This window comes from Corvus hawaiiensis, chromosome 28, assembly GCF_020740725.1.
Source record: "Corvus hawaiiensis isolate bCorHaw1 chromosome 28, bCorHaw1.pri.cur, whole genome shotgun sequence".
NCBI classification, from domain to species: domain Eukaryota; kingdom Metazoa; phylum Chordata; class Aves; order Passeriformes; family Corvidae; genus Corvus; species Corvus hawaiiensis.
The window spans coordinates 6,137,080-6,272,658 of record NC_063240.1 but is presented as its reverse complement, the minus strand read 5'-3'; the positions used below and the strand labels follow the sequence as shown (position 1 = coordinate 6,272,658).

General features: G+C 52.8%; 8 protein-coding genes across 18 annotated transcripts in view; 3 read left to right on the top strand and 5 right to left on the bottom strand.

The window, feature by feature from the left end:
* Positions 1-10,019, top strand: part of CRTC1 (CREB regulated transcription coactivator 1) — a 39,876-nt gene extending 29,857 nt beyond the window's left edge. For 2 of the 7 annotated variants that reach the window (XM_048288012.1, XM_048288013.1), the window contains 4 exons: positions 1,306-1,407; positions 6,551-6,637; positions 7,959-8,139; positions 9,258-10,019. In XM_048288012.1, coding sequence (XP_048143969.1) covers positions 1,306-1,407; positions 6,551-6,637; positions 7,959-8,139; positions 9,258-9,469 — 582 coding nt within the window. In that variant the 3' untranslated portion in view covers positions 9,470-10,019. The remainder of the gene's footprint in view (positions 1-1,305; positions 1,408-6,550; positions 6,638-7,958; positions 8,140-9,257) is intronic. The other 5 variants (XM_048288014.1, XM_048288017.1, XM_048288019.1 and 2 more) reach the window with 3 other exon arrangements.
* A 7,146-nt stretch (positions 10,020-17,165) lies between these two features.
* LOC125317770 (cartilage oligomeric matrix protein) lies at positions 17,166-49,361 on the bottom strand. Of its 3 annotated transcripts, XM_048287844.1 has the most exons (24): positions 49,274-49,361; positions 46,714-47,772; positions 44,403-44,533; positions 34,367-34,770; positions 31,019-31,260; positions 29,473-29,553; positions 29,047-29,132; positions 26,302-26,353; positions 25,243-25,415; positions 24,084-24,221; positions 23,100-23,177; positions 22,365-22,532; positions 21,673-21,777; positions 21,446-21,553; positions 21,024-21,183; positions 20,229-20,347; positions 19,863-19,915; positions 19,319-19,512; positions 18,776-18,954; positions 18,558-18,606; positions 18,145-18,341; positions 17,866-18,038; positions 17,492-17,631; positions 17,166-17,339 (listed from the first exon to the last, which is right to left on the bottom strand). In XM_048287844.1, exons 5-24 carry the CDS (start codon positions 31,167-31,169, stop codon positions 17,293-17,295), a joined length of 2,451 nt encoding a protein of 816 aa, XP_048143801.1. In that variant the 5' UTR covers positions 31,170-31,260; positions 34,367-34,770; positions 44,403-44,533; positions 46,714-47,772; positions 49,274-49,361; the 3' UTR covers positions 17,166-17,292. The 3 variants fall into 3 exon arrangements, with proteins under 3 accessions (XP_048143801.1, XP_048143803.1, XP_048143802.1); XM_048287846.1 differs by lacking the exons at positions 29,473-29,553; positions 44,403-44,533; positions 46,714-47,772; positions 49,274-49,361 and having other exon boundaries at positions 34,367-34,751; XM_048287845.1 differs by lacking the exons at positions 34,367-34,770; positions 44,403-44,533; positions 46,714-47,772; positions 49,274-49,361 and having other exon boundaries at positions 31,019-31,523.
* UPF1 (UPF1 RNA helicase and ATPase) lies at positions 49,190-70,494 on the top strand. 2 transcript variants are annotated; one of them, XM_048287843.1, is made up of 24 exons: positions 49,190-49,457; positions 54,940-55,082; positions 55,441-55,530; positions 55,775-55,942; positions 56,770-56,950; positions 57,415-57,576; positions 58,157-58,241; positions 58,390-58,488; positions 58,697-58,805; positions 59,591-59,750; positions 59,864-59,982; positions 60,226-60,390; positions 60,573-60,687; positions 60,771-60,914; positions 61,816-62,029; positions 62,209-62,326; positions 63,425-63,581; positions 64,460-64,602; positions 65,356-65,530; positions 66,223-66,304; positions 66,943-67,104; positions 67,219-67,436; positions 67,805-67,927; positions 68,026-70,494. In XM_048287843.1, exons 1-23 carry the CDS (start codon positions 49,233-49,235, stop codon positions 67,922-67,924), a joined length of 3,354 nt encoding a protein of 1,117 aa, XP_048143800.1. In that variant the 5' UTR covers positions 49,190-49,232; the 3' UTR covers positions 67,925-67,927; positions 68,026-70,494. The 2 variants fall into 2 exon arrangements, with proteins under 2 accessions (XP_048143800.1, XP_048143799.1); XM_048287842.1 differs by having other exon boundaries at positions 58,688-58,805.
* Positions 70,481-74,718, bottom strand: GDF1 (growth differentiation factor 1). The gene is made up of 2 exons (XM_048287847.1): positions 74,022-74,718; positions 70,481-73,164 (listed from the first exon to the last, which is right to left on the bottom strand). Exons 1-2 carry the CDS (start codon positions 74,281-74,283, stop codon positions 72,359-72,361), a joined length of 1,068 nt encoding a protein of 355 aa, XP_048143804.1. The 5' UTR covers positions 74,284-74,718; the 3' UTR covers positions 70,481-72,358.
* An 18-nt stretch (positions 74,719-74,736) lies between these two features.
* CERS1 (ceramide synthase 1) lies at positions 74,737-87,774 on the bottom strand. Its single transcript, XM_048287848.1, has 7 exons — positions 87,523-87,774; positions 80,108-80,267; positions 79,302-79,482; positions 78,708-78,869; positions 77,175-77,322; positions 76,506-76,645; positions 74,737-76,024 (listed from the first exon to the last, which is right to left on the bottom strand). The coding sequence occupies exons 1-7, from the start codon at positions 87,742-87,744 to the stop codon at positions 75,982-75,984; spliced, it is 1,056 nt and encodes a 351-aa protein (XP_048143805.1). The 5' UTR covers positions 87,745-87,774; the 3' UTR covers positions 74,737-75,981.
* Positions 87,775-89,368: 1,594 nt separating this feature from the next.
* On the bottom strand, positions 89,369-94,020 carry COPE (COPI coat complex subunit epsilon). The gene is made up of 10 exons (XM_048287849.1): positions 93,864-94,020; positions 93,617-93,679; positions 93,270-93,370; positions 92,845-92,997; positions 92,406-92,459; positions 92,001-92,082; positions 91,130-91,285; positions 90,673-90,741; positions 90,133-90,207; positions 89,369-89,690 (listed from the first exon to the last, which is right to left on the bottom strand). Exons 1-10 carry the CDS (start codon positions 93,978-93,980, stop codon positions 89,643-89,645), a joined length of 918 nt encoding a protein of 305 aa, XP_048143806.1. The 5' UTR covers positions 93,981-94,020; the 3' UTR covers positions 89,369-89,642.
* A 157-nt stretch (positions 94,021-94,177) lies between these two features.
* DDX49 (DEAD-box helicase 49) lies at positions 94,178-101,516 on the top strand. The gene is made up of 13 exons (XM_048287966.1): positions 94,178-94,308; positions 94,488-94,611; positions 94,685-94,770; positions 96,315-96,436; positions 96,522-96,709; positions 97,644-97,784; positions 97,974-98,049; positions 98,128-98,204; positions 98,684-98,781; positions 99,082-99,156; positions 99,623-99,711; positions 99,951-100,022; positions 100,366-101,516. The coding sequence occupies exons 1-13, from the start codon at positions 94,194-94,196 to the stop codon at positions 100,546-100,548; spliced, it is 1,446 nt and encodes a 481-aa protein (XP_048143923.1). The 5' UTR covers positions 94,178-94,193; the 3' UTR covers positions 100,549-101,516.
* A 6,794-nt stretch (positions 101,517-108,310) lies between these two features.
* Positions 108,311-130,045, bottom strand: HOMER3 (homer scaffold protein 3). 2 transcript variants are annotated; one of them, XM_048287918.1, is made up of 10 exons: positions 129,538-130,045; positions 121,043-121,185; positions 118,691-118,847; positions 117,573-117,704; positions 117,077-117,184; positions 114,459-114,580; positions 113,485-113,641; positions 111,744-111,854; positions 110,981-111,061; positions 108,311-110,306 (listed from the first exon to the last, which is right to left on the bottom strand). In XM_048287918.1, the coding sequence occupies exons 2-10, from the start codon at positions 121,054-121,056 to the stop codon at positions 110,118-110,120; spliced, it is 1,071 nt and encodes a 356-aa protein (XP_048143875.1). In that variant the 5' UTR covers positions 121,057-121,185; positions 129,538-130,045; the 3' UTR covers positions 108,311-110,117. The 2 variants fall into 2 exon arrangements, with proteins under 2 accessions (XP_048143875.1, XP_048143876.1); XM_048287919.1 differs by lacking the exon at positions 121,043-121,185.
* Positions 130,046-135,579: the final 5,534 nt, after the last annotated feature.

The following is a 135,579-nucleotide window of genomic DNA, read 5'->3' as shown; positions in this document are numbered from 1 at the left end:
GTCCTGGCAGCGCTGTAGTGACAGGAATGGCTTTGGGAATGAGAAGAAATCATTTCTATTGATCTGCCCTCGGCTGTGGATAAAATTTTTAACAGTTTGTGCTCCTTGAGAGCAGCTGCTTCCCTTGCAGGATGGGAAGGGGAAGAGGGAAGGACAATCCAGCAGTGGAAAGGATCCCACCCCACTCAAAATGTGTCCCTGTTTTGATTCTAATCCTCATGTAGCACCAGTACAGACAATTCTGATCTCATCCTTTGCTTTCTGTGTTGCTTTCCTCATCCTAAACCTCTTTATGACCTGAACTTTTAGGCTGCTGTGCTTATCTTCTAAAGCAACTGAAGTAATTCCTAAATAAACAGATTTAAAGCCACTTTGTCAAAAAGCCTCTGGAGCTGTCACAGCCTCGCTGGCAACTTCTACACGGGTTTTGTGAGGCAGAAGTGAAATTTAATTTGTAGTTTGGGTGGCTGCTGACAGGGTGGAAGTGGCAATGCAGAGCAAAAAGGGAAATTTTCTTGGGATTTACAGAATTTGGGGTCAAAAATTGGTAGTGCAGAGTTCTCCCACACTGCAAACCTGATTACATTCACTGGATTGCAGGTTCTCCTCAATCATCCCTTAATTTCTAAAGGAAGTAAAAGGAGAAGAGCTGGGCTGCTCTTTATGTTAATTAGTACAACATTATTCAAATACCGCTAATATTATTAATTTGTTTCGAATGAGGGGGGAAAAAAAGTGAAATCTTTGAAAATAACGTCTCAAGACACCTGGGAAGAGTGTAAAAATCACAGATATAAACCTGCAAAACACAGTGTGAATTCCCAGAGGGTGTCTGCTCCATGTCCTGGGCTGCAGTGGAGTTTGGGGCTGTGTGGTGACAGGTTTGTACCCCAGGTTTATCAGCTGTGCCTCAGTGCTGATAACCCAGCTGGAGGCAGAGCAGGATCCCAGTGAACACAGATGTGGGGCTGGCACTTGAACTGAAGCATGAATGACATTCTTTCTGAATTATTCCCAGCTTCCAAGACTTCTTTGCCCTAAATCCTTGGCTGACCTGATTTTTTTTTAATATATTATGAATCGAGCATAAGCGAGAACAGGCAGGAAACGCTCCCAGCTGTGCCTGTCCCTGCTCCGGGGCAGACCCCCAGAGCTCTCCCCCTCTTTTGGGACCTCATTCACACAATCCTGTCTTCCCACACAGAAACTGAAGAGGATGGTTTCTCCCAGCTCCATCACTCCAGAAGTTTGTATTTTCCAAGCCTCCCTCAATGCCATGGTGTTTAATTCTGTGTTGTTCTGTAGGCCTCACTCCAGCAGTACCGCAGTAATGCTGGATCCCCAGCCAACCAGTCTCCCACCTCTCCTGTCTCCAATCAAGGCTTCTCTCCTGGCAGCTCCCCTCAAGTAAGGGACTCTGTGCTTCCACAGGCCTTGCTTCTCGTGTGTGTTTTTAGCTGGATTTCTCCATCACTGCCCCATAGTTGTCTCACTGTGACTCTGTGTGTGCCTCATGCATCACCGACGTCCCATCTCTTCTGCCCTTCCATCCACTCCCACAGGGTTTCAGGAGCTGCTGAATTGCCTTTCTTAGTGAGCAGAGAATCACAGAATCAGGCTGCTGGTTGAACACTTGGGGTGGTGTTTGTTTGGTGGGCAGAACCTCCAGGTAGAACCCTTTCAATTCCCAGGATCCCAGGGGAGCTGATGGGGGTGAAGTTGGGAGGGCAAGGAAGGGGAAATTTCAGTGCCTCCTGCAGCAGGAAATCTCCTGGGGCACTAAACATTTAAATATTTACACTAAATATCCCAAACGGATTTAGATCAGGATGGTTTTTATGTGGGAACACGCCCTGTGAGAGAAAACACTGGAGAAAATGCTCTTAAAATGAGCAGCTTGTGGCTGGCAGGGAATGGGTTCCCAGCACACTCCCTTGCATGCCAGCTGCTTTTCCTTGCTCTACGTGTATCTCCTCACACATCCACGTGTCCTGGATGGAAATCACAGCTGAGGAGAGTGTGTGATCCTCTGAAGGGGGATTTTTACCTGCCAGCAGCAAGAAATTAAAAAGGAGCAGATTTTGAGGGTGCCCCAGTGTAAGAAAGTGCATTTTCAGTGCCTGATGCTGCTGAAAGAGCCCCAGCTGGCTGCTCTGGAGAATCCCACCTGGAGAAAAGAAGTGCAGGGAATTCTTCCAGAGCATCACAAGAGTCTGCAAATCCATTTTCTGTTTCACCACTGAACGTTGAAGGCTATAAGGAGGATCCTTTCTAAATAAGGGCTGCCCCTTCATGGTTCCCAGGCAGGAGCTCTAGGTCCCCTTCATTAACCAGGTCATGGTAAGCTCAGCCCTGGATCCAAGTGGCAGGAATTGTCTGGATTTCCTTAACCCTGGCTTAATTGCTTCTTAACCTCTCTCTCTTCTGCCTGCTTCTGTGAGTTCTGCTGTGCTCTGTGTGCCTCCAGAAACCAGCACTGTCCCCTAGAGCAGAGCTTGCTGCAGACTCTCACTTCTCACTGGGCAGCACATCCAAATTTAGGTTTTATGTTGATTTTTCCCCCTTTGATTTCTCAATTACTCTGGCTTGGTTTTGTCCCCAGACTTGTTGCCACTGGTCAGTCCCAAGGACCAGAGTGCAGCAAGTGGAGCACACCCTGGGCTATGATTTTTCCTGCTGGTTTTGTCCTGTAAAAACTTTCTCAGGTTCTGCTCTGTTTGAGAGGGACACCACAGCACTGAGTGGAAGGAAGAGGATTTTTTAATGCTGCTTTTTGTAGTATTGGCCTCTTAAACACCCACAGAATTCCTTAGTTTTGCTGAATTAAAACTGAGGTGGATTTGTTGCCCCCGGGAATGACCCAAAAGCTGGTGGTGGTCACAAATGTGAAATGGAGAGAGAAGAAAAACCAGTTTGGAGGGGAAATTGAGATTGGTTGTGAAGATGGGGCAGCTCCAGGCAGCAGAATCCCTTAATCTGCCCTGAGTGAAGGCAGATCCCTTCCAACAGCAGAATATTCCACTGTGGAGCAGCCTGGCACTGATGAGTGGGATGCAGTGGGTGTGACCAGGCAGGTGCCTCCACGTGCTCCTCTTTCCCCCATGGATTTGGGGTTTCATCCTCCGAGTGCCAAAGGACATTCCTTAAACCACAAACCTGGGCTTTGATTTGTGTCCCACACGGTTCATTCACCACAGGTTCTTCTCCATGCCCCACCTCTCCCAACCCCTCTGCTCCCGTGTCCCAGCCGTGTGTGTGTGTCCCACCAGTCCTCCCTGTCCCCACAGGGGTGGGAAAGCTCTGCCTGCCCCCCCAGCTCTGTGTTTGCATGGCTTCCACCCCCAGTGCCTTGGCTGCTTCCCTGCTCTCATCCCTGGCATCCTGTTCCAGTTAGACAGAAATATTCCTGCTCCAGTGGCTCTGACCTGGAGAACCTGGTAGGTATTTTTAGATGGATCATTCCAGCCAGGGATTTGTGCTTTGGGGTTGGTTTTTCCTCACAGTCGCTCCATGAAGCCCAGAAGATGCTCTTGTGACTTTGCAATGGTTCTGGAGATGGTGTTTGCACAGTGTTGTTCCTGGAGTTGTTGATAAATGATTCCAAGGCTCTGAAGTGTTGAAGGAATGACATTTCCAGTGGGTTTCCTTTGGGAATTCCGGTGCTTGCAGCTGTAGGAACCAGCACCCTTCACAGGAGGAGCAAACCCAGGCTGGCTTTGGGTAGGAGACTCTGAGCTGGACTTGCACAAGCACATTCTGCTCTCCTGTTGATTATCTCTCACGTTCCTCAAAGTTTTTGGGATGGGAACAGTGCTTAGTGAAACACAGAGATTTTAGGGATTGTCCTCATTTTGGGAATTGTCCTGCCACTCCCGTTCTGTGGAATGAATGACAGGAGTTCACGGGAAAAAATACCTCGATCCTCTTTGGAGCTCTCGAATAGCAGTTGGGTTTTAGTGCTGGTTTTGCTTCCCATCGAGTCTGTGTCATCCCAAAATTCAGATTTTCCTTAGAAATGGTTATAAACCATAGATTGGTCTGGAATTAGGTTGGATCCAGTGATCCCTGAGGTCTTTTCCAACCTCACTGATGCAGTGATCACCCAGAGCTGACCCCGTTCCTGCCTCTCGGCTGGGAATCGTCTCCTGATCCACTTGCTTGAGTGAGCTCTGGATTCTGCCTCCAGTTTTTTAGGAGCAGCAGATGGAGCAGGTTGGATAATGTGGAGCTGGAGTAGTTGATCAAAGCCTGACAGGGCAGCAAATCAGGTCTCTGTGGTTAAAAAACCCCCACATTTTCTTTAAATTGCTCTAAGGGGTGCTTTGCTTTTCTCTTACCAGTATCTTATCAGTGGCTCTTGTGGTGTTTGATCCCTCCTGGTGTTTGATCCCTCCTGGTGTTTGATCCTTTCTTTCCAGGGATCCAGCAGCCTCCAGAGTGTTGATGACCAGGTGATAAATTGGAAAAGTGGCTCCAGTTCCAGCCCTTTCCCAGTTTTGGCTGCACATGGAGCAGGGATGTCAGGGATTGTTGGGTGGTCTGCCTGTGACAGACCATAAATGCCCAGGAAAGTGAATCCCAAATCTCTTTTCCAAGTGCATCCAAACCATCCCTGCTCCGAGCAGTTCTGGGATCAACCAGGATCTGCTGAGCCAGGATTTTGGAGGAGGAGTTCCAGCCATGGAGTCTCAGGCTGGGAATTCCTGCCTTGATCCACATTCATCCCAAATCATCCCTATAAATCAACCCCCATCTCAGGGGTCTGGCTGGAAGTGGGGAGGTTTTTAAGGAATATCTTGGTGCTTCTTTCCCGGTAATCCCCTCATGGAAGGACAATTTAGGTGGTTTTTGAATTATTTTTTAATACAGGGTATTTTTTTGAGGGTCTAAAATCTGTGCCTGTTCTGATTCTTCCTAAGCTTTTCCTGAATTTCCCATGCTTAGGTTTTTAAGGAGGAAATTTGTAGCCTTCTGCTTTTGCCATCTGGATAAACCAGCAACTGAATTTTGTTTTCCAAGATTGAGACGATCACTCCATGGAAATTGTCTTCTATAGATGTTCTCTTTGTTAGTTAATAGTGTTTTTTTCAGCAGGAATATCAGGATTTGGGAATTTTAAATCAGGAGTGATGTTGCTGATTTTTATCTGGCATTTTTTTGGGACAGGATTAAAACATGGACCTGAAATTCTTGATAAATAATGGAGAATAACCGAGGGAGGGAACAGTGATTTAGCAAGGCTGAGGAATTCCTCCTGGAATTCTTCACTGGGCTTCCCCCTGACCTTTCCTGCTCTGCAGTTCCCATGGAATGACTTTAAACCAGGAATTTCGCCATTTGAGGCTGCAGATTCAGAGCAGAACAGCCCCTCCCGCCTCATTTGTGAACACAAAATTCCAAAAGGAGCAGAAATGCAGCTCTGTTGTCCCTCCCCGTGTTTCCCAGCGCAGTGTCCGTGTCCATAAATCCCAGTTTTCCATGTTGTCCGTGCTCTGGGAGAAGCCTGTGGGGTTCTGTGGTGTCCCTGTGCCCGTGGCAGGTGCAGGGTCCGGGGCGATTCCCAGCGGCTCCGTGAGGGTCCCGAGGGATTCCCTCCTGCTCCGTGTGGATCCTGTGGGTCCCAAGGGATTCCTGCCTGCTCCGTGTGGATCCTGTGGGATCCCCTGGGCCCTGTGGGATTCCCTCCTGCTCCATGTGGATCCCCTGGGCCCTGTGGGATTCCCTCCTGCTCTCTGTGGATCCTGTGGGATCCCCTGGGCCCTGTGGGATTCCCTCCTGCTCCGTGTGGATCTTGTGGGTCCCGAGGATTCCCTCCTGCTCTGTGGAGGTCGTCGGGGATCCCCCGGGCCCTGTGGGATTCCCGCCTGCTCCGTGCAGATCCTGTGGGATTCCCTCCTGCTCCATGTGGATCCTGCGGGATCCCCTGGGCCCTGTGGGATTCCCTCATGCTCTGTGTGGATCCTGTGGGATCCCCTGGGCCCTGTGGGATTCCCTCCTGCTCCGTGTGGATCCCCAGAGCCCTGTGGGATTCCCTCCTGCTCTGTGCGGATCCTATGGGATCCTCTGGGCCCTGTGGGATTCCCTCCTGCTCCGTGTGGATCCCCTGGGCTCTGTGGGATTCCCTCCTGCTCCGTGTGGATCCCCTGGGCCCTGTGGGATTCCTTCCTGCTCCGTGTGGATCCCCTGGGCCCTGTGGGATTCCCTCCTGCTCCGTGTGGATCCCCTGGGCCCTGTGGGATTCCTTCCTGCTCCGTGTGGATCCCCTGGGCCCTGTGGGATTCCCTCCTGCTCCGTGTGGATCCCCTGGGCTCTGTGGGATTCCCTCCTGCTCCGTGTGGATCCTGTGGGATCCCCTGGGCCCTGTGGGATTCCCTCCTGCTCCGTGTGGATCCCCTGGGATCCTGTGGGATCCTCTGTACCCTGGAGGACTCGTGCGGGCCCCGGGCGATTCCCGCCCGCTCCGTGCGGATTTCTCTGGAATTCCTGGTGCCGGGAGAGCCGGGGGAGGAATTTGGGATTTTGCACCATAAAGCCTCTGTTTTGTTTTCAGCATTCTTCCATGCTGGGCAGTGTTTTTGGGGACTCCTATTATGAGCAGCAGATGACAGCTAGGCAGGCTAATGCCCTCTCCCACCAGGTGAGCAAATTCATCTCGGGCCTGGCTCGGCCTCTCCCACATCAAATTAATGCCAATTAATTCCCAGTTAATTTTCTGTCACGTCCCCGTTCTGTCCATGTAGAGTTTTCCTTCTTTTTGTTTGTGTTACTCAGCAGTTTCTTGTTTTGTTTGGTTTTTCCCCCCTCCTCACTCTCTGTCCTCCCACTCCCACGTAGGTGTTTAAAATGTTCTGCCAAAAAAAAAAAAAAAGGGAAAGCAATTAAAAAAAAAAAAAATAATAATGAAGCTTTTAAAAGTGAAAATAATGTCAGGCAGCTTTGAAAAGGGAAAAGAGTGAAAAGAAAATGTTAAAGCAGTGAAAATCAGCTTGAAAAAGGAAACATAAGGTAGTTTGGAAGAGGAAAAATAGTGAGAGTTTTAAAATGGAAATGAGCTTTAAAAGGGAAAAATAATGAAATTTGAAAGAGGAAAAATACTGAAAAAGAAATTTTAAAATAATGAAAATTCATTTTAAGAAGGAAAAATAAGGAGAAGGAATAAGGAGAAGTAATGACAACTTTAAAAGGGATAAGCAATAAAATTTGAAAGGAAAAAGAATGAAAATATATTTTAAAATAATGAGAATGAGCTTTGAAAAGACATTTTTTAAATAATGAAAAGAAATTTTTAAAATAATGAATTTTTTAAAATAATGCAAATGTTGCAAATTAAAATAATGAAATTAAATTCTAAAATGAAAAACCAAAATCTTTAAAACAATGAAAATAAATTGGACAAAATTTAAAACACCGAAAAAAATTTAAAATTAAACATCATGGAAATACATTGAAAAATTAAAATCATTAAATATTTCAAGCTCCACATTTGTGGCTAGAATTGCAGTTGGGAAGGAGTCAGTTGTAGGTGATTGACTCCAGAGTTTGGGAATAATCCATGGCTGGTTTTATTTGGGAATAGTCAGAGCCTCCCTTGGTTTGGCCGACCAGAGCACGGATTCATTAAATTATGGAATACTTAAACCAGGAATGTGTCCAGAGAGGGAATTCTGGTGGGCAGAGACCTCAGGGCGAGCCTGAACTCCCTTTCTTTTCCTTTAAAACCTCCCTTTTCTTTCGTTCTCCTGATTCCCACGACCCAGTTTGATTTGTGCATCCTCCTCCCCCTCCTCCGAATTGGGCAGGAAATATCCCAGGAAGCTCAGGGCCAACAGCCCCTCTTTGAGCACCAAAGCTAAAGATGAATTTGTTTGCCTGTCTCTCGTCCCGTCCTCGAGCCGTGTCCGTTGTCCCCGCTGTCCTTCCCGAGGTTGGGATTTAACAATTCCCGTGTTGCTCTGCAGCTGGAGCAGTTCAACATGATCGAGAACGCCATCAGCTCCAACAGCCTGTACAGCCCCTGCTCCACCCTCAACTACTCCCAGGCTGCCATGATGGGACTGACGGGCAGCCACGGCAGCCTGCAGGACTCGCAGCAGCTCAACTACTCCAGCCACGGCAACATCCCCAACATCATCCTGACAGGTAACTCCGGCCTGGGAATGCCGTTCCCAGGGGGGCACCGGGGGCACCGGGCCCTGTGGTGTTGGTGGCAGAGGGAAGAGGTTGTCCTGCTCCTCACCTGGGGCACCTCGGGAGATCTGAAGCTGTTGGAGTGTCCAAAGTTGGGATTCAGGGATGGGAAAAGGTCTTGACACTCAGGAGGAGACTGAGGGAGACTCTGTGGGTTCTGTAGCTCCTCCCGTGGGGCAGCTCCGATCTCTGGGAGCAGGGACAGGACCCAGGGAGCAGCTGGAGCTGTGTCAGGGGGTTGGGATGGAAAGCAGGGAAAAGTTCTTTCCCCCTGAGGGTGCTGGGCACTGCCCAGGCTCCCCAGGGAATGGTCCTGGCCCTGAGGCTTCCAGAGCTCCAGGAGCCTTTGGACACCACTCTGGGACAGGGTGGGATTGTTGGGGTGTCGGTGCAGGGCCAGGAGCTGCATTCCATGATCCTTGTGAGTCCCTCCCAGCTCAGGATATTCCATGATCCCGGCCTTGGGGTTTCTCTCTGTTGAGCCAAGAAAGGAAAAGGGGATTGTTGTTGTTGAGGGGTTTGTTCACCTGAGCCGCGGTGCCAGTCCAGGTGTGTCCCAGTGTCCCCCTCACCTGGAATCCCAGCACACAGGTAGAGCACCAGTTTTCCTATGGACTTTCCCTGGCTCTGAATTCCCTGGATCCTCTGCCGCAGCGAGGAGAAGCTGTGAGAGCCAAACTCCTTCCTCTGCTCAGCCCGAGCTGGCCAGCAAAGGGTTGGAGTGTCACATATGGTGGCCAGTCTGGTCACAGCAGGATTTTGGAAACAATCTCTGCCCAGGGATACTGTGGCTGCAGCCAGGGATTGCTGGTGGGAATGCTGGAAATGGAGGTTATTCCTCCTAAAGCTGAGGGAGAGAAAAGGGACTCGAGTGACACCAAACATCCAGACACGAATTTCGGGTTGCATCTGGTGGTTTGGAGATGCTGAGAGGAGCCTGAAATCTGGAGGAGGATTGATGTTATTTACCTGAGAGCTCCATAAATGTTCCCAGGGTTTTTGGGAGCTGTTTGATGACTTCCAGACCGGTGTTTCTCCGAGTGACCCCCTGTGTGTTCTTCTCCCCGCAGTGACAGGAGAATCCCCCCCCAGCTTATCAAAAGAACTGACCAGCTCCTTGGCGGGAGTGGGGGACGTCAGCTTCGACACGGATTCCCAGTTCCCTCTGGATGAACTCAAAATTGACCCTTTGACCTTGGATGGACTGCACATGCTCAACGACCCCGACATGGTCCTCACCGACCCCGCCACAGAGGACACGTTCCGGATGGACCGGCTGTGACTCCGGCCGGGCTCTTGCGGAGGATCCGTCCCGGAGGATCCGTCCCGGAGGATCAGCCGGAGCAGCTGCTCCGTGTCCCCCTGTACAATGAGTAACCACAGCTTGTTGTTCTGAGCTTGCCGCGCTGCCGAGCCCCCGTCCCCGTGGCGCCCAGCGATGTCACCCCCGAGCCGCTCGTTGCCGTCCAGCAGTAAGGAGTTTCCCGGTTTTCCAGTTTTCCGTTGGCCTTTTCCTCTCCAGAGCCCCCCTTTCCCCCACCAAAGCCCCGGCGGGACGCTGTCCGTGTCTCTTTGCACTAGAGAAGGGGTTTGGGCAGCTGAGGAAGGGCAGGAGATGCTGGCGAACACCGAAATTTGGGGCTGGAGGGGCGAGCCCCGGCTGTGCCCCCTCCTCTCTCCCGGATTGGGAAGCAAATCCCTGCATTGCCACCCCCTGGAATTGTGACTGTGCTTTGTGACACTGTTCCTCCCTCGAGGTGTCCCCAGGTGTGTCCCCAACCTCTTGTCCCTCCCTCCTTTCCCAGCAATCCCGGCAAAGCGGAGCCGCCGCCGGCCACCAATCCCAAAAATCCACTTTAAACACTATTTTTTTCCAAGCTTTTTATGTTTGGTTTTGTTTGTTTGGTTTTTTTTTAAATATATATGTAATATATATCTATTTCTATATATGGCTACATATATAGAGAGCATTTCTGAGCACACATGAAAGTTCTATAATTCATTACTTGATTAGACAGAGGATCAGAACATCTTAAAGCAGCTAAAAAAAAATAGAGACTAACCTGCATAATCCTAATTTTTACTTTGTGAGAGATTCCTGGGCAACAGGAAGGGCATTTCCATAGCAATGCCAGGCTCGTAGAATCATGATTTTTTAATTTTTTTATTCTTATTCATTACTTATTCTGTTACTTATTTATGACTTTTTTGTTTTTGTCGTTGTTGTTGTCATTTCTTTTTTTTTTCTTTTTTTATTTAAATATTTGGATATTAGGAAAGTAGCTCAACTACATACAGCCAATGGAAGCACTCTACATAACTCTTGTACAGTACATTTTTTTTGTGGTTTTATTCCAGAAATATATTATATATATTATATATATATAGGTATTTTTAAACTAACTGGAATTTTAAACAGATGTTAAGCAGGAATAAGGGAGCCTAAGGCAAGTTTAGATGTTTTCCTTTGGAATAGGCAAAGTAGAGTGGTTGGAACTTAAAAATTCCTTCATTCACCTGAGGGAAAAAAATCTCTTGCTCCACACAATGACCAGGATTGAATCCTCCAAAACTCTGTTGGATTAAATCGAGAATTGATTGTTCCTGGTGGCCCTGGTGAATATTCTGTGCTGCACATTAGAAAGATCCCATCCAGATTCCTCAGACTGGGAATTGGGGGTTTCTCTGTGGCCGGATCGATGGCGGTTCCCAGATTTCTGGGAATGAGTGAATTTAAAGGGGCTGATATTCCCTGCCCAGGGCACTGATGGAACATCCTCATTCCACTGGGATCTGCACGGGGACAGCATCTCCCAGCACAGGAAAAGGCAGGAATTAATCAGGAATTAACATGATTTGGAGTCTTATTAACTAATTAAAAATGTGACCCCCGACGGTGAGCTGCCCCTGGAGAGGGAAGCACTTCCATTCCACCCAGGATTGGGAGCAGCCACGTGGATTTCATTCCCCACACCCTCCCTAAAATCCCATTCCAGTTCCCAGTCCACACCAGCTGTGGTTTGTTCCCCCACAGTTCCCCTTCCCACCCCTTCTGCACCACCTGGATTTGCGTTTTGCCTCCAGACCTGTCCCTTTCTCAGCCCTTCCGAGGAAATCCCAACCCCCAGCACTCCCAATCCCAGGAAGCTTCTCCTTGTTCCTGCTCGGGAGCGGCGCTGGGCTGCTCTTAACGAGTTCCACCGCAATTAATGAGAGTCCTCCTGCAATTAACGGCCTCTCACTGTCCTCCTGAGTTCTCCTGCTCCTAATGAGTTATACTAAGTTTCTGTGTGCTTCCAGAAATCCGTGGGCTGCCGTGCTGAGATTCCTGCCTGCTCTGCTGAGCGGGAGCGGGCTCGGGATCTCCCCAATCCCGGGGCGTCCGCTCACCTTCCGTGCCATTTGTTGACCATTTGCACTAAAAATGTGGAGTTTTTTCTTGGCTTCCCTGTGTCTTTTGGGGTTTTTTTGGTTATTTTATTTTATTTTATTTTATTTTATCCTTCCCCATGCCCTCCAGAGGTTTCCCCGCATCTCTTGGCAATGTTTTGGGATTTTTTGGCAGGGTTTGAGCCCGGTAGGACACGCTCACTCCTGGTGGCTGCTTGTTTCAGATCCCTCACGCTTTTTCGGTTTAAGGAGGATAAAAGGCAGCTCAAACAGGAGGAAACCTGGAAAAACCAGGAGGAATTTGGGCCCCAGGTGACTCGGAGCCCTTTGCTGAAGGTACAGTGTGAGCCCAAAGCGCTTCGTGCAGCTCCCGTAGCTCCGGTGGGAATTCCGTGTCGCTCTCCCGTTGGAATGACTCCCGTGCATGTGGCAATCCTTGTCTGTGATGTATTTTTTTAACACCAGAGTCACTTCAGAGCGAAGCATCCGAGCAGGAGCTGAGATTCCTCACTGGAGACTCGGACAGGGAGCTGTGGCTCCGGCTCCTTCCCGGTTTTTTAACTCCGTGTGTAAATAAGAGCTCTTTGTTTCTTACACTTGTAAGTCGACCTTGAAAATGGCCTTAATTTCAAATAACACACCTTGGATGCAGCTGTCACAATGAGGGACCATCCAGCTGAGAGAAATCCAGGTTCTGCTCCCTTGGGAGGGGGGAAGGAGCTGGGATGTCCCCGTGGGAATGCTGTGTGTGCCAGGATGGGCTCCAGCTGTGGGCAGGGAAAAGCTGCTTCTCATCCCGACCCTTTGAGATCCAGGAATTCCAGCAGCTCCTGCCTTTCCCTTCCCCAAGGGGAGCCTTTCACGTGGGAACTGCCCCAGAGGGATTCCCCCCCCCTTCTCTCTCCTTAAAATTCCAGTTTTTGTGGCATCAGGCTGATCTGGAAGCAAACACAGAGAAAAGCATGGAGCGGACCCCAAGTGTTCCCAGCACAAATAATCTGCTTTTATTTCAAATTCAGCACTCCCGTGCTCATTGTGTGGGGCTCCCTCCCTGCAGGTGGGAGCAGAAAGGGAGAACAAGAAAAAATCCCAAGGAGAAAATAGTGTTAATTGCTATTATTGCTGAGTTTGAGTTCAGTGGTGTTGAAGCTGTCTGGTGTCTCCAGGGGTGACTGTCCCACCCTCCCTGCTGAGTGACCCCCCCTCCCTCCGTGTTTTTATATCCATAACGAATTCATTCCCAAATTCCCAAGCTAGACTGTTGCATTTGCCAATACAATGGGGAAGAACAGGAATAAACCCTCGGTGCATCCAAAACTGTGATTTTTTTCCAGAAGCAAACCCAGCCCTGGTGCTGTGGGGGGGGTGGAGGGAGGCTCTTTTCCCTCTTTTCCCTCTTTTCCCTCTTTTCCCTCTTTTCCCTCTTTTCCCTGTACATAGATTTTCCCTCGGCGTTCCCGCCCCGCTGGCTCCGCACCGGCCGCATGCGTGACCCGGGCCCGGCTCCCACGGCTTCTGCATGGCAGGGAGCGCTTGCCAGCCGCCCCCCCTGTGCCCCCTGTCCCCCACACTCGGCCCGGGCTGGGCTCTGCCCCCTGGGCTTAATTTTCATTTTCAAGAGGGGAAAACGTTTCCAGAAACAGCTGCGGAATCGGTTCGGGAATTGTTCGTTCCTTGCGTGTTCCACAACCTCCTCGGAGGTTTCATGAATTCTTTGGTTAATCCATTTTTAAGAGCGCTCATGGATGAGCCTTCAGCTCAGAGGAGGTTGGGTTTGATGATCCTGGAGGTCTTTTCCAGCCTTGGTTTGGTTTCCTTTCCAACCTTGATTCCATAATTCTCTTCCACCCTTAATTTGGTGATTCTTTTCCAGCCTTGATTCAGGTTCTTTTCCCACCTCGATTCAGTGATTCTTTTGCAGCCCTGATTCAGTGGCTCTTTCCCAACCTCAGTTCCATGATTCCAAGAGCAAAAGCTGCCCCAAGTTCACCTAAAAGCAGCTCCTGAGAATGTCCAAAACCACTTAAATTTCCCTCAAAACCGAACTCTCGGTCCTAAAAACTTGGATCAACAATTAAGGAAAGACCCTGGAAACCCCCTCTGGACACGAAGGAAGCAGGAAGGCCCCTCCTCCCCCTGTAGATCCCGACCTTGGCTGTTTTTTTCGGGAGAAACCCCAAAACCAGCGCGTTTATTCCTCGGAGCAACGGCCCCCCCGTCACTGTGATGGCAATGTGAAAGCGCAGGTAGCCTTTGTTACGTGTGTCTGTCCTTTTTAAAAAACAACCAGGAAAACAACAAAAAAAAAACACCCCAAAAAACCTCCCTCCCTCTTAGAATTAAACTTTGTAGTGTTCCTGTTCTTTGTATTTTGAGTTGCATCTTATTTATACGGCGCAGTGTAGGCATGGATTGCATGTCGGTTTTCTATGCGGGCACCACGACATTCTGACTGTGTATTATAAATCATTTTTACCTTTTTAAACAGGAAAAAAAAAAACACCCAACAAAACAAAACAACAACAAAAAAATAACAACACAACAAAATCATTGTGTGGAATTTCTATACTGCAAAGCCAAACACTACATGGAGTCCTCTCTTGGTTTGTGTTATTTATTTTCCGAGGCGGTCGGGGCGGGCGGGGGGCGGGCGGAGCCGTGTGTGCGTTGCCTTATGTGGGCTTGACCAATTTTATCAAAATAAAGGCCTAAAGGGGTAAAATCCGCTGGCTCTTTTCTTCAGGGGGTGGAGGGATGGGATGGGAAAGCGTGGGGAAAAAAAGGGAGAGAATCCCAAACGCAGCTGGGCCGTGTGGGAATTAATCTTGGGAGTAAAGAGCAGAGGTTTGAGTTTGAATCCTACAATTCCAGCCCTGCAATCCTGGAATATCCCTTGTTGGAAGGAACCCACAGGGATCCTCATCCCAGGACACCCCAAGGACCCCATGATCCCGGAATAGCTGGGGTTGGAAGGGCCCTCTGGAGATCCCCCAGTGCAACCCCTGCCCACCCGGAGCAGGGACACAGGAGCGTGTCCAGGTGGGTTTGGGATGTCCCCAGGGCCTCCCTGGAGCTGTTCCAGGCTCTGCCACCTCCATGGAAAGTTCTCCCCATGTGGAGATGGAACTTCCACCCCGTGCCTGGGAGCGTTGTCCGAACGCTCCGGAGCCGTGGTGGCCTTGGGGACAGGGACAGGCAGCTCTGAGGGACCGGCCGTGCTGGTGGCTTCGGGTCAGGCCTAAAATCGTTGGATTTTAACGTCCTTTGGGTCAAGTTTTGGTGTTTTCCTTCATTCCGTGTGCTGGTGAGTTGGGATGGAGCCACCTTTGAGCTGGGAGTTGGACATGGGGTGGTTCTGTCTCGGGGTCTTTGATTTCCCTGCCCGGTGTCCCAGCCCCTGAGGGGACAAGGGACACTCCCAGGGGAATCCACCCTGATGTCACCTCCTGGTCCAGGTGAGCCACTGGAGAATCCTCCAGCCCATAATTCCAGACACAGAGCTGGGGTTGCTCCATGTGGCTGCTTGAACATTCCCAGGGATTCCTCAATCCTGCTCCTCCCCACTGTGGCTTAGGGAAAGAAAAGGGATCAAAGTCTCCATTCTAAACCCAAGAATGGTTTCTGTCACTGGAGTTGTAAAATTTCTGAAGGAAAAATCATCGGGCTTGAACTTGCTCATAGAAATTGAGTTGAATTATGCCGTAGAAAGGGAATTTTTGGAATTCAACCAGATCTCTCCTGTGTGTCCAGCAGGAAAAGCCCTTCCCAAATATCCTGGCTTCTGTCTGATGTCACCTGTGAGAGGAAAAGGTTCAGTTTGGCTCAAATTTGCAATTTTTAAGGTATTAAATGAGGAGATAGAAGTGACGTTTCTGCCCTTGCAGAGATGTTGGATATTGGAGTTCTGTGATGTTTGTGGGGTGAAGTTTGGGGGGTTTAAGGCTCATTAAACCAAACCTTGTTGGATCCTGAGTGTTCTGGCAGGAGCAGCGGCGCAGTCGGAGGGGCCGGGGTGGGGCAGCATCCCCTGGACACATCCACAGCCCTGGGGCACCGTAAAACCCAGACAAAACAGGGCAGGAGGCTCTGGGGGTTGTTTTGGGGAGGAATCAGACACAACTTGGAGCTCTTCCTGACCTTTTGGGAGCCCCATCCCTGACCGGATTCCCTGTGGAAGGGGGAATGAAGGTGTTTCCTGAAGGGGAGCTTTGATTTTATCCAACCCAACCCAGCAGAGTCTCTGACTCAGTGGCAGCTGAACCCGACCTGGTGGAGGGTGTTGAGCTTGGGGAAAAAAACCAAAATGATGCATTTTCAGCCTCAAAAATGCTGCTCTGGACAAGCAAAACCTTTTCTATTCAGACAATTTGTGTGTGATTTCACTGATTTATGCAAACAAACCCTGCTTGGTGCAGCAGCAGGGGCACAGAAATGCAGGAAAAGTCCCTGCTCCAGCAAAGGTTTATTTATTGTGTTTTTGTCTGGGTAAAGTGGAAAACTGACGTTGGCTTTAAGTGTTTGCAGCCAGGCCTGATGTGAAAATGCAGCTCAGCTCCGTGTACAGCCTTTCCCACCTTTATTTTTTTTGTGTGTGAATGCTTCTGTCTTTGTATCTTTGCATTCTTTGTAAAGGAAATGGAATAAAATTCAAATGTTTTTGCCTCTGGCTGCTCGGCTTTTTCTGTTTCATGTGTTGTTGGTTTGGGGGGGGGTTCAGTGTCCATAAGGAAACGGCAAAATCAGATTATTTTGGTTGAAAACTGAACTGGGGACTCTTCAAGAGGAAACTGCAGCTGCTCTAAAACATGGTGAGGTCTGAATTTAAACTGTCCCCGAAACACTCCCCGAGTTCTGAGGTCTCTTGGTGGCAGCTCTGCTTCACTTCAGCTTTGGGGCTCCCTGGGGTGGGGATTCTGGGGGAGTTGGTGGATTTTGAAAGAAAAAATGAGAATTTCAGAGCCTGCTGAGAGGGTTTTACACGTGGCCTTGAACAGGCGGAGCTCTCACCCAGGAGATGGGTGGGAGAGGGAGGTTCTTGAGGAAAAGGTGCCTCCTTGCATTGGCACTTCCAAGGAAATTCCCAATGCAGCCTAGGGCTCTCTCAGCCCCACCGAGCTCAGCCCTGGAGGGTTCCTCCCTTCCACATGTGCAAGGGAAAAGCTTCAGAAGAGGGGAAAGGACACACATGTGACCAAGGAGAAATCTAGAATTTATTATCCAACATTCCAAGTGTTTATTATCCAACATTCCAGAACAAAGATACTCTCCTTAAAGTGCTTTTTTTATTTATTAAAATGAGCAACTTGTACCGAGGCTGCTCCGCACGTCCTTCTCAGACTCGTGCTGGGTTTGCTTTGCAGCAGGTCTCGAAAAGGAAAACAACATTCACACTCAGGAGCCTTGGAGTAGGGGAAAGATTCCTGGGAATCATCCACGCCAAACTTCCTCCAACCATCCCAGCTGCTGCAGGGAGCTTCCAGCACGGCCGCGAGCTGGGGCTTGCAGCAGCTCGGGCTTCTGGTCACACTCCCTGTCTCCACCTCTGCCCTTCCCAGAGGATTTGAGGAGCGTTTTAAGGGATTTGCTGTTGGGGAAGAGGAGCTGGAGGCTGTGAGGGCGCAGTGGGAGGTGCTGACAGTTCTTGGGGCAGGATTCCAGAGCAGCAGCGAGCACGGTTTGGGAAGCAGGTTGGGCTGGAGGGACACTCCACGGGGATTAGTCCTGCTGGACCCGGAACGTCTCGTAGTCCTCTGGGATGGTGTCTGAGGATCAAAGCAAAGAGAGATCAGGAGCAGGAACAGCAGGGAAAATGGACTCAGCTCCTGTTTGCTGCCCCATTCCCGTGGCTGTGCAGGTGTCCAAGTGAACAACTGGAAAATGGGAAAGAACTCCATGTTTGCTTTGCCAAGCTCACCGTTGCAGCGGTAACGGAGGTTGGACCAGATGATGTTCTCCTGGGAGAAGCAGAAGACCCCGAGGCGTCCCCCTCTCATGGTCGTGTCCAGGACAACTCCGGTGTCTGCCACGACCTCAGGGCCTTCGTAGAACCGAGCCCTGGAGGGGAACAGGGCAGGGACTGAGCAGGAGCTCCCCAGGCCTCCTGGATGCTCCATCCCCGGGAGAGTCCAAGGCCAGGTTGGAGCAGCCTGGGATAGTGGAATCCCTGCCCATGGCAAGGTTGGAACTGGACGAGTTCCCTCCCAAACCCATTCTGGGATTCCCTGAGGCTGATTTTCCCAGTGGGAATTGTCCTGCCTGGAGTGAGGGCAGGGGAGGGCAGAGCCTCACCTGATGTAGCCGACCTGGGGCCGGTGCTGCAGGAACCAGCGGTAGGAGGTCTTGTCCTTCCAGCCGGAATTCCGGGGGTCTTTCCAGAGCAGCTTCACCTGGTCCGTGGTGTCTCCCGTGTGCCACAGGGAATTCCGGAGGTACTCCCCAGGGCCGGTTTTGGATTTCACTGCCTGGGACAGAGCAGAGCCTGGTCAGTGTGTGCAGAAAGGATTCACTACAGCTGCTTCTGCCAAGGCAAAAATCCACCAAGGAATTCCTGCTCCGGAGTTCCTTTACCTTCAGCTGAATTCCAGGCTCTGCCACTGCCCGGAAGGGGTTTGCCTGCCAGTAGGTCTGCTCCATCTGCTTCCACATGACCACGTAGAAGCTGGAGCTGTCCTGGTACCCGAATATGAACCCGGCGTAGTCGTCGTCCGTGGCCGTGTTGACGTGGAAGGTGCCCTCGAAGTCCACCCCGTTAAAGGCTGTGTACCCTGTCAGGGGCAGGAGAACAGAGACTCTGCATTCCAGGACTAAACAGACCCAGGACTGCATCTATTTATAGGATCTCTTCCAGCTGGGGAGATGGATTTTGCCAAGGGGAATCTGGACTCTGAGACTACAGGGAACAGTGGATGGATCATTAAGCAGTGGCCAATCAAAGCTGCGCCAAGTGATGATTTTCCAGTGGGAAAAGGTAAATTCCTCACCTACTGCCAGGCCAGGATCGCTGTTCATGGTCTGGACAATCTCCATGCCCTGGAAGGAGGAATTGTGACTCATTACTGCAGTTCCAGACACACCAAATTCCCTCTTGTGCTGCTCCGGGGCTGCGACTCTGGGATTTGGGCACTGCAGAACCACGGAGGCTGCGGAGTCTTTTAGGAAAAACCATCCAGGATTGTTCCCAGCTGGAGCTCTCCCCTACCTGGTTGAGGACGATCCAGTTGGGGTCGATCTGAGCGTCCCCCTCGGGGTCCAGCACCACGGTCTGGAAGGCCCTGAAGTCGGTGAGCGTCACCTCGGCGTTCTCGGGGCAGACATCGATCCTGTCGATCACCATGTCCCTGTCGAAGTCGTCCTCACACAGGTTCCCCACGCCGTCCCCTGGGCACGAGGAGGAGGAGGAGAAGGAACGAGCCTGGAGCAGCTGCTCCTGCCCTTTGCTCTGGGTTTGCTCAGCCTCGGGCAGCACCAGGAGCTGCTCAGAGCTGGGACACCCCGAGGAGCTGCAGAGAAACCCCTCAAACCACAGACACGTCTGGAAGAGAGAACCTGACCCCAAACACGATCCCAAACATGATCCCAAACATGATCCCAAACATGATCCTGATGCTGGGGTTGAGGAGATCTGCAAGTGCCACAGGCCTGGCTCGAGTCAGTCCCGAGGAAACCCAAATCCCTGTAGATTCCAGAGCTCGCAGCGACCCCAGGAACCCCCAAGGAGCCCCCACACGGATCCATCCCTCACCATCGGAGTCCTCCTGGCCAGGGTTGGGGACCAGCCTGCAGTTGTCGGGGCCGGGGGGCCTCAGATCCGGGATCCCGTCGTCGTCGTCGTCGTCGTCACACTCGTCCCCCAGCCCGTCGTTGTCCGTGTCCAGCTGGGAGCTGTTGGGCACTGTGGGGCAGTTATCCTGGGAATCCTGGTGCCCGTCCCCGTCGCTGCAGAGACAGGGCCAGGGACACGTTACCCACGGCCACCAGCACAGAAAACCTTCCCAAGGGCTGGGATCCTCGGCAGGAGCAGCAGGGTCGGGGATTTCGGCCTTCAAGGTATTTGTCACACCAAGAAAAGGTCAGGAATATTCCTGCTGGAATGTGTGGACAGCTCTGGGAATGGTCCTTACTTCCAGTGGTCACTTTTTTTGAAGTCTGAAGACAATTCCACCTCTAAACCTTCCTTTTTTAATGGGATAAGGCCAGGCCAGGTTGTCACAGCCCCTTTTTTCCCCTTCATCCCCAGGATTTCATACAAAAAAATGGAATTTTGAATTTTTACAGCAAGGTCTCACCTGTCCTGGTTGGTGTCACAGACATCTCCCACCAGATCGTGGTCGGTGTCTTTCTAGAAAGATAAAGGAAGAATAATTTAAATTTTCCAGAGATCAAGAGCAGGAATAGGGAACAGAGCTGCCAACAGCAGGAGAGTTTCTGTGGGATTTTTTGGGGGGATTCTGAGGAATTCCAGCACTGGGACAGGGCAGGAAGGGAGAGCCCAGGGTGCCAAACTTCCTCCCTGGCTGCCGTTTGCTCCCGAGGGAATTTCCTTCTGTGCCACAGGAGGGTGGCAGCTGGAATTGTCACCTGGGCAGGTGACACAGGCACTGTTGGGGTGACAGGAATGACCCTGTAGGACTGAAACTGGGAGGGTTCTGTACCTGGTCGGGGTTGCTGAGGGTGGGGCAGCTGTCACAGGCGTCCCCCACGCCGTCCCCGTCCCTGTCCCTCTGGTCAGGGTTGGGCACTCTCCTGCAGTTGTCCATGGGGTTTTTGATCCCTGGAAAACAGGGCAGAGTGGGTCCACAAAAACCCAGAATTCACAGATAAAGCAGCAATTTCAGGATTTGGGGATGGTGTTTGTTGAGCTCCCCCTGAGCAGGGGTGGAACCAGCCCTGGGCTGTCCCACATGGGGTGTCACCAGGAGCAGCACAGGGAACATGAGGTTCCCAAGAAAGCTGTGGCTGCCCCGGCCCTGGAAGTGTCCCAGGCCAGGCTGGAGCAGCTTGGCAGGACCCATCCGTACCCAAACAGCCCTGGATGCGCTGGGAATTCTCTGTCAGTAACTCCCCGTGGCTGGGGCCAGCAGCAGTGGGGATTCCTGGCTGCTGCGAGCAGCTTTTGTGCAAATCGTGACCAGCTCAGTTTCCAAAGCCAGCCAGGTTTGTGTCCACCCCAGAGGACAGCCCTGACACCCCCAGCCTCAAGCCAGGAGCTGCTGGCAGCTTGGATATTCCCAAATGTCTCCCTTGAAATGCAGCACCAGGCAGCCAGGATGAGGCTGGGTGTGATTGTGGGCGATAAAAGGGATAATAAATGGAAGGTTGTGAGCACCACCCTGTGACAGAGCTGAGCTCCAGGACACGGGGACTGCCCAGTCTGTCACCCCAGGAACTGAGCTGTGCCTGATCCCAGCAGGAATCAGTCTGGAACGTGTCTGGATCTCGGCTCTCACCGTCCCCATCCATGTCATCGTCACACTCGTCGCCCTTCCCGTCGCCATCGATGTCCTTCTGGTCGTTGTTCTTCACCTGCCGGCAGTTGTCACACGCGTCCCCAAAGTTGTCCTTGTCGGCGTTGCGCTGGTCCGTGTTCCTCGTGTACACGCAGTTGTCCTGCAGAGGGACAGGGACACGGGCTGGGGACACCAGCACCTCCTCAGGGCGTCCCCAGCCAGGCCTCACTGAGGACAGGCTCCCCAATTCCCAGCCCTTGTGAGCCCAGATGTTTCTCTGCCTGGTTTTAGATCCTCAGAGCATCCAGACCAAGGCCTCTAAATTCCCACTGGAGCCTCTGAATTCCCACTGGAGCCTCTGAATTCCCACTGGGACCTCTGAATTCCCACTGCTGCTTTGGGAAGGGCAGCACAACTCGAACCTCAGCGTTCGGGATCCCGTCTCCGTCTGCATCGTCGTCGCAGGCGTCTCCGATCCCGTCCCTGTCCGCATCCTCCTGGCCGGAGTTGGGGACGGTCATGCAGTTATCCTGCGAGGAGAGACACGGGAATGTCACCCAGGCCGAGTTCTGGAGGTCTCAGCAGCACCCGATCCTGTCCTGGATTGAAGTTCCCGATTTCCTGAGGAACGGGAGCCGGCTGCTCTCACCTTGCGGCATCTCCTGTCGGAGCAGCGCTGCTTCTCGTCGGGGATTCCGTCGATGTCCGTGTCCTTCCCGCACACGTAACCGTTCCCTGCCCACCCCACGAGGCACTGGAAGGCAGCAGAGACACAAAATCAGCTCCCCGATGGCCACAGCCCCCCGAAATCCAAGGTTTTACAAGAGGACCGGCACAAAACGCTGCAAATCCGGGGCTGTGAAAGCCCACAGGGAAATAAACGCCTGGGAGAAACATTCCTGGAATTTGGACAGCTCAGATCCAACTCTCTGCTCGGCGCTGAGGCTGTGAAGAGGCGGCAGCAGGAGTCGGATCTGAGGTTGCTGGATGGATTCTCCCTGCTCAGCTCCAGGGAATTCCGTGCCCGGCAGCGCTTCAGGAAAAACCAAAACCTCAAAGAAGCGGGAGCGGATCGGAGGTGCCGGAGCAGCCCAGGGAGGAGCGGGGGCCGCGGCTCAGGTGCCAGGGACGAGCAGGGCTGGTTTGGGAAGGGCGATCTCCAGGAGAGGGCAGTGGCAGACCCGGGGAGAGGAGCGCGGGATGCGGGAACGCGGAGCGAGCACAGCCCAGGCGCGGGGCTGGGACCGGAGCCCAGCTGCAGCAGGGTGGGACCAGACCCCAATCCCCATAGGGTGGGACCACCCCCCGGTGCCAGGGCTGGCTGTGGGCAGCCCCCCGCACCTGGCAGGACAGGGAGCCGTCCCTCTCCACGATGCACTCGGCTTTCTCGTGGCACGGGCTGATCTCGCCGTTGGGGCAGCGCCGTGTCCCCGGCGCCGTCTGGCTCCTGCAGCCGCTCAGCTGATCCCCCACAAAGCCCGGCTTACAGGCCCCGCACTTGTAGGATCCCTGCAGGGATAAACGGGGAGGAACTCGAACGCAAATCCCGGCAAATCTCTGCTGCAGCCCTTCCTCGGCGGCTGGGTTTGCCACGGGGAAGGGGGAGCCTGGGAAAAGAGATCCACGAGGATCTCCAGGAATGTCAGGGAATCCTGGAGTGGTTTGGGATGGAAGGGATAGTAAAGCTCATCTGGTGCCACTCCTGCCATGGGCAGGGACAGCTTCCAGTGTCCCAGGGTGCTCCAGCCTGGCCGTGGACACTTCCATGGATCCAGGGGCAGCCACAGCTGCTCTGGGAATTCCAGCCCCGCCCCTCCCCACCCTCACAGGGAGGAATTCCTTCCCGATATCCCACCCAAATTCCCCTTTTCCAATATGAAGCCATTCCCTGTGTCCTGTCCCTCCAGCCCTTGTCCCCAGTCCCTCTGCAGCTCTCCTGGAGCCCCTTTAGGCCCTGCAAGGGGTTCTGAGCTCTCCCTGGAGCTTCTCCTCTCCAGCTGAGCACCCCCAGCTCTCCCAGCCTGGCTCCAGAGGGGCTCTGGCCCTTGGATCCTCTCCATATCCCTGAGGATTTACCCGGGTGTTGATGCAGATGGAGTTTGGGACACAGTTCCTGGCAGCTCCGGTCTCACACTCGTTGATGTCGGTGCACACCTGCCCAGGGAGAACAGGACACGCCTTCACCTTCACCCCAAACCCCAGAACCTGGGCAGGGCCAGGGGCACGAGCAGAGCCCTGGCACACCTCACTAGGCCAGGACAGGTAAGTTTCTCTGCTGACAAGCTTGAGGCAGATGCCAGCAGGACTCCAGACCCCCTTTCCAGAGCCAGCAGAGATTCCAGGCTAGGAACAGAGCTGAACTCTGAGCTGAGCTGCTGGAGTATCCTCCCTATGGAAGGGGGTCCATGGACTTGGAAGCTCAATGGGTGCATCCCATGACCAAATACCTGGAGCCTCGAGTGCTCCTTTGTGGGACAGTTATCCCTAAAAACCCCAATCAGCCCAGGCTGTTGGGATTTTGGCTTTCACCTGTCTGGAGCTGTCAGGGAAGCTGGGAGGGGGTGGCAGCAGCTGCGTGAACTCTTCTGTATCCTAGCAGGAAGGGTTCCCATCCCCATCCCCATCCCCATTCCCATCCCTGGGATGGCTCCACAGCCACAGAGGTTGTTGGGATGCTCTGTCCAGCCCCAGTTTGGCACAGGGGAGGTGGCTCTGGGGCTGAAGTGTCCTGGGCACTCTCCTCTCTCCCTGCATTCCCACCAATATATGGAATCACGGAATCCCAGAATGGTTTGGGTTGGGAAGGACCTTTAATCATCCCATTCCCACCCCCAGGGACACCTTCCACTATCCCAGGGTGCTCCAAGCTGGCCTTGGACACTTCCAGGGATGGGAATTCCATCCCAGCCTCTCCCCACTCTCACAGGCAGGAATCCCTTCCACCTTTAGGAATCATCACCTCCCGTTTCCCTCCCGTTTCTTCGAAGACCTTTGAGTCCCAGCTGCAGATGGGAGAGAATTCCCAGTTTCTGAGGGACACGGAACATTCCAGGCCCTTACCTGTTTGTTGGCCCTGGCATAGGCCATTCCCACCCCTTCCAGCAGCTGCCCAGTGAAGCCGGGCGGGCAGGGGTCGCAGCGGAAGCCGGGGTTGGTGTTAATGCACTGGACTTTCGGGAAGCAGGGGTTGGCATTGCACTGAAACAAGAGAGAGGGTGCCCAGGGCTGTGCCAGGGGGCAGCTCCAGGGCTGGGGCACGTCCAGCTCACGGATTTTTAGTTTTAAGGAAGGTAAAATCGCCCAGAAGTTCCTCGAGAGCTTCCCCAGCTCGGGTGTCACAAAGCCACTTGCAGATCTAATTCTCCTCAGGTGACACCAGAGCCCGGGCAGGGAGCTGCTCTTGCTTCACATTTTCCTTCCTGGAATCCTCAGAGTCCAGGGAACTGGACAATTCCTCACCCTGGCCTTGAAACACATCAAGAGTTACTTGTTTACCACTCTCTTTCCAAAATTGCTGTGAATGCTTTGCTGTTTGCAACACTTCATTATTTTCCCTGGATTTTTATGCTCTGTGCTGGCTGATGCATCACAGGAATACAGTGGATCCCATATTTTGGACTGACAATCCCAAAATCTCTCATGGAGCCTTCAGCAGGTTTTTAAATTGAAATGCAATTGAGGCTTTGCAAGAGTGGGATAATCAAGTTTAGGAATATGGTTTGGGAAGCACAGAACTCAGGAGCCCTACAAAAAAACAGTGGATGAGCAGAGCTTTGCACACACACAGAGCTTAAAATCGGTGGAAAGCCACATTTCCTAAAAAAACCCCACAGTGTCTGCTCAGCAAGGTTTGATTTAGGGCCGAGACAAAGCCCTGTGGTTAAGGTTTGCTGTTTCAAGGATTATTTGGGAAGTGTTTGATCCCGTTCCACACCTAATAAATCTTATCTCCAACAACTCATCAGCACAGGAGGCCGCTCTGCTCTTCCAAACTCCCTTCCCTGTGTGGCACAAACCTAAGGATTTATTCTGTTGGGAGAAATCCCAGCTGGACTGGCCCTAAACCCTCCCTGGGGAGAGCGCGAGGAGGGCCAGGCACAGAATTCCAGCTCCCGCAGGGATTCCAGGACTTTCCCTGACAACCACAGGGCAAACCCTGGAACATTCCAAGGAAATGGGGCCAGTGCTGTGGATTCCAGGCTGCCCCCGGGTGTTTTACCTCGTTGATGTCGGTGCAGTGGGTGCCGTTCCCGGAATACCCGGGGGGACAGGGCCCGCAGCGGAAGCCGGCGCCGGTCTCGGTGCAGGGAACTCCGGGGAAGCAGGGATTGGGGAGGCACCGGTTGAACTGGGTCATGGTGACGACAGGACCTGTCACCTCTGGCCGCATCCCTGCAGGATGAGAGGGGTGGTGAGGGCAGAGCTGGCACTGCCAGCACCTCCCTGGCGTGGGCACAGCTGGGGCATCCCTGCCTGGTCTCTGCCAGGGGTGGAAATGGAGGGAAATCCCTGTTTGGGAATGGAGGGAAATCCCTATTCTGGAAGTGGAGGGAAATCCCAGGATTATGGTTTAGGTTGGAAGGGACCTTTAGGATCATCAGCTGACAGATTTCTGAGGCAGAGCGGGCAACAAATAAATAAGAAATCCCAGGAGTCATTGATGGTTTGGGCTGAAGGGACCTTCTCATCTGCCACAGCTCATGGCAGAGGGGGAGAAGCAAAGGCTGGGGGTGAAGGGGTGGAAAAGAGCCCTGGGGAGAAGGATTTAGGGGATGAGGGGCTCAGAGCCCAGAACCTCCCCAGTCCTGGGCTGATCCCACAGGGTTGGATGGGAAATTGGGAAGGAATTCCTCCCTGGTGAGGGTGGGGAGGGGCTGGGCTGGAATTCCCAGAGCAGCTGTGGCTGCCCCTGGATCCCTGGAAGTGTCCACGGCCAGGCTGGAGCACCCTGGGATAGTGGGAGGTGCCCCTGCCCATGGCAGGAGTGGCACCGGATGATCCTTAAGGTCCCTCCAACCCAAACCATTCCAGGATTCTGGAAGGAAAGAGAAGCTTTTGGAAGCTCCCCCAGCTCCAGCTGCCCTCGAGCCATGGGAGCAGCCCAGGGCACCAATCCCTGTGTGCAGGGGGCCACAAAAAAATTCCCAAATACTGGGAATAACCGGGGCTAACTGTGATCCAGGCTGTTCCCTTTGGGGACAGGGGCACAGCTGGCATTTCCCTCCTTGCTGGCACCCAGAGGGGGCAGCTGAGCAGAGGACTCAGCCCCGGCACTCACCGCAGGCATCGCACTCCATGACCGTGTTCTTCAGGAATGTTATCTCCTTGATCTGGAAGGAAACAACAGCCGCGCTGAGCCAGGGGCGGGATTTGGACCCAAGGATTCCCAGCGCCAGCAAAGCATCGTGGCTGGGCCTGCTCAGCTCCCACCCAGCAGCTCCTGCCACCAAAATTTGGGGATTCTCTGGGAGATGGGGTGGTTCATCCCTTGGGATTCATTCCCTGGATGAATTCCACTGTTGCCACAGGATGATGTTGGTCTCTCACAGAGGAGAAAACACTTGAGCACATAGAAACGAGGAAAAAAAATCTGTTTTCTGCTCCTGGGGATGCTGATCCAGCAATGCTGGAGAGGGAAGGCAGGAGGAGATTCCCTTGGGAATAACCCTGGGCACTGCTGGTGCCATTTTTGTGGATATTTAGAATCTGTTCCTGAAATTCCCTCCTGATTTCCTCTGGGCTCCCCTTGAAAATATTCCCACATGGAGCTGGGATGGAGATCAGGGAAAGGTTCTTCCCCCAGAGGGTGCTGGGCACTGAACAGGGAATTGTCACATTCCAAAGGCTGCCAGAGCTCCGGGAATATTTGGACAATGCTCCCAGGGATGCACAGGGTGGGATTGTTGGGGTGTCTTTGGAATTCTGGAATATGCAGAGATAGATCTATCCCAGATCCCAGATCTCCCACTGGAAATGGGAGACAGAGAGCAGAGGATTCAGGGATATCCAAGGATTCTCCAGCCTTTAGCTCTGGAGACTCAACCTGACCTTTAATCGCTTTTATTGCACCCTCACTGCCAACAGCCCAAGATGCTGAATTAAGGGAAAGTCACTTTTTGGGAAATCTTTGCCCAGATGAAGGAATTTCCACCTCGTTTTCCCACTTGGGAATGCGAGTTTGGCTCCTGAGGAAAGGATTTGGGACAGCTGAGAAAAACGTGGATAAAAAAGAAAATAAAAGAAAAGGAAAAGAAAATGAAAAGAAGAGAAAAGAAAAGAAATAAGATTAAATAAAACAAAATAAAATAAAATAAATAAAATGAAATAAAAAATTAAAATGAAATAAAATAAATAAAAACGAAATAAAATAAATAATAATGAAATGAAATGAAATAAAATAAAATAAAATAAAATAAGGTGTGGCAAGAGGGGGAAAGAACAAACAGGAAAATCTGCCTGGGAGCTGGAAGGGAGCACTGGAATCGCTGCTGGAGGCTGCCAGGAGCCCTGGCTGCCCCGATTCCCAGCAAACACTGGGTTTTTATGCAGGGCCTGGGATGTGAGAGGAGCTCCGATGTTTTTGCAGGATTCCAGCTCCCTGCCCCTGGAATCCCTCAGCTCCCACCGGGAATTGCAGCAGAATGGAACCTTTCTGTCCCTTTCCCAGAGCTGAAGGCAAACCGTCGGATAAAATCCTGGGTGAAACGGGGGAAGAGCACCCAAGAAGTTCCAAATTCCCTAAAAAACTGCTGGAGCCAGGAGGGCTTTTAGGATTGAAACAACAGCAGGAAAGAGGGGATGCAGAGTGTCACATATGGTGGCCAGTCTGGTCACAGCAGGATTTTGGAAACAACCTCTGCCCAGGGATACTGTGGCTGCAGCCAGGGATTGCTGGTGGGAATGCTGGAAATGGAGGTTATTCCTCCTAAAGCTGAGGGAGAGAAAAGGGACTCGAGTGACACCAAACATCCAGACACGAATTTCGGGTTGCATTTGGTGGTTTGGAGATGCTGAGAGGAGCCTGAAATCTGGAGGAGGATGGATGTTATTTACCTGAGAGCTCCATAAATGTTCCCAGGGGCCACAACAAAGGGCTGGGAGGGCTCCTCCATCTCCCACACTTGGCCTCTCCCCAGATCTCCTGAGCCCACAAAGGCAAGGAAAAAGTGACTTTGTTTTCCCAGTTCAACCCATCCCAGTGTGTCCCTGTTAAAGGTTCACTCCACGTTTCAGCTCCAAGCAGGAGAATTTGGGAATTCAAAGGAACTTCCAGTGATTCCAACTCAAATTTCCAGCTTGAGTTGCTCAAGTTGAGTTTTTTCCCAACTTGAAGGGTTTTTTCACCTTGTTTTTCCCAACGTGAAGGTTTTTTCAACTGGATTTTTTTCCCAACTTTGGAAGTTTTTTTTCACCTTGAAGTTTTTCCGAACTTGAGGCTTTCCCCAACTTTATCTCTCAATTATAGATATGATGTGAAACCACCTCTGGATTCTGTTTTGAAGCAATAATCTGCTGCTCCCTGCACACAGGAAGCAGCTCCCCAATTCCAGAGCGAGCAGAGAATTCCCAGACCCCAGGAAATCAGGAATTAGGCCCAGGAAGCAGCTCCCCAATTCCAGAGCGAGCAGAGAATTCCCAGACCTCAGGAAATCAGGAATTAGGCCCAGGAAGCAGCTCCCCAATTCCAGAGCGAGCAGAGAATTCCCAGACCTCAGGAAATCAGGAATTAGGCTCAGGAAGCAGCTCCCCAATTCCAGAGCGAGCAGAGAATTCCCAGACCTCAGGAAATCAGGAATTAGGCTCAGGAAGCAGCTCCCCAATTCCAGAGCGAGCAGAGAATTCCCAGACCTCAGGAAATCAGGAATTAGGCTCAGGAAGCAGCTCCCCAATTCCAGAGCGAGCAGAGAATTCCCAGACCTCAGGAAATCAGGAATTAGGCTCAGGAAGCAGCTCCCCAATTCCAGAGCGAGCAGAGAATTCCCAGACCTCAGGAAATCAGGAATTAGGCCCCCTCCTCACCCACCTGCTGCTTCAACAAATCCCGAACTTCCAGCAGCACACGATTGGTTTCCCTCATCTCCTGCAGCATTTCTGGCCCAACTTCTCCTCCTAAAAAAAGCCAAAATGGTTGGGAAAATCCCAGAGGATCCCAGGTTTATCATCCAACGGATTGAATAACTTCATATTCAGGATTCAGCCTCCACCCCAGGGAGTTTTTTGCTGGAATTTGGGCATGGAGTGGGATCAGCAGTGCTGGAAGGGAGAGAACAGCTCCGTGCTGGCACAGTGGGAGCTGCTCCTTTGGCACAACCCCTGAACTTCACACTTGGGAAGGGATTTGGTGCCAAAAGCAGCAAATCCCGGATTCCGGGCTGGGAAAAGCTCTGCTCCCGGAGGCTGAGCCTCTCCCAAGTGTGGAAAAGGGGCCCAGCAGCTGCTGCCTCCTCACCTGTTCCCAAGGCATTCCCTGGATTCCTGCTGAAGGCGGGCTCTTTGCGGGTGGCGGCACTTTGGAGTGGCCGGCTGGGATCTTTGGGATACAAAGGACACGCGTGTGCTCATCCAGGGAAAAGCTGGAATGCTGGAGGGTCGGGATGGGCTCCCGAGCTCAGCCGGGGAAGGGGATCCTGGTTATTCCTTCCCGTCTGGATTTGGGGCTCCTTTTGGGATGGGGTAAAAATCTGGGCTCTGCCCAAGGGAGGGAGGGATGGAGCTCGTGGTTTTCTGGGGTTTTAGGGGGTTTTTAGGGGAATTTGATTGTGAAAAGATAATTGGACACGGAGTTCAATTCAGGGATTCCCATGAAATCCCAGTGTCCAATTCCTCATTGGCCAGGAGGATGTACGACCTCATTTCTCTGGGTTTTTTCCCTAATTTCTCTATTTTTCCTATAATTTCTCTATTTCTTCTATAATTACTCCGTATTTTTCTATAATGTCTCTATTTTTCCTAGAATTTCTCTGATTTTTTCCATAACTTCTCCATTTATTCCTCTAATTCCTCTATTTCTTCTATAATTTCTTCTTTCCATAATTTCTTTTTCCCATAATTTTTTTCCCCTGTAATTTCTCAATTTTTTTTCCCTATAATTTCTCTATATTTCCTATAATTTCTCTCTTTTTCCCTTGATTTACCAATCCTTTAACAGAAATCACACCTCACCTACAGCAAAAAGAGAACCAGGAATAAATCCTACAAAAACCTCTGTGTCCAGGGGAAAAAAATCAGCTGGAATCTGGGCTCTGCATCCCTGAGCAGGGAGAATTTTCCAGTGCCAAAGGGGCACTGATTGAACAAAAATTCCTCATTTCCATGTGACAAATGAGCCCAGAAACCTCGTGGATCTTCCCAAAAGGGTTTGGTGAATATTTGTAACCTCTCCAGTAAAATTTTGGATTTTGGACTAATTTGGATCCCACAGATCCTCCTGGAGCTGAGAATTCCCCAAAAACAGCATTTGGAGAAGTGGAATTTGTCTATTCCTAGAGGTCAGGGCTTCCCTGAGCTCCATGTGCAGAAAATCCAGGGATTCTGTGCTGGGACACTCTGTGGGATGGGGGTTCTTTTAAACTTAACTCAGATGTAAAATGCAGATTAATGCAAAGTGTCTCTGGCAGCTCTTTACAAAACCCAACAATAAATATTTTCCTTAAAAAAAAAAAAAAAAAAGGAGGGAAACGGGGGAAAAATCCCACGGAGCATTTACACAGTTTTCCTACAAAAGCCCCAAATCCCTCAACATTTTCAGGCTCCACTGAAACATCCTCCCTCTTTATCCCCTTCCACCCCCCAGCATTTTCCGAGCAGCCTAAAAATCCCCCCCCAAAAAATCAGAATGAAATCAGAACTTAAGTCAGAATGAAACAAGAATGAAATCAGAATGAAATCAGAACGAAAATCAGAATAAAATCAGAATTAAATCCGAGTTAAATCAGCATGAAATCAGAATTAAACCTGAGTTAAATCAGAATGAAATCAGAATTCAAACCCCTTACCTATTCTTCTCTGCTGACACAAGGAGAGGGGACAGGAGAGGAGGAAAAACACAACCAGAGCTGGAATCATCTCGGAATTTCGGGGCAGGGTGGGTGCAGCAGCTGCTCCTGCAGGGAGATCTGAACCTGCAGCTTTGCCTCTGCTCCCCATTCGTGGTTTGCTATTTATGAAGCCACATTCCTTCCCCTGGAGTTCTCCCTCGGATGCTGGGACGAGGGGTGGACGTCATTCCTGGCTGCTCCTCCACGGAGAACGTTGCAAAAGTAAACAATATGAGAAACTCATCAGCAGAGGAGCTGAAATTTCTTTTTTTTGCCCTTTTTTTTTTTTCTTGGTACTAAAATAGGTCAGAAAATTCCAGAATTCAAGGGATTCTTTTTTTTTGGGGGGGGGGGAGGTTTGTTTCTTCCTCACAGACACGGGGCAGACGATGATTCACAGGCGGATTTTCCTTCTGAAACTGCTCACAGAGGCTCTGAGACATCTGGAGTGCACCAGAATTCCAGAAAAAAAGCTCTTTAAGCTCCCCACAGGCAAATTTCACCACTCAGAATTGGGGGAGAATCATTGGATCATGATTCTATTCCCAAATTCTGTTCCAGAAGGATTGGGCACATCCTTGGAGGGGCATTTTTATTCCTGAAGGAAGGATGAAGTGTAAAACTGAAGGAAAAGAAGGGGGAATTTGCAGATTTTTGTCTCCATCCAGCATTTCCCATCAGGAAACACGGAGCAGATTGAGAAATCAACCCGGGAGCAGCCGAGGAAAAGCTGGAAAACCTTCCAAGAATCTTCCAATTCCAAGAAGAATTCCAGGTGGAAGCGTTACCTGTCAGGAAAGGCCTGGAGACAAACCCCTGCTGCCACATTCCCAGAGTTTGGCCTGGAAATCCAGCACGAAACACCCCCAGAGAGGCTCAGGGAAGCCCCAGGAAACAGGAGCTCAGTCTCTAAAATGTGGGAGCAGCAGGAATTTGGGATATTTACAGAAAGATGGGATTTTTTTCCTGCTATAACCTCAGACCTCCCGTGCTCAGGAAGAGCTCCAGGTCCCTGTGGTGACGGGGCCTGGTCCTGTGGGCGCTGCAGGGCCCACACAGGCCCCAAAATAAATGGAATATTCCCAGTTTGGAGTCCCAGGGATGCTGGAACATCACGGATTTTACACTTTCTTGCAGCAAATTCACACTGGAAATAAAATAATTTGCACTTAGTGACATTTGGGTGGCTCTGCTGGCCTGGCACAAGTGGCCTCTGCTGGCACTCAGCCCACAGCCTGAAGGATTTGATCCATGTGGGATCAAAATGATGGAATTTCCCAGTTTTTGGCATTTCTGGACAAATTAACCCCATGCCATTCTCATTATTATTACTGAAGATAAGAGATATCATTTTTTCTCCCTGATGTCCTGAGAAATCTGATTTATAATTTGGATTTTCCAGCAACAAATGAGGAGTGAGGGAGTGAAAAATTCCCTGTCCCACATCCCTCAGGGATCAAATCTTTCACCCAGAGCTGTGATCATTGGGGTTCATCCATCTGGGGAGGGCAGGAGCAGCCAAAACAATCCGGAATTTTCACATTCCCACTCCAAGGAAATCCAGCAGTGCCTGTTATGGCAGTGCAGAGGTTGAAGGAAAAGCACATTACTTCACCAGAGGCCTGATAGGACATTAATAAAAAAGGGTTTTGCCAACTATTCATTACAAAAAAGGGGTTTTTTTTAAACTGTGGAGAAGTCATAAAAGAGCAGAAAGACAAGATGTAACTCCCATGGAATGAAGAGTGGTCAGGGGTCACTCGTGAGGTCACCTTGGGAACAACTGACCAAAAATCTGCTTTGTGTGGGGAGCAGTGAGAAGCCAAAGCCCTCATTCTGCAGGAAAAGGAGCTGTGGGATCATGGAATCAGGGATTATGGGATCATGGCATGGTTTGGGTCCGAAGGGCCTTAAAATTCAACCCCCTTCCACCACCCCAGGTTGCTCCAAGCCCCCTCCAACCATGAACTGTTCCCAAAATAAATCTGAGCAGAAGTGACGTTTTCTGCCACCTATAGATAAAAAATTTAATTTTGATATATTTTTATATTTTTTTAAATTTTACTTTTATTTCTTTATCAAATAAATCCTCATTTAAAAAACCCCAACCCAACACAAACCCTTGAAAGTCCAGTCTCCAACTAATTCTGTGTTGCTAAATTTTCAGTGGCCCAAATCCCACCGGTTTTGGAGAGGAGAAACAACCAGTTTGGAGAGCACTGGAACTGGTTTGTGACCCCCAGCCAGCAAGGGAGGGTTTTTTTAATTTAATAAGAGCTTTTGAAGCCCATCAAGAGTCACCTGCTGCCTCTGGACAGAGCTGAGCACTTCCAAAATGCCATTTTCTAACCCTATAAACTGGTGATCCTGTTATATATAAAAATAATCCTATTTTCTATTCATTAACAGCCAAATTAACTCACCAAAACCACATTATTGACAAGTCAGATAATTTCCTCTAGGTTTTTTGCTGCAGGCTGAAAGAAACCCCAATAATTGCCAATAAAAGGAATTAAGTCTCCTGCATATCAAGGCAATTTTTCCACATCCTTTTAGAAACCCAAAGGAATTTTTCTTCAGGCTGCAGCAGATTTTTGGGATCAACTCTGGCCACTGAGAGCAGCAAAGTCCAACGGAGCTGGTTCCTCCTGGCTTGAATTGAGCAATTGGTGGCTCCATGGGCTGAGGTCATTCCTACCTTTATTTTCCTTGGATTCATCTGATTCCTTTCTAAACTCAGCCGTGAATTCCCTGTAAATCACCCTCCAACCTGAGCTCAGCACAGGAGCAGAGCAGAAAATGTTTGCTTGTTCCTGTTGAAAAATCCCAAATTCAGAAGGAGCTGCTGGGGAAACATCTCCCAGCTTGGAGCAGGATTATTTTTTGAAGCTTTACTGATTAAAATAAAAAGATCCAAATATGGAGTAGAAAATGTTTATTTGGTTTTTTGGAGTCTGGGCACTGCCAGGTTCGTTACACCTTTTTTTTCCTGCCTGGAGTTGACATCACAAATGAGAAGAGCTCACAAACAAACAACAAAAAGCAAAGCTCCCGCAGCCTGAAAGTCGAAATATTTTCCATTTCTCTGTTTTGAAGTGGCCTCTGCCAAGTGAAGGACAAAAGTCAGAAGAAGGAAAAAGTTATTTTTCAGCCTTGGAAGGTCAGGTTCTAAAAATAAGTGGAAAACATCTCCGGCCTGGAGATGGGGTGAGAAGAGTTTCACAGGGGTTCTGATGCATTTATGGTGTAAAAAAAGCAAATTATGGAGGAAATATATGGAAAGATTTCAAAAAACGTCTCATTTACCTCACAATTTGGGCTCAGTTGCTCCTTCCAAAGGTTTCTCTTCCCTGGTTTTAAATAATTCCAGTCAGGGGGATCCATGCAGCATCCAAGGCAAAATTCCCACTGTTTTAAGGGATACAACTTAAGCCCATTCCTTCTGTTCTTATTCCCCATGGATTCAAGGAGCAGATTTTTCTGAACTCACATTATAGATGGAAAACGTGCATTGCAATTCCAGGCTTTCACAGGATCCTGGAATCCCAAAAAATCCCAATAAATCCTAATAAATCCTAATAAAAATGACACTTGGAAGCCCAACCTTACTTGAGGGAACTGTCCTTGTCCCAAGGTGCCAGTCCCTGTGTCCCTGTGCTGGTGGCCCAGCCTTGCCATGGCTCAAATTCCATAAATAGGGAAGAAAACAGCTGGAGAAAGAAACAACAAAAGTTAAAAAATTAGGGATGAAGTCAAAACATTAAGGATGAAGTTAAAAAATTAAGGATAAAGTGCACAATGGAGCTGCCTCCAGGTTTAATTCACTTCGCCACTGATTAAATGAAAGACAAAGCATTACAATTCTTTCTAAAAGGTCTTTAATGCCTGAGGAATTCAGATTTAGAGACACAAACCAGACTGCAGCAGGCTGGGACTCCTCAATCCTGTGACAAAGCACAGCCTTTAATGGATTATTCCATGGATGGGCTGCTCTTCCCATGGATTAATGGATTTATTTATAATATTTGCATCACTCCGGGTGTTTATCTGAAATAACGAGCCCAAAGCACGGTGGCTACTGGTTTCCATTATTAATTAATGCCTAAATGTTGTTACCTCAACACTGCCAGCAGCTCCAAGTGGATCCTTTCGGAATCCTGTTTATTGGGATTGTGTTTTAGCAACGCCTGAAGTCAGGATTTGTACATGATCAAGCTGGAAAATCCTGGTTTCGCAGACTTTTAAAAGCAGGATTTTTGTTTTGTCTGGGAGCACAGGGCAGAAAGGTGGGACAAGACCGAGGATCCTGCCTCCAGCTGCAGTGTCCAGTTGTTTCCATGGATATTTTGGGAATTTGCAGATGTCAGACTGGAGCACTCAAAGTAAGGAAAAGCTGCTGGGAAATTCGGGTTTCTCTGTGGGGCTTCGGATGGATCTGCTCCTGCTGAAGTGGGTCAGGCTGGTTCCACTTCAGATCACAGAATTCCAGGATGGTTTGGGTTGGAAGGACCTTAAAGCACATCCAGTTCCACCCTGGGACACTTCCCATTATCCCAGGGTGCTCCAGCCTGGCCTTGGGCACTTCCAGAGTTGGGGCAGCCACAGCTTCTCCGGGAATTCCATCCCAGCCCCTCCCCACCCTCACAGGGAGGAATTCCTTCCCAGTATCCCATTAAACCCTGCCCTCTATTAATGTAAAGCCCATTTGTTGCAGGGCAATAATTATTTGATATCTTCTCCTCTTGGTAAAGTCCAGTTTCCCTCCCTGATGCTCCTCGGAATTCTGGCCTTGTCCCATGTCCTTCCCAACGTGGGCAGGCCGTGTCCCTTCCAGGGAAACCAGCTGCCCACGCCATGTGTGCTATCACTTATTTTTGGGATGAATGTGCACATCCTCTGCTTGGTTTTTTTTAGTGTCTTTCCCTGCCAGAGGTTGTGAGTGAAGATTCCCCTGCTCCAGGAAGAGACGGATCCGTGATTCCAGAGCTGGCGGAGCTGTGGCCCTTCCAGGCTCCGCTGAAGCTGCTGAGCCTTGGAGTGACTCCGTTCCAGGCCTGGAGAGAGGGATCTTCCTTCCTCACGATGGGAATGGGACAAGGAAAAGCCAGTCCTGGCCTGGTTGCCTCGGTGGGAGTCTCCTGAGAGCGAGCAAGGAACAGGCACGGGGTGGGATGAGATGGGATTTAGGGCCCTTCCAGCCCAATCCAGTCTGGGATTCTGTGGGATAAAGAGTGAGTGCACAGGGAGAACTGGGGTGATCCTGAACTTCCAGAGCTCAGGGAGCAGCGGGAGGAATGCAGAGGCTCATGGAGACCCTCCAGGTGGGCTGGGTTATTTGGTCTCCTGCAGCACATCCAGGGAATCGGCTTGGGAACAGCAGGAGGTGACACCAGTGACAAAGCCCCGTCACAGGTCCAAGGTTTATCCAGAACCAGGGATCCAGGATCACCCTGGACATGATCCTGCATTAAAACACGATCCAGGAGTTCTGCTGGATCCAGAATCTCCTCTGTGGCCCCGGGCAGGCCCCAGCACTGTTGGACATTCCCAGTCCCACAGCGGTGATCCCAACCCATTCCCAAATGCCTGAGCCTGTGTGTCAGCAGGATCCTGTCCCAGGAGAACCGAGACACCTGGAATTCATCTGGACTTGACCAACCCGAGGGCAGGAGGCCAAGGAAGGTCCCACAAACTCCCTTTGGGACCAGGCAGGGACAAAGGGTGACCAATCCCAGGGGTGCGTTGGGATCGGGAAGAGCTGTCTCCCATCCTTCCCCGCCTCTCCTGTAACGAGCCTTGCAGATGGAGGTGGGAATGCTGCCAGAGCCACCCTGCTCCAAGCAATTCCCCGGCACATGGCGCAATCCCACACCCAGGAGGGTCGTTAAAACCCTACAGGAAACGTCCCGCATTTTTTCCTTTGCTATTCATGCCATTTTCTAGCAGGGACAATAAAGATTTGGAGCTCTGGATTAAGCTCATTTGTAACAATGAGCTCCTCTTCCTCCAGCAGCCAGCGGGAGCTCAGACGCACTGAGGAAACCGGGAATAATTAACTGGAATTGTACTGGAAAATCGGGGAAGGCTGAGGGATGTTTTGTCTGAGAGAGATGCAAAATGATCAGAGGGTGAAGCTTGCTGGGAATTGTTGTTGGGACTTTAATGCTCACAGTATTCAGGTTTTCCCAGTAAAAGTCCTTTGGCTGTGATCACCCGGTTTTTTTGGGATTTTCTCCTGAAAAACACCTCCCAGAGTCATAATGACAATAACACAGATTTACTGCTCCGTGTTCCCAAAACTCCTCCGGATGGCAGAGCTTAAAAAACCAAAGCTCTTCGAAGCAGCCTGGCTTTTCCTCTTCCCCTAAACGATGCATCCCATTGATCTCTGTGGTCAAAGCTCCCAATTTTGGAATGCAGGGGTCTCCAGGCAGGCAGTAAACAGGAACTGGCTCCTCGCAGGCAGGACTGGAAGTGCTCAGGGCTCTGAGATCACGGTGGAAGTGGGCAGACAGCACGTCCACGCTTTAATAGCTTTGGGACCTCTCTTAGGGAGCACTGAGCTGGCTTTGAACACATCCCAAGAATTATTAACTCCAAAGGAACATCTGGCACCGACCCCTGGACAGGCAGAACCCTGGAGCTGAGGGATCCTGGGAATCTCCTCACTCTGGAGCTGCCTGAACATGGTGGGCTCAGGAGCTGCACAAAAATGCACATTTTGGGTAGGAAAAACGGCATTTCTGCGCTCCCAAGGACCTCCCAGATGAGGATTTGGTGTCCTCAGGTTGCTGCCTCCTGGCACAGCTGGCACAGCCCTGGGGACACCCAAAACAGAGCTTCCATCACTCCTTTCCGCTGGGAGGATCCCAAGAACCTGACAATATTCACCTCTAATGACAGGGACAGGGAGCGCAGCCAAAGCCAGGCAAAAAGGGAAATATTCAGCTCGGGGCTCCAGAGGAAACCTTGTTTTTTCCAGAGAGCCAAGGAATGGAGCCTCCATGCCCTGGAGACAGAGCTGGGCACATCCCCCAGGGAAAATCTGGATTTCTCCGCCTGTCCCGCCCCACAGGGAGGAAAAGTGGGGAGCTGGGAGTCGCCTTTCCCAGGAACTGTGGCCAGACTGCCCACAAAGCTGCCCTTTCTGTGGGTATCCCAAGGGAACACCGGGATATTTTCCATGCCAGGGGTTTTATTAAGGAAACCTGCCCAGGTCTCCTGAATACACACAGCAAAAAGCAGCTTTTCATTAATTAATTCAAAATTAATGCCACTTCTCTTGCCTCTTCCTCTCACCGACTTCAGCAGGGACTGGGTTTCCCCTCCCATTTTCCCTTTTTCCATTAAAACCCCCCCAGCAAATCCAGCAGGAAGATATCTGGGATAATTTAACAGCTGGAAAAAGGCAAACCCAGCAATCAGGTCTTTTCAGGACACCAGTGATCAAAGAGGTGCTCTGTACAAATGGTTTTGCAGCCAGCTCTTGGCAGGAGACAGAAACCTTTTCCCTGCTGGAAATGAGATTTAAGTTGTAAGGAGAGGAAGAAAGGATCGATCACTGTGTGTTAATTCCCTTTCTCCCAAACTCAAAATACCAGGTAGGACAGAGAAAAGGGGGAATAAATTGATTATTGAATGTAATATTCTCTGTCTCGTCTCAGGAAGAGATTAAATTCACCTAAATTCACTTAAATTCGGTTTTAAAAGGAGTCACTGAACATCTGTGTGAGGAAAAAGGGCTTTTTGTTATATAGGAAAATGGGGAAGAAAACCTTTCTGAATTACAACGAAAATTCTCTAGGACAGGTGGGGTTTTTTTGCTGTGGAATCAGGAATTCGTGGAGGACATAAAGAATAGGGGGGTAGAGGAAGCACCAGCAAATTTTCCATGTTGTTCCCTCTAAAGTGGTCTCGTTATCCTTATGCAAAATGAGAATCTTGAATAAGAAAATGGATTTATTACAAAATTCTTCCTCTTCTGGGGGGGTGCTGGAGCAGAGCTTTGGCTCAATCCTTTTTGCCCATCCCCCCTTTCAGCCGATATTTAATCCCCAGCAAACCAGAATGAAGTTTTCTTCCCAAAAACTGCCTTTAATGCCTTCAGGAACTGCTCTCAAAATCTGAAGGATTCCAGCTCCTGGGGGCCGAGAGAGGGACAATCCCCTGGTGTATCAGTTCCTCACTGCTGTCCCCTTTCCAGGGATTTCCTGAGGCATTCCAGAGGTTTTCCAGCAAGGATCATTCTGGCTGTGACCAGAATGAATCCACGGAGATGCTCTGGGCATGGGGAAGGACAGGGACACCCTCAGGAGCAGGAGCACTTTGTCTCTCTCCAAAGAGATTTCCTCCAATAAAAAGATGCATTTCCAAAGAAGAAGAAAAAAAAAAAAAAAGGAAATTCCAGAAATAAAAGCCTGGAGCAGTTAGGGAGCAGTGGGAAACACTTCCATGCAGGAGCATCTCCCCTCTCAGCCCGGCAATGCTCTGGAGCTGCAGCTCCTTCCTGAAGGTCATTAACAAATTCAAATCAAAATAATTCATTAAAGAGGTTCAAACAAACAGCTGCACTCGTGGGAGTGCTCTTTTCACCCCCTCATGGCTTTTGAGACAACCACTGGATCCTAACTCCATCCTTTTCCTGGCTCCCATCCCCTCAGCTCCCCTTACCACCCGTCTCTTCTCACACACACGTTTTATTTTGCTCGCCTTTGAGACATTACAGATTATTGGCCCCAGCTGAAAATGGTGCTGCTTTGGACATCCTTGATGAGCTCAGAGGAAAATTCAGCATCATCCAGGCTGTGGGGTTGTTTTGGGGTTTTTTGTCACTTCCAGAGAAATGGAAAAATGGCGTGTGCAGGCTCACAAGGGGTGGGAAGTTCTCCAGAAAGAGGGAGGCTGGAGACTGATCCAAACCTCTGGAGTTTTCCAGAAAATATCAGCCCCAGAAATCTCACAGGAATGAACTGGCTCTGGAGAATGCTGGCACTGCCTTCTCCTGACCCCACCCAGAGCTGAAAAACAGTCTCAAGGGCAAATCTGCTCTTTTTCCACAACAATTTTCAGGATCATGGGCTGTGGAGAGATCCAGAGTCAGTCCTTGCTTCATCTAAACTGCTCTTCCCACCCAAAAATTGCAAGGGCACAAGTTTGGCCTGATTGTGATGGTCCCAAATTCCTTTAATTTTAATTCCACATGGAAACAAGATCAATTCTCTGCACTTTTGCAGTGTTCCTTCCATAAAATTCCAATTACTTTTGGCCAGCACAGGGTCAGGTTCTTCCCTGAACTTTTCCCTCGAGCCAGAGCACGTTGGGTGTGACATCAACAGCCGGAGAAATACCCACCAGGAGAGAGAATTCCAGGAGCTCTCCCTGAATTCCAGCTGCCTCCTGGACATCTTTTCAGCCTTGGAGTGCTTTCTGCACAAGCCATTACAGCCTCCACCACTTCTTCCAGGAAAAGCACACACAATTCCAGGAACCCCACGCCTCAGGTGGAGAAATGGGAATGACAAAAGGAACTTTTCTGCTGGCAAAGTGGAGTGTCCGGACACAAAACGCAGCAAAAGCTGCTGAGAGGGCTGAGATTTCCCAAGAAAATCAAATATCCAGGCATGGCTTGGAGAGGGGAACTTCTGGAGAAGAGGAATGAACAAGCCTAACCCTGTACACTCAGCAAAATCTGATCTCACAGCCTGAGCTCATTCCCTGGCTCCCAACACAGCGGGAAGAGAAGTTGTTCCTGGGGAGATCCAAGTCCTAAATCTCCTCCTAAAACAGGAGCTTTTTGTCATTTCGAGCTGCAGGTGCCCCTTCCTTTGCTTGCTTTGTGGTTTTTTTTTTCCCCAGCTGAGGTTTGTGGTGGCCTCTAGTGGAACAGGGAACAAAAAAAGGACAAAATGTGCGAGGCATGTGCAGCTTTACCCAAGGCTGTAGATGGCTGAATTAGTGGGAATTCATTTAAAACTCCATGGAAAGGGCTGATCCTATAGCTTGGCCTGAGGGTGATCCTCCATTTCAGCCCATGAGCCATCCTAGAAGGGAAGAACCCCACAAAGCCGTTTTTAGATGGTATTTTTGATGTCCAAATCCACTGAACAACGTCCCTTGGTTGTTTCAGCCTTTTGGCCTCCTCGGGCAAGGAGGAGGATGCAGATTTTGGCTGGATTTGGGTGGAGCCCCAGGAGAAGAGCTCAGGATTGCTCTGGGATCACAGTCTGGGGTCACAACAATCCTTCAGGCTGTTCCTGTGCTCCAGCCCCCCCAAGATTTGGCCTCTGACTTCCAGACAGAAGAGTGGACACCCCATCCAGGGCTGTAGCACCTTCCTGCCCTCCATTTCCTTGGAATTCTCATGCTCACAGAAAATTCCAGGGTTTTTATCCACCTTTCCTCAGGATTATTCTGATAGGGTTTTCCATCATGACCTTCCACGCTTTGGACTTTCCATTTTGCTGCAGCTCCTCCCCACCCTGGCTGCTGACCCCGGACTCCTCTCGCTCCAAAAGAACTCTTTGCCCAAACTTTAACATTATTTTTCAGCCGAAATGACATCATTGCTGAAGTGCTGTTTAAAATTATTGCTCTCCAGACCTTCCTCACATCCCCTTTTGCAATCCCCTCTTCATCTGGAGCCAGGAAGGTGGCCTGAAACTGGGGTGTCTTGTCCAAGCCTGGAATGACACATCCATTCCAGGACTTTCGCTCTGCCTCCATCCTAGAGCCAAAAAACCCTCCACAGGATCCAGTTTAACATTTCAATTTTTTAATAACACTTGCTAACAAGTCCATAAAAATAATTCTGTGTTCTGGGCCCTCTCCACATGACATCAGGCTCATGGATTTCTGGACCAGGCTGGAGAAGCCGTTCACAAACTTCTGTTTGCTCATAAATCAAGGCCAGCAGTGACGTTTTTAGCAAAAACAGCCCCAGTTCAGAGTTTCCAGACTCCAGGGTGGGTTTGCTGTGTTGCCATGGGCCTTGCTCCGAGTCCAGCAGGCTCCACTTCCCTCAGAGCACCTGTAGCAGCCTCTGGAATGTGAATCCTGACTGGCACCACTGTCGGTGGCTCTTCTGCGTGATCCTGGAGGGATCAGCATGGAAAAACTCCTTATCTCTGTATTTTCATGGCTCTTGCAGACCCTTTCCAGTGATTATTCCTTGGCCAGCTGGCTGCCTTTCCCAGTGGGAACTCTGCCTCCTCACACAGCACATGGAGAAGCCAAGAGGCTCCAGTGGCTCTGGAAGGGCAGCTTGGGTCAGGGCCAGGGAGGTCCTGAGGTGTTTCCATCACGATCCTGAGGCAGTGACAGGACCCAGCATCACCAGTTTGGGGTGGGAGGATCCCTCCCGAGGCTGTGGAGCCACACGGAAAAAGGGAAAACTGATAATCCTTGGCAAAGGAAGCAGCAGGAACACGCCTGAACATCGGTGGGATGGGGGAAACCTTCCCAGCACGTAGGGGCAGATCCAGAGTTTAAGGATCCCTCTGTTTTCAGGGTGTTGGTGCCATAATGGAATAGGAACGTTCCCCCTCGGGAATGTGGGGAAATCTGGGAGCCCACAGCCCCCTTGATCTTCTCCCAGGCTGTTTGATGACATTCCACCAGTGGCCTGGGTCCATTTCCAAGGAACTCCTGACTTCTGGGAAGGCCTTACAAAACTACACTGCAGCCATTCACAGCCTGAGGGCAGCCCTGGCTGGATTCCTCCTCCAGTCCACAGGATTCTGCAATGAAAACATTCCTTCCCCTTCAGGCTTCTCCCCCTCCTAAAAGCATCACCCCAGACATGACAAACACAGCTCCTTGGAAGGGCTTCCATGATGGCAGAACAACTGCAACACCCAACACTTTTGGGTTCCCTCAATTCTGGCTTATTTTTATTCAAAGAGGAATGAAAAATAAATGTAAACTTGATGAAATATCACCAGCCTTTCCTATAGCTGTGGAAGCATAAATGACTTCACACTCCTTGTTTTCCACACTCGGAATATTTGCAAGGAAAAGATAAGGCCGAGCTGGCGAATTCTGTGTTTAACATCAAAAGGAGCTGAATAGGAAAATTCTTCAGAGATGGAGGCCTGAAAGTGAAATTTTCCTGTTTCAGGGTCTTTTTGGATGAGGGTGTTCAGTCCTGGAGCCACATTCCATGGCCAAACACACCTTGCACATGTTGGGACACTCAGACAAACCCCAATTATTGATTCCTTACATTACTTCTTACTTTTAAGAGCCAAATTAAGATTTCTCCCACAGCAGGAAAGAAGGATTTCCTTGGAAGGATTTTCTTTCTGTGCAGAGAATGCAGATATGTTATTCCCTTACAGAAAAAGCACAGAAAAAGCCAGGGTGGGACTGCAAAACCTCCTGATTTTTAAGTGATTTGTTCTTTGAAGAAACAAACCCAACCTCAGGTTTAACCCTGAGTCTTCTGCCTGCCCCAAAATTAAAAACCTGTTGTGCATCAGCAACAATCTGAGGAGAAATCAGCTGTCACCACATCCAAAACCTGCTGAAACTCCACATATTCCCAAATTTCCACGAGATAACCTGAAAATTCCTCATTTTCCTCTCTTTTCCCCACTCCAAGTGAGGATCACCAGCTCCACACACACATCCCAGCCCTGTGGGAAGCCTGGATTTTCCATTACTCCACAATCACCTCCATCTGCCCAGGAAAACTGCCAGGAATCCCAACAAACAAGGACACTTTAGAGCCCATCAAGAGCTCCAAACTTTGTTTTTAAGCTCAGCTACAACATCTGCTTTGGAGAAATCCCGGGTTTTTTTTTTTCAAGAGCTGCCGATGCCCCTTTGGAAACTGAGGATTTTTAACAACTCTGCTCCTTCCAGCTTTAATAGGTAACAGATCCTCCCAAATATCTCAGGATATCTCTCAATATTCAGGAATTCCAGCCATTTATTTTTTGCCCTTAGATTTTATGAACTCTTGTCTTTTTCCTAGCTAGTTTTAGCTTCACATCACTTCACATGGTAATTCTGCAAATAAAAACCTACCAAAAGCCACGAGTTCTGTCCATAAAAAGCTTTTTCTTCCCTACATTAATTTCTTGAATCCAGGTCCTGTCCTGTTGTTTGGGATGAACACTTCAGCTCTTTTCAAGGAGAGGGAGTTTTAATACATTTTTGGAGGGAAGGATTTCAAGTTTCCTACTGAAACACAGTATTTTTAATTCTTATTTTAATATTAAATTACAATTTAATGGCTTTTTCATGTCCATTTGGCTGGTTTAGAGCACCAAGTTTCATTTCCTGCTGTTATCTTTTAATGTCTGTTATCTTTTATTATCTGTTATCTTTTAATGTCACTCACCATCCTTAATTTCTAAGAACTTTCTTCATTCAAAATCCCTGCAGAAATGCCAAAAACTTCTCCTCTTTTTCCATCATGAAGTTACATCCCCATGACTTGTTCTGGGAATATTTCTACATCCACAATTAAACCTGTAGGGAAATCAGAATTAAACAGATTTATCACAATTTGCTGAAGGAGAAAAGCAAAAAAAAAAAAAAAAAATCAAGAGTAAAAACCCTTTTCTCTCTACTGAAATAAAAGCTGGATTTGCACTTCCCATTGCACTGAGGTTCCTGGCACCTTAAAGAAATTCTTACATTTATTTCATAACACTTTTTGGAGATGTTTTGAGCTTGTGAAAACATTCTGGGCATTAAGGGGCTTGGTAAAAATATAAAAATTAAAAAGATAAAAAGATAAAAATGACCACTCAGTGTCCCAGCACTCAGTGGATCTTTCAATGAGATGTGAAAATGCTGTGATAGGAATGTGTTAAGACTGAAGTCTATAAAACTATAATTAAAAAAAAATAGGATTTTTTTCCCTCCCATTTTCCTTTTTCCCAGCATTTTTATCCCAATCCCAGCCTGCCTGGCCAGGGCTGGAAGTGAAGCTTTGCTGACATTAAGGATGAATCCAGCTGCAGATCCCTAAAAATCCACGCTGCATTACTTCCAATCCAGGGCATTTTAGGTCTGGGCTTATTAATTCCCCGAGAGCCCACTAAATATTCAATATTTCCATCAGGAGGGTTTATGGGGCCATTGCTCCATGGAGGAATTTTATGGGAGCCGGGACCTCTCGGCATTTGCATCATCAGCCACTAATTAGTGAAAATTCACTGGGAATAAACATAAATACCTCCCCAACCTCCATCAACAAAAATCCACTGGGAATAAACAAAAATATCTCCACAAATCCACAAAGTCCTGCGGGATTTGTTGCTCCAGAAGCTCGGGATGGAACAAAATCCCAGCCAGCCCAACCTCTCCCTGTCCCGACATTCCAAAGGGAAAAAGCTGAGGGAAAATGAGGAAATTCTGGGGGAAAAAAATCCATTTTAACTATTCGTGTTTCTTAGCCCATTTTCTGGGAAGCTTTTTTGAGGGTTCTGTGGGATGAAGGGAGCTGTAGGAATGCTGCGATCCCCAATATTCCTAAACAAAAGGGAAATGTGCATTGCTACAATCCCTCCTCGAGCTCTTCCTGGGATTCTTTCTTTCCCAGCTCCTTTAGCTTTCCTTCTGTGTCCCTCTCGTGGTAACTCAGGAGAAATGGCCCAGCTGCACTGGAAAAACTCATTCCCATCCATCCCAAATTTTTTTCCTATGGATTTACTGTTTTCCTTTAAATAATAAAAATCGCTTTACGGGAATTTTGTCAGTATAGAGAAGTTTTTTTCTTAAAGAAAACCCAGAGCAGGTGGTTTTCTGTTCTTTCATTTATTGGTATTCAGGTGTGGTGAATTAAGTAAAATTTTAAGGGATTTTCCTTTAGGATTTGTTGTAAGGAAAAGGGAAGAAAAAGGCAAAACAGAGACAGAGAATGGAGAATTAAGATGAAATTCTTTATTATAAAAGGCACTGGAACAGATTGGTTGTGAATTGTCCATCCCTGGAAGTGTCCAAGACCAGGTTGGATGGGGTTGGAGCAACCTAGGATGGTGGAAGTGTCCCTGCCACGGCAGCGGGTGGGAATGGATGGGATTTAAGGTCCTTCCAAGCCAAACCATGCTGGAATTCTGTGATTTTTAAACACTCTGAGCTCCCTGAGCATTAAACAAAAGGATGTGAACAGAGCAAGGGAGGAAATAAAGCAAATAAATCTCCTTAATGAACCTCCTGGGTGCACTTACTGCTCTGTGACCCAGCTCTGGGTGGGAGCTTTCCTTGAGCTCCTCCCTCCCCACCTGATCCCTGCTCCACCCTCACTTCCCCCTAACCTGGATTGTTTCCTCCCAGGATAAAAATATCCCTTTTTTCCCCCCCTTTTTGCCAGGCTGGGCTCCATTGGCTGTGCCCCCTTCACGTCACGGTGCCATTCCAGCACTATCTCCATGGCTGGGAATTCCTGGAGACCAATCGCTTCCTCCCTTCCCCTCACAGCTTCTTCCCAGCCCCGAGTGGGGGATGCCAGCAAATCCCAGAGCTGCTGGGCTTTGGAATTCAAATCAGGTTCAAGGAAAGGCCTCTCGTTATTTCTAGCGCTGGGATTTCTCCCAACACTTCAAACTGCTCGGGTTTGTCACTCATCATTAGCACCTCGGGATAATCACCTGCACATTTTCACCTCCTGCAAGCAGAAAACATCTTTTAAAATATTAATTTACCTACATTTCTTCTCTTCTTATGGTTCTGTCTTGTGAATTCCAGCTTCTGATCTGCAGGAAAATGGGAAACTCGGCGCCGTTTTCAGGGAATTGTGCCAGTTTTCCCAAGTGTTGCCTTTTTAAATTCCGTATTGGCTGCACAGCAGTCAAGCCCAGTGAGTCACAGTGCCTTCCCTCTGCAGCAGCCCAGATTTGAGGGAGAAAACTTGCACAAAACACACACACACACACAAAAAAAATACAGTCTGAGAGCTTTGTAGCCTGGGTGTTGTCTCCATTTTACCCTTAAAAGCTTCAAAGTGGCCCCCAGAGCTTCCAGCGCATGAAATTCAAATGCCTCTGCTCTGTGTTGGTGTAAAGACAATTTCAGCCTCCAGTTTAAACACAGCACCACGAACACGCAGTTTGGTTTTTCCAGCTGCTTTTCCAGCCTCTGCTGTTCCTTCTGGCCAGGCCCAGGCTGTGGTGGGGGATCTGAGGCTTCAGCACCTCAGACAGCAGCACCCAAGTGTCCCCAAGGCCATCCTCAGGGGACAAATCCACCTCCTGCCGCCACAGGAGCTGCAATTCCCGGGGAGATTTCCACGCCACTTGTCCTTAAAGGCACCGTTATTCCCTGAGTTGTGGCAGGGACAGGGAGAGGAACCCGGCAGAGCAGCAGAACTTTGATCCCTTTCCAAGACTTTTGAGGATTCTGTCAAGCAGCCAAACGTTTCGAGCACGTTGTGTTTATTAATAAATAAAGCGTTCGCAGCAAGCAGCCACCTGGCTTTGCACATTCTTTTCCCTCCGGTTCCACTTTCATCCTCAAATGTTATTTCACACTTTCTCCCCGTTACGCTTTGGTCTGAACAGTTTATTCTACTCAGAGGCTTAAAAATTAGATTAATTCAGTCTCTCTCTACAGAAGCGGTGACTCCTGTGTTCTCTTGACTTGTTTTTCCCCCTCCTTTTGCTGCACAGTATTCCCAGGACAAGGATGTTTTCCAATCTCCATCTACATCTTTTCAGCCCACCAGCTGCAGATCTGGTACATGTTGTTTCAGGCCGGGCTTTATCCTACACCAAAAGCAAGAATATAAAATCAAAGTTATTTATAAGAGAAGGTACATACTTGCATCTTAACTTGGTAGGGAAGAAGGACTGAATATCCAGCCTTTCCCAACACAGAAGTCCTCTTAAAAGGGATTTATTGTGTGCTGATCAAATGGAATAAGAGTAAATCCAAAGCTTTTTGTTTATTCAGGGATAGAAATGTGGTGCTCCCTTTTTTGCACAACCCTGACCTCGGAAAATCCCCAATCCAGCACCCTCAGAGCAGCTCAGCTTTCTCTCAGGGGTATGGGGTATTACAGGTGTAACAGGAATTACAGCTGAAGCAGGTATTACTGTAATTCCCGATTCTTAATTCCCACTTAACCCCCTGTGTCCCTCCCGTCAGTCCCAACAGGAACAGGCAGAGCTGGCAGCTCATGGGGGGCACAGGGCATGAAGGGACCGCACTGTCACCGCAGGGTCACCCATCACAGCCCCCTCATCTCCTCACAAGCGCCCAGAGCCACCGCATCCCCCTCCGTGACCTCTCCACCACCTCAGCCCCCACAGCTCCCGCCCCTCATCTCGACGTCCCATTGGCTGCAACAGCCGTCACTCAGACCCAACCCCCGCCCACAAGCTAATCTCAATAACCCATTGGCCGCCACAGCCGTCACTCAGAGACGAGCCCCGCCTCCTCAACGTGTGCGATGGGTGGGCGGGCGCCCACCCCCGCCCTCTCGCCCTCATTGGCTGCCACACCTGTCACTCACTCAGAATCAAACCCACCCCTCCGTGTGTGTGCGCACACCCCCCCTCTCCAGGCGGCTCTAAACACTCCCCCACCCCTCCTTTCTCCTCATCTCGATGGTCCATTGGCCGCCGCCCGCAGCACTCAGGGCCCAGCGCCGCCCATCCCCACCGCGTGCAGTGGGCGGGCGGGGCGCGCACCCCTCCGTCCCACGAGCCCATTGGCTGCCGCACCCGTCACTCAGCGCCGAGCGCCGCTCCCGCCCTCCCGCGGGCTGCGGGGAACGGGCAGCGCTCCCCCTGGCGGCCGTGCGGGGCCTCGTACGTGCTGCGTGTGCGTCACCCCTGCCCGCCGCCCCCTCCCTCCCTCCCTCCCTCCCGCGCGCGCGCTGCCGTCGGCGCGTCCCCCGCGCGCGCTCCGCGTCACCGCTCACGGGCCTGGCGCGCGGCGGCCGCGGCCGGACGGACACTCGGACCCGGCCGGACAGTCGGACGCGGCCCCGCTCCTCTCCCTTCTCCCGCCCGTTGGCTCCGGGGCCGCCCGGCGACCCGGCCCGAGCGCGGCGGCGGCGGCGGGTTCGTTTTTGTGTGTGGGGGGGGGCGCGCGGCCTGGTGCGCGCGGCGGATCCCGCCGCTCGCGTAGCGCGGCCGCCCGGGCTCGCTGAGGGGGAGGCCCGGGGTTGGGGGGGGGGGGGTGGGAGCGAAGGCTCCCGGGGAGAGGAAGCGCCGCCGCCATGAGCGTGGAGGCGTACGGCCCCAGCTCGCAGACCCTCACCTTCCTGGACACCGAGGAGGCCGAGCTGCTCGGCGCAGACACACAGGGCTCCGAGTTCGAGTTCACCGACTTCACCCTCCCCAGCCAGACCCAGACCCCGCCCGGGCCCGGCCAGGCGGGGCCGGCACAGGGCCAGGGGCCCCCCGGCGCGGGGCAGGGAGCGCCGGGCCCGCTGGAAGCGCAGGTGAGGGGGGTCGTGAGGCGGCGGAGGAGAACCGGGGGGTCCGGAAGGGGCGGGCGGGGTTGGGCGCTCGGGGCCCCCCGGGCCGGGCGGGGAGCGGGAACCGCGTGTGGAGGGGCCCCGGGAGCCGGAATTGGAGCGAGTTAATCCAGGGAGAAAACTTGCGGCCGGCTGGCTGTGTCGCGATAGTTGTGTCGTTGTGATAGGGAGCTGAAAAAACCACCGAGGGTGCGTGTTAGTTTCAGGTTCTTTTTCCTTAAAACAAACACGGCTTTGGGTGGTGTTTGGTTATCGAAAGTTCAGTGCTGAGGAAATTCGGCTGGTTTACTTCCTGTCGCTAAAATGCGCTTTAATTTCTTCTTACTATTATTGCTATTTTTTTTTCATTAATTTCCCCTTTTTTTGCTGCACGGCTGTTGGGCTGGTTTGTTTGGGGGTTGTATGGCAGGGACAGGCCTGAGACAAGTTCTGAGCTCTGTTTCCTCGTGGCTTAAAAACAGGTTTTAGTTTGGGGGTTTTTTATTTATTACATTCTGTTGATGGTTGGTACGCAAAAGACAATGAAATTGTATTTATTTAACAATTCACAGCTCGAAGGTGGGGGAGGAATTAGGATTACAGCTCATAAGAAGTGGTGCAAATGAAGATAACAATCTCAGTGTGCCCATAGTAAACAACAAAAACACTGAAGAACTCTCCTGTATTTTTTAAAAAGCCACACTTTTCTCCAGTTTAAAGATCATGGAATATTCAGTTTCTTTACAGACTCCTGAAATCCTGTTATTAACAGTTAAATGCTTGTGCATCACCCACGTGTTAAGGGATGAGTTTAAAGAGGCGAGCTTTAAGTGAGTTTTTATCCCCAAACCAAATATCCTGAACCTGGTTTTTGTCCTTTTACTTGCAAAACCTGCCCCAGCTGGGTCTGTGAGTGCAGCAAAGTGGGAGCAGGGAGCACCTCCAGCTCCACAGGTGTGCAGTGCAGGACTGAGGGAGGTTTTATCCTGTCCTGGGGGGTTATCCCAGCACAAATTGAATATTTTTTTTATGCCTGAAAGTGCTCAGTGGCAGCAGGGACGTGCTCAGGTCACAGGGTTTGTAAGGCAGAGTCAGAGAGCCCTGGGCTGTTTGGTTTTTTTCTGTTTATTTGCAGCATTTGGATTTGGTAGAATTTATCCAATTTGGGCATTGAGAGATCAGAAATATTTTCTGCCAGGAATAAAATCTTTGTGTACATTCAGACTGTACATTAAATGACTAAAAAGAGGATTTGAATAAAGTTTAATTTTAAGGCTTTAATGGGTTGTGATCACTCCAGAACTCCCAGTAGAGAATATGTGGCCAAGGAGAAGAAAAACCACCTCAAAATAAGCCTCATAAGCTAAAAGTCCAGACAAGAGGATTATTAGTTGGTCTTTTCTTTTTGTCTAAACATGTTTGAAAACTCTTTGAAGCCAAAGTAAAAAAAGTAATAAAAGATCTGGAGAGCACATTCAGGTACTGGTTTTGTCTCCTGGCAAGAAGGAGGGGGTTTTATGTTGATGATTTTTTTTTAAACCAGGGTGTATTTAGGTTTCTGCAAACTTTCGTGGTCATCCTGGTCCTCATTTTGATGTTAGAAATGTCATTTTTGGGGAGGAGGGATGGACCTGTTGCAACAGGGGCTCTCAGAGGTGGAACAGGCACCGTTTCCTCTTGAGCGAAGTAAAACAAACCCCAGGATCTGCTCAGACCTGTCCCTTTTCAACGGGCTCAGGACTGATAAAATCAGAATTTAGGTGGTTTTTTAAAAGGTTCTGGGCAAAAGTTTTGCTGCCCTCACCAGATCATTGAAGTTATTTGTGCTTTTTGGCAGAGGGCATCTTAAATAATAACTTCTCCAATTGATCAGGTTTTGCTTAATGAAATATTAGCCCTGTGATTATAATTTAAGCTAATTAAATAAATATTTGGAGCTGAGGAATATTGTAAACTTCTGCTCTGCTGTTTCTGGTGTCTTTTTAAAAAGATGAGTTGAACAGTGCAGAGCACCTCATTTTTTAGAAAAGCGTGGTGGATTTAGTCTAAAAGAACTTTCTTTCTCAACCTATACTTAATTAATAGTTTAATAGTGTTAAAATTGATTAGTATGCAATTGACAAAAGTAGGAGTAGAGCAGAAACATTCCCTGTTGTTTTTTGTTTTTTCAGAAAATTCTGTTTCCGTTTTTTCCTAGAATTCAATAAACATAAGGATCGATTTTCTTAAGTATTTTAAGAGGAGTTTAAAAGTTGCTCAGAAGTGTCCAAGGCCAGGTTTGAGCAACCTCGGGTCATGGAGGGTGTCCCTGGATGGGCTTTAAGGTCCCTTCCAACCCCAAACCATCCTGAGATTGTCTGGAATTCTCATTCCTGCCTCATTTTTTCACTCCTGCGGGTGGGATTTTGCTGATGGGTCCCACAGTGTGGATGTAACTCAGCTCCTGGAGTGGCTCAGGGAGGCTGGGGCAGCTCTTAGGTTTGTGGTCTAGCCTAGGGAGGCTGGATTTAATTTTCAGTCCTAACAAAGGCTGTTTTGTCCAGGCCAAACGAGTCCTTGTTGCTCAGGTCCCATCTGGAAGCTCCACTCCCTCCCAGGGGTGAGGATTTCCCCAACATCCACTTCCTCCTTTGGAAAGGGAAAGCAAATCACCCTCACTGAGGGATTACAGCAAAGCTCAGGCAATGCTTTATAGCTCTAAAGAAAAGAATTACAAGTAATAACAGCTGCCTTTGCCATACAACTCCAAAAATGTGGGGTTTTTTCAAAGTGTGAGGGGGAATTGCCTGAGCTGGGACGTTGTGGTGTTGAAATCCATCAGCAGGATGGGGCTGAAGCCTTGGTACAGAACTTTTCTAGCAAAATACCTGCTGAAGTGCAATTAAAGTTCTTGTTGCAGCTTGAAATGCACCACTTTAAAGCAGAGCTGCATGAAGTGGCTGCAGGTGTGTTCACCTGGGGCTCTGCTCCTGGGCTGGGTGGGGTGTGGGAGCCAGGAGCAGGAATGGAGATGGGAATATTCTCTTGCCACTGATCTGGGGACTCACAGGCAGCAGAGTCCTGGAATGATTTGGGTTGGAAAACCTTAAAGCTTAAAAGTCCTAGAGGCAGGGACACCTTCCACTGTCCCAGGGTGCTCCAAGCCCCATCCAGCCTGGCCTTGGGCACTCCCAAGGATGGAGCAGCCACAGCTTTCCCGTCCCCCACTGGTTTCTATCCTTTAACTCAGTCCCTGGCCCTTATTTTCCCTCCCAGTGAGTATTTTGGAGGCCAGGAGAGGAGTGAGGAAGGCCCCAGGATTTCGGGAGTAGTTTAGTGGCACCTCAGCGCTCAGCCTGGAGCTGCCAAACTCGCTGTGCCAGAAGCTGCAGCCAAGGCTTTTTAAAATAGAGAAGCGGCCCCCTGCCACCACAGCTGCTGGTGCCAGAGTTTTAATCCTATGCACATAGGCTGACATCACAGGAGGGTTTGGAACAATCACTTCCTCATTGTGAGCCTGCCAAGGGCTGGGACTGCGTTCACAGGACAGGTGACATCACTGCTGCCTCCCTGAGGGCTGGGACAGCACAGTCACTCCTGCACGACTTGCACTTGGAATTTTTTCATTTTCTGCCTTTAAAAAACCCCAAACCAAACCCAAACTTCGCTGCTTTTTTTTTTTTTTTTTAACAGGAAGTCAGTTTTTTATGAGCACTCCAACAAAATGTATTAAAATCGACTGATCTTAAAGCAATGCATTGTGATTCTTTGGGATAGAAATGCCTGGGAATGCTTGTAAGGAATTCAGATCAGCTTTGGCTTTGGAATTCCATCTGTGCCACGATGAGTTATTAAGTTATCTCGCTGTTTTATAAAATGGCTCTATCAATTGGAAATGGATATTTCAAGTGGATATTTATCTGCTCACATCTGTGCAGATGCTGTTCCACAGCGAGCTGATGGGATTTGCCTTCATCCCACTAATGGGGTTGTGCTGCTGCTGCTGCTCCTTCAGTGGGGTTTTATTCCTTTTTCCATCTTCCCTTTTGCACGTTCGGTTCCTTTTGGCTGATTCTTTCTATTAAAAAAGGCAGAGCTTGGAGATAACATCAATAAAAAGCCAGCCCATTTATTTAGATGGTGTTTTACAAATGCTCCTCATTTCATTTGCAGAGATGGAAACGGAACTGGTGGCTTTGAGGGCAGGTCCTGACGGCTCAGGGCAAATGTGAAGTTTGGTTTTGAGTTTAACTCTTGCAGTTGGCTGTTAAATTTTTAATCTGGAGTCTCTCTAAGTGAGAAATAGGCTGGGTTTGCTTCGCTTCTGAGTTACGGCTTGAAAAGGGCAACTTTTTATTTATTTTTTAATTTCTTTTATAAAAGGTTTAGTGTTCTCCCTGGGAGCAGCTTTCTGTCAGAATGAAGTTGCATCTACCAGATAAATTGCATTAAATCTAAGTTGTTAAAATATTGTATTCGTAGATAAAGGCCTTGAGTGATTTTTGTCCTATTTAGCTGGTTAAAATTTATGAATAAATCTTACCCTCAGAAACATTAGGGGGGTGTTAATGATCCCTGTGATGGGGAAATGACCCCAGCACTCCCCTCAGATGTGCTGTGAATATTACAGGCAACCCTTTCCCACATTTTCCACTCAAAATGAACATGGATTAGGATAAACTTATCCCCGTTCAGCTTTTGGTGGGATCCTGGCTAAAGAAGGCAAAGAATAAAGTGTCAGAACCAAGTTTTGGGGTCTTTCCCAGCGTAATGTTGAGGTGCTAAAGCCTCTCAGGGATGGAGAAATTAAACCAGGACACCTGGGAAGCCCAAGGGGCAACACCTGCAGTGGCCATGCCAAAATCCCAGCGTGACATCCACACCTCCTGGTGGTAAAAGTGCCAAAAAAAGGAGTTATTTTTAACAGGAGAAAGGCTGGGTGTGGGAAAGTTGCTGACACAGCACCAAATGTTGCAGAATTCCGTGGTTCTGGCAGTCCATGGTGGATACAGAACAGGACTAAGCAGGGAAAGTCCTGTGCAATAAAGATCCTGTTTCCAGGTGGATCCCTGGAATAAAAAGAAGGGTGAGAAAACAGCTGCTGGAATTGTTGAAATGGGATTTTGTTATGTAAGACTGTGGAAAAATATAAATGCAGAAAAGCAATCTGATTTTTTTTTTCCTGCTTATCAGTTGGAGTTTAAATAATCCTGCGAAACAGGAGGTAATGGAGCAAGTATTGATTGTAGGATTGTATGGAAAAATACAATCTGCAGGAAAGCAATCTCCTCCAGTTAACTTTTTCCAACTTATCGGTTGCAGTTTAAATAATCCTGGAAAACAGCAGTTGAGGAAGCAAATATTGGTTATATAATGGGTGTGTTTCAGCTCTTGGCAGCATTTTTCTGTGGAGATTTTTAAATGGCACACAAGATTTTGGGTTGAAGAGGAGTTTGGGGTTTATTTTGGGTGTGCACCTCCATTCCAGGTGAATGGTCCTGATGGAATCCTGCAGAATGGAGCTGTGGATGAGAACGTGGCCAAGACCAGCCAGCTCCTGGCAGAGCTCAACTTTGAGGAGGATGAAGAGGACACTTACTACACCAAGGATCTCCCTGTGCACGCCTGCAGGTGAGAGCCAATCCCTGAGAATTCCAGAGGGAGGGAAAGGTGGATTTTGGGAACAACTTCCTGTGCTGCTCTCTGAGTTCTCATCCAGATGTGGAGCTGCCACATCCACTTTTGGCCACCTCTGAGCTCCCCCGGGAATAAATCCCAGGCTCAGCCAGCCCAGTGGTGGGAAGTTTTAAAATATTTGTGGCTCACAACAGAAATTTGGCTCCTCTTTGATGCTTCTCCCAACACTGTTGTTCCCCAGTTTCCACTTCCCCTTATTTTTGTGCACTGTAAATTGAGTTAGAGCTTGGATTTGGATTTTCCTCTAAGTAAGTAGCCAATCACTTCCTGGTTTTTTCCCTTGGAATTGCAGTTACTGTGGGATCCATGACCCTGCCTGTGTGGTTTACTGCAACACCAGCAAGAAATGGTTCTGTAACGGGCGTGGAAACACATCTGGCAGGTAAATGGGGAAATGATGGAAATAAAAATGGCAGTTTTGTACCCATTTCCTCTCCTTTCACACTCAAAGCATCCATGCACTGAGAAACTTCTGGAACTGTTCCCAACATCTTTGCTTGGATGGAACGAGGCAGATCCTACCAATGTCTGCCACCATAAACAGATTTGTGTTTTAATAACTGATAATCAAGACTAAATGTGATTCAGCTGTGAGATTGCTATAAACCTGTGCTGTTTGCTTGCAGCCACATTGTGAATCACCTGGTGAGAGCCAAGTGCAAAGAGGTGACTCTGCACAAGGATGGACCTCTGGGAGAGACTGTCCTGGAATGTTACAACTGTGGCTGTCGGAACGTTTTCCTCCTCGGCTTCATCCCAGCCAAGGCTGACTCTGTGGTGGTTCTGCTGTGCAGGTGAGAGAAGGCCTTTGCTGCCAACTCTCCTGCATAATCTGGTTTTTAAAAAGCAACCCTTGCTTTCATTTTGTCTCAAAATGTGTTTTATGTTCTGGTTTGCCACCCTTTTTCCTTCAGGTGGTCATGGAGAGTTCAGGAGGGCAGGTGGATAATGCAGCAAAGGGAGTTCTGTTACGCTGGGCAAACATCTTAGTTCTGTAGAAAAGTATTTTTCCAAACTTGTGCATTCCTTAATGGAAGAAAGGAGTTTTTTCCCTCTTTTTTGAGCTTTGGAAGAGCCACAGATCAGTTCAGGAAGTTCAGGAGCCATGGAACAGTGATTCTCCCTCAGGGTGTTTTTCTCTCAGCTCACAGAATCATTTGAGACCACAATAAATTAGAAATTGTTCTGACAGGCTCAATCAGAAATGAAAATTTATAATTGTGTGTGTTTTAATTTAGTGCTGTCACTGTGTATCTGACAGTAGAAATTGTGTTTCTGTGAAAGGAGTTCTGTTTGGGAAATAATCCCATTTTCTGATCTGTGTGCACAATCCTTATGGATTGTAACCACCTCCGAAGGTGTCATATTTAATATTTTAAATGCAAACCTTTTCAGTCCTAGAAACACCCAACAACACTTCTCACAATCCTGAGCCTTCCCAGTACTGAAATAGCAAATACTGAAAAATGAATTTTCCCAGCAGACTGGGGTTGTTCTGCTGGTTTTTTCCTGTTTCTTGAGTAGTTTCAGGAGCACACCAGCCCTGCTTTTACCCTCCACGCCAGGCTTTTCCTCACACTTGTCTAATCTCCCAATTCCTTGCCGTGTTTTGGTTGTGCAGGCAGCCATGTGCCAGCCAGAGCAGTTTAAAGGACATCAACTGGGACAGTTCCCAGTGGCAGCCCCTGATCCAGGACCGCTGCTTCCTTTCCTGGCTGGTGAAGATTCCGTCGGAGCAGGAGCAGCTCAGGGCCCGGCAGATCACAGCCCAGCAGATCAACAAACTGGAGGAGCTCTGGAAGGTACAGCCTGGGGGTTTTTTGGGGATATATTTTACCAATTCTGATTTTTTTTTTTTGAAGGAAGGACAAGACTTTTAGGAACTCTATAATGCAGAAATCACACAAGGTTTAAATCCTGCTGTGCCACTGGGAATTGGTCAAAGGATTCAGGAAACTGTTGAAAGCTTCACCAACTTGAAAAGCAGCTTTCCTTGCTCATATCTTCCACATATCTCTGCCTTAAGTGATGCCCAGCAGAGCAGGGAATTGTTGCCCCATTCAGTTACTGGGTTTTTGAGAGGTTTTGTGTCCATCCTTTAAATTTAAGCTGGGTTTAAGCATGACTTGTAGTGCCTTGGTGTAGTTTTAAGGGTGGTTCCACCTTGATATCACTCCCTGTATCAGTAAAACACAGTTCTATCAGTCCTGCTGTCACTTTCTATACTTCAGACTTTGAAACAAAGCATCTGTGCTTTGAATTCCAGGAAAATCCATCTGCAACCCTCGAGGACTTGGAAAAACCTGGTGTTGATGAGGAACCCCAGCATGTCCTGCTTAGATATGAAGATGCTTATCAATACCAAAATATATTTGGTCCTCTGGTCAAGCTTGAAGCAGATTATGACAAGAAACTCAAGGAATCTCAGGTAAAATGTGTGAGATTTGCCTGTTAGAGGGGCTGCTGATCATTCTCTGGTGTCAAACGTGGTCACTTCCCAGCACAACAGGAAACCTTGAGTGAAATAAATAAATATCTTAATTGTTGTGATAATCAGCATTGATGGTGCTGTCTGATAGCAGGGGGAGGAGAGGAAAATCCTCACAGTGAGGGTTTTTAAGAGCTTGAAACACTTGGGAACTTCTCACCTTCTCTGTGTTAAAGTTTTTTCTGTCCCAGAACTGCAGCTTTTTGTTACCCTCAGAACCTGCAGTTCTCTGTCAGGGAAATGGGAATTCTGGGAGGTCCTGGAAACATTTAATGAGTGTTTGAAGGGTGGGAGAATTACACAGCTGGTGAGCAGGACTTTGTTTCTCATCATTAATTCTTGTAGAACAGAATTCACCTTCTGCAGGTGCTGTGAACTCAGCCACAGGAATAAATACAGATTTTTGTGATGTTGGAACAGCAAGTTTTGTTATTTCTCCACTGTTTTGAAGCACAGGACTGTGGTGGTTGGCAAACAGCTCTTCAAGAACATAATAGGTGCTTTTTTTTTTTACCCTCAGACCCAAGATAACATCACAGTCAGGTGGGACCTGGGCTTGAACAAGAAGAGAATTGCTTATTTCACTTTGCCAAAGACTGATTCAGGTAAGGACACCTCGATTGTCTCTTTGTCAGGGTTTTTTTTCTGTCTGCTGAATAAAATCAGTGTTCAGAGCACTCTGGGGATTGGCCTGGGATAGCTCTGGAAGGTTTTTGTGGTTGCTGAGAGCTTTTTTTTGTCCTTCCTTTGCAGACATGCGCCTCATGCAAGGAGATGAGATCTGCCTGAGGTACAAGGGAGACCTGGCCCCCCTCTGGAAAGGAATTGGGCACGTTATCAAAGTTCCTGATAGTATCCTTTACTTAGAGAGCCCTCAGCAAGGCCAAGCCAAGGCTGGAGTCGTTAAGAAAGTCATTAATTATGTCCAAAAGTAATTCTCAGCTGATTTTAAATTTGTTGGGGGGAAGCGGGGGGGAGAAGTGCTGAAGAAAATCACCAAAATTGGGAAGAATAAAATTCAAATGTTTGCTCTAAATTACTACTTAACGAGGTTCTACAGATTATGGTGATGAGATAGCCATCGAGCTGAGGAGCAGCGTGGGAGCTCCCGTGGAAGTCACTCACAACTTCCAGGTGGATTTTGTGTGGAAATCGACTTCCTTTGACAGGTATTGAGGCAGCACCTCGGAACTCGGCAGGCACTGGATGCACTCGGTGTAGATTTTTTGTTCTTTGCCTTCAGGGAGTGTTTTTGAACAAAAAAAAATTGTCTTGCCTTGGCACCACCCATCAGAAATCCCAGTGTGTGGTGAATGCCTGGCACCTGGTTCAGAGAGCCTGACTTGGGCTAGAAGTGGAATCAATGGCATAAAATGGCCAGTTGTTCTCATTTTGAAGGGTTTGTTGCAAATACATCAAAGGAGGAAATTTACCTTGTGTTTAATTAAAAACATAAGAAGGAAAACCATTTTGTAGTTCAGCTTCCTGAAATTGCTTTAAATAGTTAAAATTTCAGAATTTGGCTGTGGGGCCCACAGGCTTCAGCCATGTCTGTGTTTTGTAAGACAGCAGTTGGCTTCTTATCCTATTACTAGAATTCCCTATTATTAGTATATCCTATTGTTATTATCTCCTCTTATCCTTTTATTTTATTCATTATGGTTGCAAATTTTCGTCAAATCTTTCACCTCAAATTACTGTCACAGCTTCTGTCAGCACAGGCTGGTTCCTGTCCACATTTTTCTGGGAATACCTTGTAATTTTCACATGGGGGAAAAGGCAAAATCTGTGTTCTCAGAGTGTCATTTTTGTGATTTTAATTAGTGCTGGATGTTGTTCTCTTTCCCATTTGTGCCTGGTGTCTGATTACCCTCCCTGTAGGACACCTGTGGGTGGTTGACTTGAGGCCACACTTACCTTTAGGAATGATTTTCCTGCTTTTCCCTCATTTCAGAATGCAGAGTGCTCTGAAAACATTTGCAGTGGATGAGACCTCGGTGTCTGGCTACATCTACCACAAGCTGCTGGGCCACGAGGTGGAAGATGTCATCATCAAATGCCAGCTGCCAAAGCGCTTCACAGCACAGGGACTCCCTGATCTCAACCACTCTCAGGTAACCTCATCTCCTCTCACTGCACAGGATGAGAGAAAGGGTTTATAAATAGAGCTTAAACAACTTAGATCCTGTGCTTTGAATGTTGAATAGCAGTAAACCTTATTTTTTAGGTTTATGCTGTCAAGACTGTCCTGCAGCGTCCTCTGAGCCTTATCCAGGGTCCCCCTGGCACTGGGAAGACAGTGACATCAGCCACCATCGTGTATCACCTGGCCAGGCAGGGCAATGGGTGAGAGCTGCTCTCTCTGAAGCTTTAGGGATGAGGCTACTTGATTCATGCAAAGCATCACCTTGATTTTAAAACCAAAAATCATTTGTATCAGTGAACTGTATTTTCTGGGGGGACTTGGGGTCCTTTCACAAAACACCCTCCCCCGTATATTTTTAGGGGATGTGTCATTATTTATATTTTATTGCAAGTTTAATGGAAAAAAATTTCCAGTTGATTGAGAGTTTGGGGTGATTTTTGCAGGCCTGTGCTGGTGTGTGCCCCCAGTAACATCGCTGTGGATCAGCTGACGGAGAAGATCCACCAGACTGGCCTCAAAGTGGTTCGTCTGTGTGCAAAGAGCCGCGAGGCCATCGACTCGCCCGTGTCCTTCCTGGCACTGCACAACCAGATCAGGAACATGGACAGGTGAGGAATGAACGAGAACCTCAATTTTAGTGTTTAAGATGGACACAGCTGATGGGCATTGTCACCCTTGCACCGTTATTTGCTTGATGGAATTACTTCTGCTTTAGTTAAAAATCACTTTCACTGCAATCCTGCAAAGTTGGTGGTTGGGCTGTGAAGCAAAACTCCTGCTTTTTTTGCAGCATGCCAGAGCTTCAGAAGCTGCAGCAGCTCAAGGATGAGACTGGAGAACTTTCCTCTGCTGATGAGAAGCGTTACCGGGCGCTGAAGCGCACGGCAGAGCGGGAGCTGCTCATGGTGAGGCCCTGGGGCTGCCACCCCAAATCCCTGCCTGTCTGCTGATATCCCAGTGCTGATCCCTGCTTTCCTCCCTGTCCCAGAACGCTGATGTGATCTGCTGCACCTGTGTGGGAGCTGGAGATCCCAGACTGGCCAAGATGCAGTTCCGCTCCATCCTGATTGATGAGAGCACCCAGGCCACCGAGCCGGAGTGCATGGTGCCCGTGGTGCTGGGGGCAAAGCAGGTAAATCCCTGGATTCCCTCTAAAAAGGAATTTATAAACACAGCAGGAAATAGCACTGAGCACTCACATTCCCACTGTAGGTGCACAAAATGGTTTTTTTTTCCATAACATAGACCTAACTGATTTTATTTTGGGTTAGCCCTGTTAATTTTGGGTTAGCCCTGTTAGTTTTCTGTTCCCATGGCCTGGAAGGTGTTGGTGCTGTTGGAACAATCTGGAGAGTGAATAAGATTTTATATTAAAATGATCAGCTGCAAAGAGAGTGACACTAAAGGTTTCTGAGCCTTTGGGGAGATCTGAAGCTTATCACAAGTCAGTGTGATTAATTCCTAATATGTCAGGCAGTGGTTTAAACTGACAGAGAGTGGGTTTGGATTTGATATTCAGGAGAAATCGTTGCCTGTGAGGGAGGGGAGGCAACAGGTTGCACAGAGAAGCTGTGGCTGCCCCATCCCTGGAAGTGTCCAAGGCCAGGATGGAGAAGAGAAGCTCCAGGGAGACCTCAGAGTCCCTTGCAGGGCCTAAAGGGGCTCCAGAAAAGCTGGAGACGGACTTAGGACAAGGGATGGAGTGACAGGACACAGGGAATGGCTTCCCACTGCCACAGGGCAGGGTTGTATGGGATATTGGGATGGAATTCTTGGCTGGGAGGGTGGAGAGGCCCTGGAATGGAATTCCCAGAGCAGCTGTGGCTGCCCCTGGATCCCTGGCAGTGCCCAAGGCCGGGTTGGATGGGGCTCAGAGCACCCCGGGACAGTGGAAGGTGGGCAGGGGGTGGCACTGACTGGGCTTTAAGATCTCCCAACCCAAATCACAGTTCCGTATTTCCCAGCAGGATAATTTTATTATTCTAAACAAGCTCCAGCAACCAAGCTGAGCTATCCCCAAACTCTCCCCACAGCTGATCCTGGTGGGTGACCACTGCCAGCTGGGCCCTGTGGTGATGTGCAAGAAGGCTGCCAAGGCTGGGCTGTCCCAGTCCCTGTTTGAGAGGCTGGTGGTGCTGGGCATCCGGCCCATCCGGCTGCAGGTGCAGTACCGCATGCACCCCGCCCTCAGCGCCTTCCCCTCCAACATCTTCTACGAGGGATCGCTCCAGAACGGGGTCACCGCAGGTAAGAGGCTCCTGCAAGCCCCCCTTCCCCTCAGCAGGGATCAAAGCAGGCGTTCTCTCATCTAGCTTAGGGTTTTGAATTAAAAAAACGGCATCGCGCTCCCTTTCGAGGTGCTTTGATATGGAAATTGCAAAGTGGTGTCGCTGATTTGTTGTGTTCCCTGTTCTTGTGCTCCTCAGCTGACAGGGTGAAGAAAGGCTTTGATTTCCAGTGGCCCCAGCCTGACAAACCCATGTTTTTCTACGTGACCCAGGGACAGGAGGAGATTGCCAGCTCAGGCACCTCTTACTTAAACAGGTGAGCAAAACTCTGCTATCTAAGCTTGGCCTCAGTGTTCAGGGCAGGGCTGGTGATTCCTCAGTCAATGAATAAAACCTCCTTTGCTGCTTTAATAAAAGCTGCCAGCAAGGGGGGGTGCAGCCTGAGCTGCATTTCAGAATTGGTTTGCCCTGGGCTCCTTTTTTAGCAAACCAGGAGAAAAAGGCACCAGGTGGGAGCAACTCAGAGCTGGAGTGGGCTGGGATTGTTGTATGGAGGAGTTCTTCCCTCACTGGGTGTAGGAGCATGGGATGATGAAGTGCCTGATGTGGATGAATTTGGGCCAGCAGGAAATGCTGATCAAGTCACATTTTGAATTCCAATAACTCCTGAAGCAGAATCCTAAATCTCAGATTTTGGTGGCAGTGCAAAATGGATGGAAATGAACTTTTTTTTCCTATCCCTTTTTTCTGCACATTCCAACTTCTTTGTCAACAAATAAACTTAAAATTTGCTCCTCTTGGGTCATGATTGTTCATGTGCCTGGCAGGGAAACCAGCCCAACTTGTGAAAAAAATATCAGCCGAGATATTTTTAATCTCATTCTGTTTCCTGAACAGCATGTGCAAGACTGGATACAGTGCAGCAGATTGTGCACAGACAAACAGCACAATAGTTGGCTGATAGGGGGCATTGACATTCAAAACATTCTATATTTAAAGCTTTAAGATAAAGCAGCTGAAGGATCTGGGGGATGTTTGGAATGATGTTGATTATAAAAGTTACACGTGTACATTCAACTCCAGCAAGAAATTTCATTTGGAATTAGCGGGGTTTGCTGTTCCAGGAAGTCCTGTTGTGCAGTTCTGAGAAGGTGGGGGTGAAATTTGTGTTTTTTCTGAGATCTCTGAGATGTTGGGTCTAGCCCCAAATTCCTCTGTGCCTGTCCTGAGTGAGGAGGTGACGGGTGCTGAATGTTCCTGCCGAGCTTGAGCCGAATTAATTGGCGGTGCTTGAGCAAAATTGATCTTTCTATTGAAGCGTCCTCATGTGGAAGGCTTTTAGATCCCATTAACTTGCTAAAAACTGAGCCCTAATGCCCTGATCCTCCTTGGTTGACCCAATCTGCCTCTCCAGGACGGAAGCTGCCAACGTGGAGAAGATCACCACGAAGCTGCTCAAAGCTGGGGCCAAACCTGACCAGATTGGCATCATCACCCCCTACGAGGGGCAGCGCTCCTACCTGGTGCAGTACATGCAGTTCAGTGGCTCCCTGCACACAAAGCTCTACCAGGTACTGGGCTGCACAGAAGCCCAAAAAGGCACAGATTGTGAAATTCTCAGTATTTTTATGTTTACTCCATCTTCAGGCTCTTGGTCGGTGTTGATTCATTTTTCAATTTTTAAGCTGGATTTGGTTAAAATCGAGAAGAGTTAGGAGGTGCCAGTGGGAACAGGTAAAGGAGGAAGCCCTGCTAAAATCTGTGTGGAAAGAGCCTCCAACAAATCCTCTGAGGCACAGGAGGGAGAGGTCACTGGGGCTCCAGCTGTGGAAAACCTTGTGCCTTCATCAACTCCCTGTGCCAAGGGACGTGCAGGAAACCAAGCAAATAAATCCTGGTGGCCACATGATTTATTTGCTTGGGAACACGTCCTGCCAGCAGTGAACTCCTCCACCAAACATAAAAATGAGCTGCTACAAACAGAACAGTTGTTATGTTTAATATGGCCTTGTTTTGCAAGACTGAGAACTTGAGCAGTGTTTTCACTGCAGGGAAACTTGGTGGAAATACTTTTCCCTGTGCCAGGAATGATGTGTCCCTCAGATTCAGGTTTCTCAGAGCTAATTTGGAGCGCTCATCCTACAAATTTTGGAACAGTCAGAACTTTTTGGCAACACCCTCAGCAAAGAGCTGCTTTCCACAGTTTTGGGGAAACAGGAGAACCATAAAGCGCTGAACATGAAAGGAATTTCTCCTGAGCTGAGACTCTCTGTTCCCCTCTGGGGAAGCTGTTCAGTGCCCGGAGGAATTACCAAATCATCCCCCACTCCAAAAACAACATTTTTCTCAGATGAGGGGAAGGTTCAGTGCGTGGCCAGAGTGTTTGGCAGTGCCTGTTGGTGGCAGAGCTGTTTTGCTTCCGTGATTTACGTGTTTTCCTCTGTTCCAGGAAGTGGAAATTGCGAGTGTGGATGCCTTCCAGGGCAGGGAGAAGGATTTCATTATCCTGTCCTGTGTGAGGGCCAATGAACACCAGGGAATTGGGTTCCTCAACGACCCCAGGAGGCTCAACGTGGCCCTGACAAGAGCCAGGTAAAGGGACATTGGGCACGTGGAGGGAGCTGCAGGGATGGAGTGGCAGGACACAAGGAATGGCTTCCCAGAGGGCAGGGATAGATGGGAATATCAGGAAGGAATCCTTCCTGTGAGGGTGGGGAGGGGCTGGGATGGATTTCCCAGAGCAGCTGTGGTTGCCCCATCCCTGGAAGTGTCCAAGGCCAGCTTGGAGCAGCCTGGGACAGTGGAAGGTGCCCCTGCCCATGGCAGGGGTGGCCCTGGATGGGCTTTAAGGTGCTTCCAACCCAAACCATTGTGTGCCATTTTTATCTGCTCATCTCAGCCCATGTCACCATTTGGCATCAGTAGATTTTAGAAGGCACCGTGTCCTTCCCGTTCTCAGGACAGATCCCTTCCCCAGCAACCATTTCTTGGCCATTTTGCTTTTTGTAATGGATTTGATTCCAAAAAGGCTGATCAGGAATCCAGCACGATGCTGCTTGGCTTCCCTGCTGTCTCCAGCCTTTAAAACCAGCACAGGGTGGTTTGGTTGAACACAGAGCAAGCCTGAAGGAGGAAGTTTGTGCTGATTGAGAAACTGGCTGCAGCAATCTCCTTCCAGGTGTTGAGCCACCCTCTGGAAATGATTGCTGTAAACAATTCCAGTTGCATCAGGCTCCTCCTGGAGCTCCCATTTTGCTGCCAGAGAGAAGAACCCGGGGGCTGTTCTGACATCAGCGTGGCTTTAACTGTGACCCAGTTAATTTTGCTTCCTCTGCTGTTGTATAGGTATGGGGTGATCATCGTTGGGAACCCCAAAGCCCTGTCCAAGCAGCCCCTCTGGAATCACCTCCTGAATTACTACAAGGAGCAGAAGGTGCTGGTGGAGGGGCCCCTGAACAACCTCCGGGAGAGCCTCATGCAGTTCAGCAAACCCCGCAAGCTCGTCAACACCATCAACCCCGTGAGTGACCTCCCCTGGCCCTCAGGGCTGCTGACAGCAGCCAATTAGGCCTTGATGGATTAATTAATCATAAATGGCTGCAATGAGCCACCCACACAGCCTCACACCCCCAGAAGTTTCCATTTTTGCTGCTTTTTGATGCAGCGTGACTTCAGGGGGAAGCAGCTGCTGCTGCTGCTGTCCCCAGGCTGAGCACTGGGAGAAAAGATTTCATTATTTCTTTTTAATTGCAGGATTTTATGAGGGGTAAATTCTGAGGTGAATGAAATAGAGGAACTGGTTTGTGTAGAAAGGGCAAGCTCACTTAACCCTCAAGCTGCAAGTTTTATGCTTGATTTTTAACATAAATGCTTATTTTGGGGGAGCTTGGTAGCCACCACAGGACAGTGAATAAAGCAAGGGAATTATCAGGGCCTCAAAATAGACTGAAAGCTCATCAAATGTTTCACAGTTTGGGAGAGGCTGCTGTAAAATCTATTTTTGGTGCTCAAGATGTGGCTGGAATAAGAATTAAAGGTTTTCTATGTGTTAGAATTAATGTTTCCTCAACACTTTTGTGATCTGTGGAGTTTCACTGCGTTTTTACCCCAAATAACTTCCACTGAGGTTAACTTCCACTTAACTGAGGTTGCAGTGCAAGGTCTTCTGGAAAAACAATTAGGATGAGTGCCTAATTCCCAAAATCTCTGCAGGGTGCCCGTTTCATGACCACTGCCATGTATGATGCACGGGAGGCCATCATCCCAGGCTCTGTCTACGACCGCAGCAGCCAAGGTAAAGGAAATTCCCAAAATTTACTTTTATGGGTTTATTTTTCCCCTAACCAGCCCCTGAGGCGTCACACCTTACACACTTCAAACTTGGAAACTTCTTAAATTAAACTTGTGAAACTTTTGGATTTGTTAAAGTTTTAAACTTCAAACTACAGAAAAATACAGAATTTGAGGGCTGAAAATGTTGGGGATGAAGTTGAGGGCTGAAAATACTTGAGATGAGTTTGAGGGCTAAAAATGCTTTGGATGAAGCTGAGGGCTGAAAATGTTTGGGATGAATTTGAGGGCTGAAAATCTTTAGGATCTGCCTGGCTTTTGCTCTGTGTAAATAGAATCCCAACCTGATGTGTGCAGAGCAAGTGCAAAATGAGGGGAAAAGGAGGGTGAGAAGCATTTCAGGAATCTCAGACGGTTCTGTGAAGAGGAGCTGTGGGAGTGAGCGTGTGTGTTGGATGAGTTTATGGGATTTCCAGGTGCGGAATAAACAGCGAGGCAGAAATGCTGGTGGCTCTTGGCACTGGGAGCTCGTCCTTTTCCACGACTGCTCCATCCTGTTCCACCCCGTTAAAATCAGGCCTAGGAACTGATCTTGGAATATCCAGGATTCCTGCAATCCTTGTGCTTTTCCCCCTTTCCCAGGGCGCCCATCCAACATGTACTTCCAAACCCACGACCAGATCGGGATGATCAGTGCTGGCCCCAGCCACGTCACTGCCATGAACATTCCCATCCCCTTCAACCTCGTGATGCCCCCGATGCCTCCCCCGGGCTACTTCGGCCAGGCCAACGGCCCCGCTGCAGGTACGGGGGGGGGAAAAGTGGCCAGGAGCCACTTGGAAGGGATCAAATCTCTTAAAAAAATGTGGTTTTACCTATAAAACCTCTCACTGTTGGGTGGGATGAACTCTTTTCCAGGCCGTGGGGCTCCCAAAGGAAAGACCGGCCGTGGCGGGCGGCAGAAAAACCGATTTGGGATTCCTGGCACGAGCCAGTCCAACCTCCCCAACAGCCAGGCCAGCCAGGACGTGGTGTCCCAGCCTTTCTCCCAGGGCCCCCTGACTCAGGGCTATATCTCCATGAGTCAGCCCTCACAGATGAGTCAGCCTGGGCTCTCCCAGCCGGAATTATCCCAGGTGAGCGTGGCTGGAGGGATGTGGGGAGGTTTTCCTGGGGTTTGTGTTGGTGAGCCATGCCTGCACATCTCCTTCCTGAGGGAAATGAAACCGAAAGTGCTCTCGGTGACTCAGCTGCAGCATTTACACCCTGCACTTGTTGGACTCTCAAAGTGCACAAGGGCGTGAAAGTGAAATGTTGCTTCAGCTGGGGCTTAACTTTGAGCTGATGAGCAGCTCAGAAAAACCTTAATTTGGGGAAATTCTGCACCAAAAAAAGCAGATTTTAAAAAACCAATCAAACCCTCTCAGCTTTATCATTAACCTGCTTCTGCTTTGCCCTTGAGCTGACACTGACTTGGAGGCTTCCCTCACCTTTTCCCTTCCAGGACAGTTACCTTGGTGATGAGTTTAAATCCCAGATTGACGTGGCGCTGTCACAGGACTCAACTTACCAGGGGGAACGTGCATATCAACATGGTGGAGTGACGGGACTGTCACAGTATTAGAGTGTAAGAACCCCCCCGAGTCCCCCTCCCCTGATTTAACCCTTTGGGCAGGGTTTGGATGAGCAGGGCCATCCCTAACCAAGCTCTCGTTCTGCCTCCAGGTTGAGGAAGAAGAGCTAAGCTTGTGTGGAGCTTAGTTCATCAGCATTTTATTCTGGGTAATAAAAAAAATAAAATAAAATGGATACCTGTTTTCCACTGCTAAAACTGAAGCACCACTGTGTGAGAGCAACAGGAGAAAGAAACCAACCAACGGAGAGGAGAGAGAGAGAGAAAGGAGCGCGCGAGAGAGCCACTGCTAGAGCTCACTGAGACAAGGAGACTGACCGAGAGGAGAGAGAGCCCTGAAGGACTGGCTGGCGCCTCACTGGGAAGGAACTCACCCCAACAGGAGTGGTCAGCTGAGTCCCTGCTCCCCCAGTCACCCCCAGCTCCAGAGAAGGGCCTTAAAAGCAGGTTTCACTTCATTCCATACTTCTCTTTGCGAGCAGGGCATTAACTTTTCAGAGCAGATGGGGAGAGGAAAACCCTCATCTCAGAGTTGGGCTCCTTTTGCAAGGGGTACTAAAATATTTTAGCAGTAACTGTTTACATTTTAGAAGCAGAGTATCTGAGAGAGGGGAAAAAAGAGAGAGAGAGAGAGAGTCCCTGACTGGGTGACAGCCAGCCAAGCAGAAATCCAGCTGCTGCTCAACTCTGAGGTGCAGGTTTTGTTGTCCAACACTGGCTCTGAAATTTGTGTCATCGTGTCGCCCACATTCTGAACGAGGTGGTTTTAAAAGAGATTCTTTCAAAAGGAGCACTGAATTTTTTAAGAAGTTTTGTCTCTGAATTCTTAGTGGTGGACCTGGGAGATTTAGATCCTTGTTCTGAGAAGCTTATATTACAAAAAACTAAAAAAAAAAACCAAAAAAAAAAAGTTTCAAACAAAAAATTAGAGCACCAACCTTGAGAACTTTCAGTGTGATTTAAAGTTGCAGCAATCAGCCTCTTCTTCCTACATGGGATAGCAGTTAGAGTGAGAGGAGCCTGCGTGCTCGAGCAGGAGGGTTTCAAAGTGTTTTCTGTATGCTTTAATTGGCAACTGTCTGGACTCTACTCTGTGAAAAACAGCCTTTCTGTAAGATGAACTTTATGCTTGAAAGGGGACGGGTTCCTGTGCCCTTCGGCCCTGGAGGGAAGATGCAGCCAGGCCTGCTTTGGTCCCCGCGGATTTGGGGGAGGAGTAGTGGAAACTGGGGATTATTTTGGTTGGGAAGTAAAGACTCCACGCCACTGCAGGAGCAGGATGGACAAATGGACAAAGCAGGCAGGTGGTGGAAGGTGGCCTCTGAGAGAGAGCTGGGTTTAATGGGAGAGAATGGGTCAGGCTTTGGGGTGGCTCCTTCGGTGATTAAGGCAGGCAAGGGACAGATTTGAGGTGTTGGAGCGAGCCCGGAGTTTTCAGGGAGTGGCCACGGCTGCGCCAGCCCAGCTGGGGATCAGGACTGAGAACAGCACACGAGGAGAAGCCATCCACGTTCTGAGTTGTACCCATGTCTTAAACAGTCATAGGGGGACACTGGGAGCATTTCATTTCTGTCAAAACCTTTCTAGAAACAGCTCAGAGAGAATTGACGATTCCTCCAGACCCATTTTTAGCAGACCCCGAAATTAGAATAACCTCTACCTCCCAATTGGCAGCAGCAGCAGCAGAGATTGATCCAGAACCTGGGTGTTCCTCAAGCTGGAGTGAAGGTAGCTTTACACTCTAAGGGCTCCAAGTGTTTCTAGTCTTTTTTTGGGGGGGGAGAACTCAAAATACCTCTCATGTGAATGTACTTCAAACAGCTCAAACCCCATTTTTTGTACCCGGGGCGGGGGGAAGCCCTTTCATTCCTGTCCTTCCTCTAGATCCTTGCCCTGGATTTGCCCCGAGTGTCTGACCTGGTGTGGAACAGCCCCAGCCCGGGAGGGACGTGCTCCCCCACTCCCCGGGGGGAGCTCCAGAAACTGCAAAAACTCAACTAACAAAACCCATTCTTTTCTCATCCAAAGCCTCCAGAGTTTAGACTTCTAAAACAGTGAAAGAATGGAGACACAGGCCACCTTCCTTCCTTGTGAGATGGACTGTTTTATTTATTAACATTGCCGAAGGGCTTTTTAATTTTTTTTCCTTCGTAGGCTGCGTAGTGGCGTAGACTTTTCTGATAGGTTTAAGCTGGCCCCCTCTGTGCAAAGCTATCCATGAGTAATGTAGCCCCCTCCTCTCCCCTCACCCCTTTATTTCACTGCTGGGAATGCTTGCCTCTGCTTCGTGCTGGTTTTTTCCTTTGTAGCAGTTAAAACTCTTGAGTTTTACAAATCCAGACATCAGTGCTAGCACGGTGTTAAAACTCTTCTTTTTTTTTCTTTTCTTTTTTTTTTTTTTTTGGATTAATTATATTTTTTTTGTCTCAGTTTTGTTTTAAAACCTGTTTGTCATCAATAAAAAAATAACGAATAAACAGCTCTTGCATTCAAGGTGGCCCCTTAAGTTTCAATGAGGAAACCATGCAACGTTCATTAAAGCTTTAGTCTGATTGTATAAACTTCAAGTTTATTACTTTTTTTAAACACGGACTAGTACAAAAGTGGGGGTGTGCATAGCAGAGGGGGGTGAGCAACGAAACTGGGGAAACTGGGAAATGCCCCCACCCTCTTCCAGCCCGTGCAGGGGGTGGGAGCCCCAGGATTTGGGAAAAGCTGGAGCTGGAGGGGCCCAGCCCAGCCTGGAAACTCCCCCTGCCCTGCAGGAAACACGAACATGGCTTTGCCCTGCCAGGCTCGGGGGTGGGGGCTCAAAGCTGGGCCTGGGGGGGGTCGGGGTGGGGGTTTAGGCCTGGCCTTGGCACCACCCTGGGCACAAACTCACGCCAGGGTCACCCCAGGTCCTGTCCTAGGTGGCCACAGGGACAAACCCAGGAATACTCAAAGGTTTTCTTCCTCCTGCCCGTCTTAAATCAGAACTAAATGGCTCCTGCTGGCTGGAGTTAAGCCCTTAAAACACTAAAATGGAGCAGAGCAGGGCTGGGTGGAAAAACACCTGGATTTGGGAACGTGAATCCAACTAAAGCTGCTCCAGGCTCGGTCTTCAGCTCCACATTTCAGGTGTTAAACAAAAAAAAAAACACCAGCACAGGGGACCCACAGTGGTTAAACCCTCAGTGCTTCCCCTGGGGGGAGGAGGTGGGAAAACTTCATCAGACCTCAAAAGACACAACACTGCTACAAAAACAGCAAAAAACCCAAAGCTGCGCTACGGGGTCAGGTTCACAGTTCAAAAACAAAGAGAAAAAATTCAAGTCTGCCTCGGATTCCTTTTCAGTTCCCCCAAAATCCCGAAAGTGGTGGCAGGAAAGCCTCACTCTGGCGGCTTTACACGCTCAGGGAACAGCTCAGGAGCTGGGCCCGGGCTCCAAACCTCTCCGAGCCCACGCTCTGGAAGTGGAAGAAAAGCGGCCAAGGATGGGAAGTGGTGGAAATTCGGGTCCCTGCTGCCCAGCCCTGCCCCGTGAAGCGACTCCTGAAGAGCTCAGTGACACCACCGCGCACAAAAGCCAACAAATAAACCAAAAATAACCCGAAAAAGCGCAAGAGTGCAGAGCTCTGTGCTCTGCCCTCGCCTGAGGCTCGGCTGCCACCTGGCTCCTGCCCCGGGACACTCAGGGACACCCTGGGCTCATCGATTTGCAAATGAGGTAAATTAATACTGACTCGCAGCAGGCTGAGAGGGGAGGAGATGCCACTGACCCCACCACGCCTCCCTGAATTCCCTCAGCCACAACATCGCCTGCAGGATCCTGCCCTTGGCACGCGGCTCCCAGGGGATTTTTTAGGTAAAACCTTCATTTCTTAAGCAAAACCTCCACTGCACTTGGCCACCCAACACAACCCCTGTCCCTAAACCACCCCATCACCAACCACACCCTAAAAACAGCCCCCACAGCACAAGAGAAAGCTCCTGCCTGGCTCTGCCTCTGCTGGGAAGGGATTTGGTCACCCCATGCCTGTCCCTGCAGCTGGATCACACCCCGGCCCCATTTCACCCAGAAAAGTCATTTATGCCCTGAGAAATCTGCAGCGTTCAGCCAAAACCCCAAAAGCTGCAGCCCTGGGGTGCCTGGCACAAGCAGAGGGGAAATGTGGGATTCACAGCCCGGTGCCACCATCACCTGTGGAGAAGGGAACCAGCACCAGGCCTGGTCATAATCCCATAATCCCATCACCCAACTAATCCTTAATCAACTCCAGCAACGCCCCCTTAGTGCCAGACCATCCCCAGTACAGAGGGGAGTCCCTGACGCTCTGGAACCACCTGAACACAGCGGGGATTTCACACACATTTCCATCCATCCATCCATCCATGCATTCATCCATCCATCCCCTCTGCCCATCCTTCCCCCACAGACCCCGCTACCTGCAGCCACACTCGTCCACCACCATGTCCTGGTAGTGCCGCAGCACCACGTTGTCGCTGTTGTCGTAGTAGAGGATGGAGATGGGGGAGAGCCTGACGGGGACGCAGCAGGGCTGGGGGGTGCCCTGGGGGTCCAGCGAGTGCACCATGGTCTGCAGCACGGCGTGGTTGGTGCTGTTGAGCTCGGCCGCCAGCGGGAACGGACAGTCCCCGCGGCAGTAGTTGGCCAGGTAGCCCTGGGGGGCGATGATCCAGTTCTCCCAGCCCACGTCGCTGAAGCTGATGTAGAGCCGGCGGGGCTTGCACAGGGTGCTGGGGGTCACCGAGGGGCTTGGGGCGCTCCTCCTCCTGCGGGCAGCCTGGCACTGCTGGCCCAGCGTCACCACCAGCAGCGAGGTGGCCGCGAAGGCGTCGGTGCTGGCGCAGAGGCTCCGCAGGGTCCCGCTGTCCCCGGCGCGGCCGCTGGCCGAGATCTCCAGCACCAAGGCCAAATTCCTGCCCGGCATCTTCCCGTCCTTCACCGCCGCGCTCAGGTTGAAGAGGAGGGATTTGTGCAGCTGGACAAATGACCGCTCCACCAGCGGCCTCCGGCCGGGCTGGGGCAGCCCCCGGGGGGACACCTGGTAGAGCCGGAGCTCCAAAACCTGGCCCGGGCTGGGGGCGTGGTAGGAGTTGTGGTGGAACTGGAGCTCCAGCTGGGCCATGGTCAAGCGCTCGCCCTCCTCCAGCGCGGAGAGGTTGAAGAACAGGAGCTTCCGCAGACACAGCCACCCCTGGGGCTGCCCCTCGGGGAGGAAGCGGCCTGACAAAGAAGGAGAAACAGGGGTGCGGGTGGCTGAACCCTGGGGCTGGGCAGGATCAGCTCCCAGGGCTCCAATCGAAGCTCCCGCAAGAGGCATCCGGGGCTGGCAGAGCTGCAGAAGGTGCCAGGGCTGCAGGGAGGGTTCCCGGCCCCATGGCACGGCCTGCAGGGAGCTCGGGGGGCCCCGACCGGGCTCCAGGCTGTGGCACTGGGACGCTGCAGCCACTCCAGCATCTCCTCTGGATGTTGCCCCGCATCCTGGGGCGGTGTTTTCCCCACCTGTCTGCCTCAGGCTGTGGGTTCCGGCTGTTCGGGATGGACGGGGAAAAGAGGGCGAACAGCAGCGAATTTGGGGAGCTGCCGGGTTCAGCCAGCCCGTGGCAAAATGGAACCACAAAAGAGCTCTGTGGTGCCTTGAGACCTCCAGGACACAACACAAACAGTGCCCAGGGAACCGAGAACGGCTCAGAGGAGCCAGATGTGCCCTGGGGTCAGCCAGAGGCGTTGGGACAATGAGGAGCGGGGGGGACACAGCCCAAGGGCCGAGCATCCCCTCCCTGCCCCATCCCCGCTCACCCCCACCACCGCGGATCCCAAAGCCTGGGATCAAACCAGCACCTCGGGAGGGATTTGGGGGGGCTCCAGGACAGAGCCTGGCACAGCTGCCCCCCCTCGCCCCCTGCCTCGGCATTCCAAACCCATAAACCATCACCTACAACTTCCAGAGGAACTTCACACAGCGGGGATTTCTCCTGGGATCCAGCTCTGGGCGCTGCCCCGGCCTCGGGACACAGGGAAGGAAGGAGCGGAGCCAAGGCTCGATCCCAGGGAAAGCCCCGAACGCGGCGTGGCTGTACCTTGGTCAGCGAAGACACGGACGATGCTCCCGGGCACATTAAACTCCTCCACCCTACAGGCATCCAGCTCTTTGTCCGGCCAGGGCAGCGCCTTCCTCTTCTGGAAGATCCTCCAGAGCACGGGCGGCACCGGGACGGGGCTTTTGGGGCTGGGCTTGGCGCTCAGACCCAAGGATTTTAACAAGAAACTTTCCTGCAAGCTCAGCTCGGTGGCCAGGACGGGGCTCAAGAGAGCCCAGGCGAGGGTGCGGAGAAGCCACATCGCTGCCGTCCTCGCCCAGACAAAGAACAGCCCGGGCTGGGGACCCGGGGGTGTCGATTCCCTGATTGGAGCCTTTGATCTGATTAGTGCGCAATTAGCACCGCGGGATTCCCGGGACTGGGCAGAGGGTGGGATCCCTCCGGGGCTCCCCGGCACCCCTTAACCCTTTCAGCAGCTCCGCAGTCTCTCCCGCATCTCCACCGCGTCCACTTGAGGTCCAGCACAGCCCGTGGGGTCAGGGCTGAGGGTGGAAAATCCAGCGCTGCTCCCTAAAACCCCGCCCGGATCCAGGGGCACACCCTGAGCCGGCTCTTCCTCCCCAAACCCTTTTTTTTTAACCTAATCACGGCGTCCAACGCTTTTCTCTTAAGGCCACCAACAGCCAGCACATCAAACCATCCAAGTCCTGCTTCACACAGCCCCAAAAGCCCCCAGTCCCTGCCCCAGCCAGGCACCCCCAGGTCCCACGGTCCCCTCCTGGCCATCACAGCAGAGCTGCCACCACCACGTCTGTCACAGCCCCCCCCAAACCAGCTGCAGCCACCCAGCTCTAAGCCAGAGCTGGAAAACTCCGTTTTATCCCTCCAAGGTCACCCCAGTTCTGCTCTGACCCACCCTGGGTTATCAATTCCCTTCCTGCCCTGAATCCCACTGAAATGCAAGGAATTCCAGCACTCGGATGCTCCTCTGACACCCTGAAAGTCACAGAGAGGGACAAGGCCCTGCCACAGCTTGGGGACATTTCCACCAGCCCCATTCGGGACCTTTCCCTGGCTCACACACAACGAGCCTGGAGGGGAAGCAACGTGAAGGACCAAACATGGAAAAATCCCACAAATTCCCACCCTCTCACACCTGGAATTAATGCCCTGGATCCCCCTCCCTCCTCTGGCTGCTGTCCCCAGCAGGGAGGGAGCTGCAGGTCCTGGCCCTGGGAGGGGACAGCGAGGGGACAGCGGGGTCTGAGGGCCCCAAACCCACAGAGCTCCCCAGGACAGGGACCTGGGAACCTGCAGGGCTGGAGCTGCCTGGAAAACCAACATGGGGAGCAGGAATTCTCTGTTCTTCCTTCAGCAAGGGGATGGTGCTCAGGGAGGAGGCCCTGTGAGACTCCGTAAGCCACTCCAAGACCTACTCGGGCTTTTCAAGCAAATTAATCCTCCCGGGCCTCCTCCAGAGGGCTGGGATAAAGCTCCTGAGGTGGGAGCTGCCCACAGGAGCTGCAGGTGACAGTGGTCCCTCCTGAGGGGACGCTCTGAGGGTCCCTCCATCACCTTCCCAGAGCAGGACTGGACCTTTCCCTGCCCAGTTTGGAGCTGGACCCTGCAGGAGCTGCTGGGGAAGGGTCTGAGGGAGGGTCCAGTGCCAGCCAGGGGGAATCAGAGCGGGGCTGAGAACGACAGGAGCAACACCAGGGACACAAAGCCAGCCTCAAATCCTACCTGGGCCAGCAAAACCACCAGTCTCCCAGCCAGACTGGGCCACAGGGAGCCCCCAGGCCCAGGGGACAGGTGACAGGGCACAGCCCAGCCCCGAGGGGCACAATCCTGTCAGTGGCGTGTCCTCCCCGGCCCCAGGCAGGGCTGGCAGGGGGTCAGGGGTGAAGTTCTCCTTGGGCCTGTCCTTTGCAGGGTCCCAGAGCAGGGTCCTGGTCAGTGCCAGGCCCTGGCAGCTGCCCTGGCCACGGCCATGCCGCCCTCACAACCTCTTGTCCTTCACGAGGCCGTTCTTGAGGTGCAGCCTGGGGAGGAGAAGAGCCCATGGTCAGCCTGGCGTCCACACCACATTCCCTCCCTCATTTCCCTGCTGAGGCCACTCCTGTCCCCAGATTTGGGCAGTTGGACAGATCTGCCCCCAGGATCCAGCATGGGAAGGTACCCCCAGCAGGGAGAAAGCTCCAGGGAAACCTCAGAGCCTAAAGGGGCTCCAGGAGAGCTGGAGATGGACTTGGGACAAGGGGTGGAGGGACAGGACACAGGGAATGGCTTCAAACTGGAAAAGGGGGATTTGGGTGGGATTTTGGGAAGGAGTTCCTCCCTGTGAGGGTGGGGAGGGACTGGGACGGAATTCCCAGAGATGTGGCTGCCCCTGGATCCCTGGAAGTGCCCCAGGCCAAACCCTGGGATAGTGGAAGGGGTCCCAGGGCTGGAACTGGACGTGCTTTAAGGTTTTCCAACCCAAACCAGCCTGGATTCCCTGTGTGCCACCCCCTGGCCACGCACCCTTCCTTCAGAGCCTCGGGCAGTTGGATCCCAGCCTCCTTCTTCCTGGGATTCCTGCTCTCCTCCATGTCATACTCGCGGAGGTCGTTCACCTCCTGCATCTGCCCCAGCAGCACCTTGGCCACGAACAGCACGATGAACTGGGGGGGACAGGGGGAACAGAGACCCTCAGGCCCGGCCCGAGGCTGGGGGGGACCTTTTCCTGCTGTCCCGGCCCCAGTTCGGGCAGGGCAGCTCCCCCCAGGATGGGGTTTGTGCCTTAGAGCAGAATTCCTGCACCTCCCCTTCCTGATTTCATCCCAGGGGATGATGGAATCAGCAGCTCCCCTGCCCTGCCCCATGGGATCCCTCCTCATCCTCCTTTCCTTCCTTCCTAGGGGAATGATGCAAGGAACATTCCCAGGCCATTCACACCTCTCCCCAGTTCCAGCTGCTGTTATCCCTCCCTCCGGATCCCCGGGGTGTGAGACAGTCTGAATTCCAGAGTGGGAACCCCCCAGCCTTCCCTCCTGCCCTGAACCCTGCAAACCTTCCTCCATCCCTGCAATCCCAGCAGCAGCAGCAGAGCAGGGACGGAGCAGCGAGGACAGGGGGGACCCCAGTGAGGGGGACATTTCCCTGCTGTCCCCAAGCCCAGTTTGGGCAGGGATGGCCACCAGGATCACCCACCAGGAACCAGTAGATGTTCATCAGGGTGAGCACGAGGAGCATGGCGTTGAAGAAGAAGTAGAAGGGGATGTTGGGGACGGACTGGAGGCTGGAGTGGCAGGTGGCGTAGAGCACCTTCAGGGGGAACCAGTAGAGACGGAACCAGAACCTGCCGGGGCACAGGGACAGCAGGGGTTTAGTGTCTCCCTGGCAGGGGACAGAGCCAGCACAGCCTCCTGCTGCCCTGGCATCCCAATCCCTGCTCCTGGCAAAGGGCAGGACAGCAGCACATCCCAGACGTTTGGTGCAGAGGCTCTGCGGGGCCTCCCAGCTGGGTGGGAAAACCTCTGGGAAGCTTTTCCCAGTCCTTGCACCCGCAATTCCTCACCAAAACTTCCCCCCAAACTGAGGCTGTGGCCCATCCATCCCTCCATCCATCCATCCCTCCATCCCTTTGTTTTCCTCCTGCCCGGCCCCAGGGGCAGCTGGAATCTGGGACAGCCCCACCTCCCTTTTCCTGCCGGGAAAAGCGCTCCTTGCTGCTGAACCCAGGGAGTGGGAAAAAGGCAACAGCTCCTCCTCCTCCTCCCTCCGTCCCTGCCCGGGGTCATTTGTCACACTGGAAGCGCAATTTCACAGCAGCCGGGTGGTGACAGACGGCCCGGGGACTACAGAGGGATTCCGAGCCCAGCATGGGGCCGGGCTCTGCGGGGAGCTCTGCACAAACCGCGCCTCAAAGGGCTCCTTCCCAGCACAAAACATCCCAAAGCAGGCGCTGGGGGGGTTCCGAAAGCCGGGAGGAGGGTGGGGAGTGGGATCAGGGGGATAAATCCAGCAGGGAGGGTTGGGATTGGGATCAGAGAGCCAAACCCATGGGAGTGGGATCAGAGACATGAACCCAGCAGGGAGGAGGGTCGGGAGTGGGATGAGGGACACAAATCCAGCAGGGAGGGTCGGAGTGGGATGAGGGACACAAATCCAGCAGGGAGGAGGGTCAGGAGTGGGATGAGGGACACAAATCCAGCAGGGAGGAGGGTCGGGAGTGGGATGAGGGACACAAATCCAGCAGGGAGGAGGGTCGGGAGTGGGATGAGGGACACAAATCCAGCAGGGAGGGTCGGAGTGGGATGAGGGACACAAATCCAGCAGGGAGGAGGGTCGGGAGTGGGATGAGGGACACAAATCCAGCAGGGAGGAGGGTCGGGAGTGGGATGAGGGACACAAATCCAGCAGGGAGGGTCGGAGTGGGATGAGGGACACAAATCCAGCAGGGAGGAGGGTCAGGAGTGGGATGAGGGACACAAATCCAGCAGGGAGGAGGGTCAGGAGTGGGATGAGGGACACAAATCCAGCAGGGAGGGTCGGAGTGGGATGAGGGACACAAATCCAGCAGGAAAGGTCAGGAGTGGGATCAGGGACACAAATTCAGCAGGGAGGAGGGTCAGGAGTGGGATTAGGACAGAAACCCAGCAGGGAAGAAGGTCAGGATTGGGGTGAGTGCCACAGAGCCGGCAGGGAAGGAGGTCGGGATTGGGGTGAGGGCCACAGACGCACCAGCTGACGCTGAAGGTGAGGCAGCCGATGTTGGAGATGACATCGTTGAGCCGGTGGTAGACCCCGCCCCGGTGCTTGAAGTACACGTTGAGCTTGGTGAACTCCAGCTGCACGTCATTGACGTCGTGCAGGAACAGCACCAGGATGCCCACGTTGTGGTACCTGCGGGAAAAAGGGGGGAAAATGGGAAAAATGAGGGGGGAAGGAAGGACAAAGGAGGGAAAACGGGGGGGGGGAAAAAGGCAGGAAAAAAAAGGTGGAGAAAAACGGCCAGGAGGAAAAAAAGGCGGGGAAAAAAAGGGCAGGAAAAGGGGGGAAAAAAGGACAAGGAAAAAAGAGCGGGAAAAAAAGGGCGGGAAAAGGGGGAAGAAAAAAGAGCAGGAAAAAAAGGGCAGGAAAACAGGATCAGAGAGAGAGGGGAGTGTTGATGTTGGCTCCCAGCACCCCCGGTCTGTCATCCCCTGCGTGATCCAGCTGCACATCCAAGGGCTCGGGAGCGTGGAGAACCCACGCTGAGCCCACCCCGCTCCGCGCCCAGGAGATTCCCATGGGATTCCCGTGGGATTCTGCGGCCGGGCTGGGCTCAGGGCTCACCTGAAGGCGTAGGAGGAGGCGATGAGGGTCAGGGTGACGACGTGGTGCAGCAGCATCACCACCGAGTCCTTGCGCCACGTGTCCATGTAGGCGGTGGCGTACAGCGAGTGCCCGTAGAAGCTGCACTGCAGCAGGTAGGCAATGGCGATGTCCGTGGGCACCTCCATGCCCTGCTTCCAGTCTGGGGGGGGCACAGGGACACCACTCAGACCAGATCAGGGGGCCACAGTGGGGCTCAGGGGGTCCAGGTCCCTCCCAGGACAGCACAGAGGTGGAGGGTGGGTGGGGATCCAGCTGTTCCCAAACTCTGCCTCTGGCATCAAACCCTATCCTAGACCTAGGGGAAAGCCTTGATTTTGATTTTGTGACCCTGCCCATGGCAGGGGGTGGGAATGAGGTGATTTTAAAGCCCTGATTTAGCCCAGGGGGTGGGAATGAGGTGATTTTAAAGCCCTGATTTAGCCCAGGGGGTGGGAATGAGGTGATTTTAAAACCCTGATTTGGCACAGCAAATTTGAATGAGGTGATTTTTAAGCCCCGATTTGCTGCCCCTGCCCATGGCTGTGAGATGATCTTTAGGATCCTTTCCCACCCAACCCATTCCATTATTTAATTCTCTCCTGATTCATCCACTCAACCCCTCCAGCAGTCACCAAGCGACTGAAAGAAATGCTCAGACACCTCCTTGTGCCCTTTCTGCACTCACAGTGTCGTAAGAAATGGGAATTTAGGGGTTGTCTGCTGCTCTTCCCATCCCAACTCCCGTCCCCTTGAACATCCCAACCCCTCCCTGGTTCCCACTGTACCATAAAAGACCGAGGGGGGGTCGTGGAAGAAGGGGTAGTCGGTGCAGAAGAGCAGGTAGGCGCCGTAGGACCAGGACAAGGAGTAGAAAAGCAGCTTCCAGGCACTCTCGGGCATCTTGGCAGCATCTTTGGGCTGCAGGTTGCACCATTCCCCGAAGGGCTGCGAGGAGAAGGAGGAAAATCATCGGAGAGGGGGGAAAGGAGCATCCCCAGGGGGGGATCAGCAGCATTCCAAGAGCTCTGGTGGTGCCAGCCAAGCTCAGGATCCCCATTTTTCCAGCAGGAATGAGGCCCAGAGAGGCTGGGGAAGGGGAAATCAGGAGGTTGGAGATCCTCCCACCCAGCCTGGAGCTGTGGAAGTGGAGCCAGGCAGGAGCCTGGAGCATCCTCCCACATCCTGAGAGCATTCCCAGGGCAGCTGGCTCCGGCAGGGCAGAGCCAATAACCGATAAAATAAAAATAAAGCCCAGGGAAAGCCCGGAGGGGAGGCTGCAACCGCGTTATCCCGGGCAGAGGGAGCCGGCGGCGCCGCCAGCTGCCGGGAAAAAGCCTCTGGATGGGCAGGGAAAGGCTCGGCAGAGCCCTGGGCACGCTGACACTACCACCAAGTGCCATCAGCACTGGGGACCGAGCAGGACGAGCACCTCGTGCTGGGCCACCCCTCCCCACACTCCCAGCGGCTTTCCCAGCCCCAATTCCCCGGGGATTTCCCCCTGTGCTGTTTGCAGCTCCCTCCTGCCTGCTGGGAACTGTGGAGACGAGGCCAAACCTCCCCCAGATCTGCCCAAAATCAGGGTGGGGAGGACGGGCAGCTCAAACTCAGGACAAAATTCCTCATCCTGGCTCCCGAGGGGGACAGGGACACCCCAGACCTGGCAGGGACAGCCTGGGAACTGCAGGAAAACAATGGAGCAGCCTCGGTTTTGGGGAATAACCGGAGCCAGCATGGAACAGCCTCAGGTTTTTTGGGAATAAACGTTGCAGGGGATGCTGCCCTTCCCCGTGTGTGACCCCTGCTCCCAGAGGCTCCGGGCAGGGAGGTTTTCCCTCGGTGGCAGCTGAGCAATTCCAGGCTCCGTTCCTGCTTCCCATCAGGGCAGTGACAGTGCCAGGGGCCCCTCCGGAGCCCCCAGGACACAGCACAGGGAAGGGGAGGGCACAGGGAAGGGTTTGAGGGAACCGAAGCGCCGATAACACCCAAAGCCCCCCCTCTGGGAGCTCCTGGGAGCTCCTGAGGGCTGCAGATAAGCTGGAGGTGAAAACAAAACGCCTGGAAAGTAACAGGACCCTGCCCCGGGTCAGCACTTTCTGCAGCCTCGCTCCTAAATTAAGGCCCCAGCTGTCCCCAAGCTGTGGCTGCGCTGGGTTTTGGCCCCTCTGGCTGGGTCCCCTTTTCCAGGAGCTCCAATCCCAGCCCAAAAGCTCTGGATTTCCCAGCCCTGGAAGCCCCGACACGTCCCACGTTCAGAGCCGCTGCCAAGGCCTTTTCCAACGGGAGCCACGGAGAGGAAAAAGAGGAGGAAGCTCGAAGGGTGAATAAATAATGCAGAGACACAAAGTCCTGAGCCCAGGAAGCATCAATTATTGGGATGTCCACGGGACAGGGACAGGGCACAGCTCACGGTGCCAGCGGGGCTTTGGGATGCTGGGCTCGGCCTCACATCCCTGCTCACCCCACAGGGGTTTGGGGTGGAGGGGCCCACAGAGATCCGTGGGGTCCACGGGGCAAGGACACCTTCCCCTATCCCAGAGCTGGGGACTGGAAAATTAAATCCTGGCCGTGCTGCAGGGTGAGGAAAAGTTGCCTAAATCGCTGAAAGGGACACCAGGAATCCTTAATTTCCAGCTTCCACATCCTCCCTGGGGCTGCTTGGAATCCCTCCCCTCCAGCCCTGCTTCCCTGAGCACATTTTCCAACCTTTTTCCCTGCAGAGGGTGGATTTGGGATGCTGAGCTCGGCCTCAAATCCCTGCTCACCCCACAGGGGTTTGGGGTGGAAGGGACCACCGGGATCTGTGGGGTCCATGGGGCAGGGACACCTTCCCTTATCCCGGAGTGGATTTGGGATGCTGAGCTCGGCCTCAAATCCCCGCTCACCCCACAGGGGTTTGGGGTGGAAGGGACCACCGGGATCCTCCAGTTCCAACCCTTCCCTGGTCCCAGGGACTCCAGGAATGGGAGCTGGCTCAGGGAAGGATGGGAGGGGACCAGCAGCGCCTGGGGGGCACGGGGGGGACACAGGGATGTCCCTGGAGCAGTTCACAGGAGCCACCTCTGCCCTGTGGGGTGGGAAGGGGGGTGGGGGATGTCCTCCCATCACCCGGCTGCCGTTGCCATGGCAACGGCGCAGAGATGCCTGTTGCTACGGGCGACGGAGCTGCGTCGGGAGCCGGGATCTGGCTCCGGCTGGAAGAGCCCAGGGCTCCTGGCGAGTGATGTAATGGGGCTCTGCTTAAAGGGCAACCTCCTCCTCTTCCTCCCCCTCCTCCTCCTCCTCCCCACGGGCACCCTCCGATTCACCGGGAGCACCGATGGGCCCGGGGGAGGAGCCCGTTCCCGCAGCATTCCCAGCAGGATGAGGGGAAGGAGCTGGGAGAGGGGTTTGGAGCTGCGGAGAGAAACCCAGCGGGAGCCGGGGCTGCCCACAGGGTCAGGAAACACCCGGGGCAAGGAGCAAACGTAGCTCCTCTCCCTTTTCCCAGCCTCCAGCACTGCCAGGGATCCTTAAATCCACCCCCAGCTCCAGCAGCGGGACAGGGAGCAGCCAGGGATCCCTAAATCCATAGTCGAGGATCCCTAAATCCACAGCCAGGGATCCCTAAATCCAGCCCAGCTCCAGCAGCGGGACACGGAGCAGCCGGGCAGGGACACGGGGGCTGTGAATCGAGGTTTGCTCCAGAGGAGCTGGATCCCCCCCGCCCAGGGCCGGGGCCTGGCTGAAGCCCAGCGGTGCCAGGGCTGGCTGCGGGCACAGCGAGTTCCCGAGGGACACAAAGGAGCGGCTGGCACGGAGCATCCCCGGGAACTGGCAGTGCCACCGCGGCTTTTCCTGGGGCACAGGGGAGGGATGAGCCCGCGGAGCAGCCCGGACACATCCAGAGCTCCGTGTGTGGCTTCCCAGAGCCCCGAGGGGCTCTGTCCCCTCTGTCCCCTCTGTCCCCAGGCTGGACACTGCTCCCAGATCTGGGATGGGGCTCCCAATGGATCCCAGAATGGCTCGGAAGGACCTTAAAATCAACACCTGCCACCATCCCAGGGTGCTCCAAGCCCCGTCCAGCCTGGCCTGGGGCACTCGCAGGGATGGGGCAGCCACGGCTTGCACGGGAAATCCATCCTGGAGGAATTCCTCCCCAGTATCCCACCCCACCCTGCCTCTGGCAGCTTTAAACAAAGGAACATCCAGTAAAAGGTCCCTGATCTCTGACCCCAAACGAGCCTGGGGACCCCGGGGCAGTGATTATCCCCCACCCCCGAGGGGAAGGAGCCGAGCAGGGGGTGGAGAGCCCCAGCTCTCCTCTGTCCATCCCTGCAGCAGCTCCGTGCCTCAGTTTCCCTGCCCCGTGCCAAGCTCTGGACGACGCTTCCCGCACAGACCTGTGGAAAAAAGCGCTTTTCCCACCAAAAATATTGACTCGATGTTATTTTTTTTCCCCTTGATTTCTTGTCCCTGGAGGGCAGAGGAGCAGCAGGAGACGTTCTGAGGACGCCCCACGTGCTGACACAGCAGAGCAGCCCCCGCCGAGCTGCTACGGCCCCGGGGAAGAAAGAAAGGGCCCTTTGTTGTGGCTTTCCTCCCCTCTGGAGCTTCCAGGGTTTGTGTTCAAAGGAGGGAACAGCAGAGCCTCCCCCCAGCTCGGTGTGCTCTGCTCCCAGACTGTGCTGGGGGTCACTTCTGGGGACATTCCCCTATCCCAGTGCTGGGGACTGGAAAAATAAATCCTGGCCGTGCTGCAGGGTGAGGAAAAGTTGCCTAAATCGCTGAAAGGGACACCAGGAATCCTTAATTTCCAGCTTCCACATCCTCCCTGGGGCTGCTCGGAATCCCTCCCCCTCCAGCCCTGCTTCCCTGAGCACATTTTCCAACACTTTTCCCTGCAGAGGACACTGGGATGTCCTACAAATCTGGGCACCACCGGGACAAAAACCCAGCTCCTGTCTGGGCCAAACCTGGAGAGTTCCGCCCTCTGCAGCACAAAGCCTTGGGGACAGAGGGGACACCTGATCACCCCCAGACCCAGATTTCCCACCCAGACGATTTTCATGGACTCACTCCCAGTTCCCTTCAGGGATTTCCAGTCCAGCAGCTCGGCGGGGTTGGGGGCTGGAGGCTGGGGCTGGTCACAGCAATTCCAGCTGTGCCTTAAATCCAGGGTTCTCCTGGATTTACCTGCCCGAGGGCACTGCCTGGGGAAGGAGAGAGCTCCAAGGGCTTCTCCCAGCTTTTCCCGCTCCTTTTCCAGGCTCAGGTGCCCTCCAGGGGGTTTAATTAACACAGATGTGCTCAGGTTGCTGCTTTTTAATCCAAGTCCTGGCTCCAAGGGCACAGCTCGGACACCAACGTGGCACCAAGGGGGCAAATCCAAGGATTCCAGGGCTAGCAGCACTTCCCTAGAACTTGGTCTGAATTTCTGGAGCTGGTCTGCAACCCCAGGGAGCTCCTGCAGAGCACCCAGAAACCAGTGGGACAAAGAGCAGAGGCTCGGGCAAGGCCTGGGAAAGGACAGATAAATCCCACAGGGATGTCCACATGCCAGCACAGCTGACTCTGATGGTCTTTCCCTACCTTTTAATCCACATTTCCTGCCCTAACTGGGATCTTTCCCACTCCAACACAACTCCTTGATGTGTTTGCACTGAGGATTCTGTGAAGAAGCAGCAAAAGGACAAAAATTTGCTCTGAGAAGGACAAGGAGAAAACCACCAGCACCAAAACTGCTGGAAAATCCACTCAAACCCAACCCAAACCCTTCCCGAACCTGCACCACCTCTGCTGCTGCTCCAGCCTGGCTGGGGAACCTGCTGGAGCAGGGATTTGGTGGGATAAGAGCTGGGGGAGAGCCCAAGGCACCAGCTCTGACCCCACAGAGAGCACAGGAAGAGGCTCCAGCACCTTCAGAGGTTTCTCAGAGCAGCCCTCGTGGCCGGAGCTGAGCGAGGTGCGTCGATGCTCTTGTGGTGAGAGGCGCTTCCTGCCCAGCTGCCGAGGGAGGACCGTGAGATTGATGGTTCCTGAGCAGGGAGGGACGTGCTGGGCACCCGGAGGAGTCATTTCCATCCCCGGCAGCTCTCGGTTCTCACAGGGAGAGGCTCAGAATGAGGAAGGATGCCCCAAAAAGCAAAATCCTGACCAGGGAAGAAGTTCCCAGGGTGAAACAGTTCCTTTTTCTCCCCTCAACCACCCCAGCCCAGCACTGCCCTTCCAGGGGCTGCGAGATCCCAGCTGATCCAAACCGACCTCCTGATGGGTTTTATGGAAAAGCCACAACTCCCCTCCTCTCCCACAGCAGCTCCAGCAAGGAAAAGCTTCCAATCTTTTCAAAATGCAGGCCTGGAGAGACAGAGCTGTCCCTCCCTGCCGCCGGGGGAAAGCTGATGCCGCCGGAACCGCGCTCAGCATCTCATCAGGAGCAGCCACACGCAGATGGAGCCCCAGGAACCAGCCCTGCTCAGCCCCCCTCGCCCTTCTGCAGTTACAGGAGTGACCCATTTCCCCAGGGAACGACGCCCTGGCGCTCGCAGGAGCTGCCAGGAGCCTCCCAGAGCTCCGGGTGGGCTCCCAGGGCTGAGCCCTCGCTCTGGGGGGGCCTCACACGAGGGGGAACTGGAGCACGAATGGAATCGGCTTCGGTTTGTTCCAGCAGAGCCGGGGCTCCCTCCGGCCTCAATCCAGCACTGCCAGGTGCCCATCAGAGCCAGATGGGGCAGGGAATGAGGGAAAATCCAGTCTGGCACAAATTCCCAACACTTTCCTCACCCACAGCCCCTTCAGCAGCTCTAAACGGGTCTGGGGGGCTCGGGCTGGACTTTGCACCCCAATTAAGCAAAGGAGGAGCCCCTTTAGGGCAGGGGGAGCAGCGGCTCCCACAGGGACACAGGGAGCTGCCTGATCCATGAGGATCCAGCTCAGCCGGGGAATGAGGAACGAGGCCTGTCCCAGCAGCTCCGGGAGCTCCCCAAGGCCCGCTGGCACAGCGAGGTGACAAAAGGGTGTCCCCGCCAGCTCGGGGCTGTCCCCTGACCCCAAAATCCTCCAGATTTCCGGCAGTTCTGCCCTTAAAGTCCTCTGGAGGCCGGGGCAGAGCCTGCAGCATCTCTCGAGGAAACAGGGACGGAGCCACGGCGCAGGGAGGGGAGCTCCGCTCTCCTGCACGGCCGCGAACGAGCCAGAGCCGCTCTCCCCGCCCGGGGACCCCCTGCTCGGCCTGTCCCCCAGCCGGGCGGTGACAGGAGCGGGGGACAGCGGCCAGCGAGCCCCTCCGGGGGCTGCGGGGCCGGGCGGGAGCATCGCTGCATCCCCGCGCCCCGGGAAGGTCAGGCCGGCACTGCAGCACCGAGCCAGCGGCCCCGCGCCATCGCTCCGCCGCCCCAAAACCGCGGGGGGACACGCGGGGATGTGACCCCGCTCCTTCCCCCGGGCAAGGGACAAGCCGGGAATAACCGGGAAGGAACAACCTCAGCCTTGTGGGGATGCGGGGATGGGAACGGGAGGGGGGGAAGGAGCAGGGGGGGCTCTCCCGGCGCACCGGGATGCTCAAATCCTTCGGGATGCAGCCCCGGGAAAGGCACGGAATAACCCGGGAAGAACCAGGAAGAAATCACCTCAACCTTGCGGGGATGGAAACGTGGGGGGGAAATAAGGGGGAAAGGAGCAGGGGGGGCTCTGCCGATGCTCAAATCCTACAGGATGCAGCCCCCGGGCACGGGAAAGGCACGGAACCACGGAACAACCTGGGAATAAACCGGGAATAACCGGGAGGAAAAAAACCCTCAACCCTGCGGGGATGCAGAGATGGATCCAGGGGGGGATGGGGCGGGGGGAAATGGAGCAGGGGGGGCTCTCCCGGTGCACCGGGATGCTCCATCCTCCGGGATGCTGCTCCGGAGGAAGACACGGAACAACCTGGGAATAACCTGGAAGAAAAAACCCTCAACCTTGCGGGGATGCAGCGATGGAAAGGCGGCGGGGGGAGGGGGCGGAAGGCGGCGGCGGGCGGGGGGGGCTCTCCCGGTCCCTCGGGATGCTGCAGCGCCGGGAGGGGAATTGGGGCGCATCCCTCACCCCCTAAAGCACGGAAAACGCGCATCCCCCCCATCCCCAACCCCGCGGCCGGGGGCGGGCGCTGCCCTCCGCGCACCCCCCGCTTCCATCCCCATCCCGTCCCCGTCCCATCGCCCTCCCGGTGCCCGGCACTGACCCGAAAGAGGCGGCGGGAGCAGGCGCGGCGCAGCGCGGTCCAGCCCAGCGCGCAGAGCCCGCACAGCAGCACCTCCGCCCAGCCCAGGTGCGCGTTCTCGGCCCAGGTGCGGCGCGCCAGCTCCCAGCCGCAGTCCCCGCAGCCCCGGGCGGCCGCGGCCAGGCTGCCGTAGCCCCGGCGGAGCAGCTCCCCGTAGCCGGGCATGGGCTCCGGAGGCGGCATCGCGGAGCTGCCACGGCCGCGGCCCCGCGCAGGCTCCGGCGGGGCGGGCACCGCGCTCCCCCCGCGCCGGTACCGGGGTAGGAGCCGCCCCCCGGCACGGCCCGGCCCCCCTCGGGCTCGGCCGGGGCTCCCGGAGGGGGCAGCGGCTCGGGAGGGACGCGGGGAGCGGAAAGAAAGCGAAACCAACGCGGTGGGAAGGCGCTGGAGAGGGGAAGGGCGAGGAAAACCCCAAATTTCGGTGCCGGGGGTGATGGAACGGTGGGGAAATTCCTGTGACTGCCCTGGGGAACCCTCGGGGCTGGAAGGCGCTGGGCACAATTATGGGGCAACACGGAGCTGCCGCTTTGGGGTCTCGGGTGCCAATTTAGGAGGTTCAAGGGCAAATTTGGGGGGCTCAGCTGCCAGTTTAGGGGATTCAGGTGCTACTTCGGGGCGGGTTCAAGAGCACGGAGCTGCACGTTCAAAATCCCTACCTGAGCCTTCTCCTGTCAGCGTTTCACTCATTTGATAAGCCAAGGAAATTGTTTCTCCAGGTATTTTTTCCCTCCCTCTCAGCACAAACCTCGGAGCAGCTCTGGCCCTCCCCAAGCTCCTCGGGAGTTTCCAGGTGTGTCCAATCTCCCCCCACAGCTCAGTTTTGGGCACCTGTTGCAGTTTAAGGGTTTGGAATCATGAAAGTCACCTTCAAGATGAGTCTGGGATAATGAAATCCACCTGTGAAAATCGAACTCCCTCCCAAAGGTCACCCCTGATGAAAAGACCTCACTGAGCTCCATCATCATCCTCATCCCAGGCACCCCTGGAGCTGCCAGGGAAAGGAAAATCCCCAAATAAAACCGAGTTTAACCTCATTTGGAGTCCCTCAGGTTGTCTGCAACCCCCAATTTCTCTGGGGCAGCAGGGAGGAAACACAAACTGAAACATAAACTCGTTGCTCTGGAGGTGCCCCCGTGTCCCCCCGGTGTCTCCCAGCCCCTGCTGGCTCTGCTCTGCCACTTGCTCTGACTGTTTACATTCTGCAGTCAATTTATCAGGGCCCTGGAGTGGGGCAGGGCTGCCCCGAGCACACAGGACCCTTTCAGGCTCCCTCAGACAGCTCCACAAAGGGAACATTCATCCCCCTGAAAAAGCCCGGCCTGGAAGGAGCCAAGCTGGGCACAAAGGGCCCTTTCAGTGCCAGCACGGCCAGGGGGGCACCCAGGAACCCCCCTGGGACACGGTGCCAGAGCACAGCCCCCTGCTCCCCCTGCCCGAGGGAGAATTCCAAAGATAATCCCAGAATTCGGGGTCAGGGAGGGCTCCACGGTCACAAGAATTCCCACGAATCCAGGCTCGACCTCGACATTCCCGGCAGGGATTGGTGTCAAGGACGCTGCAGGACACTCCTGGCTCTGCTTCACTGCCTGAGCCTCAGCCTGAGCCTCTTACAGGAGGATTCTTTTCATTTGGGGATTTTCCCTCTCTGGGATCTGAGCCCAGGATCCTTCTCCCGGCTCCTGATGGGCTGAGATGGTGCAGAACTGGGGACTGATCTATGGAGATGCTGGAAATTCATCTTCCCACTCTCCCACTGCGATCCCCCCGGGCTCAGGGCTGGAATCCCAGAAATCCAAGCCCACAGAGATCCAGGAAAGGCTTTATTAGGAATGGATCTGGATCTGCAGTGTCCTTTAAGCAGAGTTCAGGGCTCAGGTGGGGCTTCCATCCCCCAAATTCGGGTGTTCCCACAGCTGCTGGGGTGCAGAGGGGATTTTTCGTGTTCCAGGGGGGATTTTCTGAGTTCCAGAGGGAATTTTTGGAGTTCCAGGGGGGATTTTCCGTGTCCCAGAGGGAATTCCTACGTCAATCCCAGCTGGAAGGGCTGTCCCAGGGCTGTCCCAGGGCTGTCCCAGCCCAGCTCAGGCACTGGGTGCATATTGCAGGGCCAGGCGGTCAAAGTCGTTCTCCTGCAACCACAGCCAACCAAAAATGTATTAAATTAATTATTAATTAATTATTATCGATCACTTATCCCCAAATTTACATTTATTAACTCTCCTCTAGCTGAACACACCACTACCAGCTCCCTAAAGCTGAAGGAATTCCAGCAACATCATCCCATGCATCCCTAGGGTTTTTTCCCATTTTGCTGCTCTCCCCTCCCCTTCCCCTCTCCCCAAATTCCCTCTCCTGGCTTTTTTCCTGTTGGAGCACAAATTTCCACCTGGATTAAGAATCTGCATCTCAGAGCTTTTCTTCCAGGTCTGGGATTCCCAAAAGAGCTGGAAAAAGTGAATGAGATGGAGCTGCCCCCTCAGAAGGTGTTTGTAAAGAACCCGTCAGGACGTGGAGAAATTCAATTTATTTTCTTTATTTCTGTTATTGTTTCTATTCCCTTCCCTTCCCTACCTTGGCCTGGTACTCCTTGATGAAGGGGTGGTTTTTGTGAGCATCCTTCAGCTGCGACAGGTAACGATTGGTGACCTGGGGGGACGAGAAATTGAAATTTTGGGCTGACAGAGTGAAACAAATCCCACCCCAGTGTGGTTTTTTTTACACCCTAAAATCCCGATTTTCTCTGTGTCCCAGTTCAAACCAGTGGGATCTGTGCACACACACTGGAAATAAGGAATAAAAATAAATTTTCAGTGGTGGTTTCAAGTTAAAAAAAAAAAATCAGGAGGAGCTGAATTTAGAACCCAAAATGGTTTTTCTGCCCTTTTCCCTCAAGAACCTGGAATTATGGAATGGTTTGGGTTGGAAGGACCTTAAGGATCATCTAATTCCATGGGCAGGGACAATTCCCACCACTCCAGGTACCACCACCACTTCCCTGCAGCTGGGAGCTCCCCACTCCCACGATGATCCCATGAATCCCCAAATCCTGCTGGGGACACCCAGAATTCCAAACCGCCCAGGGAACACCCAATCCAACAAATCCAACCTCACCTCTGGGGGTTTGCCCAAGTGCTGGGACAGGACCACGAGGTTCAGCAGGGTCTCAGGGTGGCTGCTGTCCTGGAAAACAAAAAGTGCTGGATTATCCCAGGAAAACCCAGGCCAGCTCTGCAGGAACAGGCAGGGAAGGACTCGGGGCGTTATCAGAGAGATAAGAGAGGCCCAGGACACAGGGAGTGGCTTCCAGAGGGTGGATTTTGGGAAGAGACGCTTCCCTGGGATGGAATTCCCAGAGAATCCATGGCTGCCCCATCCCTGGAAGTATCCCAAGCCACCTTGGAGCCAAGCTGGGATTGTGGAGATAAAATCATCCTTAAACCCCTCCCAACCCAAAACCCTCCGGAACCCCAAGGACAGCCCTGCCCTCAGCCAGAGTGATCTATAAACCCGGATTTCAGCAGGAAAAACCCTCCCTGTGCTGGGCAGCTCTGGGAAGTGCAGGCTGCACCTTGTCCAGAGCCTCCTGGAGCACTCCCTCGGCGTCGTCCCACTTGCCCTGGGCCATGCAGCAGGCGGCTTGGCCGTTCAGCAGCAGCAGCGTGGAGGAGTATTTGTCTGCCAGCTCCTGGAAGATGTAAAAGGCATCCTGGAGCTTCTCCCCGCCCTGGAAAAGCAGGAGGAACATGCACAGGGTCATTGCCTGCTGCTGGGGATCCTCATTCCCCATCAAAGCTCCTCTGTGGGGTGTGTGAAGCCTTTGGGGGAACGGTGGGATTGTTGTGGGTGACGCTGCCGGGGTTGGGATCCGCGGGATTCCGGCGGCTCAGGAAGAACCCAGAGCAAAGAAATGCAAAAAATGGTCCAAATTCAGCACCACTCAAGGGACCAAAGGAGGCAGCTTTGGCTTCAGAAGGAAAAATCCACTTCAAAAGAAGCAATTTGGGTGTTTGGTGCCGTAAAGGAGGTGGAAAATGAGGGGGGTGGGGATTAAACACAGAGATGGACACCTGGGCTCTCCAAAGGCTCTGGATGCAGGAAGGTTCTCCAAGAGGTGGGGTCTCCACTCAGAGGGGAAAGTTCAGATTCTCAGGAAACCCAGTAAAGGCACGGAGAGATTTTGTAACAAAGCCAAGTGCCAGAAGTTGTTTTCATGGAACAACAGGCTGGGGAAGCCTGGATTCCGTGGAATTTTAGGAGTTTTTTCAGCCCCCTGCACTCCCAAACCGAGTGGTTTTGCCTCATTCCCAAACATCTTTTGGGATATTTCTTGTCTTGGAGTCTGGATTGGGGCAGCAGAGCAGCTCCCCAACCTCCTCGGGAATGTTTTGGGAATATTTGAGTGTGTTTTGGCTGCTTCCTGGGAGCAGGGAGGTACCCACCATGGCCAGGTTCACCCAGGCTGTGGCCAGCTGGGTCAGGGTCGCGTCCTCATCCTGCTCCTGCATTTTCTTCAGCTCCTTCCTGCAGGAATCACAAAGGAAAGGTGGTTTCAACACAAAACCCAAAACCTTGGGGGTTCTCCTCTCGAGTTTTCCATGCTGGGAATGTGACAAACAGCAAATATTTCACCAGGAGAGGGCTGGTTTGATTCTCACATGCAGGAGAGAGATTCCAAACACGTCCTTCTGGAGGGGAGATCAAACCTCGAGCTCCAGCTCTGTCACCTCCAGGGCTTTGTGCCTTTCAAAGCACAATTCTGCAGCACAGAAGGTGCTGGGTGTTCCCTTTTCCAGGCTCTCCCCACACAAACACCAGGAGAAGGAGAAGGGAAAGGGAAATCCCACCTGGCCAGGTCGAGCCTGTCGAGCTTCAGGAGGATCTGGATCATCATGGCCAAGCTGCAAGGACAACGAAAGAGGGACTGATCCAGCTCAGGCACAGATTCCCAGAGAATTCCCACCCCTGGGAGTGTCCAAGGAAAGGCTGGACAGGGCTTGGAGCACCCTGGGATGACCCTGAAGGCCCCTCCCAGCCCCAACCACTCCGACTCCCAGAGCTGCAGCGCTGCCAGCTCCCTCCCTGGCACGGAGCCCACCCGGATCAATACCAGGCTCTCCCATCCCCCTCGGGAACCAGAACCCTGGAGCTGCAGGAAAAGCCCCAAATCCCCGAGTGCCTCGAAAGCAAAACCTCTGAGGAGCCTCTGGGTGCTGCCAAGGCTCAGGCAGCCCCTCAGGCTGTGGAGAGGAGCACGGCCCTGGTCCCAGCTGGGAATTCCCTCACCATTCCAGGCTCTCGCCCTGGTGCAGGCTGCGCAGGGCAGCGTCAGCATTCTGCTCGTGGAAGTAGATGGAAGCTGCCATCAGCAGGAAGGTGCTGTTGGCCACATCCACGCTCTTGGCCATCTTCTTGTCCAGATCTGCCACAATTGCATCCCTGTGGGCAGGGAGAGAGGGAATCTGGGGCTGGCTGGATGAGGGACAACGATGGGAGAGGCTGAGGCTGCCCCTGGCAGGGTCCAAGGCCTGGCTGGATGAGACTTGGAGCTGGTGGGAGGTTTGGATAATCCTTAAACCCCCTCCAAGTCACAGAGTCCCACAGCTCTGGGATTCTGTGGAATTCTGCCTTTTCCACACTCACTGCACCACCACAAACCCCACAACTCTGCAGATTGTCCCCCGTGGGGAGAGGGGAGGAGCAGCCCTCACCTCTGGCTCTCACTGGACAGGAACTCTGCGAACATCCTCACTGCCTGCAGCTCCGCGCTGGCGCTGCCCTTGATCTCGTCCAGGACCACCCCGTATTTCCTCTAGGAAAGGCAGGAAAGGCAGGCTGCAGTTGGAGCAGAACTCAGGGGGATCAGGACACAGGGAAGGGCTTCCTAGAGGGCGGGGATGGATGGGATACTGGGAGGGAATTCCCAGAGCAGCCGTGGCTGCCCCTGGATGTGCCCAAGGCCGGGCTGGACGGGGCTTGGCGACAGTGGAAGGTTGGTTTGAAGGTCCTCCCAGCCCAAACAATTCCACAGTTCCTATGAAACCCCAGTCAGCCTCACCTGGGCGATGTAGGCTCGGAACAGGAACACGTCCCTCTCCACCTCCTTCTCGGGGCTGGACGGCTGAAGGGAGGGAGGAAACAAGAACCTCTGAGGGCTTCAGACATCCACAACAAACCCCCGGGCGAGCCCCACACAAACACTCCCGGGGCCACCAACACCCTCAGGGAGCCCCAACCCTGCGCCTTTAGTGTCCCTGCGGTGGGCCCCGGGCAGCGGCCCCTCAGCGCCGCCCGCCGTGCCCGACCTTGGCCCGCTGCGCCTCGTTGATGGCGGCCTGGTAGGCGCCGATGTAGAAGCTGTTCCTGAGGTCGAACAGCTCGTCCACCTCCCCGGGCGGCGCCGCGCCCGCCCCGGCCGCCATCGCCCTCAGACACGTCCCCAGAAGCGCCCGCGCCGCAGGGGCTGCCGGGAGCCGCCGTCTCCATGGAGACCGCCAATAGCAACGCGAGGAGGAGGAACGTCATCAAAGCGACGCGCTGCATCGAGTGTGGGCGTGGTTACAGCTAGCCAGCCAATGAGCGGCCGGAGCGGCGGTGACGCCATCGGGACGCGCCGGCGCGCACGCGGAGCGGGCATGGCGGAGTTCCGGGCGCTCGGGCTGGCGCCGTGGCTGGCGGAGCAGGCCAGGCAGGTGGGGCTCGTCCGGCCCACGCCCGTGCAGGCCGCCTGCATCCCGGCCGTGCTGCAGGGTGAGCGCCGCGGGCCATTCTCGCACCCGGGAAGGGCCGTTTGTGCGCCCGGTTCTATCCTGGGAACGGCCGCTCGCGGGCCTCCCATCCCTCCCTCGGGACCCGCCGCTCTCCCGGCCCCTTTCCCCCGTCCCGGATCGCGGGCCCGGCCGCTGACGCTGCCCCGGTGCCTCCCGCAGGCCGGGACTGCCTGGGCTGCGCCAAGACGGGCAGCGGGAAGACGGCGGCCTTCGTGCTGCCCGTGCTGCAGGTGCTGTCCGAGGATCCCTACGGCATCTTCTGCCTCGTGCTGACGCCCACCAGGTACCGAAAGCCCCGGAGAGCCCCGGGAGGGTCTCGGAGAGCCGGGGCCCGGCTGAGCTGTCCCTCCCCGCAGGGAGCTGGCGTATCAGATCGCCGAGCAGTTCCGAGTGCTGGGCAAACCCCTGGGCCTGAAGGATTGTGTGGTGGTGGGCGGCCTGGGTGAGTCCTGCGGGGCATCCCGAGCTTCTGCCTCCCCCTCGGAGCCCGGCGGGGGTAGAGGAGGAATTCCGCTCACTCCCTGAGCTGGGAGGGACCGTCCCGACCATTCCTGACACCCCAGAATCCCATCCTGTGCCTCGGAGCGGTGTCCGAACGCTCCTGGAGCTTTGCCAGCCTTGGGGACCGTTCCCTGGGGGAATTCCGTGCCCCAGCACCCTCGGGGGGAGGAGCCTTTCCCGGATCCCCATCCCAACCCCAGACACAGCTCCAGCCCTTCTCTGGTTCCTGTCCCTGCTCCAGCCCTTCCCTGGCTCCTGTCCCTGCTCCAGCCCTTCCCTGGCCCCTGTCCCTGCTCCAGCCCTTCCCTGTCCCCTGTCTCTGCTCCAGCCCTTCCCCGGCTCCTGTCCCTGCTCCAGCCCTTCCCCGGCTCCTGTCCCTGCTCCAGCCCTTCCTCTTGGTCCTGTCCCTGCTCCAGCCCTTCCCTGTCCCCTGTCCCTGCTCCAGCCCTTCCCCGGCTCCTGTCCCTGCTCCAGCCCTTCCTCTTGGTCCTGTCCCTGCTCCAGCCCTTCCCCAGCTCCTGTCCCTGCTCCAGCCCTTCCCTGTCCCCTGTCCCTGCTCCAGCCCTTCCCCGGCTCCTGTCCCTGCTCCAGCCCTTCCCCGGCTCCTGTCCCTGCTCCAGCCCTTCCCTGTCCCCTGTCCCTGCTCCAGCCCTTCCCCTGGCCCCTGTCCCTGCTCCAGCCCTTCCCTGGCCCCTGTCCCTGCTCCAGCCCTTCCCCTGGCCCCTGTCCCTGCTCCAGCCCTTCCCTGGCTCCTGTCCCTGCTCCAGCCCTTCCCTGTCCCCTGTCCCTGCTCCAGCCCTTCCCCGGCTCCTGTCCCTGCTCCAGCCCTTCCCCGGCTCCTGTCCCTGCTCCAGCCCTTCCCTGTCCCCTGTCCCTGCTCCAGCCCTTCCCTGTCCCCTGTCCCTGCTCCAGCCCTTCCCCAGCTCCTGTCCCTGCTCCAGCCCTTCCCTGGCTCCTGTCCCTGCTCCAGCCCCTCCCTGTCCCCTGTCCCTGCTCCAGCCCTTCCCTGGCCCCTGTCCCTGCTCCAGCCCTTCCCCGGCTCCTGTCCCTGCTCCAGCCCTTCCCTGGCCCCTGTCCCTGCTCCAGCCCTTCCCTGGCCCCTGTCCCTGCTCCAGCCCTTCCCCAGCTCCTGTCCCTGCTCCAGCCCTTCCCCGGCTCCTGTCCCTGCTCCAGCCCTTCCTCTTGGTCCTGTCCCTGCTCCAGCCCTTCCCCAGCTCCTGTCCCTGCTCCAGCCCTTCCCTGGCCCCTGTCCCTGCTCCAGCCCTTCCCCTCGGTCCTGTCCCTGCTCCAGCCCTTCCCCAGCTCCTGTCCCTGCTCCAGCCCTTCCCTGGCCCCTGGCCCTGCTCCCATTCCAGCCTGGTTGGATTCTCCGCTGCCCAGCAGATCCTGCTGGGAGCACACAGAGTGGCATCCCCCAGCTTCACAGCCCGGCTGGTTCTGGGCTCCCTGCCCAATTCCCTGCCATTCCCGAGGTTCTCCCTGCAGACATGGTGGCCCAGGCCCTGGAGCTGTCCCGCAAGCCCCACGTGGTCATCGCCACCCCCGGGCGCCTCGCTGACCACCTGCGCAGCTCCAGCACCTTCAGCCTCAAGAAGCTCAAATTCCTGGTAAGCCTGGGGCCCTGCCTGGATTTCAGGGATTCCTGCTGCTGCCTTTCCAGCCGGGAATCCAGCTGAGGGAGCCGATTCCCAGGTGCTGGACGAGGCTGACCGGCTGCTGGAGCAGGGCTGCGCCGACTTCACCGCCGACCTGGAGGTGATCCTGGAGGCCGTGCCCGCCCGCCGGCAGACGCTGCTGTTCAGTGCCACCCTCACGGCCACCCTGACGGAGCTCAGGGCCCTGGCTGCCAACAGGCCCTTCTTCTGGGAGGCTGCATCCGAGTGAGTGCCCACGAGTCGGGTTCTTCCCCTGTTTGCTGCTCCTTCTGCTGCTTTTCCCCTGCTGCGTGTCCCACGCGCTGTGCTGGCGCTGCTGAGGCCTTTTGGGGCGTCGGGACAAGGATGTGGAGGGGCTGGAGCACCTGAGGGAGCTGGGAAAGGGCTGGAGAGTTCCTGAGGGAGCTGGGAAAGGGCTGGAGAATTCCCAGTTGGGAAAGGGCTGGAGTATCCCTGAGGGAGCTGGGAAGGGGCTGGAGAATCCCTGAGGGAGCTGGGAAAGGGCTGGAGAATTCCTGAGGGAGCTGGGAAGGGGCTGGAGAATTCCTGAGGGAGCCGGGAAAGGGCTGGAGAATTCCCAGTTGGGAAGGGGCTGGAGAATTCCTGAGGGAGCTGAGAAAGGGCTGGAGAATTCCTGAGGGAGCTGGGAAAGGGCTGGAGAATTCCCAGTTGGGAAGGGGCTGGAGAATTCCTGAGGGAGCCGGGAAAGGGCTGGAGAATTCCTGAGGGAGCCGGGAAAGGGCTGGAGTATCCCTGAGGGAGCTGGGAAAGGGGCTGGAGAATTCCTGAGGGAGCTGGGAAGGGGCTCAGCCTGGAGCAAAGCGGGATCAGGGGGGACATTCCCAATCTCCACCAGTCCCTGCCAGGAGGGCACAGCCGGGGGGGGGGTCCCAGGGGACACCAGGACAGGAGGGAACGGCCCCAAGCTGTTCCCATCAGCGGGAATTTCCTCCTGGAAAGGGTGGCCAGGGCTCGGAACTACTCAGGGAGGCGTCCAGGGAAGGGCTGGGCGCGGTGTGGGATGGGCACAGCTTGGCCTGGGTGATCCTGGAGGGCTTCCCAGCCTCAGCAAAGCCGGGCTCTCCCTGTGCCCGCTCCCTGTGCCCGCTCCCTGTGCCCGCTGCCTGTGCCCGCTGCCTGTGCCCGCTCCCGGCCGCAGGGTGCGCACGGTGGAGCAGCTGGAGCAGCGGTACCTGCTGGTGCCCGAGGCGGTGAAGGATGCCTACCTGGTGCACCTGGTGCAGACCTTCCAGGACGAGCACGACGACTGGGCCATCATCATCTTCACTAAAACCTGCAAGTGAGCGGGGTTTTCCCTCGGGGTTGTTTCCTTGTGCCCTGGCACGGTTTTCCCATCCCTGGAAGTGTCCCAGGCCGGGCTGGAGCACCCTGGGATAGTGGGAGGTGTCCCTGCCTGTCCCAGCTCTGTCCTGATCCATTCCTTTGGTGCATCCTGATTGTTTTCTTGGTTTTTTTTTCTCCTTTCAAGGGACTGCCAGGTGCTGAACATGATGCTGAGGAAATACAAATTCCCCTCTGTGGCTCTGCATTCCATGATGAAGCAGGTGAGGGAGGCACAGCCCTGGCAGGTGGCTGCTTCCAGGTGGATCCCACACCCCTCACACGGAACTTTCCGCTCACAGAAACAGAGATTTGCAGCTTTGGCCAAGTTCAAGTCCAGCATCTTCAAGATCCTCATCGCCACTGATGTCGCTGCCAGGTAAAACAGAAGCGCTCACACCTGGATTTGTTCACCAGAACCAGTTTAGGCTGAGTTTAGCAAGAGCAGACCCTCAAATCCCCCACTTTTGGGTGGGACAGGGCTGTTCCCAACCTCTCTGAGCTGTGGTTTGCAGCCTGTGGGTGCTGCGGTTCCTGTGGGGTTCCTTGGGGCTGCCAGGGAGCAGCTCCGAGGGGACAGGGAATTGTTTAACTGTGTGAGGAAGGAGTTTGTTCTCCAGTCAGCCAGTAAAGCCTCTCTCCATGAGGATATGGGACTCCTGGAGGAAGCAGGAATGAAACTGAGATCCTTGGGATAGTGGAAGTGTCCCTGGCCAAGGCAGGGCGTGGAGCTGGATGGGCTTTAAGGTCCCTTCCACCCCAAACCATTCTGGCATTTTACAACCCTATGATATTAAAGCTGTTTTTCAACATCTGGGTGGGTTGTTTGTTTGTTTTTTTTTTCCCCCTGCATTCCAGAGGTTTGGACATTCCTGCAGTCCAGGTCGTCATCAACCACAACACCCCCGGGCTGCCCAAGATCTACATCCACCGCGTGGGGCGGACGGCGCGCGCGGGTGAGCAGGGCCACCACGGCTGCTCCGGGGGCCACGGGGATCCAGGGAGGGGCTGGGCCCTGCATGGGTGTCCCAGGAGTGTCCTCAGATCCACTGGGATCACTGGGATCCTGCCCTGGTGTGTGTTAGGATGGGTCACACCAACGTGGAGCTGCGCCGATGGTTAACGGGATTTCAGAGCAAAAAGAGCCCTCTGAGCATCCCAGGGTGGCTCCCGGGGATGGATGGGTTTGGAATGGCTTGGATTCATCCCTGTGTGCCTGCCAGGATTCCACCATCCCTGTTTTTCCCCCATGCCAGGGCGGAAGGGCATGGCCATCACGCTGGTGACGCAGTACGACATCCACCTGGTGCACGCCATCGAGGAGGAGATCAGTGAGTGGGGCTCTGGTCCTGCTGCCAGGAGGTTCCTTCTCCACGTGTGCCAAAGGCTTGGGAGAGAGCAGGAGCAGCTGAACCCCTGATTTCAGCTCCTGGGGGTGTCAGGCAGGACCTTGTTTGTTCTGCTGCTGTTTTTAGTGGAGGAGAAATCGCGTGGAGCTCCTCTTTATTAAAGCAGCCCAGGTTGCTTCAGGTTCAAATTCCCTTTTTTTTTTTTTTTTTTTTTCCCTGGGAAATGGACCAAAAAATGCAACATCCTGTGCTGTGGGGGATTGCAGGCAGAGGGGAGGATTTAATCCCTTGGAGGCTGAGGAAGTCAATGATCACAGCGTGTAACAATCTAACATTTAACAACAGAACATAAACCAGTCCCACCGATCGTTCCAGGGACTGCACTGGGATTTTTTTTCCCTTGAGGATTGGGATTTTGTAAGCCTCTCAATGTCTCACCCTGGTTTAGAGCTGAAGCTGAAGGAGTTCTCCGTGGAGGAGCAGCTTGTGCTGGACATCCTGACCCAAGTGAACGTCACCAGGAGGGAGTGTGAAATCGTGAGTGTGTTCCCTGGAAATCCTGGGAAAAAATTCCTGCAGAACCCCGGGGATATGTGGGGGAGGCTCAGTTTGCTCTCTGCCCGTGGTTTGCTCGGTTTTTTCACAGTTTTTCAGGGTTTTTTGCTGCTGAGGGTTGAGGTTTCTGGGTCTGCAGCCCTGAAGTTTCCAGCACACTGAGCTCCTGCTGTGCTGCTCTTCCCATTCCCGACTGCTCTGCTGCTTTTTCCCTTTTCCAGGAGCTGGAGGGGATGGATTTTGATGAGAAGAAAGAAATCAATAAGAGGAAACAGATGATCCTTGAAGGGAAGGTGAGAGCTGCTGCTTTATGAATTCTTAAAGGCCGATAAAGTGTGGAAAAGGGAAAGGCAAAGGGAAGGACAGTCCCTCCTTCCCTCCCTCACTGCTGGGCTCACTCCCCTTCTGGGTGGGGAAGATTTATTTAAAATAATCCTAAAATAAATATGAAACATTAGGATCTTAAAAATATGAAATACTATGAGATTGAAAATATTAAATATTATGATGCTAAAAATGCTCTGGAGAAAAGGGAGAAGGGTCTGAATTGTGGAACCTCCTCAGTCGTGGGCACCTGGGAAAAGCCAAGGGCTTGTCCTGGGCCTGTCCCCGATGTCCTGGCATTTGCCCCTGCAGGACCCAGACCTGGAGGCCAAAAGGAAAGCAGAGCTGGCCAAGATCAAGAAGAAAAACAAGGAATGTCGGGAGAAGGTGCAGCAGACCCTGGAGAGGAAGAAGCAGCTGCAGCTGAAGAGGAAATTGCAGAAGAGGATGGAGAGGAGGAAGAGGAAGATGGAGAAGGAGAAGGAGGAGCAGTGACATCCCTGGGCCTGGCCTGGCCTGCTCTGCTTTGGGAATATTGGGATTTAACACTTTAATATGGACATTCCTGACCTGAAATCGGTGTTGGGGAGAAGGGAAGAATCCCAGAATCCCGGGATGGTTTGGGTTGGAAGGACCTTAAACCTCATCCAGTTCCACCCAGGGTGTTCCAAGCCCTATCCAGCCTTGGACACTTCCAGGGATTCCCAGCTTCTCTGGGAATCCATCCCAGCCCCTCCCCAGCCTCACTGGGAAGAGTTTTCATCCTCCTGCACAGCTGGGGCCATTCCTGGCAGGCTGGGTCGGTCTCCTGCAGGATTCCTTTCAGGAGGATCTTTCCTTCCTGGAGCAAAGGAGAGGCCAGGCCTGGATTCCTGCTGGGATAAAGCTCCCCTGTCCCTGCCCCTTCCGAGGGCTCTGATTGCCACTCACACTTGTTTGGATCAACAGATTCTCCCCTGAGCCAGAGTCTAAAAATACTGGGACGAGCTGAGCTCAGCATCTGTGCCAGAGCCTGGAGTTTTCCGAGGGGAAAATTCCTGGAACACAGGGGGGAGGTTGTGTAAGGGCTGATCCTGGGACTTTGGGAATAATCCTGCTTTTGCAATAATCCTTGTATGTTTAAGGTTTGGAGACAGGGCCCCGTTTTCCTGAATTTCCAAGATCGTTCCTGCACAGAAGAGCCCCAGGAGCAGGATTCCCTTGGTCCTTGTTCCATCCAGAGAAACCAGAGTTGGGTTTGGGGCCTCCCTGGGTGTGTTTGGAACAGGGTTAGGCTGGGGAGGGCTGAGCAATCCTAAAATCCAGTTCTGTTTCCCTCTGGAGACAAAAAAAATCCCAGATTTTGGCCAGCTCTGTCCCAGCTTCGATCCTCAGTGCCTTTTCTCTGACTGAAACCCTGTTATTTCTGTCCTGTACAAAAACAGTGGCTGTGGCCCGTGCCCAAATAAATATTTATTGCTGCACATGCCTGGAAACTGGAATATTTGGGGGAATTGGGGAATTATGGGGCCTTTGGGGTAGGGAGCAGCACTTGTGTGGAGAGAAAACGGGGTTTGGGTAAAGATTGAGCATTTTGGGGGTGTTTTATCCCTCAGGCAGCCTGAGCCCAGCTCCTTCCCTGTGGTGCCTTTTCCCTGATTTCCCTCAGAGATCCATCCGGTGTTCCCGGGCTGGGAGGGGCCAGGTCCATCCCTGGTGGCCTCAGGGTGCGTTTGGAGCTGCTCCTTTGTCCTGGGTGCCCTCCAGGAAGGAAAAGCCTTCCCTGCCCTGCCCGGGAGCAGCTGCAGCAGCGGTTTGGAGCAGGCTGATGCTGTTGGAATACTAAATCCTACAGCCTTGGAATGCTGATTTTGGGGAGTCGGGTGGGGATTAAAAGCCACCCTCCCGGAGCCAGGCTGCTCCCTGGGAGCGTCACTCCTGCAGACGCAGCCACCCCTCTGTCTGAAGTCTCCGCCTCAGCCTGGCGGGGTTTCTCCCTCTCCTTCCCCCTGTGCCACGCGGGGTTTGATCAAGGATCTTGTCTGGAAGATTTATTCCAAATTCCTTTTCATGCAGCGCTGTCTGAGCAGCCCGAGCTGGGAATCAGAGCGCTGGGTGCGGCTGGGAGTGGCTGAGCAGGGGAAGAGGCTGCTCTGCTGCCCGGGACGGAGCAAAATCCCTCAAATTCCCAGCCTGGGAGTTCCCTGCGCTGTGCAGGAGCTGTGCCCGCCCCGCTCCCCTCCTGCAGCCGCGGGTCTGGGGGTTCCCTGCCTGCGTTGCCGTGGAAACCCTTCCCAATTCAGCATCGCTGCTGCGGCTGCTCTCACCTGGACCGGGTGTGGCTGCTGAGGCTGGGCTGGGGTGCGGGGGGAGAGCCCTGGACCCTCCTCATCCTCCTCAGTCCTTCCTCATCCTCCCTCAGTCCTGCACCCTCCTCATCCTCCCTCAGTCCTTCCTCATCCTCCTCAGTCCTTCCTCATCCTCCTCAGTCCTGCACCCTCCTCATCCTCCTCAGTCCTTCCTCATCCTCCCTCAGTCCTGCACCCTCCTCATCTTCCTCCACTCCTGCACCTTCCTAAACCTTCCAGTCCTGCACCCTCCTCATCCTCCCTCAGTCCTTCCTTGTCCTCCTCCAGTCCTTCCTCATCCTCCCTCAGTCCTGCACCCTCCTCACCTTTCTCCACTCCTGCACCTTCCTAAACCCCCCAGAGTCCTGCACCCTCCTCATCCTCCCTCAGTCCTTCCTCATCCTCCTCAATCCTTCACCCTCCTCATCGTCCCTCAGTCCTGCACCCTCCTCATCCTCCTCAGTCCTTCCTCCCACCTTCCCAAGCAATTCCTGACAGGTCACGTGCCAAGGCTGCCTTTCTTTTTTGGGTGCATTTAAGGCAATATTTGTCTGTTCCTGGAGCGTTCCCCCACCTCTGCCCCTCTCTCATGGAAGAACAAACCCCTCCAAGGGCTCCTTCCCAGAAGTTTCCAGGGAGAAGGGAGCAGCTGGGGCGCTCCTGGGTGAGATGCTCAGCACCTGATAAATCCCCCACACCTGCAGCTGTGCTGAGCAGGGACAGGGACAGGGACAGGCCGGTGACACTGCAGGGCCCCTCAGGAGCTGGCACCCCCTTCACACCCGGGGTAAAAGCTCTGGATCTGGAACAAAAGCAGCTGCAATGAAAAAATTGGGGGAAATTGTAGGGCCAGGTTTGGTGTCTCTCTGCTGCTGCCGCTTTACCTTGGGATGCTCTTCGCGAACACAAACTCTGCTGTTCTGAACGCCCTAAAAAGCTGGGTTTTATCCCCAGGAATGGCCTTTCCCCGCTGCCCAGGCTCCTCCCGGGGCCGCTCTGCCGGCAGATGGCAGCTGGGGAGCGCTGGACACCTCGCTGCTGTCTCCAGTCCGCGTTCACTGGGAATTGCAGCTCAAGGGCTGCTCGGCCTGAACATATTGGGGGTGGACGGGAAAATTTGGCTTCAAAAAGCCGGGAGGGGACGGGGCTGCCCCCAAAGGCTGCCCCAGCTGGGGGCTGCTGCTGGCAGGAATCTCCTGGATCCTCTCCCTTGGGCTGACCCCAACCCTGCTCCTCCATCCCAGGGCTCTCCTCCATCCCAGGGCTCTCCTCCATCCCAAATCCTGCAGCTCCTTCCCCTTCCCTGCTGCACCTCCAGGCTCTTCCCAGCCGGATTTTGCTGGTAAATCCCTTGTCCATGACATTCCCTCACCCGGGGCTTGCTGCAGCTGCCCAGGACATGCTGGACACTGGGATTGTCCCCGTTCCTCCCTGCCAGCAGCAGGACTCCAGGCTTGGGACCGAGGGAAGAAACACTTGGAATTTTCTTACTCCTGTGCTGAGCAAACCTCCTGCTGGCTGTGTTTGATCCACCCCCATCCCTCTCTCCCTGCAGCAGCTCCCAGCCCTGCTGAGATGTGGATTCTGTCACCTCTGGGAGGGACAGTGGCTGTCAGGGAGCTGGGGACGCTGCTGTGGCCTCGCAGGGAGAAGCTGTGAGCACGGCAGGAGCCTGCGGCAGAGGCTCAGCCCCCTCCTTTCATCCCTGCTCAGCATTCCCAGCGCCACTCCTGAATTCCCAGACCTCAGCGCACGGCAGGGTCACAGGGGAGGTGGCACCTGTGCCACCCGGACACTGATTTGATGTCCCCTAACGAGGGCTGGGCACGAACATCTCCAGGTGAGGGGGAAATGGTTCTGCCTGGAGCCTGCTGGGGTATGAGCTGGGGTTGGTGGGAACAGAGGGACAGATCCCAGGCAGCGTTCCCGCTGTCCTACAGCCCTTGGGAAAAACCAGCCAGGCACGGGGGGAGGAGCCGAGGGAAGGGTGACAAGTGACATTCGAGTGCCAGGGAACTCAGAGGGGAAAATGGCCTGGGACAGATGGGGCTGGGACTGCAGCTGGTGCCACGGGGACAGGGCTGGTGCCATGGGGATGGAGGTGATGCCATGGGGATGGAGGTGATGCCACGGGGACAGCGATGGTGCCATGGGGATGGAGGTGATGCCATGGGGACGGAGGTGATGCCATGGGGACGGAGGTGATGCCATGGGGACAGGGCTGGTGCCATGGGGATGGAGGTGATGCCATGGGGATGGAGGTGATGCCATGGGGACGGAGGTGATGCCATGGGGACAGGGCTGGTGCCATGGGGATGGAGGTGATGCCATGGGGATGGAGGTGATGCCATGGGGACAGGGCTGGTGCCATGGGGATGGAGGTGAGACCATGGGGACGGAGGTGATGCCATGGGGACAGGGCTGGTGCCATGGGGATGGAGGTGATGCCATGGGGATGGAGGTGATGCCATGGGGACAGGGCTGGTGCCATGGGGATGGAGGTGATGCCATGGGGACGCTGGTGCCATGGGGACGGAGGTGATGCCACGGGGATGGAGGTGATGCCATGGGGACAGGGCTGGTGCCACGGGGACAGGGCTGGTGCCATGGGGATGGAGGTGATGCCATGGGGATGGAGGTGATGCCATGGGGACAGCAATGGTGCCATGGGGACAGCGATGGTGCCATGGGGACGGAGGTGATGCCATGGGGACAGGGCTGGTGCCGTGGGGACAGTGATGGTGCCATGGGGACAGGGCTGGTGCCACGGGGACAGGGCTGGTGCCATGGGGACAGGGCTGGTGCCATGGGGATGGAGGTGATGCCATGGGGATGGAGGTGATGCCATGGGGACAGCGATGGTGCCATGGGGACGGAGGTGATGCCATGGGGACGGAGGTGATGCCATGGGGACGGAGGTGATGCCATGGGGACGCTGGTGCCGTGGGGACGGAGGTGATGCCATGGGGACAGAGGTGATGCCATGGGGACAGGGCTGGTGCCAGGGGGACAGTGATGGTGCCATGGGGACAGGGCTGGTGCCACGGGGACAGGGCTGGTGCCATGGGGACAGCGATGGGAATCTTGATGATGGGGGTGCCATGGGAATCTTGATGATGCCATGGGACCAGAAGTGACACCAGCCTCCCACCCATCCCACCTGGCTCTTCCCTACAGCTGCAGTGCCAGCAGCACCCAAGGACACGGAATTTGCTCCCTCTGGTTCCCACTCCCTGGCTCACCCTGGCAGGGCTGAGCGTTGCCGAGGGGCTCCGGGCGCCGTTCCTCTGGATTCCCTGTTGGAGCTGCCTCATCTCCTGCGCCTCATTCCCAGCACCATTCCAGCTGCTGGGATTTGGTTGGGAAGCTGAGGGAGGTGCAGATGATGAGTGCACGTTGTTTTCCCTGGGAGCACAAACAACCCCCCCACACCACCCCCTAATCACCACAATAATGATAAATCGCTCTGGGAGAGGGCACTGGGAGCCCTGCTGGGGTTTTTTTGGGGCCGTTTTCCAACCCCCACATTGAATTCCCTGTCCCTGGTGTGCATGGGAATGGTCTGGCAGGGTGTGCCTGTGTTTGGGGGGTGTTACACGCACGGCCTGTGCTGCCCTGTGCTGTCAAGTGTAAACAGAGCATTTCTGCACTAAAAATAACCTCTCCTCTGAGGAAGGGAGCAGCTGATCCCTGCAGCCCAGATGCAGGAGCTCAGCAGGGTTAGGTCACCTCTTTTTTCATTAATGGCATTATTTAATTACAAATTCCCTTAAGTTTTATCCTGGGGAGCTTGGAAACAAAAGCACCACGTTGCTTTGCCTCCATCAGGAACTCGCTCTGATAAAAATTCAGCTACAAAGGCAGGCTGTTAAATAACTTCGATGTGAGGCTGTCTTAACAACACAACAGCATCACCTGGGGCTTTCTGGGGAAGGGAATGACTTTTACCTCTTGTTTAAAATCACTCAGAGGACTCAGACATTACCCAGCGTGGCCTGTGCTGACCTTTTCTCCTCTTGGCTCTCCAGGCACCTCGGAGGTGGTGGTAATTAAAGTCCAGCAGGGCTTCAGGGAGGGTAATTCTGTCCTTTGTGGAGGAGGAGGAATCAAAGCTGGGCTGGCAGGGCTGGATTTGCATCTGGTGGCATCTCCCATTCCCATCTCCACCAAAACTCCGTTTCCTGGGGCTGGGCTGGGCAGCAGGACCTTGTTTTGGGGCTGGATCCTCCCTTTCTGCTCAGCTCAATGTTCTGTGGACAGGGGAAGGCTCCAAGACGTTTTCTTTGCTCATCCCACTCTCCTCTGTGAATCATTTTCCCTTTATTAATGCTCTGGCTGGCTTTGCTGTGAATAATTAAGATCCTAATTTGCCAAAAGCACGAGGTCTCTCCGGGTACCTGTGGTCGGGAGCTCCCCCAGCCAGGAGGGTGCTGGGATGGAGCTGCTGACAGGAATTATTGGTGGGAGACACAAAACTGCAGCTTTGCCACTGTTGGAACACACTGGACTTTCCCCTTTGGAAGCACAAAAATAAGAAATCAATCAGGGTGAGGGCTGGAGAGGGCAGGGTGGGGACGTGTCGGTGCCACTGCTCCGAGCCACAGCCAAAACCCTTTGGAAATGGATGGAATTGGTGCTGCTGCTACAGCTCCAGTGGAGTTGTCTCCTGGCTGAGCCCAGAATTGTGGGAATAGCTGGTGATAAATGGGATTTCATTAGTGTGGAAGGAGGGAAGGCTGCAGAGGAAAGGCCTCCCAGAGCCATCCATCACAGGGCCTCGAGAAAGGCCTTTGTGAACAAATGCTGAGCGCAGGACAGAGCTCATCAAAAAACCACTTCCAGATTATTCTGGCAAGGAAAAGGATGGCTCCAGCAGCCCCGGGTGGGGGAGAGGCACAGGGAATGTGGCCACCTCTGTCCCTGGTGCCTGAGGGAGCTCAGGAGCATGGCCAGGGCTGGCACTGGCTCAGGCACAGCCCTGGGGTGGGCAGGGACAGCCCCAGAGGCTGCCAGGCCCAGGGAAGATCCCACAAAGCTTCCAGAACCCTGGAAAAGGCTGCTCAGAGATTAATGAGGGGCCTGGCCTTGCTCTTGCTGCGTTTTGATCCCACAAGAGCCAAGGGCAGAACAGGGGGCTGCACCTGCCCAGGTTGGGCTCTGAGTCCTGGGAAGAGGCAGAATCCTTGTGCAGGATCCCTGTGATCCACGAAGATCCCCCAATCCACAGTTTGAGCTTGGATTAGCTGCAGATGCCTTATTTTGTGACTCACTGCATGATTTATACCCCTTCCTGAATGACTTCAGACCTCCCTGCATGACTTAGACCTCCTTGCATCATTTATAGACCTCCTCACACGATTTTTAGACCTTCTCACGTCATTTTTAGACCTTCTCACATCATTTTTAGACCTTCTCACATCATTTTTGGACCTCATTGCACGACTTTTAGACCTTTCCACACGCAGCCCAGCCTCTCAGAGGGTCAGTTCTCTGCTGCAGGTCGAGGTGGAGCCCTCAGGGGTTGCTCTGAGGGTATCAAACGCAGAAGGAGCTGGCAGAAAAACTTTTTGGTGCTGCACTGCTGCCTGAGCTGGCTCAGAGCAGGTCCTGGGGCCACCAGCACGGAATTCCCTGGAGCTGGGGGAGCTCCTGTGTGTGTTTTCCTCCAGGGAGTCCTGCTGGGATGTGCAGCAGCTTGATCAGGAGCTCCCTGCCTTGGGAAAGGTGACTCAGCCAGGTGTGGCACCCACCAAGGAGCAAAGCAAGGCTGGAATTTTGCTGCCAGAATTTAAGGATCCATTCCCAGCTCCACCTCAGCCACGCAAGAGAACCTGGTGGAGAACATGAGGAACTTTCTCCCGGTCTTTTTGCCTCCCAAATCCCACCCTCCTGCTTCCACAGCAGTGACAGAGATGCAAACCAAACACACCTTGCTTGGAGCTGATCTCTATTTCAAAAGAAGGTGCTCCTGGAGGGAGAAAATATCCAACACTGGCATGGGGTGGGAAACAAATCCCGAAAAATTTTTTGCCACCCACTTCCTTCCTTGTCTTCTTCAATACCCTGGAACAAAATGTTACTACAGCAGCTCCAGCCCCAGACAGTTGTGAGAACACTTCATGCAACAGAAATGAAAATAAAGTAAAAACTAACCAAGGGAAAAAGAAAAACCCAGACCCAGAGGAGAAGAGCTCTTCCCTGGCTCCGCAGGTCTGGGAATTTCTGTGTTTCCCTGGGAAGGGAAGGGCTTTGCCTGGCCACGATCCAGCACAGAGTCACCAGCAGTTCTCTCCCCACTCCAGCAGATTCCCGAGGTGCCAGACCCGGGTCCTGCCCTGACTCGCAGCGGAGTGGGGGAGCTGCGGGTTCCTCTGCGGCCACCAGGTGAGTGAGAGGAGAGGCAGGGCCTCTCCACAGGGAACATTCCCAGGATTTCTGCTGCCTTTGCCTAATTTTTAGTGGCAAAGAGGACAAAAATACAAGCCCAAAACACATCCAAATCCATCAACACTCCTGTAAGGTTACAACTACAGCTACAGACACTCCCACAGGCTCTGGGAATGACAGAGGTGAGGGACACAATTCCAGCTTTCCCCAGGCCTCCCTCAGGCCTTGCTCAGTTCCAAAGGCTGGACAACATCTAGGAGAACTCCCAAACTTCAGGGGTAACTCCCAAACTTCCCACAGGCCCCTCAGGGCACCGGTCCCAGCGTGCTCCCAACACCTCCTGCTCTCCTTGAATCCAGCTGGGACCCGTCCCCGTCACAAGGAGCAGGACATGAGCAGGACATGAGCACGACATCCCTGGGGCTGCTTCCCAATATAAGAGGGGGGAAAAAAAAGGAAAAAAGAACCCAAGAGCAACTGTTGACTTGCTCCATTTAATTTCAATTAACTGCAGCCCTCAGAGGCCAGGAGAGATGCCAACCCAGCAGCTTGGTGGCCGTGCCCTGAGGGACGTCCCATTTCCCAAATTCACCGTCCTCAACCAAGCCTCTGCTCTGCTCAGCTCAAAGTTTTCACCAGTCATTAAATCCCACCGTGTTCAACTCAGCCAGGCTTTAAACCCTGCAGTTCTTCTTCTGGAAGAGCAGTGGGAAGGACACGGGGTCAGGGGAGCTCCCATCTCTGCAAGTGGGGACCTCGGGGTGCTCCTGACAGTGACTGGATCCTGCTGGAAAGACACAGGATTGGGGAAGAGGAAAAGGAGGAACTTGTCCTGGGTGTGCTAAACTCCTCCTCCCTCCCCTCGGTGAGGGAAACAGGCAGCTGATTTGCAAAAGGCAAGTGGTTTCCTAAAAAACTACAGAAAAAAACCCCACCAAGGCGGCTCAGCCCCTTCCCCTTAGAAAATGTAAAAACCTGGGAGACACAGTGTGGCAGCAGGGAGGTGGGAAGGCAGCACGGGCACAGCTGCCATCTCTGGGCCATGCCACGGCCATGGCAGGGGCCAGAGACATCTGGCTGGGACTTCAGGTGCTCCCTGGAGAGGATTTGGGGGCTCAGGTGCTCCCTGGAGAGGATTCAGGAGCTCAGGTCCTCTCTGCCCTGCTCTGGGGGCTCGCTGGGCAGTGAGTGGCTGGTCTGGTGTCCACTCTGTCCAGGCAGCTGCTGGTGGGGTGGCAAATCCTGCCCGGACAGGCCACGAGGATGCCCTGTGACCACAGGAGCTCTCGGTGCCCAGTCCCAGCTGAGGCTGCCCCTGCTCCGAGGGGGCTGCTCCGGCTCTGCTGCTGCTCAGTTGCTCTCCACCAGCTTGGCCAGTCCCTGCCTGAGCTCACTGAGCTCGAAGATCTTCACATCCATGATCTCGGCCACCTTGGTGACCTCGTTGTGCATCTTCTCCCTCTCGGCCAGGGTCTCGGCCAGGGTCTGCTCAGCCAGGCGAAGGCGCTGCTCCAGCTCTGCGTTCCGGGCCTCCAGCTCCTGCCAGGGACAGCCAGCACTGAGGTGGCTGCTCAGAGCCCCTGATCTCCCCCAAGCAGCCCTGCTGCCACCCACAGCCACCCTGTGTCCCCAGGGATGTCCTTCCCTGAGGGATGTCCCTATCCTGAGCCACCGTGGGTGAGCTCTGTCCCCACCCCAGGCCCTGCCCGCGGTGTGAGGGTGTGGAACTGCAGCTCTCCCCACGTGGATCCCCTCCAGGCTGGTGGGATTGGCTGTGTGGAGCTGCTCCTGCCATGGGAGCCCATGTGTGGCTCCAGAGCTCCGAGATAAGCACAGGCTTATCTCCGAGACCCAGAGAGGCACATCCTGCTCCAGCTGTGTCCCTGCCAGCCAGAGCTCTGCTCCAGCAGGAATTCAGGAGTTCTGTGGGTGGAGGGTGACAGGACACCCCAAGCTCTGCCACAGTCCCATGTCAGGGGCTGCTGGAAGTGCTCAAGGAGAGAAAAGGAAGGCTGGGATTGCTGCTGGCTGCTCTCTGTGCCCTGTGTCACATCCCTGAGGGACACAGGGAGGGTGGCAGAAGGCAGAGACACAGGCAAGGAGCTGCTCCCAGCATCCAGAGGCGTGGCAGCCCTCTGGCATTCCCTCTGTGGCTCCAAGGAGATGTGGGGATGGATCTGGGAGCTGAGGTGTCCCAGGTGTGCCACCTTTACCTGCAGCTTCTGCAGCGTCTCCTCGCGCTCCCCCTCCGCCTCCCACCGGCCGCACTTCTGGCTCTTCAGCATCTGGATCTCCTGGAGCACGGGGAGGGAGAGCCTCGTGTCAGAGCCACCCCTCTGCCAGCAGGAACAGCTCCCAGCTCCCAGCCAAGGCCTCTTCCCTGGCTCCAAGGAGCACAGAACCACAGGCAGCTCCACATTTTCACACCTCCCTTTCTGAGCTGCGTCTGCTGTACCTGGGTGAAAGCCCCTGCACAGCTCTGCCCCAGCACTTCTGCTCCAGGCCTGGGGAGGGGGCAGAGATCTCCTCTGAGGATCAGGAACCCTAAAACACCTCCCTCCCTTCTTCAGTCCCTGCTCTGTGGCTCCATCCCTGCACCAGGCCAGCAGCAGGGATGTGTAAATCACAGAGATCCTCTCCACACCTCCCCTCCTCCACAGCCTCTGTAATTAAAACCCTGCTTTAAATCATTCATTCATTTAAATGCAGCGAAAGGGAGGAGCAATTACCACACCAGAGGCCAACTGCCACCACAGATGGCTGAGAGGGAAAGGGGTAAGAGAGCTCTGCAGAGGGTCTGAGCCTCTCCACTCCAGGCTGGGGACACGGGAAGCATGTCCAGCATGTCCCAGTGCTTCCCTGTTCCTCAGCTTTGCTTCCTGGGGAGGGAATAACGAGGGCCCTGAGCTCAGAGCAGCTCTGATGACTGACAGGCTGCTGGTGATTGACAGGCTGGGGGGGTTATCACAGTCTCACCTCATCTTTAGCCTTGATCAGCAGCTCCAGCTCCTCCAGGGTTTGGCTCAGCTCTTCCTTGTTGTTCTCGCTGGAGGAATCGTGAGTCCCCTGCGACTCCAGCTCTGCCACCTGCAAGGGGAGGCTCCCTCAGAGCTGCAGGAATTTCCTCCCCCCTCATCACCCACTGCCGTTCTCTGCCATGTTTAGGCTTCCCTGGAAACCCACCTGAGTTCACAGCAGCTCCCACCTGGGGCTGGAAGGAAAAAATTCCTTCTGCTCTGCCTGGATCACACCCAGAACACTTTGTGGCTAAAAAACCCAGTTTAGAGACTTTGTCTGTGCTTTCTCCAGGAGTTTTGCACTTCAGCACAGCTGAACTGGCTGACACCAAGAACCTGAGCCTCCAGCCCAAAGATCCAGCTCCATTTACACCTCTGGGAAGAGATTTCCTAGGAAAAGGGAGTTGCTGCAGCTCAGCAGCTGAGCTGGAAGGGCTTGCCCAAGAGTACTCCCCAGCTCTGAAACATTCAGCTCGGTGGCTTGGATTATTCATGAGGAGGATTCATTTTTAAAGCTCATCACAAGGGCTGCAGCAGCTTTCGCTGGGGCCAGGCTCCCACTGGGGCTGCTCTGAGCTCTGCAAACACCTCCAGTGACAAGGACCTCACCCAGACAGGCAGCACATCCTGGTGTTCCCAGGAGCAGGACAGCACTGGATCCATGCCCAGGGTGGCTGTGAGCTGCCAGGATCACAGGGTGGTGGCCAGAATCCACCAGAATGCTCTGATTTAGGGACAATAATTGAGATGTTTCACTGAGTTACAGTTTTCTTCTGTGATTCTGCCATGGCTCCAGTGTTGTCCTCCAGCCGAGGCTCCCCAAATCCTCCTTCCCAGCTCTCAGCTGAGTGTGCACAGAGCAGGGGCAGGGAAAAGTCAGCCCGACCCAGCCAGCCCCAGAACCACCCCCAGCCAGCCACACACCGAGGTCTCTGCTGCTCCTGCTGCAGAGCAGAAGAAAATCTGTTCCAGCCACCAGCACTGGGAACCAGCACCAGGCACCGGCAATCCTGAGGGATGGATGTTTACTGCACACCCTGGCCACACCACAGCCATCGAGTGCAAACAGCTGTTAATTGCTCCAAATCCCTGCTGGCTCTTCAATGAGCCATCTCCAAGTGCAATGGCTCCGTGCCTCCTTCTCCAAGGCTCCAGAGGCCTTTCCCAGCCAAACCCCAGCTGTCCTTAAAAGCCTTTTCCGAGCACTCCAGGGCTCTACCCTCCCAGCAAAGCCATCCGTGTGACTGTCACTCCCCTGCCCAGATCCACACAGTCGGGCTGTGACCTCCCTGCCACTCTGGAGGTCAAAGATCTCGTTATTCCAAGGGAACAAGGGCTTGTTTGTGCTGCGCCACACGGGTTTCATGATGTTGCAGCTCGGATCCGAGCTAATTATAGCAGCCAGAGCAATCTTCATCCTTCCTGTCAGCAGCCACACATCGCCCTGATGCCTGGCCGGGGCAAACAGGCCTTAATCTTGCTGGAAGCTGGGAATTACTTCCAGAAAATCTGAAGGGAAGCTGAAATTCTGTGACTTTGCACTTTGGTTTCCTCCCTTTCCCCACAAGGACTCAGCACACACAACCTCATTTCTTGACATGATTTCCCTGCCAGGCTCATGCAGCACCCTGGATTTGCTGGATTTGATGGCAAAAGGGGGTCAAGGGCAGCATCTGGGCTGGGGTTTGCCCCGAGCTCACCCGCTGGCGCAGCGTTTCCGTCTCCTCCTGATACGCCGTCAGCTGCTTCTTCCACTGGTCCACGTTGGCGTTGGCCTCGTGCAGAGCAGCCACCAGCTTGTTGTTGTTGTCCTGGAGGCTGAAGAACTCAGCTTCCCACTGCACCTCGCTCACGGAGCTGGGGGAGAGAGCAGGAGAGGTTCAGGAGAGGTTCAGGAGAGGGGTGGAGGCTTCTCTCCCCATTCTGAGTGCTCTTCTTCCATAGGTTTCTCTCCAGCTTCCCAAATTTAAACACTTCCTCCAGCTCTGAATCTCCCCCTCTGTCCTTTATCTCTGGATAATATTTGGCTTTCAAACTTGAAGCTGCACAAACGACACTGAGGTTAATGGGGTGGGGGAGATCCAGGTACTCTGAAGGGGTTCTGCAACGTGGGATTGTGAATCCATTTCAAAAATCCATATTAGAGCAGAGTTTGCTTTGAATAAAGCCCAGACTCAGGAGAAAGTAGCAAAGGACACTTTGCTTTTGATTTAAAAATACTCTTAAGTGTTCAGCTGGGAGCTTGACAGGAGCCACAGGGCAGAATCCAGCCCCAAGTCTTTTGAAGAGACAAAGAGAGGAAGCAGCAGGGACTTTGCTGGAATCATCAAGGGAATTAACACAAACACAGCCCTGGGCCAGCTGGAAAAGTGTGAACATCTCCTGGTATCACAAACTACTGATCTGCAGATAACTGGCATCAACCCATCCCTGCTGCAGGCACAGAGCATCCTCCTTCCCACGCTGCCTGAGCAGCACATTTCCAAGCTGGAGCAACTTCCCGCTGGGAAAGGGGGAAATGAATCCAGTGGAGGGTTTGAGAAGCAGACACGGGACATTACTCTGAGATCTAAAGGAGTAGAATTGCTCAGAATTATTTGGGATGACAAAGCCATGCACCAAATGCTGCCAGAGCACAGAGTTTGGGAGTCAGGAGCACTCGTGGCAGCCTCACCCTTCTGAGAGCATCTTCTTCAGCCTCTCCTTCTCCGTTGTTATCTCCACATCAGCACTCTGGCTCCGGAATAATTTATCCTCTCCCGGCCCATTGGAGCTGATGATGGGGCTGGGAAGTACCTGGGGGATGAAGGAGGGGTGGTCACCACCAGCAGTGAGGCCTGGACTGGCCCTGTGGCCACGAACCCAGCCTGGGTTCACGGGGTCAATTCTCAGCCCCTGCACTCCTGGGACCAACCTGGATCCCTCCCAGCTCAGGGAGAGCTGGGTTTGTCCACGTGACAAGAGGTGACAGGAGGTGACAGGAGGTGACAGGAGGTGACAAACCCCCTCAGCCATGGCACAGGGGTGGCTCTGGGAGCTCTCTCTTGGACAGGGAGGTTGGTGCTTTGCTCTTCCAGCAGTGCCACATCTTCCCTGTCCCTGTCTCCACACTGGGCTGGGGCAGTGATCCCAGTGCAGGGGGGGACAGATCCCAGTGCAGGGGACACCAGATCCCAGTGCAGGGCACACCAGATCCCAGAGCAGTGGCCTCACAGCTCACAGCCATCCCTCCCTCCTGCTGGGATACAGGGAATTCTCTGGCCCTCAGCTCCCCCTGAGAAATGCCATCGGTGTCACAGCCTGTCACCCGAGTCCCGTGGCCAAGCCCAAACCTCAGCTGCCCAAAGTGGCCTTTTCAGGCCTTTGCTGAATTCCTCAGAGGATTTTCTTGCTGGTTCTCAGAGCAGTGGGAAGATTTAAACTCCAAACACAGAGCTGCCAGGCCTCCTGGGTTCGGTTCAGCTGGAATTCAGACACCAGGTGACATTCTCAGGGAGAAAAACTCTGTCATTGCTCAGGGGACTCTGGCACCCATTTTCCAAAGGTGTGGGAGAAGAAACAGCCTCTGCCCCTACAGTTCATCCTTCTCCATGGCTCCTGCTCCTGCACACTTCAGAAATGGAGGCAGGAAGGGGCAGAAGTTCCTCCTGTGGTGTGAACCTGGGAAGAGTTGAAGATGCTCCTCACTGTTGTGTCTCTTCCATTCTCCCCAAGGATACACCCTGAGATTGGGGCTGCTAAATGGGATGGGGATTGGCCCTAAAAGGTACCAGAGGACAGGGAAGAGATGCTATTCTGGGAATTCCCCAGCCCAGAAAATGTGAAGCATGAAGAAAGTAGCGCAGATGCAGAAATGAAGGGAGGCCTGATTTAATTCCAGGAGACAGATCCGCTCTGTGCTCACTTGCAAACAGACACACAATCAATTATTCAGAGATGAAACTCGTGTCTGGAGCTCTGCTAATGCACAGGCCAGGAATCAGCAGCTGGGACAGTGGCAGAAGGGACGGTGGGGAGGGCAGGAATGCGGGACAGGCCGTGCAAGCAGGGGACACCACAGGTGTCACTGTCACTGCAGGCAGGGCCCTGCCCGTGTCCAGGCGCTCCCACTCGGAGAGGAGCAGGCTGGGATGGGAGCAGGGCTCAGTTTTAGCACTGCTGAGTCAAGGCAGGAGAACGAGCAGAGCCTTGGGCCAGGTCCCTGAGCTGTGCGTGACCTCCCCATGCTCCTCTGCCAGGCGCCACCTCAGCACAGGGGACAGGAGCGTGTCCTGCTGAGGCACCTGAGCAGCTCTGCCTGCTGCAAACAGGAGAACAGGGGGAATCTCTGCTCCCAGCCAGGGCAGCTAGGAGATGGAGGCTGCAGCTGGGAGATGGAGGCTGCAGCTGGGAGATGGAGGCTGCAGCTGGCCAGGAATCTGTCTCCAAAAGACTCCAAAAACTTTGTTTCTCCAAGGGATAATCTACTCCCTTCTTTACCTGCCACCCATTAGGACAGGGCTTGGAGTGAGCCAACATTCAGGCAGATTTCCCCCATTTTTGCACCCCACGTGACATTTCCAGTCTCTGCAAAGCCACCACCTCCCTCTTCTCCCTGCAGGCCAAGGTACTGTTCACACTCCCTCCTCCTCTGCTGCTGCCTTCCCATCTGTGCCCATCCCAGGGAACGCCGTGTCCTCCAGCCCACTGCTCCCCTCCTGCTGCCAGGAGCTCTGGGGATGGCAGAGCCACCTCTGGAGCAAAACTCCTTGGGAGGGCACCTCCAGCACCAGCATGGAGCTGCTTCTCCACAGGGAAGAGCAGCACAGAGCTCCCCACAGCTCCCATTCCAGTTTAGCTGCGCAGGGAGATTGTCAGTGGAATGATGTGGGAATGAGCTGTGATGGGCTCCAGCTTTCTGGCTGAGAAGAACCTCCTGCAGCCTCAGAAAAGGCAGGAAAAATGATTGGAAATTACAAAAAACCACCAAACAAACAACAACAAAATTCCAACCACCACCACGACGAGAAACGCCCACACCCCCCGCATGGCTTTGTGAGATATGATACGGGTTTGACAGTTTAACTGGCAAAGAGGGAGCAGTGTGAGCCTTCCCAGGGGCTCCACTCAAGCACTAATTAATTAATTCATCTATATTATGTGACCTCAGGGCCACTGGTGTTACCAAAACCACTGTCCAGCCTGACTGGCAATAAAGCTCTGGCAGAGAATGGGATGAGAGCAAGAGGAGAGCACCACAGGGACCATTTTCTCCCCTTTTCCTCATCCCTCTTCCCTGTTCCCAAGCATTACCTGGTGGGAGGTGATGTTCAGGGCAGGATTGGTCAGCTCTGTTTTATCCTGGGACTTCTCCCTGGCCAAACGAGCTGCTTCCTTCACTTCCTGGAATTTCTCTGCAAACTGGAGGGGAGGGGAAAAGTCACTGTGGGGCTGTGCTGAAATGTGCAACAAGCAGAGCTGATGCCTGGGTTCCTCCTCTGTCTGCAGCTTCATTTAAAATGCTTTTTAATTTCTCTTAAAGAATAAAATTCAGGGAATAACCCCTGAATTTGGCACTCGGGGCTGTGGGTTGAGCTAAACAGCAACGATGGAAACGGGGCCTGCAGACTCAGCTCCGTTTGTGATGCTCAAAGCACTCTGCAAATGCCACTTTAAAGCTGGTTTTAGTATCTTTGCACCTCAAATTACACTTTATCCCAGTGAGAGCAGCATTCCAGCAGGTCCCTAAGGATTTTCTGCAGAGGCTGAGCTCCCCTGAGGGTTTTCAGAGGTCTCCCTGCAGCATTACCTGGGACAGGTGTTGCTCCGAGGCAAAGCCCAGCCCATACACGGTGTTGGCTCTGCTGTCAGCCCACTGCCCAAATTTCTGGGATGTCTTTGTGAAGGTCATGTTGGGGGTGATGGTGCTGTTGATGATTGCCTGTGGAGAGAGGCAGTGTGAGTCAGGAAACCCCAGGCTGCTGCCCTGGTGTGGGATTGATCGGGGAATCAGGGAGTGCTTTGGGTTGGAAGGGACCTTAAAGATTATCTCAATCCAACCTCCTGCCACGGCTGGGATGTCACTCACTGGACCACCAGAACCCTTGAGAACTCTGGGAATTAGGGGTAGAAATCCCTGGCTTTTAATTTATAAAACAACAGTCCAGGTTTTTGGTGACCAAAAGTCTGACTACGTGACACGAATGAATCTCAATGATCTTTTCTACTGAAAAAGGAAAAAAAAAACTCTCAGTACCACCAGCTTCCTCCACTGCTGGAAAAGATGATGAGAGACAGTTTGTCTCTGGGGCCTCAACAACTTTCTGATGTTCTCCCTTTCTGTGGCAAGAAGGGGAAAAATAAAAGGTTTAACCAGCACTCAGGACAAGCTATTACACAACCCTCTCTGCTGGGTAGGGGAGCAGCAAAATCAGCTGCCTGGAATACTCTCTGCAATCAGAGAGCTTCAGGAACCAGCCAGGGAAATGCCCATCAGGAGCAGTTTAGGGAGAGTAAATCATCTTTTGTGGAGGTGACTTCACCTCTGAGCCTCCCTCAGCCTCTGTTGTTTCACCGTGTCTGCAGCGCTGGATTCAGCACAGGATAAAAGCTCTCAGAAAACACTTCTGTGACAGCAGAGTGGGGAAAGAAGGGACAACATCAGACCCTGAGGCACCTTTTTGATCATCAGTGTCACCCAACACACCTGAGCACAGGGGCAGGGATGTTTTACTTTCCACGCCCTGCAGGAAGACACCGAAATGCCTGTGCTGAGAACTGCCTGATTTGACACCAAAACCACCCACACCAGGGCAGGTTTGGGCTGGGAGAAGCTGCTTTTGTGGGGGAGAAGCTGCTTTTGTGGGGGAACAGCTGCTTTTGTGGGGCAGAAGCTGCTGTGTGATGCCAGCAGGGCGTGTGCCCTACCTTGGTGCCCCCCACGCTGATGATCCTGTACACGTTGCGGGTGGCATCGTAGAAGTAGGAGACGGTCAGGGCGTGTTTGCTGGCAGGGATCCAGTTCCTTTTGGTGGCAGGGTCGATCTGGAAAACATGGGCCCTGGTGCTGAAGATTGGCTGCTCCCTGCAGGACAGGAAAACAGGGATGTCAGGGCAGGGGGAAGCTGAGGAAAGGGGGAAGTGCAGCGATTTCCTGCCGCTCGTGTTGCACTCCTGCCATTCCCCTTCCCTGTGTTCTTCCCAAGTCCACACCAGCCCCTCACGAGGCTCTGGGCAGGGAGCAGCAGCTCCCCACTGTCCCTGCTGGCGTCACTTCACACCCCTCTTATCAGGACCCAAGCTCTCCGGCATTCCCGTGAGTTGTTTTTCCAAGAGTTCTGGGTTTCTGCCCCGGAGCCCTCCACATCCCTGGGACTCCTCTAAATCCCAATTTTAGAAGCGGGGGGAGAAGCTGGAATCATCCTTTGCTGATGCCTGAGCAAAGAAAAGCCTGTGGCTGTTTGTGCCTCCTGTCTGTCCCCACCATCCCGTGTGGAGACAGCAGCTCTCGCTTCCCAGGGACCTTGCACTTGGAAAATCCCCTTGGCACAAAAACTGAGGGAGTTTCACCCCAGGCACGGGTTTGTACCTTCCTCTAGAGCTTGTCCTCTCCTACACACTTGAGACAAGTCCTTGTACCCAAGGACAGGCTGAAAATTTCCAGGTAAGAACACGAAAAGACCCCCAAAACCTCATTTTTGGGGCACAGCTGATAGCCCCTCACAGCACAGCCATTGGGGCAGGGTTATGATCAGGGTTTATATTATTTTTAGCCCGATTTGAAGCTTTCTTCCACCATCTCTCATCCCTGAGTGCTCAGCTCATGGCAGCTTCCCCAGGAACAGGATTTTAGGGCTGTTGTATTAATTCTGTTTTGTAGGATATCTGCAGGGTGGAGCTGTAGGGGAATGGAGGGATGGATGGATGGATGGAGGGATGGATGGAGAGAGAGATGGATGGAGGGAGGGATGGACGGATGGATGGATGGATGGATGGAGGGATGGATGGATGGAGGGAGGGATGGATGGATGGATGGATGGATGGATGGAGGGATGGATGGAGGGAGGGATGGATGGATGGAGGGATGGATGGAGGGATGGATGGATGGAGGGAGGGATGGATGGATGGATGGAGGGATGGATGGATGGAGGGAGGGATGGATGGATGGATGGATGGATGGAGGGATGGATGGATGGATGGATGGATGGAGGGATGGATGGAGGGATGGAGGGAGGGAGGGAGGGATGGATGGATGGATGGATGGATGGAGGGAGGGATGGAGGGAGGGATGGATGGATGGAGGGAGGGAGGGAGGGATGGAGGGATGGATGGAGGGATGGATGGATGGAGGGAGGGATGGATGGAGGGATGGAGGGAGGGATGGATGGAGGGAGGGATGGATGGATGGATGGATGGATGGATGGATGGATGGATGGATGGATGGAGGCAGGAATTGAGCACAAAAAGCTCCTTCCCCTCAGCTCTTCCTCCCCTGACTCACGCCTGGGAAGCACATCCTGCAGCCAGGGCTCACATCCCAGGATTAAAGCAAGTCTCCCCATGAATTCAAGGAAACTCTTCACCTCCCAAACGTGCAGCTGCTGAAGGCAAGTCCTGAGCCCAGCACTGCTGGGATTTTGGAGCCAGGAATATCTGAGCTGAGCAGAGATGCTGCATCTCAGGGATCAGGATGTAGCTGGAGCGTTCCAGGGGAAGGAAGGAATGTTTTCCATGACACAACAGTCCAGCTGCACCAGGGCTTGGGGGATTCCTCTGACTCTGGTCAGACACACGGCACTGGCCACACTCAGCACCCAAATCCAGTGAAATCTGATGTGCTGGAACACCCCCAACCCCCCCCGGCAGCTGCAAGGCACAGGCACAATCCTGCTTTGTGGAGCTCCCCAAAATCCAGACTCCTGTGTTTCCTTCCCATTCCAAGCACTCCCAGTTGCCATGAACAGCCTGTCCCATCAATCCAAATGCACCTGGTGCTTTCCAAACCCAGCCCTGAAACTTAGCAGGGAATATTTTATTTCCTTCCCACCTCCCAGTTCCCAGCCTGTTCTCAGGTGCCAGCCCTGACTCAGATCTCTTGTGACAGCACGAGGGTCTCCACATCCTCTCTGCCTGGATTTTTGGAATGAGATTCAAATTTTCCAGGCTCCATTCTCACATGGATTATGACTTATCTTTGACACACAGGAAAAATTGATGTTCCTGCCCCTAAAACCCCCAAATGCTGGGCTCATTTTGGGAAGAACAGAGGCAGGACTTTACCGAGTTGTTGACATTTGTTAGTAAGGGCAGGAGGCTACAGGCCCGTGCAGTTAGTAGGTGTCCCCTCTCCTCAGCTCCTCCTCAGGTGTCTCTCAGCTGCTCTGAGGTTCCTTCCTCGTGCTGCCTCCACAGGGATTCATTCCCTAGCGATGGAAAAGTCCAGCTGTTATTCCCCAACACAACCAGGCACCTTTGGGGGCTCCGTCTGCCCTGAATATTCACAGAGTTTCTCGTCTGCAATGATTTCTCATCACTGAACAAGGTTTTTTCCCCTGTCATGGGAGATAATTGGGTGAGCCGTGCAACTGGAGTGAATCCCTTGGCAGCAGGTGCTGGCTGTTGGGAGAAGGCCACGGAGGAGCCTGGAAGGCTCCAGCATTTCCAGTCCTGCCCACATGATGCTGCTGCCTGATGGAAAACCCTCCTGGGAGATCATTCCTTGGGCACAGCAGCTGTTCCCGGGCTCCTGTCCATCCAGGATCCTATCCCTGTACTCCCATCCATCCACGGGGCCGTACCCAAAGCCCTAAAAGGGACGAGGTGGTGCCAAGCTGGGTGTCCCCAGCATGCTCTGCCTGGGGACAGCATGGAGATGTTTGTGGTCCTTTTGCAGTGCAGGGAAAAAAGAGACAATTTCCAAGGGCCTGGAGTACGAGGACACAGGGAATGGCTTCCCACTGTCACAGGGCAGGGTTAGATGGGATACTGGGATGGAATTCCTCCCTGCAAGGGTGGGGAGGCCCTGGCACAGGGTGCCCAGAGCAGCTGTGGCTGTTCCTGGATCCCTGGAAGTGTCCAAGGCCAGGCTGGAGCACCCTGGAAGAGTGGAAGGTGTACCTGCCCATGGCAGGGGGTGGAACGAGATGATTTTTAAGGTCTTTCTAAGCCAAACCATTCTGGGATTCTATGAAAGTCTTTGTTTGTTTGCTTGTTGGGTTTTTAAATCCATCAGATGATACAAATCGCACCCAGCTCGCACAAGAATTTCATTGCGCAGCTCCTGGCTGTGCTGCAAACCTGCTTTCAATACTCACTGGTCTGACAAGGTTAAAGCAAACTCCCCAAAACAAAAGCTCCCAGGAGCCTCCGTGGTGGAGCACAACAAAAAGCAGCCAGGAAGAGCAGGCAGCAACGCAAACCCAGAGGGGAGAAAAGCCAGAAAGGCTGCAAATCACAGGGCGCACCTCTGAGAACTCACAGCTGGGGCATTACATGGAAAATGCCTCTACCTCCAGAATCCCTGAACAGTTTGGCTTGGAAGGACCTTAAAGCTCACCCAGTTCCACTCCTAGGACACCTCCCACTGTTCCAGGTTGCTCCAGCCTGGTCTTGGGACACTTCCAGGGATCCAGGGGCAGCCACAGCTTCTCTGAGAATTCCATCCCAGCCCCTCCCCACCCTCACAGGGAAGAACTTTTCCATAATCTCCAATCTAAACCAACTCCATCCGTTCAGCAGTTTGACCAAGCAGAGTGCAGGCAGGTGAGGACAGAGACAGGGCTGGATATGCTGAGGGATATGCAGGAGGTGACAGCCAGACCTGAGCTGCAGCAGGAGCTCTGCTTGAGGAGCACCCGGGCCAAGCTGCTGCCGTCCTGCTTCCCAAAACACTACAAAGCTTTTAAAGACAGCCCTGGGATTCAAAGTGTCGTGTTCTATCTCCCGTTACAGCCCTCCTGTCCCCTGTGCTTTAAGTGTACACTGAATTCAGTCCCTGAAATGCTGACACTTCTTTTCCTGCTCCCAGCCGGGAGTCTCCACACCAGTGCAGCCCCAGCAGCGAAAAGGGCACGTGTAAATAAAACCACTTACATCCCCCCAGGGCTGGCCTTCGCAGATAATTAAGGAGAACCAAAGCAAATGACTGAAAGGACAAAGATCTGGCTGAGACACAGACGTGTTCAGCGAGTGCCTGATGGCAACTGGAAGGGATCCAGGTCTCACCCCTGCCAGCGTTTGCTCCCAGCACAGGGGGGAAGGGCAAAATTCAATATCCCACGGCCCCTGAGAGCTTAAGAATGACTTGTCCCGGTGGATAGCCACTGAGACTCCGGCAGCAGCAACTCTAAGGAAAAGAAGGGATGATTTAATTCATTTCCCTGTTCCCAAAGGTGTTCTTCACCTGGCTCCAGGTGCTGCCTGAGCAAAGACCCGGACGCCTCCCCTTTGGCCTCTCCTTACAGGGAAGCTGTGGGAAGGTCGCAGGGAATGTTTGGGGAGGACACAGGGATCCGGGGGATGGATCAAGCGTTTCTGATTTGCTCCCTGCCCGGGGAGTCTGACTCAGTGGCCATCAGGAGAGGATGTAAAACTGCTCACTGCTCTCATTTCCTCCTTGGTTCTCAGATGAGCTTCCTCTCCACGGCCTCCAAATTGATTTCTTCAAGAATAGCTGCTTATTTCACCATTGCCACGAGAGCAAATCGTTATTTGTCCTCTTAATTTACGGTCTCAGCAGAGCAGCAATGGACTGAGCAGGGCAAAGGAGAGGGACCTGTCAGGTGGGGACACGGTGACACACGGCCAGGAGCCTGGGGACAGCACCCCCCGTGCCAAGGAGGGACAGATGGCATCAATTCGGGCCCTGCACCAGCACCACGTTTTGCCTAGAGGGGAACAGTGGGCACGAGAGGTGCCAGAGTCTGGAGAGGACTAAATCCAGCCCTGCCTGTGTAATCTGAACACAGATGTCACCCAGGCTGTCCTTGAGTGTCCTGGCCCGAGGTGGGCTCTGCCCTCCCGTTCACAGGAGCCTCTTCCTGAGGGGGATCTGGCTCAAAAAACCCAGAGACAACGGCAGGGCCAGGGATGAGCCACCTCCTCCCGGAGAGGACACCCCAAAGAGTGGGAGCAGGGGGTGGAGGAGGTTCTGCCCCAGGTGAGCCCCCAGATCTCTTCAAAAGGGAGGCAGAGAGAAGAAATCGGGGTTTTATTGTTTCCTTTAGATCTTTCTTGCACCACAGTTTCTACCCCGGGTGTGGGGAGGGGTCTCCTGACCGACAGCTGCCTTTAACTCATGCTTTGTCCTTGTCCTCTATTTTCTTGTGCAACCTGGAAGATTTTTCCCACTGAGCTCCACTTCTTTGTTTGCTCTCGGTCATTCTCACCTCTCAGCCCTGTCTGCGGCCTCTGACACGGTCGTTTAGTAACTGGATTACTCACACAGCCGGCTCAGCTGCCCCCAGCCTCTGCTGCACAACCAGGGAGCACAAACCTGAGCTTTGCTGTGGTGGGAGAAGCTTTTGGAACCATCGCTCCTCAGATTTGTGTCAGTGTTTCTGCCCTGTTTTCAGCCGTGTGACAACAGAGCGGGATTCAGACCTAGACACGAGTTTTCAGAGAGATTCGGTGGGGGAGTCCAAGCCCAAAGCACTCCAAGGGACACAAATAGCGAACAGATTCGGGATAAAGTCTTTTAGTACCTTTAAGGAACGTCCTGGGGAGGCTGAGCTCATTGACTGCACCTGCCTTGGTGCTCCTGGCTGGGGTTCAGCCAAGGGCATCTCTAGAAGTCCACGTGCTGCTCCCCCCGGCTTGCACCTCCTCTCACTCCCTCACTGCAGCTTCTCTTTGCAGGGACATTCATTTCCCTGTCAGGGAAAGGCGCCTCCGCGCACCTGGATGCAGAGGAAAATCACTCCAAACACTCTGCTCCGTGGCCCGAAAACCAGGGACTGCCTTGCAAGAAATCACAAAGCAGCAGCTCAGCAGAGCCGTCTGTTCCCGGGGATCAGGGCAGGGCAAACTCGGCCACAGGGCAGGGAGGGGGTTTGGTACCCTCTGGGGCACCGTGCAGCCACAAGGAGCAAACCCCAAAAGAAAGGGGCTTGTTATAAATGTACTGTGGTGTTGACTTTTCGCATGTTCCAGAATTGTTATGGATGGATTGTGATGTTGGTTTTTTTATGTTCCTTAATGTTAGAAAAGCTTTGCCGGGGTTCTGTAATGTAACGCTGTAGAATGGCTGTAGTTTGGATGGTGAGTTTGGGAAGGATCGGAGGGGGGTCTTCACATTCCTGGAAAATCTTACTTTTAAAGCCGATCTTTTGGATGTAGAGTTGTGCCTTTGGCTCTCTGCCGAAGCCCCCGGCAGTAACGCCCTTTTGCTGTTGTCTCCTAATTGTCCCTTTTCTGAAACTTTCCTTAAAACTTTACAAAGAGTGAACCTCGTTTTTCCCAGCTCCGCGGGCGGGGAGGCATCACCGCTGATCCCTCCGCGGCCAGGGCCGCATCACAAATAGTTCCTCCTGGCGGATCACTCGGCGGATCACTCCGCGGCCGGTCGCATCACCGGTGATCCCTCCGCGGCCAGGACCGCATCACAAATAGTCCCTCCTGGCGGATCACTCCGCGGCCTGTCGCATCACCGCTGATTCCTCCGCGGCCAGGACCGCATCACAAGTAGTCCCTCCGGCGGATCCCTCCGCGGCCAGGAGCGCATTGCCGCTGGTCGCTCCGGCGGATCCCTCTGTTACAAATGTACTGTGGTGTTGGCTTTTCGCGTGTTCCAGAATTGTTATGAATGGATTGTGATGTTGGTTTTTTAATGTTTCTTAATGTTAGAAAAGCTTTGCCTGGGTTCTGTAATGTAACGCTGTAGAATGGCTGTAGTTTGGGTGGTCAGTTTGGGAAGGATCGGGGGGGGGGGAGGTCTTCACATTCCTTGAAAATCTTATCAGAAGAAAAAAAAAAAACCCGAAACCAGACGGAATGAGCCAAGGAAAAAGATAAGACTGATAAGATGATACTCAGCAACTCCAAAGAATTAATGAATTATGCATGATGGCGATGAATAGGAAATAAGTGATGGACTTTTAAAGCCGATCTTTTGGATGTAAAGGTGTGCCTTTGGCTCTCTGCCTAAGCACCCGGCCGTAACACCCTTTTTGCTGTTGTCTCCTAATTGTCCCTTTTATTAAACTTTCCTTAAAACTTTACGAAGAGTGAAGCTCGTTTTTCACAGGCTGTTCTGATAAAGGCCCATTGCCAGCCACAAGAGAAAAGGAGGAGCTGCACAACTCCCTGATAGCCGGAGGCAGCCAGGGGCGATCAGGACAAGGGGGAATGGCCTCAAGCTGTGCCAGGGGAGGGTCAGCTTGGACACCAGGGTGCTCAGGCCTTGGAAGGGGCCCCATCCCTGGAGGTGTCCAAGGAATTCCTGGACGTGGCCCTCACTGCTCTGGGCTGGCGACAAGGTGGGCATCGCGCACAGCTTGGACTCGTGATCCTGGAGCTCTTCTCCAACCTCAACCATCCCGTGATTCTGTGATCTCCCAGCTGCTGTGGTGGAGCTTCACTGCAACTCCCCCGAAGTCCTTTCCCTCTCCAGGTTTGGTTTGCCGGCTGGGTGTCCCCAGGGCAGTTTGTGCAGGCACAGGGGACGTGAGAGCATGTGAGCAGGACAGAAATGTGCCTCAGCCCTGGCAGCCGGCCCACGGCCACGCTGAGTCAGCTGAGAGCCCTGGCTGGGGCCCGACCAGGCTCTCCCTCCTCTCCCCAGCCCAGCCCTGAGTGAGAAACCCCCCGGCAGCACCAGCCAGGGTGGTTTTGAGGAGGGTTTGGTCAGGGTGGGTTTCAGAGAGAGTCCCTCATTCCAAAAGGCAGAACTGGAGCACAGAGAGGGCCTGAGAACCCTCCTGCTCCTCCTCCTCCTCCTCCTCCAGGGCTGTCTGTCGTGGTTTCCTTTTATCTCCCCTCAGCAGCTTGAGGAGTTGCTGACTGTCTGTCAGCGCTGTTTGGGGAAGTGGGGGCTAATAAGAGTCAATCCTCAGCTCCTTGCCTCTGCCTTTCTCCCTGAATTCCGACCCCTCCAGAGCCTCTGGACTCTGTGGGCGCAGGTCATGCCTGGACAGTCCCTGTCCGAGTCCTGTGCAGGGCCTGGAGTTGGGCTTTGGTGATCCTTGTGGGTCCCTTTCCATTCAGGATATTCCATGGTTCCACCCCAGGACACTGAACTGCAAAAGTACTTTGGGAACAAAGTTTGGGAGAGCAGATTCCCAGCCTTTGTCCCAATAACCGGGAAGGTTTTCAATTCTCTTCGCCCTCCTGTGCTGCACGTTGTGACCTTGTGGGAAATGCAGGGATGCTGCCAGTGCCCAGATGGGACTGGAGGAGGCCAGAGCTGTCCCCCACAGCCAGGCAGGGAGGTGCAGTGCTGCAGCTCCAGGAATAGGATCCTGCTGGGGGCTGCTTCCCTCCCGCCTGCCCCGATTCCCAGGAGATTCCCGGGCAGGGCTTAGCACAGGAATGAGGAGCAGCTGCCTCCCAGGCTGTGCAGATAAAGGGAACCCTGCCTGAGCGTGTTGCCTTTGGATCGGCTCAGGGGACGGCCACGAGCAAGGTCAGGCACACACAGGGGATGAAGGGCATTTAAACACTCAGATTTTGTGTTCGAGTTGAGGGATTGCTTTTTTTTGGGAAATCACCCCCATCTATTGAGCATCTTGGCTGCTCCTGGGTGTTCCACAACACTTTGATTCCTTTTCCTGGGACAACTCCTGCAGCAGCTCCTGCTTGGAGACACAAACAGGACTTGGACTCGATGATCTGCTAGAAGTCTGTGCAGCAATTAAAAGTTAAAAAAAAACCCCAGCAGAGCCAGGCTGCAACTCAGGAATTCCTTACACATCCCAGAAAATATGTCCAGGAATAATGAGAATCAGAGAAGTGGAGATCCAAGAACGTTTCTCCATGTGTCTAACACGCCGTGCCTCTGCATTTCCACACAGAAGCACATCCAGGCACAGATCCCTGCTCAGCTTCCCTGGGAAAAGTCCCCCAGACCTGCTGCTATTTTTGCCCTGTCCTTGCCAGAGCTCCAGGAGCACAATTCTGTGACAAGGACAGCTCCAAGTGCCTGTGTGGCAGAGGGCAGCATAGCTAAGAGTGGCTGAATTAATTTGGGATAAACTCTTTAGTGCTCAAATTAGAAGCCAGTAAGTTGCACGTCCCCGTATTTATATTTGACAATCCATCAGCACCTCCCTGTATTTATAATTTACAATACCAGCAGAAATGTGAGGACGTGACCACTGAAGGCTCAGCTGGATGTAACTAAATTCACTTCCCTCAGGATCAGGTGTTATTTCCAACTGTCCCCTTCAAAACCTACATTCCGTGGATACAGATGAATCCACGGAGAATTCATCCTGGAAAACCAGAATATTACAACCAGAACATTACAAAGAAGTCTAACATGGAGGAATGAAAGCAGAATCCCTGCTTTAAAAATAAGTTAACTAAAATCAGCTGCCTGAATGTGCTTTTAATCTCTTTTGTAGCCAGACTTATGGAAATGCTGCTGGAAGCTACTCAATATCCCTGTGGGACCACCAAACCCACACTTTAATCTCAGGAATTAAATGGAAATAAGGAATTTTGGGTGGAAATGTCTGGCTTAACTGCTTTTGCTGCTCCACCAGTATAATTACAGACTGACGCTGCATCCCAACACTTTCCATGGAGCTGGAAACCCTCGGAAGAAATCCCATAGTTGCTGGGTGTGCCTGCAGGAGATCCAAGACGGATTCATCCGAAAGTGCTAGTCCCGAGCTTTGGCCTTGTTAAACCTCTCCTGGCAGTTCTGGAAGTTTTACAGTAACTTTGCAGATCACAGGGAAAGTGACAGGAAAATAGAGACGCTGTGATTTAACCTGGATCAGCACATCCTCTGCCAGCTTCAAAGGGTTTATGCCAGCCTCCCATTACTGTCACTTTTGATTCCTCACTTCTCCCTTTTCTGCTTCTCAAATCTGTGTTTGACTGATTGTTTTATCTAGGTAGTCCAAAAGGAAAATTTTAAAAAAGGAAAACAAGCCCCCAGGAATGTTATTTATTTCTCTTGCCCTGCCAAACCCCACGTTTGGAGGGAATTATCCGACAGGATTCCTCCAGATCCACGTGGCTTTCAAACAGCCCCAAAAACTCGATTGCACAAGAAACTCACAACGTGTCAGGTCCTAAAAGTTACGTGATTGAGACTTAGAACTGGGACATAAATTAAATACCAGACTAAGCTCCTATTTCCATGCCAAAATCCACTGCCACATCCATGCAGCATTATTTCACTCTTGGAAAATCTGAGGGGGATCATGAACTAAATCATCAGGGAATTTCCAGCAGCTCTTTATCCAGACAGAAATGCAAACAGGATCCATTTTACTGAATGCCAGAGTCACAACAAACCGAACAAAATCCTTAATTTTTAACTTCTGGAAAAGTTTGTGGGCACAACCCCGGCTCCAGTCCTCCCAGTTTGGATTTCATATAACACACAGATCACCAGAGCCTTCCCTTGCCCACTAAAGAAGTTGCAGCAACTCGCAATTGCCCACTTCCATACCCCTAAAATAAAAAGCAAGGCTAAACTTTCAAGCTCGCAACGTGGAAAAAACCCCGCCACTTAACCCCTTCATTTCTTTCGCCGTTGCCTTAAAAACAGCTCAGCGGCCATGAATAACAAAAGCAGAGCAAGAATAACAAACCGCCGGTCTCACCCCATCCCCGCCGGGTATCGCTTCTCTCCCGTCCTTCCTCGAGCTGCCTGCGATCCTCCCCACGGCTTGATTTCTTTCTCCCCTTCCTCTTTCTTTCTGTCTTTCTCCGGATGCGGATGCTCTTTAAATTTCCTCCGGAATTTCACTTTGAAGCGTTGCTGCTCCGCGGGGCGAGCGGGGCAGGGCGGCACCGGGACCGGGACCCCCGCGCAGCCCGGGGCGCTCCGGCTCTGCCCCGGCGCTTCTCCGGCTGCGGCTCCCAGGCTCCCTCCTTCCCTTCAGCATGGGAGGGAGCGGCAGGATGAAGGTGGTGCCTCTCCAAGCCTTTTTTTTTTCCCAGACAAAGCGTCTCCCCGCGAGTTGCGCGTCCCCGCAGCCCCGGAGCGCCGCCGGCAGCCCGAGCTCTTTGTTCTGCGGCTCTGCCGGTCCCTACCCGCTCCCTCCCTGCTCCAGCCGCCCCATCCCGCTCACATTTCGCCGCTTCTTCTCCCGACTTTATTCCCGGCGCCGGGGCCGGCTCGGCGGCACCACCTGCCGGGCACAGCGGGGCTCGCTGGCACCGCCGTGGCACCGGGGTGGCACCGGGGCACCGATGGGCGCTGGCTGTCACCGACGCAGGGAATGGCTTCCCACTGCTGGATGGGATATTGGGAAGGAATTCCTCGCTGGGAGCGTGGGGAGACGCCGGCATGGAATTCCCAGAGCAGCTGTGGCTGCCCCTGGATCCCTGGGAGTGTCCAAAGCCACTTGGGACACTGGGGGAAGGTGTCCCTGCCCATGGGATGGGCTTTGAGGTCCTTCCCAACCAAAACCTTTCCACGATTCCATGAAACCCCATTCTGTAGTCGTAGTCTAGACTCAGGGATAAGGCCGCTCTTTGTTGTTCCCTCCTTGATGAAGCCGTTTATACGAGTGGAAAATTAATAATAAACCATGAATACGTGGTTAGGAGATGGGAAAATGCCTTGGGAGAAGGGAGGCTGCGAGGGCCTGGAACTGGAGGGACTCATTCTCCATCATCCCCTCGGGAGGTGCCAGTGTGGCCAGAGGAGCTGATGCCACCCTCGGCTGCCATCCATGGGCAGGAGCGAACCTTTTGTCTCTCTGGAACCTTCTGCAACCCCAAATCCTCTAATCCTTGGAATTCTCTGTGCACTGGAACCCTCTGTTCCCCAAAACCCTCTAACCCATGGATGGAATCCAGAATTCCATCCCAGCAGCATGAACACGAGTGGTAACACGGGTGATGATAACACCACTGCTCACACTCTGCTTCCAGCCTTTCTCCTCCTCCCTGTTTTGTGAGCCAGGTGTCATCCCTGGTCTCCAGTGTCCCCCCTCCGGTGCTGCCCCCGTGTTTGGGGTGCTGCAGTGTGACCCCAAGGTGTGAGGTGACGCTCCGTGGGACACCAGGGCAGCAGATGCCAGCACAGAGGAGTTCTGGCACCACCAGAGCTGAGCCGTGGGGAAAGGTTGTGTTTTCCTGCTTTATTGGTGGCCACACTCGGAAAAATCCTGGCAGGATCATCTGCACAAGCTCCATGTCCTCTGTCCTTCCTGCAGCGTGGCCACCAATGACAAAAGGACTCCAGCTGCACCACAAACCCCACTGAAAGTAGGGCACAGTATCTTTCACATCGACCCGTTAACTTATCCCAACTTCGCTCAGGAGCTTTAATTATTTGACACATTTAAATTGGGGTAATTGGATCAGCAGGAACTGAACTAAAAGCGAGGAGCTGGCAGCCTTGTGAGGATTTTCTGAAATGGGGTTTGAGATTCCATCTGCACTTCCTGCCACTGTGGGAAGGGAGCGAGTGTCCCCAAAGAGGAGCAGGGCAATTTCCAGCACTTCCCATGCTGGTTACCAGCAGCTGCACTAATTTCCAGGTAGTTTGCCTGTAGGGAGTAGGAATTTGGGTAAAGGAATCCTGTAAGGATCCAGACTCCATCCCAAAGGGCAAGTGAGGCAAGAGGAGCTCAGAGCTGGGTGCTGCAATGCTGATGAAAGCACTGAAACTCAGCCAGCAGCTCCTGTGCCAGCAGCTCCTGATTTCCAGACATCCAGTGGACAAAATTCCTTTGTCCACACAGTGGCTTCACCTTCCTGGACAAGCTGATTGTTCCCACTTTTACATCCCTCCGTGGAAAATGCAAACATTGCTGTGAGTTACAGACCCAATAATCCACAAATTTGCTTCCTGAAATTCAATACCTGGCTGAGAATCAGGGAATTGGAGGATCCTGGTGAGGCAGGAGGGATCCACAGGGGTCAAGGCCAGCCCCTCACCTTCTTCCTGTGATATCTGCAGATAAAACACGAGAACCTGAGGTTATGAAGTGGAACAGAGAATTGTTTGATCCTGGGAGGAAGAGGAATCCTAAAAGAGACTCTGATCTTGTGAAAGGTTGGACTCAGTTATCCTGGAGGTCTTTTCCAACCTAAATTCTGGGACTTTTGTAAAGAAAAGTTTCATCCATTGATGTTCTCAGGGAGGAAAAACATCCTGATTTCCAAACATTCCTGTTTAACCTGGAAGCAGCTGTCTTATCACAGCTGGTACAGACTTCCATGTGGAAAAATCCATTTCCAGGCAGGTTTCTCCTTCCACAGATATGAGAAAAGTGGGGGGAAAACGAGCTGTTTGTGCCTAGAAAAGCATCAACATTGTAGTTTATCCACACCTGGCAAGAGACAATGAGGCAGCACAGCCTCTTTTTGTCCTGGAATTTTTCCTGACCAAGAACTCAGGGTATTTTCCAATCAAGAAAAGGGAACATTAATTTGAAAATGAAGAGAAAAATGGCTCAGAAAGACTGCTGAACTTTCAGCTTTTCTCCTCAAACCGAAGGTCTGAATTGTGGCCACACCTCAGGAACAAATCCAGAGTTTTAAAGTTGATTCACGGCATTTCTGGACAGAGGGAGATGTGGAAAAGGTCACGTTAGGGAAAGAAACGTGTGGGAAATTGTTTTGAGAGCCTAAATAAAGGGAAAGGAGAAGAAAACAGGGAAAGCAGAGGTTGTAACAAAGCAGCAGATCTGACACCGATGCTGCTCTGGCCAGTGACAAGTAATTTAACCTCCCCTGTAAAACCAGGATAGCAGCAGCCTCTGGGGGCACTGGGAGACTTAATTAGTTGCTTTAAACAGAAAGTCTGAAGGTGAAAGCACTAAATGCTGAGTATTATTAGCTGCTGAAGGATTAATTTCTGTAATTGAGCAAGCCCAGCATTACATAAAAGTGGATCAGTATCCATTTTGGAAAGAAATTTGGACTCGTGGTTTGAGCTTGTGGAAAAAAAACCCAAAAAGGCACCCAGAGAAGGAATTTTGCTTTTAAAAGCAGCAGCTGGTGACACATCTCGGTGGTTTTTTGAGTTTTTCCTGCTCTAGGAAGAGATAAATGATCCTTGCAGAAGTTCCAAACCAACAAGAAAAAAGAGGATGAGAGGAAATCCAGCCTTAAATCAAGATCTTCTCTTTGACTGCTGCCTCCTCAGGAGCTGGGACTGCAAATCCTCGTCTCCCACCTCCTTACCCTGGGGCAGTAATAACATTTGTTTCTGCTTTTCTCAGGCAGAGAGGATCCCTGGGAGGAGGGATTCCTTCCCTTTGGGAAGAAAAAAATTCCATCCTCACATTAAATATCGCTGTTCCTCCGGCAGATTCCTTGGCTTGGAGTCTGCTCCCATTGAACTTCCAGAGGAAAACATTCCAGGTGCACTTTGTGCCCAAGGGCAAAGAGATTTTTCTCCCATTATTTTCTGAAATTATGATTTTTCTAAAGTAGGAAAACCGAGGATTTAAACTTACAGAACGAAATAAATTCAAATAAATTAAAAATTTCATTCAACCTTGACAAGGTAAAGGGAGTAAAGACCAAAAAAATGCCATTCCTAGGTAGCACCCTCTGGCTTTATTCCCACAGAATGATCACAGCACTGAAAGTTTTAAGACTTCCAGGTTTTAAGTTGATTTTGCCTCACATACAAACAAACAAACAAACAAATTAATTAATTCACCTTTGTGTGCTTCAGCTGCTGGATTGGTGACTGACACCACTTTGATGTCTGCACCTAATTAAGCCTAAATTAGGCAAGACTGAAGACAAGTCTGACTCTAAAGGGGAGGCAAGAGACACAGCTTGTGTCACAAATAAAGCAATTCACCTTGTGGAGTCACAACGTGAGAATTACCTGATCACACACCTGCAATTTCACATTAAAATAATTAATTTCTCCATCCCACTTGGAATAATAAATGTCATTTTTAGTGGCTGTTAACAAAAAACCCCCTTGTTTTAAAGTGTATTGTTAAAATACGTCATGCAGCCTAAAGCAGTGGCATATTTAATAGGATATTTCATAGATTGTGTGATTGCTGCACTGTGGCTGTGGGAGGGACACCAATAACTCCCAAAACTTATTATTTATTTATCTATTAGGTCATATTTATCCACCCCTTGGGAGTGAGAGTTTCATTTTCAGAGTTTTTATTCAGATTTGGATTGAGAGGGTTAAAAGCATGAAGCAGTAACAGAGAAACCCCTGTTTTTCCACAATAAAACGATGGGAGTTTCTCCCTTAATTTTTAATGAACATAAAAAGGTTTTTCAGGTACATTTTGACACACATTTAAAAAAGAGGTTTTGTGCTTCTGTTCTAAACAAATACATGGTGGAAGGAGAATTATGAGGCGTTTCCAGGCGATTTAAAAACCAAAAAGAAGAACCTCAAACAATCCCTGAATTTGCAAATATTCTTATATCAACTCTGCTTTGATATGGGAAGTTTCTAAAGGGAGTCTTTTAATGTCCAACAAGCCAAACACTCTTAATCTACCTCAGCTGGAAACATTAATAGTTGTGAATGCAAAAACTTCAAACAAAGCTGATGAATCCTTTTACTTTTTTTTGTTTTGGAAGTCTCAGGGAAAAAAACCCCAACCAAACCTGTGGAACAAAACACATAAAAATGTGCAGTAGTTTCTCCTAAAATAAAAGCATTACCTGGCCCTAGAAGCAGGGCATGGTAGGTTTGTTTATTTAATGACTCTGATTGCTGCAATCCTGGTTTTTGAGCCTCTCTCCAATCTGCTCCCAACTGGATTTACAGAATTATCCATTAGAGGGGGATCTCTGACAAACTGCAAAACTCCAGGCAAGGCAGAAGAAGTTTGGTATCCAATCCTGCAGGCAAAGAAATCAGTGCTTTTGAAATGAAACATAACAAATATGGGTTAGAATTGCTTTTATGTTTCATCAAGGGATAAAAAAAAGGTGCCTTTCCTGATAAATATTCCCTTATTTCCTCTTATCCACAGGTATCTCTTTGTTGATTATAACACAAATTATTTAATATAAATATTATAATACAAATTATTTACCAATATAAGTTTGATATTGGTAAAACACGAGCAAATTATTTGCTACCAAACAAACAAACGATAATCCAGAGGCTGGGTTTAATTAGAACAATTAAATTCATATTTACAGCACCAAGATACCTCACACTAAAAATACTCCTCTGTTGCTATGAAGAAAATAAAGCAAAGACATTCCTAAGAGGCTATTAAATATGATTTTGCTGAAAATGAAGAAACCATCTCTGGAAGTGTCCAAGGCCAGGGTGGAGCAACCTGGGATGGTGGAAGGTGTCAGCGATTTCCCTTAGAGCTACAAAACCCACAGGAATCCAGGCCCTTGTGTATGTAATTATGACTAAACTGAACCCTTAGAAGTTGCATTTGGAGGAGGGGAGGTTTTGGTTGGTCCTTAACTGAAGACTTTGGCCTAGGAGCCAAAACCACTTTGTTTCAGATGATGTTTGCTCACGAATATATTTTGATATTTACCATTTTTATACGGCAGCTGTAAGAAAAACAAACGTGCATTAAAACACGCAGAGGAAGAGGCTGAAAGCCTTTTTAAAGCCCCTTAGCGTGCTCATACCCATGCAAAAAGCCTTTCTGCGCTCATTAACGAGGTTTATGAACGTGTGTAATCCCGAATGTCGGAATTTCGGAAACTCTGGGAAACAA

What these genes read in the sequence shown, in the direction of transcription:
- LOC125317770 (XM_048287844.1), bottom strand. Translation starts at nt 31,169, where the DNA reads ATGGGGAGCAGAGGCAAAGCTGCAGGTTCAGATCTCCCTGCAGGAGCA. An exon ending in ACTGCACCGACATCAACGAG is followed by an intron (nt 24,222 to 25,242) that starts GTAAAACACCCG and finishes CTCTTGTTTCAG; the next exon opens with TGCAATGCCAACCCCTGCTT. An exon ending in TGTGACACCAACCAGGACAG is followed by an intron (nt 19,513 to 19,862) that starts GTGAGACCTTGC and finishes CTGTCTCTGCAG; the next exon opens with CGACGGGGACGGGCACCAGG.
- UPF1 (XM_048287842.1), top strand. Translation starts at nt 49,233, where the DNA reads ATGAGCGTGGAGGCGTACGGCCCCAGCTCGCAGACCCTCACCTTCCTG. An exon ending in AAATCGACTTCCTTTGACAG is followed by an intron (nt 58,806 to 59,590) that starts GTATTGAGGCAG and finishes CCCTCATTTCAG; the next exon opens with AATGCAGAGTGCTCTGAAAA. An exon ending in TGGTGCTGGGGGCAAAGCAG is followed by an intron (nt 60,915 to 61,815) that starts GTAAATCCCTGG and finishes CTCTCCCCACAG; the next exon opens with CTGATCCTGGTGGGTGACCA.
- GDF1 (XM_048287847.1), bottom strand. Translation starts at nt 74,283, where the DNA reads ATGTGGCTTCTCCGCACCCTCGCCTGGGCTCTCTTGAGCCCCGTCCTG. An exon ending in CCGTGTCTTCGCTGACCAAG is followed by an intron (nt 73,165 to 74,021) that starts GTACAGCCACGC and finishes CTTCTTTGTCAG; the next exon opens with GCCGCTTCCTCCCCGAGGGG.
- CERS1 (XM_048287848.1), bottom strand. Translation starts at nt 87,744, where the DNA reads ATGCCGCCTCCGGAGCCCATGCCCGGCTACGGGGAGCTGCTCCGCCGG. An exon ending in TGAACATCTACTGGTTCCTG is followed by an intron (nt 76,646 to 77,174) that starts GTGGGTGATCCT and finishes TGTCCCCCCCAG; the next exon opens with TTCATCGTGCTGTTCGTGGC. An exon ending in CCCGAGGCTCTGAAGGAAGG is followed by an intron (nt 76,025 to 76,505) that starts GTGCGTGGCCAG and finishes TCTCCTCCCCAG; the next exon opens with GCTGCACCTCAAGAACGGCC.
- COPE (XM_048287849.1), bottom strand. Translation starts at nt 93,980, where the DNA reads ATGGCGGCCGGGGCGGGCGCGGCGCCGCCCGGGGAGGTGGACGAGCTG. An exon ending in TCCGAGCCTACATCGCCCAG is followed by an intron (nt 93,371 to 93,616) that starts GTGAGGCTGACT and finishes TGCCTTTCCTAG; the next exon opens with AGGAAATACGGGGTGGTCCT. An exon ending in TCAAGGAGTACCAGGCCAAG is followed by an intron (nt 89,691 to 90,132) that starts GTAGGGAAGGGA and finishes CTGTGGTTGCAG; the next exon opens with GAGAACGACTTTGACCGCCT.
- DDX49 (XM_048287966.1), top strand. Translation starts at nt 94,194, where the DNA reads ATGGCGGAGTTCCGGGCGCTCGGGCTGGCGCCGTGGCTGGCGGAGCAG. An exon ending in CATCCCGGCCGTGCTGCAGG is followed by an intron (nt 94,309 to 94,487) that starts GTGAGCGCCGCG and finishes TGCCTCCCGCAG; the next exon opens with GCCGGGACTGCCTGGGCTGC. An exon ending in GGGGCGGACGGCGCGCGCGG is followed by an intron (nt 98,782 to 99,081) that starts GTGAGCAGGGCC and finishes CCCCCATGCCAG; the next exon opens with GGCGGAAGGGCATGGCCATC.
- HOMER3 (XM_048287918.1), bottom strand. An exon ending in TCAGCGTGGGGGGCACCAAG is followed by an intron (nt 117,705 to 118,690) that starts GTAGGGCACACG and finishes CTCTCTCCACAG; the next exon opens with GCAATCATCAACAGCACCAT. An exon ending in AGACGCTGCAGAAGCTGCAG is followed by an intron (nt 110,307 to 110,980) that starts GTAAAGGTGGCA and finishes TGTCCCTGGCAG; the next exon opens with GAGCTGGAGGCCCGGAACGC.